The sequence below is a fragment of the Panthera onca genome, chromosome B2 (assembly GCF_046562875.1).
Source record: "Panthera onca isolate mPanOnc1 chromosome B2, mPanOnc1 haplotype 2, whole genome shotgun sequence".
NCBI classification, from domain to species: Eukaryota; Metazoa; Chordata; class Mammalia; order Carnivora; family Felidae; genus Panthera; species Panthera onca.
Window position 1 is genome coordinate 17,894,327 of NC_138343.1, and position 144,179 is coordinate 18,038,505.

General features: G+C 44.4%; 2 protein-coding genes and 1 pseudogene across 7 annotated transcripts; 1 reads left to right on the top strand and 2 right to left on the bottom strand.

The window, feature by feature from the left end:
• Positions 1 to 20,995: 20,995 nt before the first annotated feature.
• Positions 20,996 to 104,879, bottom strand: GCNT2 (glucosaminyl (N-acetyl) transferase 2 (I blood group)). Of its 6 annotated transcripts, XM_078446654.2 has the most exons (4): positions 103,833 to 104,856; positions 102,843 to 103,583; positions 28,474 to 28,566; positions 20,996 to 23,340 (listed from the first exon to the last, which is right to left on the bottom strand). In XM_078446654.2, the coding sequence occupies exons 2-4, from the start codon at positions 103,534 to 103,536 to the stop codon at positions 23,150 to 23,152; spliced, it is 978 nt and encodes a 325-aa protein (XP_078302780.1). In that variant the 5' UTR covers positions 103,537 to 103,583; positions 103,833 to 104,856; the 3' UTR covers positions 20,996 to 23,149. The 6 variants fall into 6 exon arrangements, with proteins under 6 accessions (XP_078302780.1, XP_078302779.1, XP_060470798.1 ...); XM_078446653.2 differs by having other exon boundaries at positions 102,843 to 104,860; XM_060614815.3 differs by lacking the exons at positions 102,843 to 103,583; positions 103,833 to 104,856 and adding an exon at positions 76,004 to 82,968.
• On the top strand, positions 32,461 to 44,687 carry LOC145715474 (uncharacterized). Its single transcript, XM_081795663.1, has 3 exons — positions 32,461 to 32,638; positions 39,849 to 39,914; positions 44,283 to 44,687. The coding sequence occupies exons 1-3, from the start codon at positions 32,461 to 32,463 to the stop codon at positions 44,615 to 44,617; spliced, it is 579 nt and encodes a 192-aa protein (XP_081651789.1). The 3' UTR covers positions 44,618 to 44,687.
• A 16,283-nt stretch (positions 104,880 to 121,162) lies between the features above and the next one.
• LOC132666753 (F-actin-capping protein subunit alpha-1 pseudogene) lies at positions 121,163 to 123,526 on the bottom strand (annotated as a pseudogene).
• Positions 123,527 to 144,179: the final 20,653 nt, after the last annotated feature.

Genomic DNA, 144,179 nt, shown 5'->3' on the forward strand with positions numbered 1-144,179 from the left:
CCCCTCTCAAAATAGCTAAATAAACTTTTTAAAATATAAAGTTTTTAATAAAATGTATAAATTTATCTATTAAGGCCTTGCACATTTTTTGTTAGATTTATCCTTAATGCCTTATCGTTTTATCATTGCTCTGAATATTCTTTGCTTGTATATATGAACACCATTCACTTACATGTAATGCTTTTATATCCAACAAATTAGTGATGTTGCCTATGGATCCAAAAGGGTTTTTTTTTTGCAGATTCTTAGGCTACATACGTCACATCTTCATTATCTATTCATCCATCAATGAACACTTAGGTTGTTTTCATATCTTAGCTACTGTGAATAATGCTACCGTAAACATGGGAGTGCAGATATCTCTCTGATGCCCCGTTTTCATTGCTTCTGAACATATACCCAGAAGTGGAATTCCTGGATCATATGGTAGATGTATTTTTAATTTTTTGAAGAACCTCCATGTTGATTTCCATAATGGTTGAACACATTTACATTCCCATCAGCAGTGTAGACGGGTTTCCTTTTCTCCATATCCTCCCCAGCACTAAGCTCCTCTTTCTCATAATAGCCATTCTGACAGGTGGGAGGTGATATCCCATTGTGGTTTTGATTTGCATTGCCCTGAGGGGCAGTGATGTTGAGTGTCTTTTCATGTACCCACTGGCCATTATATGCGGCTGATCTAGAGTAACTCTTGTGTCTCTCTGAATATGATCAGGAACTTTGTGGAGTCCTATGGACCTTGTAGTTAACTGTAGGGTAAGAGCCTGACATAAGCTTTTTGATTGTGAAGTGGCTGACATTAAGCTTTTATTCCTGGGACATCCATTTCAAAAGGCGTCCATATCGGATATTGCCATATATTGCCAGTTGCATGACACAATTAATGGCAAAACAACCAGATGAGGAAACTGGCTGCCCCCGTTCATGAAGTTCCTTCTTTCAGAAAGCCCTGGATAACCTAGATAACTGACCTCCTGAGTCACCCTGCTTCTCCCTTTCTGTACCCTAATTCCTGCTCCTATGACTTTAAATTAGCTAATAAAGACGGAACCCACAAAACCCTAGGAAACGCAGCACCTGCGCCCTCCGCGTGTGTGTGTATGTCTCTCTTTCTCTTTCCATGACCTTGTTCGGGTGTACCATGCACCCTCCAGAACCTATGAGTGATAAATCTTGTTCTTCACCATGTGCGGGGACGTGGATGGAGCTAGAGGGTATAATGCCACGCGATGTATGTGCAATCACTATATTGTACACCTGAAACTAATATAACACTGTATGTCACTGACTGGAATTAAAATAAAAAAAGAAAAATCTTGTTCCTCCAAGTTCCCCAATGATTTTTTTTTTTTCTGAAGTGCGTCCTGCAATCAGAAGAATCCCAAGGGCCAGTCCAGCCATGACATTGGCCCTGTGGGTAATACAGTAGAGAAAGTGCCTCAGGCATTGCCAGCCAAGAGCATCATGATCAACAGGCTGGGACCCACACCGCATTAACGCTTATTACAAAAGTGGCCTCACATCTTCCCGAGCATCCTTGTTCTAGTCTGCCTTGTTCTAGTCTGTGAAATATTGCCGTGTAAATTTTTTCCTACGTCTTACATCAGATTAAGATTGCTAGCACATACTGAATTTAAGATTTTAAACATTTTATTATATTAACTATCTTCAGTACATAAATATATTAAATATAATCCAATCACTAATAAAGAAGAACTAGAAATACACTACTTATTCAAATACTTATCCTACTCATTCACGTGTTAGTATTGTCTGTAAGGGAAACAGTCATTCAACAGTGAGCATCTAATGCAATCAGGTGTAAGGAATTTAGGGCAGCGAATAAAACTTCGTTTCTTCTAGAAAGATTTCCACCCTGGATATGAAGAGAAATAGTAAGTATATAATGGGATAAATCCAATCGCAGAGGAATAAAAGCTGATGAGTATTCTGACTCTCTGGGAGAGTCAGAGGGATGAACCTGTGTTCCTAGTTCTATTTGTTTCAAGCCTACTCAACATTCTCCATTCTGGAACCTTCTCTGGCTAGGGCAGTGTGCTATGCACAGAGAAGAATCCGATATAAGAAATGTTCCTTGTTTAGAAACCAACTGGAATGTGGGAATCAGTGAAAAGGGAAGAATGCGAAATATCTCAGAACATTTTGTCTGGAAGATGAATAAATAAGGAAGAGCAATTTGGGAGGGGGGGGAGGAGTGTGGGTGGATTCTCCAGGGGATACGTTTATGGGGCAGTTAAAGGAAGTGAATCTTCCTGAAGTCACTTGTGTATTTTTACACCCCTAAAGTGGAGATATTCAGACATTGTATATATCCTGATTCCGTGCAAGAGGCTCCCCTTGCCCTCCTAGCCGATCAAATCGTAATTTAATCAAGATTTTAGATCTAATTTCCAGTCTGTAAGAAATGCACGGGATAGACAAATTAAAAATGAAACAAGGAAGTAATCAGTCAAATCTAGAATGTGGGATGTTCTACATGACTGAAGATCTGTTCTAGAAAAAAGTAACTTAAAAGAGCTTTGAGACATCATAAATTCAATTCAGAGAGTGAAACTTGTTCAGATCCTTATTTCAACAAACTAAGAGTATAAATTTTTTTTAGACAGGAAATTTGATTTTGAATTGGGTATTCAATTACACTAGAGAATTAGTACTAATTTTGTTATATGTGTTAATGGTGTTCCCTTGAGTAAGAAAACGGTCTCTTTTTTCTTTTAAGAAGCACACTGAAGTTTTTAGGGTTGCAAAAGACATACTAGCTTGGGATTTGCTTCCAAATATGGAAGTTAAAGAAAATTGTGGTGGGCAGTAATTGAATCAAGTATAGATAGTATTATATGGATGATTCTTAAAGCTGATTGATAGGATTCTGGGGTTTGTCATACTCTATATTCAAAGTATGTTTGGACACTTTTCTCTTTTTTTTAATGTTAATTTTTAAGAGAGAGAGAGAGAGAGAGAGAGTGAGGAAGGGGCAGACACACACACACACACACACACACACACACACACACACAGAATCTGAAGCAGGTTCCAGGCTCTGAGCTGTCAACACAGAGCCCGACATGGGGTTTGAACTCATGAACCATAAGATCATGACCTGAGCCAAAGTCGGACGCTTAACCGACTGAGCCACCCAGGTGCCCCTGTTGGGACACTTTCCTATTGAAACATTAAAAATAAATTACACCAGAAAAAAGGCTGGATATGGAGCTGAGGGGAGAGGTGGGGCTAGTCATAGAAACACAGGGTGTGGGGGAGGGAGCGCCTGGGTGGCTCAGTCGGTTAAGCGTCCAACTTCAGCTCAGGTCAAGTTCTCACTGTTTGTGAGTTCTAGCCCCGAAGAGGGCTCCGTGCTGACAGCTCAGAGCCTGGAGCCTGCTTTAGATTCAGTGTCTCCCTCTCTCTTCCCCTCTCCCGCTCCCGCTCTGTCTGTCTCTGTCTCTCAAAAATAGATAAACATTAAAAAGAAATACAGAGTAGGGTTACACCAATTAGAGTGAACAGCTACAGTGTTATAGTAGCAGTCAGGGGCGACTCTGAAGGGTAGTGCTAATGGGAAATTCTCCAAAAGGCAGAACTTGGAGTACATTTGGTAGTTCGCTTTGTCTGAAAGGAGAGATGGCCGGAAGTATGGATCTGTACTCACTACATGGGCAGTGGTATAGCTGGGCTGGATGTTAGGGACTTGGGAGAAATAGGATTGAAGATTGGTGACAAGGAAGTCTGGGGACGAATGGATGGGTCTGTCAGAATGGGAAATGACTATGAAGACATTTGTGTCTTCTGTGAATGCTCACCAAACCGTATGCACTGCAGAGGAGGCTCTCAATTATCAGGTGAGGCAAATGATACATTCTGTGTACATTAGCCAGCCACTTACCCCCATCACCCAATCCTTTCTCATTGGGCCCATGAAAAGAGTGGCTCTGGTGGTGAGGATGGGAGCTAAGTATGGGCTCAACAATATGGACTTTCCATTACCAAGGCTGACCTGAATGCCTAATCTACTGACGGCAGGGACCAACATGGAGCCCTGAAATGGTACTATTGTCTACGGGGCCAGTCCGCTATCAGGTGTCAGGTTGATTGCCCTGGACCTCTTTCATCAGTGGGCGTAGAGATAAGCCCTCACCAGAATAAACCTACATTCTGAATATGGAATATGGATTTGCGTTCCCTGCCCATAATGCTTCTTCTAGCACCACAATCCCCGAACTCATAGGATGACTTCTCTATCACCATGTCATTTTGTACAAAGATCAAGGAACTCATTTCGGAGCAAAGGAGGTTCGGCAATTCGCTTATGTCCATGGAATTAACTGGTCTTGCCACATACCTCCTCAAGTCCAAGTGGCTGGCCTAATTCAAATTTGTAATGGCTTTCTGAAAACTCAGTGCCAGCTCCTCTTGAGACGCAAAATCCTGGAAGATTTCTCTCTGAATAGGGTTCTCTCATAGAGGATGCCATATATACTCTGAATCAGAGACTATTTATACGGCGGTCTTCTCCTTAGCCAGAATACGCGGGTTTGGGAAATCGAGGACTGAATCCCACACTATTGTCACTTCTTATCCTGACAACTTTGACTTCTGTGATTTGGAAGTCTTGGTTTCTAAGGCCGAATGCTCCCTCTAAGGGACACAACAATGGTTCCATTGAATTCAGAGAGGAGATTTCCACTTGGTCTTTCCGAACTCCTTATGCCACTGAACCAATAGGGAGAAAAAAATCACTCTAAAAGAAAAAAAAAAAGCATCACTCTACTGGGGGGGTGGGGGATGATTACCATTTTCAAAGGTAATTGCATTGCACTACCCAGTGTGGGCAAGGTGGACACTTCTGGGAACCAAGGCAGTTCTCTGGGGATCACCTCTTAACGTTTCCATGCCCAATAATAAATGTTAATGGAAAACTACAGAAACCAAAAAAAAAAAAAAAAAAAGACTAGATGATAAAATTTCAGGACGGAAGATTTGGACCACTCCACCAGGTAAAGAACCCTGAGCACCTGAAGTTCTAGCTGAAAGCACGAGAGATATAGAATCGGTAGTGGAAGGAGAAAGTCATAGCTATAATGTGTAAACTGGTGACTGATTAAAAAGTGAGGACTGTAATTGAGGATGAATGTAAAATGGTATAGTCACTATGGAAAAGAATATGGAGTTTCCTCAAAAATGTTAAAAACAGAGTTATTGTATAATCCAGCAATCCCACTTGTGGGTACACACTCAAAATAATTAAAAGTAGGACCTTAAAGATATATTTCCATACCGTTGTTTTTCCAGCATTATTATTCTTACTAGCCAAAAGGTGGAGGCAATTCACATTTCCATCAATGGAGGAATGGATAAAGAGAACGTGGTCTATACATACAGTGGAATATTATATGGTCTTTGAAAAGGAGATCCTTGGGGCGCCTGGGTGGCTCAGTCGGTTGAGCGGCCGACTTCGGCTCAGGTCATGATCTCGTGGTCTGTGAGTTCGAGTCCCGTGTCGGGCTCTGTGCCGGCAGCTCAGAGCCTGGAGCTTGTTTTGGATTCTGTGTCTCCCTCTCTCTCTGACCCTCCCCCATTCATGCTCTGTCTCTCTCTGTCTCAAAAATAAATAAACGTTAAAAAAAATTTTTTTTTTTTAAAAAAAGGAGATCCTGTCACACACTACAACATGGATGGAACATGAGGGCATTATACTAAGTGAAATAAGCCAGTCACAAAAGGGCAAACACTGTATTATTCTACTTAGATGAGGTATCTCCAAATAGTCAACTCCTAGAAACAGAAAATAGAATGTTGGTTGCCAGGAGCTAGCAGGAGGGAAAACGGAGAGTTGTTGTTCAATGGGTATAGAGTTTCAGTTTTACAGGGTGAAAAAGTTCTAGAGCTCGGTTTCACAATACTGTGAATATACTTAACACAATCGAACTGTACGCTTAAAAATGGTTAGGACGGTAAATTTTATGTTATGTGTTTTTAAGCGCAATTTAAGTAAATGATAGAAACATTGAGGACTATGGTAGCTTTGCATGTTTTCCCATTGCTTATGTTTATCTGTATATATTAACCATTTTTTCCTCATTCTTCCCATTATTATTATTATGTATGTATATATTTTTAAATTTTTTTAACGTTTATTTATTTTTGAGACAGAGAGACACAGAGCATGAACGAGGGAGGGTCAGAGAGAGAGGGAGACACAGAATCTGAAACAGGCTCCAGGCCCCGAGCTGTCCGCACAGAACCTGACGCGGGGCTCGAACTCACAGGCCGTGAGATCATGACCTGAGCCGAAGTCAGACGCTCAACCGACTGAGCCACCTAGGCGCCCCTATTAGGTATATATTTTTATACATACAAGTCATTGAAGGTCAACTTTACAATGTTTTCCTTAGGCAGTGGAATATTCAGTGCGACGTGAATAGAGCCAGTGATGGATACAATAGCTGTTTTGACTTTGTGTCTCCCAATTTTGGAGAAGCATGAGGTCCTCTTACTTACCCAAAAGGTAGCCAGATCTTGTTGGGTGAAAACATAGAGTTGTTTCGTTGCATGGAGAAGTTCAAACGTGTGTAGAAAAAAATTACCTCTAAGCTCCAAATGTATCCTTTTTGATGCTGGAACTGGATCCTCATTTTCTCGTATCATTTAGCTAATTCAGCAATAAGTGAAGACTTGAGTGATTCACATAAGAATATAAAGGACGTTTTCCTTCATAGATGTGTGTGTGTGTGTGTGTGTGTGTGTGTGTATGAGGGTGTGTTCCAATCCGTTAACACTGGCACGTATAGCCAGAAAGACTAAACAGATGGACTCCGGATGAGTGAAGTGTTACTATACATCGACAGTGAGTTTTCGGTCTCCACCCAGTGATATAAACACTAAAGCTTCTCCTCCCAGCAGTCATGGCCCCTAAATGCACTGCTTCATTTTGTTTTAAGTATTGTTGTTTACCTTTATTAACAATACACAAATCATCCCTTGAATACATACAACAAATACCTGCAGAACTAAACAGGATATTTTTAATGTCTTTTTATTTATTTTTGACAGAGCACAAGCAGGAGAGGGGCAGAGGGAGAGAGGGACAGAGGATCCAAAGCAGGCTCTGCGCTGACAGCAGCAAGCCTGAAGTGGGGCTCGAACTCACACGCCTCGAGATCGTGATCTGAGCTGAAGTCGGTTGCTCAACGGACTGAGTCACCAGGTGCCCCAGGATATTGTTAACAAAGGAAAAGAATCACAACTTAGTGTACACATCTTTATACAAGCTATCAAGGAATGTACACCGGCCATTTTAATCACGTGATTGAGAACTAACAAGCTATAGTTGGAAATATTCTTTTTTTTTTTTTAATTTAAATTCAAGTTAGTTGACATGCCGTGTAGCCCTGGCTTCAGGAGTAGAACCAAGTGATTCATCTCTTACATTGACACCCAAGGCTCACCCTGAAAAGTGCCCTCCTCAATGCCAATCACCCCTTCGGCCTATCCCCCCACCCGCCTCCCCTCCAGCAACCCCCAGTTTGTTCTCCGCATTTAAGAGTCTCTTATGGTTTGCCTCCCTCTCTGTTTTTATCTTATTTTTTCCTTCTCTTCCACTATGTTCATCTATTGTGTTTCTCAGATTCTACACATGAGTGAAATCGCATAATGTACCACTTTAAATTTCCCTTTCTGGGGCACCTGGCTGGCTCAGTTGGGAGAGCATCCAACTTTTGATCACGTGGTCATGAGTTCGAGCCCCACATTAGATATAGAGATTACTTAAATAAACTATAACATAACATAACATAAAATAAAATAAAATAAAATAAAATAAAATAAAATAAAATAAATCTCCCTTTCTTCTCCGTAGCAGATTCCTTAATAAATAGCACCTTGAGCAGATTCCAGAACTTCCAGGTCACCTTCGGTTATTGAAAAATCCATTCCCTGAAAACCGGTGCAGCCACTCTGGAAAACAGTACGGAGGTTTCTCAAAAAACTAGGTATTGTGCTAAGCGAAGTTAGTCAGTCAGAGAAAGACAAATATCCTATGACTTCAGTCATATGAGGACTTCAAGAGACAAAACAGATGAACATAAGGGAAGGGAAGTAAAAATAATATAAAAACTAGGAGGGGGACAAAACAGAAGAGACTCTTAAATACAGAGAACAAACAGAGGGTTGCTGGAGGGGCTGTGGGAGGGGGTTGGGCTACATGGGTAAGGGGCGTTGAGGAAGGCACTTGTTTGGGATGAGCTCTGGGTGTTATACATAGGGGATGAATCCCTGGAATCTACTCCTGAAGTCACTGTTGCACTATATGCTAACTCACTTGGATGTAAATTTAAAAATTAATTAATTAAAAAATAAATAAAATAAAATAAAACTTAAAAAAAAGAAAGAAAGAAAGAAAAAGAAAACTCCATGCCCTTTAAAGCTATAACCTCATTCCAATCTAAAGCTTTCCTTACCTTGTCACTGACCAAACTCCTGGATCGAGGGAGGCTGAAGCATGGTGGGAGGCAAGGTCTTGTTCTTTGAGCCCCCTTCACTCTTCGTCACCTCTGAGTGTGTGGTTTGATGGGGATGAGAGGACACGTCATCTTGCCTGTCTCTTCTTGGGAACAGATGAGTGTCTCGTACTGATCTGCCTGCTGATGTGGCCTTTTGTTGGCTGCGGCTGTCTCTGTTTTTCATTCCAACTGTTTATGGATACCCTACTTCATGGCGGGTCACCAGACACTCTATCTCTGCAGCATCGTGTGTATTCTTGGGAAAGCCTACAAGCCTGCCTATTGACCGGGTTCTCTGATGTGAGAGGTCTGGTCCCTCCTCAAAAGGAGTCTTTGGGCAAAGATGCAAATCCTCTTAGATAAAATTAGGGCAAAACCAATCAAGCTCAGTTTCGCTCCATAATGACCCCTGGAACTAAGGGAATTTTACATGTCTTTGTCACCAGATGGTTGCTCATTCCTCGGTTTTACTATCTCTTGCTGCCCGGCCAATTCTCTCCCATTCTTTTCCTTGTTTCCTTCTCTTCCTTCTTTTCCTTTCATTCCTGAAGTGCAGAGCCATAAGTTCACTCGTTGGGCAAAGATCTAACTAGAGTAGGAGATGCCAGTCTTTCCTTTGTGCACACTTTGTATTTTCAAGTGATTCTCTTCTCTTCCTCATTTTGCATGGGAGTGGGAGGTGGGGGGCAACCACAGCAGTCCCGTTGGGCTGATAATTCACATTTATGATGATACTCTTTCTCCCTCATCAGTCTTAGCCTGATATTAGGGAGGAGGGAATGTGTATATCTGGAGTCCACAAATTACAGCCCATTTGACAAATCAGGCCCACCGCCTGTTTCTGTAAATAAAGTTTTATTGGAACACAGCCACATTCATCTATTGTCTATGGTTGCTTCTGCACTACAAGGCAGAGTTGAGTATTTTTTTAATAGTCCCAAGCTGAGTGTGGAGCCTGCTTGGGATTCTCTCTTTCCCTCTCTCTCTATCTCTGCCCCTCCCCCGCTCTCATGCGCACTGGAGCTCTCTCTCTCAAAAAATAAAATAAAATAAAATAAAATAAAATAAAATAAAATAAAATAAAATAAAAATAAACGTTTTAGAAAAAGAAATAAACATTTTAGGAGCGTCTGGGTGGCTGAGTCAGTTAAGTGTCCCACTTGGGCTCAGGTCATGATTTCACAGTTCGTGAGTTTGAGCCCCGCATCAGGCTCTGTGCTGACAACTCAGAGCCTGGAGCCTGCTTCTGATTCTATCTACCTCTCTCTCTGCCCCTCCCCAGCTTGCGCTCTGTCTCTCTGTCTCTCTCTCAAAAATAAACATTAAAAAAAAAATTTTTTTAAGAAAAATAAACACTAAAAAAAGAAAAAGACTGTTTTTGCCATCTCTTAAGAATCTCTTATGGAGATTTATGACCCTAATTGTATGAAACTTAACACCCCTTTGACCACTCTCCATTCCATGGACAAGAGCTTAATCCTATTTAATATTTTGTTACAATTGCTTAGACACACACACACACATACACACACAAACACACACTCCCCATTTGAAGTTTGACTCTTTGCTTGATACTTTAGTCTTTGGAACATAGACTTAAAGTCACCAAATAATATTACTTGAATTTTTTTTAAGATTTAATTTTTAAGTAATCTCTTTACCCGTTGTGGACTCAAACTCACAACCCTGAGATCAAGAGTCACATGCTCTACCAACAGAGCCAGCCAGGCTCCCCTAGTTGAATTATTTATAGCCAAGATTCAATGTGACTTTCAGAGACAGAGAGAAATAGAATTATTTCTTACTCTATCCCTCAAGAAACTTATGTTTGAGATCTCTGAATAACGAAGAATTAGCTAGCCCCTGACTTTGTTGATTTTCTTTACAGTATAGTGTTTCCTATTTAATTAATTTCTGCTACCTTTATAATTTTTCCACTTTCTTGGGTTTATTCGGTGTTCATTGTCTACTTCCTTTTTTTTTTTTTTTTTAGTTCTATTTATTTATTTTGAGAGAGAGAGAGGCAGACAGAGAAGGAGAAAGAGAATCCCAAGCAGGCTCTGTATTGTCAACACGGAACCCGACAGGGCTTGGATTCATGAACCGTGAGATCATGACCTGAGCCAAAATCAAGAGCAGAGACCTTAACCAACTGAGCCACCCAGGCACCCCTGAACTCTTGCTTTTAAGGATGAGTCCAGGACCCTCATGCAGTTCCTACTTAAGATTTTTTATTTTGGTTTTGTTTTGGGTTTTCTGCGGCTTAGCTATGGTGTCTCTGGGTGTAGAATACTATTTGCCAAATTTCATTGACTTTAAAGTTCACTTTTTTCCTTCATGTTTTAATATTTCTGAAGTCAGGATGCGTCTTACAACTAAAGGCCTTTTACAATAAGCTGATGGTCAGACAGCCATCATGGTATGATTGTCATTGCCACATGGGCAAGCATGGGTTAAGCTTGGGTGACTTCAGGGCTTCCATAACCAATCTCTTTGGACTTTGACTTTTGTCCCCCAGCCCAGGCTTCAGCAAACTGTGGTTCACAGGCTGGCTGCCTATTTTTGTAGGCAAACTGTACAAAATACGGTAAAGTTTTATTGGACCTGTTTTTGTACAAGCAAACTGTAAAAAACGTTGTAAAATTTTATTGGAACACACCCACGCTTATTTGTTTACATATTTTTTATGACCACTTCTTTTTTTTTTTAATATGAAATTTATTGTCAAATTGGTTTCCATACAACACCCAGGGCTCATCCCAACAGGTGCCCTCCTCAATGCCCATCACCCACCCTCCTCTCCCTCCTACCCCCCATCATCCCTCAGTTTATTCTCAGTTTTTTGAGAGTCTATGACCACTTCTTTAAAAACCTTTTTTGAATATTTTGATCTACATTAACAACCTCATTGATATTCTTTTCTGGTATTACTGCCTTTCTTTCTTTCTTTCTTTCTTTCTTTCTTTCTTTCTTTCTCTTTCTTTCTTTTTTGATAGATAGAAGGAGTGCAAATAGGAGAGAAGGGCAGAGGGAGAGAGAGAATCTTAAGTGCCATAGTCAGTGCGGAGCCAGACTCAGGGCTCAATCCCACAACACTGTGATCATGACCTGAGCTGAAATCAACTGGCGGATGCTCAACTGACTGAGCCACACGTGCTCCCCTGCATACATTCTTTATTGCGGTTAAAAAAATAATGACATAAAATTTACCCTCTTGACTATTTTTAGTGTATAGTTCAATAGTGTGAAATATGTTCACATGGTTGTAAAATAGATCTCCAGACCTTTTTCATCTTATTAGCCTGAAATTCTATATTCATTAAATAGCAATTTACCTTTTCCCCCCTTCCCCAGCCCCACAGAGTCACTTTCTATGTCTATGACTTTCCTTCCTCTTCAAGGCTGAATTTTCTCATCCACTTATCTGTCACTGGGCATTTGAGTTGCATTCATGTCTTCGCTATTAGGAGTAGTGCTAGTTAACATGGGGGGTGCAAACATCTCTAACCATAAACTGCTTTTGTACTGCAATGGTGGAATTGAATAATTATGACAGAGAACCAGAGACTATATGGTCTGCAACCCTAAAATATTTACCATCTGGACTCCTTTTTTTTTAATGTTTTAATGTTTATTTTGAGAGACAGACAGACAGAGTGTGAGTGGGGGAGGAGCAGAGAGAGAGGGAGACACAGAATCCGAAGCAGGCCCCAGGCTCCGAGCTGTCAGCGCAGAGCCCGACATGGGGCTCGAACTCACAAACCCTGAGATCATGACCTGAGCCGAAGTCAGACGCTTAACCGACTGAGCCACCCAGGCACCCCTTAATATCTGGCCCCTTAAGAAAAGGTTCCAGACCCCTGATCTTAGGCCAGTAAGCCTCTCAGCTGTTTTTCTCAAATCACAAATCTCTGGACGTCCATTTCTCTGGTATCTTGGCTTACTAATGCCTCAACATCTTGCTGTGTCTTTCATGCTGTTAGAAAGGATGCATTTATATTTCATCCAGCTTCTTGGTTGTTTTCAGTAGAAGGGTTGGTCTGAATTGCACAGTCCATTAAAAAAGTAAAAGTCAGCTCTAGCACCTTTTAATAAATTCTTTTTCTCTTTAAATCAACCGGAATCAGTTTCTGGGAATTTTTTTTTTAACGTTTATTCATAATCTTTGAGAGAGAGAGGCAGAGACAGAGCGCGAGTAGGGTAGGGGCAGAAAGAGAGAAGACACAGAATCCGAAACAGGCTCCAGGCTCTGAGCTGTTGGCACAGAGCCCGATGTGGGGCTTGAACCCATGAACTGTGAGGTCATGACCTGAGCTGAAGTTGGATGCTTTACCCACTGAGTCACACAGGAGCCCCTCTAAATTTTTATTTTCATGCTCAGAGCGTCCCATGTTAGCCAGTAGAGGCCCTTCAAGGTGACTCTGGTGCCTTTGAAAGGTTCTCATCCTTCTTGGAGCACTACCCAACTTTCTGTGCCACCTTGTTTTGCAGACTCATCTTACACTATCCCTGGCCAAGCTCTGGAACTGGTCTTTTCTCCAAGGAGCTTTAGATTAGCTGAAATGTTAGCAAAGCCCAGGAACACATTGGTACAAGCAAGTCTTAACATCCAGCTACAGTCTTTGTGCTCAATTGCAAATAGCAAGATTCTAATCTCAAAATAAGCCTTGCCTGACAGCCTCATCTTTTTTTTTTTTAATTTTTTTTAATGTTGATATTTATTTTTGAGACAGAGAGAGACAGAGCATGAACAGGGGAGGGGCAGAGAGAGAGACACAGAATCCGAGGCAGGCTCCAGGCTCCGAGCTGTCAGCACAGAGCCCGAAACTGCGAGATCATGACCTGATCTGAAGTCGGACGCTCACCCAACTGATCCACCCAGGCGTCCCCTTGACAGCCTAAACTTTGAACATATAAAGCACCATGATCACCGTGATAAGTCCACTTACCTCCTGTCAGCATACAAAGTTGTTACAATATTTTGCCTATATTCCCTATGGTATACTTTATACTTTATATCCCTGTGACTCATTTATTTTATAACTGGAAGTTTGTATCTCTTTTTCAAATGTTTATTTGAAAGAGAGTCAGAGAGAGGGGGAGAATCTCGAGGCTCCAGGCTGACAGCAATATTTCTATTTTTAGTGTTTTGTGGAAACTCCATACTGTTTCCTATGGAGCCTGAACCAACTTACATTCCCACCAACAGTGCCCAAGGGTTCCCTCCTCCCCACATCCTCACCAATATTTGTGATTTCTTGTCTTTTTGATACTAGTCATTCTGACTGGCGTGAGGTGGTATCTCACGTGGTTTTGGTTTGCATTTCCCTGGTGATTAGCGACGGTGAGCATCTTTTCGTGTATCTGTTGGCCATCTGGATGTCTTCTTTGGAAAAATGTCTATTCAGGTCCTCTGCCCATTTTCAAATTAGAGTGGGGGAGGGTTGTTTGTTTGTTTCTGGTGTTGAGCTGTATGTGTTCTTTATGTATTTTGGATGTTAACTCCTTATTGGATATGTCATTTGCAAATATCTTCTCCCGTTCAGTAGGTTGCACGTTTTGTTTTCTCGAAGATTTCCTTAGCTGTGCAAAGTTTTTGACTTTGTTGTAGTCCCAACTGTTTACTTTTGCTTTTGATGCCCTTGCCTGAGGAGATGATCAAAAAAAAAAAAAAAAAAAAAGTATTGCTAAGACCCATGTGTAAGAGTTCATGGCCTGCGTTTTCTTTTAGGATGAACAGCCTAATCTAAAGGACCCTGTCTCCCTCCATGTCTGTTGATCTCTGTCACCTCACTTTGTTTTATTCTCTTCCCAGAACTGACTCACGGTCTAAAATTGTCTTGCTTGCTGATATATTCTTATAGTTTTTCTATCTCTTCACCGTGGCTATAAAAGATCTATCTGTTTAAATACACAGGAAAATTGCCAGCGCGTGAAACTGGCACAATTTCTTTGCGAAATATATAAGTGAATAAGTGGAATCTTCTTGCTTAAAAATCCCATGAAAACACAACCTATTTCTTTACCCTTATTTTACATTTATGACTGTTTTTCCAATGGCATTTGCCCAGAGTCCCACCATTGCTTAGAAAAGTTTCTCAACTACATATCCAGATAGGAAAATTTGGATGCACGGTAATGACTACCCCGTTAGGGTTTCAGTAAATTTCCTACATTTTCCATATCTTTGCCTACCAGTCTACAATGTAGTCAAGTCACACTGTTGCTTTTTGTAACCGTATCCCCCATCAATCTCATGCTATTACTGTGGTTACTCTTTAAACCATTCTTCTTCCACTGGGTGGGTCATCTCTGATACGCAGCCATGCAAGTGGAAAGTCTAATTTAAACACTTCCTGTGGAGTCCTCTGTAAAGGCCACCACATGAATGCTAATTGTGGCGTCTCCATGCCTGGGCCACTCCGAGGTATGCGGAAAGGGATCACCAAAGGTGTTGAGCACCAGAGTTTAAGCGTGTAGACGTGGCAGTAATCAGTGCTTTTCCTCCGAGCTCTTCGTGACCCAGGAAATCTGCTTAGTGAAATCCTGAGAAAATGAATCTAAATGATAGTTTTCCAGCCAGTGATCCATGAGATGCAAGATGCACGTTAACCACCATGCACCCGTTTGCTCCTCCGCATTTTCTTAGTGATATAACTATGGATCTACTCTTTTGTCTTCATCTTTTATCTCACTTCCATAGTCTGGAATAGAGAACTACAGAGTTTTCTTTTCCGTAATAAAATTTTCATCAGGAAAAAAATCACTTGAGACCAGGCCCTTGCTCTCATTTGGTCTAATGTTCTACACTACACTACATGTTCTTGGGACTCACGTACTGTCTGCTCTGTCCTGGGCAAAGGTAAGAGGCAGCTGGCCACAGCTCTCAATACACAGCCAGCGTGGAATTAAAAACCAAACAAACCGGTTTCGATAATTCAGCTTTGGTTCTGTAAGATGTTAACATTGGAAGTAGTGGGCTGAAGGATATACAAGAACTCTCTGTAATTTTTGTAACTTTTTTCCAAATTTAAAGTTATTTCAAAAAGAAAGCCCTCGAAAACCCTACCTTTTTGCTTTGCGCACCCGGCCTGAAGTTCACTAAGAATTCACTTTAACTGAAATAAATGGCCCCAAGTTCATAAAAAATTCACTTTAATCTTGCACTAACTTTCTCACCTGTTTCTCTTAATAGTCTCAGCTCCTGATCACATTATGCCCGAGATTCACCTCTACAGTTTGACACTGGATGCTGGCCATCACTTTCTGAATTTTGTTTTCTTTTCCCAAGCACCCTTTATTTTTGGAGCCCATTTATCTGATATAGCTCCTGGGATCCTTCCCAAGATGTAGGTCAGGCTTCCCGGGGCTCACAACAGGACTCTCGTCTTCCAGATAGCTACCGTGGGTGCCCATCACTTTTAAGTTTGTAGGTTCTTCCCTCACGGAAGAATGAACATGGACAGCCCCTCACCCTCCTCTCAGAGACGTTGCTGACAGTCCTCCTTCACCAGTCAGAACTTGGCTCTGAGAGGTTGACCTCTGGTATGTTTCCCATTGACGCTTAAGCCCTAAGCCACCCTGACCAGAAGAGGGAGTAGTTACAATAAGGAACCTTCCAGTTTAGTCATTAGTTTTCCCAACTCCAATTGTTTGCCTACTAGTCTGTTCAAAAGGATCCCTGATCCAGTTTCTCACTTGGCATAGACTGCTGCACTAAATTCTTACCGTTTAAAAAGATTAGGACCTTTTCCTCTCATTTTTTGAAACAACGTGTGCAAAGAAAAAAATTTTTAAAACCAAAGTCTCTCTTAATTGCATCAAGCAACGAAAAAGAGATAGCAACTGGGATAGCAACTGCCATGTATATATATGGCAACCGAGATGTGTGTGTGTGTGTGTGTGTGTGTGTATTTAATTAGAATCATCATATATTTCAATGTATATTTATTTTCTGGCATTTTGATTCTTAACTCAATAAAGAGTATCTACCAGAAAGACCTACATCAGACCTCCAACATCGTGCACAGCAGTTAACGTGCTCTCTAATGTTGGGAACAACTCAAGGATATTGCTATCACTGCTACCATTTAAAATTGCATCACAAATTTCTGCCAATGTAAGAAGACGAAGAAGAAGAAGAAGAAGAAGAAGAAAAGAAGAAGAAGAAGAAGAAACAGGTAGACTTAATACTGGGAAGGAAAAGACAAAACTGTTATTTATAGATAATTACCACAAAATGCGAGGTATAATATACTATGAAACTACTAGGAATAATGAAAAAGTTTAATAAAATCCATATACATGATCAAAATCATTGTTTTCTTTTATACTATCAACAACAACACAGAAATACACTTTAAAAATCCCTGCCTTTTGCAACTACGTGGATGGAAACTGCAGGGTATTATGCTAAGTGAAATTAGTCAGGAAAGACAAATATCATATGACTTCACTCATAGGAGGCCTTTAAGAGACAAAACAGATGAACATAAGGGAAGGGAAACAAAAAATAAAAACAGGGAGGGGGACAAAACAGAAGAGACTCATAAATAGGGAGAACAAACTGAGGGTTACTGGAGAGGTTGTGGGAGGGGGGATGGGCTAAATGGGTAAAGGGCTTTAAGGAATCTACTCCTGAAATTATTGTTGCACTATATGCTAACTAACTTGGATGTACATTTTTAAAAAATAAAAAATAAAATTAAAAAAAAAAAATAAAGTAACTCTACCCCCAACAACTACACACTGAATCACATTGCCTTGAGTTGTTTCTTTTGTAGCTCATGTAACTTGTAAAAATTATCTTATTTCTATATTTGTTTACCTGTTTGTTTCCCCAGCCAAATAAAAATCATAAAGGAAAGGAAAAAAACATCCCATTCCCGGTAAGCACAAAGAACTCTTTAAAATACAGAGCAATAAACATAACATGATATGTGCAAGACTTACATAAGAAACACCTGTATTAATGAAACAGGGACACTTGGGTGGCTTAGTAGGTTGAGCGTCCAACTGATCCCACGGTTCGTAAGTTGGAGCCCCACATCCAACTTGCTGCTGTCAGCAGAAACCCTGCTTTGAATTCTCTCCCTCTCTGTCTCTGTCCCTTCCCCTCTTGTGCTCTCTCTCTCTCTCTCAAAAATAAATAAACCTTAAGAAAAATATATTAGTGAAATAGGGGCGCCTGGGTGGCTCAGTCGGTTGAGCGTCCGACTTTGGCTCAGGTCATGATGTTGCAGTTGACGAGTTCGAGCCCTGCATCAGGCTCTGTGGTGATGGCTCAGAGCCTAGAGCCTGCTTCAGATTCTGGGTCTCCCTCGCTCTCTGCCCCTCCCCCACTCACGCTCTGTCTCTGTCTCTCAAAAATAAATAAACATTTAAAAAAATTTTAAAAATACTAGTGAAATACATAAATGAGGACCTGAATAAATAGATGTATTACAGAGTGATGTTGTCAAGGTATAATTACCCCCAAATTAATCAATATGAATTCTGTGCAAATTCCATCAAAATCCTAACAGGATGTCTCAAGGGATTTGATAAACTGTTTCTAGCATTTGCCTGAAAGTGAATGAGCAAAGATTGCCATGAAAATGTTGTAAGGGATTCTTTGTCCTGTGCAGAGCAGAGATCTACTGTAATTTTTGAAATACGGTTTTGGCACATGAATAGCCCCAAACATCAATAGAACAGAGTAGATTCCAGAAAAAGACCTCCAAATATTGAGAATTTAGTACATAATCATATTGGCATTTTAAAGCAATGGGGGAAAAGATGGTATTTTGGGATAACTGGCTTTCCTTAGCAGAGTAAAAATTTAGGTGCCTACCTGAAATAAATTATAGATATTAGATGTACACACACACACACACACACACACTAGGTGCCACAAAATAAATTACAGATGGCTGAAATCCTGAAGAGTTAAACATAGAGGGAAAAATAACTACGAAAGAAAAAAAAAATACAGGAAAATTTTCATATCTTTTGTGTGGGGAACATGTTATAGGTGAGGTTCTCCCAAAACCAGGCTCTGAAATGGAAATTTGTGTGCAAGGGAGCTCTTCAGATTCAGTACTTATGGAGGAAGAGAAGGGATCAGGATTAGGTAAAGAAGCCGGGCTGAGATACAATTACAATGAAGCCTCATCCAGGCACTGGGTGCAGGCTGACCCCCATGGGGGAGGTGACCGGGGATGCAGGGTGGCTCTCTTAGGCTGAGAGTGACCCTCAGAGAGGGCTGCCGGCTTCCGTCCCGAGGAGATCTCATTTGTGCAGTGCACAATCCACACTTGAGCAGCATGGATCAATTTCTTCTTGTACATTTGGGCAGCAGCTCCTCCAAGATCCCACAAGTATCTTTTCTTAGGGAAAACTTACAAAGGGAAGATTAGTAGAATGACTTACAGCTTCCACTGCTGCTGCTGGTCTTGAAGCCATAACTGATACTCAGTGTCTCCTTCTCTTTCTCAGTCCAGATTCCCCGTGTCCTTCACCAGAACCCCAGCGAGTTTGGATGGCTTACTTGTTGAGGTGAGCCAGACCCTCATCTGAGGGTCCAAGCCTCTGATCACTATGCACTTCTTTTTTTTAATTAAAAAAAATTTTTTTTAACGTTTATTTATTTTTGAGACAGAGCACAAGTGGGGGAGGAGCAGAGGGAGAGGGAAACACAGAATCGGAAGCAGGCTCCAGGCTAAGAGCTGCCAGCACAGTGCCCGACGCGGGACTCGAACTCACGAACTGCGAGATCGTGACCTGAGCCGAGGTCGGACACTTAACCGACTGAGCCGCCCAGGTGCCCCTGATCCCTATGACTTTTCATGCCATGGCTATTGTATTCATTTGTCCTCAAAACCGAATAAGGGGGGGCGCCTGGGTGGCTCAGTCGGTTAAGCGGCCAACTTTGGCTCAGGTCGTGATCTCGCGGTCCGTGAGTTCGAGCCCCGCGTCGGGCTCTGTGCTGACAGCTCAGAGCCTGGAGCCTGTTTCAGATTCTGTGTCTCCCTCTCTCTGACCCTCCCCCGTTCATGCTCTGTCTCTCTCTGTCTCAAAAATAAACATTAAAAAAAAAATTAAAAAAAAAAAAAACCCGAATAAGGGACATAGATGCTTGCACATTCTGCAGTGCCAGAAAATAAGAAAGCGTTCAAGGAAAAAGCCCAACAGTGATGGGAGTGTGTCGAAGAGAGGCAGGAACGACGTGAAAAGAATTACCTCTGGCCAAAGCTGAAACAGTGGGGGGGGGGGGGGGGGAAGAGGGGAGGAGTATTGGATTATAACCTGAAGTTTAAAATAAATATCTACGAGCCTCACTGATATAAATATTCGAATGAACTGGGGGAATTGACAAATCTCTCTTTTAAAAAGAAGTTTATTTTTCTTTATTTTGAGACAGAGATAGAGAGCAAGTGGGGGAGAAGCAGGGAGAGAGAGGGAGACAGACTCCCAAGCAGGCTCTGTGCTGTCAGCGCAGAGCACGAAGCGGGGCTTGAACTCAGGGACCATGAGATCATGACTTGAGCCGAAATCAAGAGTCGGACGCTTACCTGGCTGAGCCACCCAGCTTCTCGGAGACAACTCTCTTTTATAGAAGAATTCCAAATAATTGATGTGGGTATTCTACTCTAAAGAAGGTGGGGCTCAACTCCCCATTCCTTATATACAGGCTGCGAATAATGATTTCCTTCCAAAGAGTACTTACTGAGTGGAAAGGGGAAAAAAGAGTAACCTTACAGTGGAGAAACATGACAAACATTACTTAAGTCAGGTGATCAAGGTTAACCTCAACTCTGATAAGTCATGTACCCTTGATATGATGTACCCTTGATATGATGTGATGGAAATGGCACTTAATCTCTGTGGTCTTCCTCCTCCAGTCTAACCATGAGCAAAACATCGGACAAAACCACGGTGGGGGCGGCGGCGGGGGGGGGGCACTTTACAAAACACCTGACTAGTACCCGTCAAAATCGCCAAGGTCATCGAAAACAAGAGAAGTCGGCAAAACGATCATAGCCTGATGACCAAATGCCATGTGGCCTGCTAGATGGGATCCTGGAACCAAAAAAAGGACATTAGGTAAAAATTTAGGAAATCTAAATAAAATGTGCCATACTAATGTAATATGTTGATAGCAGGGGAAACTGAGTTAGGGGGTATATGGGCACTTTCAGTGCAACCTGCAACGTGTCTGTAAAACTATTCTAAAATGAGAAGTTTATTTATTCTTATGTATTTATTTATTTTTTTAAGATTTTATTTTTAAGAAATCTCTACACCCAGCCTGGGCCCGAACTCACAACCCCGAGATCAACAGTTGCACGCTTCACCAACTGAGGCAGCAAGGTGCTGCTTTGCACATATTTAAAATAAATTAAAAAAAAATGCTAGAAGAATTATCTTGTGAAGCTTGGTCTTTGGTGCATATTACCCAACTATCGAATAAAGATACGCCATAGCCCCAAAGGTGGAAAACAATATATTAATTTATTTCCAAGACAATAACATGGAACATCATGAAAAACAAGGATGGGTTTAGAAGTTTCAGCCATCCCTGGAGGCTAGTGGAAACCCACTTGCCCAAACACTACAATCTTCCAATATTAAGGTTTTTAAGACACAGAGATGGACCAACGACAGACATGTAAACATCTTCTATTCCCAAAGGCTTCTCGTTCTAGAGGAGAACGATCCAGTGTAAAACGTGTCTTCTTCTCAGGTGGGGTCATTTAAAGAAGTTGAAAGAAAAGATGATTTTTAGACTCATTAGCTCTAGATGGGTTCCTTATGCTTCAACCCTTTACCACTTTGCACAGTTCCGTCTTTTTCAGTAGCTGGACAAAAATAAGGCTTTACTTCAAAGGCATTCCCTTAAATACAACGAACATTCAACAGACACAGTGAGAGGAAAAAAGGCAAAACCGTGTTAAGGGTATCATTAGCTGTAGTTAACTTTTTTTTTGGTGAGAATAAATAAATATTAAGGAACTCAATGGATGTAGGAATACAAAAGTAGACTTCACATTTTTCTGACGTGATAGGACATTTTCTCATATTAACACTGACACTGCTCTTAAAACCTACCCTCTCTGGTATACTAACTACGGCTTTATTTCACCTTCTCAGGAAACTGAACTAAGGAGACCAATAAGAACATCCCAATCCTCAGAGAACTTGTTTCCTAATGCTTATCAACAACCTCTCTAAGCCTTGCTTAATTTATCTGCAAAATGGGGGTAATCGTGTGAGCCTCCCAAGAGTGTTTGTAAGGTTTTAATGCAATGAGCCCGCTAACAGGCCTCAGCTTCGGTCTATTCCTTCCCTTCTTTCTTTGGAATGGTCTCTGATTTAGACCCTCATTTCTGACTACTCAGATCCCTGGCCGGACAGCCCAAACTACGACCCTGGATGTGAATGCGTTAAAATACAAGCAATCTGTGAGATTCTCTAGAGCAGCCTTCCCCACATGGATGCTATTATCAAGAATTTCAGACGCAAGTAGCTTCTGTCTTACTTTTCTCCTTGTCTCAAGCACATATCTGGTGTGTAACAGACGCTCAAGAAATATTTACCGTGTGCTGAGGGAACGAATTGGGTAAGAGAACGGGACAAGGGATAAGCGACAGAGAAGCTCACTCACAGCTGAAAGCTCTTAAAAATCTAGGCACTCTTATCAGCACCAAGCATTGTAAAGCTACTCAGAAAATACTCTGGAGTCCTTAAAGTGTCGCGGCATAGAGTCTGGATTCCATTTTTCAGGTAAGATCACTTTGGTGGGGGGTGGAGGGTGGTGATCCAAGAGGCGAGTGATTCATTCCTGAGGGTTAGAGACTTGGGAAGAGAGCCATGCAACAGCACCTCAGTTCTAGAAATATCTTCCTTCTGTGGGAACTTTTTAGCATTCGCCATGGAAAACAATGGAAGAGGGACCAGAGTACATTCTGACCCACAAGAAAGGTCCTGTTTCCCTGGGGTCCCTTTGCCGAAGCAGCCACCAGTGACTGCTGTCTGATAGCATATCCCGCCTCTTGTCAACGACTTACATTCTGTACAGACCTTCAGACACGGTAAGCTCACCGTGCTCGTGTTGAAACTCAAGAAACATGATCTAGTTCTCCATTCTAGCAGCTCAGGTTTTAAAGGAGATTGCTGAGGTGCCCAGGAAGCTGTTTCTATGCCCGGGGGGGCCGCTGAGCAAAGAGGAGGGGTATCCATGAACGCGTGGCTACGGGTCTGGCATAAGAGATTCCTTCTCCGGGGAAACACAGTTCCTATTTTCCTAAACAGTATTATCTATAGCTCTCCTTTCCGTGAGAGCATCTCTCTCTCTGATGAGTATCTGGTGCAAAGGTCTGACGCCAGTTCCACTGGCCAGGGTTCCGATCACGAGCCCGACGTGGAATGACCGTTAAGAGAAGGCCAGGATGCCGAACTTGCCAGCATCGACCTGCGCAGCCCTCTTGATTGCACAGTTCCCAGTGCCCGGCGGGGGTTGTAACACATAATAACCCGACCAGGTCCTGCAGCCGTGACCTCGCGGCTACAACCGTTACTGTAAGCGGGGCCGGGTTCTCTCACGAAGAAAAGGCCGCGGCTGCCCTCCGATCACGGGTTAGAGTGGCTCAGAAGTACCAGCTGGGTTGGATCACGGTTTCGCTCTGATTCAGGGTTCTTTCTCGAAGCCTCAGTTCCAGGCATTCCACAGTGAGGGGGTACGTAGTCAGCTCAAACTTGTTAGCAAAGAGGCTGGGCGAATTGATCAACCACTTCAAGTCCCCGTTTCCATAGATACAAATGCCGTGTACGTAGCGGCCTGCAGAGGAGAGAAGAAACCTTCAGAACATGCCTGGTCTGGAAAGCTGGGGGTGGTGAAGGGGCGCAGCGGCAGAGTGGGGCCTGTCTACTGAGTAGCTAACGCTGTGCCCGGTGCTCTGGGACTCCGTATGACACGGGGTCGTGTCGGCCCGGCCCACAAGGAAGTGAAACCCCTTCTGGAAAGCTAAGGGGGACACATCGGTGCTTGAACAACAGGAGGGTTCAATGATATGAGGCAAGAGCGGCCACAGGCATCGTGAGACGATTCATGTGTTCTGGCCTGAGGGTTATGGGTAAGAAGTTCCAGAAGCGGACGGGTGGGAGAGGTCTTTCTGGGAGGCACCGGTCAGACCTCTTCTTTGAGCCGGGGCTTAGTCTCTCCAAGTGCTTACGTTCGTCTCCTCTTAGAGGAGAATCAACCCCACTGATGTGACATGTCTCCACACGCCAGCTTGACTCCCCTCCCAATCCCCGCCACGTCTTTCCCGTGACACCCACACCACTCCTATTTTTTCAGCGCCCTGGGCATTTCTCCCCCTTTCTCTCACAGCCCCCACCCCTGGTAGCAACTCTGGCAGCTGCACCTTCAAGATCGTCGCAGAATCTGATCGCTTCGCACCGCGTCCGCTACTCCCGTCCCGGCCTGTGCCACCTCTATCTTCCCGCCAGAGCTGTCACAATAACAACTGGGTTCTACTGTCCCCACCTCCGCCTGTTGGTATGTTCTCAGCACCACGGCCACGGGGACTGTTCTGCTCGCAAGCACACCATGATGTCGCCTCATCTCATGTGCACGCACAGCCCAAATCCCAGCAATGGCATCGAAAGCTCCTGAGTCTGGCCTTTGACCTCCGGCCCCTTGCTCACCTGATTACAATGCTTCCCAACGCTGCTCATTCACTCCGGCCGCAGTGGCCTCCTTGCTGCCCGCCCCCCAACCCCCCCACCGCACACCAGGCATGTTCTACCTGAGAGTCCACATAGTTCTTCCTCCCCAGGCAGCCCCCTTCCACCAGCTTCCGCCAGACCTCCCGCAGACTCCCTCTCTCACCACCCCAGGTATCTGCCTCAAGGCCGAGTTCTCAGGGAGGCCTCCTCTGACCCCCTTCCGCCTTCCCCAATTCATTTTTCTCTTGGCTCTCGCTGCCAACGGATAGATTGGTATGTCAGGGCCACGAACGCAAATATTTGGCTTATTGTCTTTCTCCCTGGCCTGGGATGGAAGGTCCAAAGAGCTGGAACCGGAGGCCCTTTTGCTGTCCTCTCTGTCCCAACCTGCATCCGGGACAGTTCCTGGGAAGTATTAGGTGTTAAATTAATAGCTGTTGAATGAAAGGATGGAGACGAATGAGTGGAGAGTTAGTGGAAGGACAGAACTTGGCCGGCAGGGGGGGCGGGGGGAGGTGGCATCAGGGGCATGGATGGTGGCTTCATTTGGGGAAAATGTGCAGGGGGCAGATTTTCTCTACAAGAGAGAATTTGGTTGGCAAGGGGGTTAGAAAAGGAATGGGAAGAAGTTGAACCTCTTTTCTAGAGGTTTCTTGGCGCGCACTGGAAAGACTACGGTTGACTGACTTAAACTGAAGGGCTGGGCCTTTTTTAATCCCATAAATAGGGAGAGTCTTTGAAGAGGTTTGAATGGAAGAATCAGAGGGTAAATTGGGCTTTAGCAGCATTAGTTTTACAGAGCTTTGCAGGGTACAGTTAGAAATCCACCACGAGGCCGCAGTAATAACGTAGACCAGAGAGCTGGTTCCAAGTTCATGGCGTTGGCATGAGTGGGAAAGGAAGGGTCATCGAAACAGAACAGAGAGAGGCTGACAGGATTAATGTCATTAATCGTGATTCATTTAATACAGCTGGCAGGAAGCACAATAGAGAGGGGAAATGGATGGGGGACAGAAGCCAGAGTAGTGGGCAGTCGGAGATAACTGGGGAGTGAGAACGGAATGCAGGTGCATAAGCACACCCATGCTTAAGAAAACAAAGTGGAGAGACCATTTCAGGGCGCGTGAACTAGAGGCTCACAGACAACGGGGTCTTCAGGCTACAGGCGATCATGACACTGAAGGAGAAGGAAAAGGGCCAGCACGAGGGCACCACTGGGACGCAAGAAAACAAGGGGATCCCTTAAAGGAAACCCGCACATAACCGAGACCCCGGATGGGGACCCTGGTTGTGAGGATGGGTGACTTTTCCTTCTCGGGACAGGAAGGAACAATGAGAAGCATGTGTCCAAAATACCCTGAGATGGTGGAAGGGGACGGCGTGACAATCCGGTAAGGGGATTTGGGTCACGTGTCTTGAAAGTTCTTCCTCAGGTTGAAACCGTTACCTTTTGGGGTCCGAAAGGCCGTTTGGGCATAGGATTGAGAGTTCAAAGCAAGCAGGAAAGATGAAAAGAAGTACGTCGGGAAGGGCACCGGGACAGTTCTGGAACAGTCCCCAGCAATGCTCTGGTCAGGGAAACACAAATGGCCAAAAGCAGATGGTGGAAGTGATTCCATGTGTGAGTTGGCCTTGTAGGGTCAAATGGCAGGGGAGCCTGGTTTGTTCGTGAGAACAGCAGGGGACGGCTGATCCAGTATAGAGGCTGGAAAAGGAGTCCTCAGAAGGATGCTAGCAGAAGGAGGAAGCTGGGACCGTTGAAACTCTGGCAATCCCAATTTTATTTTATTTTATTATTATTTTTTTTAACGTTTATTTATTTTTGAGACAGAGAGAGACAGAGCATGAACAGGGGAGGGTCAGAGAGAGGGAGACACAGAATCTGAAACAGGCTCCAGGCTCTGAGCTGTCAGCACAGAGCCCGATGCGGGTCTCGAACTCACGGACCACGAGATCACGACCTGAGCCGAAGTCGGCCGCTTAACCGACTGAGCCACCCAGGCGCCCCAATCCCAATTTTAAAAAAGCAAACACATCGGGGACTTAGGTGGCTCCATCGGTTAAGCAACCGACTCTTGATTTCGGCTCAGGTCATGACCTCAAGGTTCGTGGGTTGAGCCCCGCGTCGGGCCCCACACTGCTTGGGATTCTCTCTCTCCCTCTCCCTCTGCTCTTTCCCCCTCCTCTCAAAATAAATATGTAAACTTAAAATAATAATAATAATAATAATAATAAAGCAAACGCATTTCAAACAACAACACATTTTAGGTGTGGGATATAGCAATAAACAAATTGGTCAAACATCCTAACCCTCTTGGGGCTTCACTTCTGTTCTGGGGAGAAAGACAGTAAAGATATAAAGTCTGTAAGTCAGTGAAGAAAACCAGCCGAGTAACAAGAAATTGTCACCAGAGATGGGAGCTCCAAGTTCCAGACCGTAGAGCTAGAGTATTCTCTGTGATTCTAAGGGCCTATAAAGTAGGTGCGCATCCACGGGTTTGGAACAAATCCACCACTCACGACCAAGGGGGAAAGGTCCGGATTGTACTCCAGACTTGCAAGCACTGTTCTGCCTCCTCTGGGTTATGTCTTTTCTTTTCCCCATCTAGTGGTTTGGGGGACAAACTATTTTTAGGTTCGGAACCATATCAGGCTTTCAGATGTTCACCGGCATCACAGGCACTAAGAGAAGAAAAATGAGACATTTGTCTCAGAGGCTTGGGCTACCCAAGCTGTGTACCCTCTGCAGGTTCCTGGCTTGGAGCTACTCTCATGGGCCCACCTGTCGTGTGATAAGTAAAGGTCCCTATAAAAATGGAAACCTGACTAGCTGGTACCTTGTCTATGGGGTAGGGCCTGGATACAGGTGAGGACAAGGAGAATGAGAGTAAGGTTCTAGGGAGGGGCAGGGCTTGGTGCTGACACACAGAACAGAAGCTTCCGTGGTAGAGGCCAGAGGCGCAAAGTAATGACGTCACAGGGGTCCCTGCCGTGGCGGCTGAAGTCTTCCAGTGTTACAGCTGGAGAGGAGGTGGAGAAGCAGATCAGGTGACCACAGCAGTCCCACAGGGAGGACGACAGGGTTACAGGAGGACTGTGGAAAAGGCAACACATCTCAAGTATTGGGACCTCGACTAATGGCCATGGTCTCTTTTCTAAAGAAGTCCCCCAGAGATCAAAGAGCAAAGCAACCTTCTCTCCACTCTCTTCCTGCTCCAAGGAGGGCAGGCTGTGATGAGAATGCAGGCAGGGGGCGGGAGATGTCCTCTGGGGAAAATGTGGGCTGATTAAGGTAAAGAGATGAAGACGCTGAAGAGCAGGGTGTACGGGACGAGAGCGTGTTGCCATCTTCAGCAGATGGGGACCTCAGGAAGACACGAGAAGGGCGTGGGGTGTAAATCTGAGACAGAGCCTTTAAAGAGGAAATCAAGTGAAAATGAGGTCACACAGGATGGGCCCTGATTCAATATGGGTGGTGTCAGTATAAAAAGAGATTGGGACAGAGACGCACACAGAAAGAAGACCACGTGAGGACCCGGGAAGAAGGCGGTATCTCTAAACCTCTCAGAAGAAACCAAATCTACAGCCACCTTGATCTCGAACTTCGAGCCTGCAGAACTGGGAGGGAATAAGTTCCTGTTATTTAAGCCATCTGGTCATTCATCCTAGTGAATGAATACCATGCTGAGTAGGTACCAGACAGTGTGAATGGAATGTATGCCAAGGGCTGATAAAAACACTTCTTTAGAAAGTTCTATCGCAGGGTGGCCTGGGTGGCCCGGTCGGTTAAGCGCCCGACTCTGCGTTTCGGCCCAGGTCGCGATCTCACGGTTCTCGGGTTGGAGCCCTGTGTTGGACTCTGTGCTGGCAGCGTGGAGCCTGCTTGGGTCTGTGGTGAGACCATGACGTCACTTCTCATCCTGACCACTTCCCCTCCTCACCACCGCACTCCCAAAAGAAAGAGAAATAAATCATGTGAAGACAGCAGAAACTAGCAAGAAAATACCATTATAAGTCGAGCCCACCTCTCAACCCCCTCAGGAATCATGAGCTGGAGCATGTCGGCGAGACCCCGAAGTCTCCTTTTCAAGGCCCATGTCTTCAAGCCTCTAGCTACTCCGGGAACTCGGATTGTTTTAAATACACAAGCAGTTCTCTCCGCGAGAACCCCTGTATTCCACAGCTACCTCCATGCCAACACCAACAAGCAGTGTGGCCTCAAAGAGTGAAGTGAGTGCCTCACCATGGCAGCCTCCGTGTTTATCTTCCATGTCCATCCACTTTATAGCCCTGAGGTTACCGGTCCACGACGCATTTGGCATGGAGCCCGGGACACCTGGAACATTGATAAGGGAGAAAAGCAGACATGAGAACCAAGACAGAAGGGTGTCGATTGCATCAGTGAAGCCTCCAGGTCATGTTCACTTTTTCACGACGTTATCTTTCGCGTTAGATTTTCCATCACTGGTGCAAGACCTCAGAAGCTCGTGGTGTGAGTAGCTGGTGGTTATGAGCTCTGCCTTGCTACCAGTAAAAATACATACGCACATATAGGTGTTTTTTCATAATGTGTGCCCAAGCCTGCAAAATAGAGGTTAAGAAATACCGTAGCAGGAAACCGTAATGCAGATGGACAAGTTGAGGAGTTTTGGGTCATCTCTCAATGGCCTTGAGCTGAATTCACTTTCAATCCTAATATCACAGCTATTTCGGACTTTCCATGTGACCTCGATCTTAAAATGAAAGCTCAGGAAACAGGCTACCCTAGGTGCTAAGCACTAATTAAGTGAACTTGCAGTATGAGGCATACAGAAGGGAAATATCTTGCTTACTACATATAAACTCAAACAAATCCCTTAACACACGATCCTTCTTTACTTGTTAAAGTGCTTCTTGAGCATTTGGTGTTGCCGAGCATTGTGTGAGGCCCTGGGAACAGAGAGAGAGGAGACAAGACGTGATTGCCGGTCACCCAAAGAAGATGAACAGTTGACCCCAAGCAGGAAGTTGTGAGCTTTGAGTTTTTCCTAGGAAGACTGGTGTGCCCCGACCTCCCCAACTTCTCTATTTCTTTCAGGTGTTCTTTTGGCCAGACGTTTAGTTGCCGACCCACTACCCAATTAGTTACCGGATTCACCTTTGAAAAGTAAGAAGCCTTGGGGCACCTGGGTGGCTTGGTCGGTTAAGCGTCCGACTTTGGCTCAGGTCATGATCTCACGGTCCGTGAGTTCGAGCCCCGCGTCGGGCCCTGTGCTGACAGCTCAGAGCCTGGAGCCTGCTTCTGATTCTGTGTCTCCCTCTCTCTCTGACCCTCCCCCATTCATGCTCTGTCTCTCTCTGTCTCAAAAATAAATAAACGTTAAAAAAAATTTAAAAAAAAAAAAAAAAGAAAAGTAAGAAGCCTTGAAGAGAGGAGAGGACAGCTCTAGAGGTCGCCATCTTGCTAAGCAGGGCTTTTCCTCCTTGGCATTATTGACACTTTAGGCTGGATAATTCGTTGTTGTAGGGCCTCTCCAGGGCATTGTAAGATAGCAGCATCCCTGGATTCCACCCACCAGATGCCACTAGTACACGCCCCCCAGTTGTGACAATTAAAAACATCTTCCGGTGTTGCCAAATGTCCCCAGGGTCGGGGGTGGGGGAGCAGAACTGCCCCATTTGAGAAACACTGTGCTAAACTATTTTAAATAACCCTCTCCATCTCAGTAACTTTTGCCTACTCCTATTGAATAGTTTTACCCCAAGGTTCCCATTATTGGAAAATAAGTACGTGGGAATCAAATGCAAATACAACAAAAGAAGAAATATTTTGCTTCATAAGAGCTCCGGCAATTTTCACCAGTGCGCAATGCAATCTGAATGTGATTCTAATGTATTGACACAGGTATGACATGTGTACCCAAACGGTAACAGTCCCTTCCTACAAGATCTGGTAGGCTGAATAATACCACTCCCCTCGACATACGCTCAAAGAAGTCCGAATCCTAATCTCTGGAACCTGATAATATGTTATATTACAGGTGAAAGAGAATTCAGTTTGCTAATCAGCTGACCTTAAAATAGGGAGATTATTTTGAATTATCAAGGTCAGTGCAATGCAATCACAAGGGTCTTTAACAGTGGAAGAGGGAGGTAAAGACTTAGTCTTTTTTTTACTATTTAAAGGTAGAGGAATGGGGTAAGGACCATGGTCATTAGAAGCTGAAAAAGGCCCAGACCCTACAGAAAGGAACGGAGACCAGCCAATGTTTTGGTTTTAGTCTGGTGAGACCGTGTCAGAATTCTGTCCTACAGAACTGTATCATAATACATCTATGTTGTCTAAGCTTCTAAGTCCGTGGTAGATTGTTACAATGGCAAATAGAAAACTAATACACATACTAACTAGACAAAAACTTACTCAAGATGATAAGTATTTTTTCATAAGAAAAAAGAAACTGGGCAAGACCAATAATTTTCAAGAAGTTTAAGTGGATTGGGCACATAAACATGTTTCCTCTTTAAAAACACTAATAAAAATGTGCATCTTCAGAAGAAAAAAGCTCTGTTCTTCTGCCCTGATGTCACATGATAATTATATGATGCTCTGAATCAAGAATTGTACCAAGGTCTCCCAACCAAAATTAAATTATGCAAGCCTTTCCTGTAAATAGCATGAATCCTTACCCCCAAGGGCTCACTATAAGACTGATTCTTTTTTTCTTGTTGCCAAACTTGAAAAGTGTGCTTATAAATCTTGAGTAGTGAAGAAAAACAGTATTTATTAAGCAATAATTTTTCCTATTGCTTTGATTTGCATTTATTACTTTAAAAACTACTTTAGCATTTGCCTTTCCCAAAAGAAACTTCTTTATTTTGTTCTTAGTACACATTTTAAAAGAATTCAGAATAAAACTTGCCTTGGTTGAGTTGGGGGTTGGGGGGAGGGCCGTCCAGAAAACAAAGAGATAATTTGGTATATTTAATTGTGTCAGCAAGATTAGCTGACCTGGACGTGATTTTTTTATGATTGTTTGTTTATTTGATTTTATTAACTTTTTTTTTAGGGGGGGAGGGGCAGAGAGAGAGGGAGACAGAAACTGAAGCAGGCTCCAGGCTCCGAGCTGTCAGCCCACAGCCTGACCTGAGCTTGAACTCACGAAACACAAGATCATGACCCAAGCCAAAGTTGAATGTTCAACCGACTGAGCCACCCAGGTGCCCCTACATGGATGTGATTTTTATGAGTCTATTTTGATTAAATAACTATAGCAGAAGAGGGTGAAGAATGCATTGCCATGAGAAAAAGTCCCTACCCTCCTTTACATTACATTTTTTTTTTACAAAATGAGATATTTTTTCCCTCTCCTTTTCGTTAATACTATTCACCAAAAACTGACTCTTCCTCAGAAACACATTCCTTATTTTAGAGATAAGATGGTGACATTTACAATTAATGACTGCTGTCTTTTTTTTTTTTTTTTCCTTAATGTTTATTTATTTTTGAGAGAGAGACAGAGGGTGAGCAGGGCAGGGGCTGAGAGAATGGGAGACACAGAATGGGAAGCAGGCGCCAGGCTCTGAGCTGTCAGCACAGAGCCCAACACGGGGCTCAAACCCACAAGCTGTGAAATCATGACCTGAGCTGAAGTCAGATGCTTAACCGACTGAGCCACCCGGGCGCCCCATAATGGCTGCTTTAATGTCTTTAAAGTAAACACATAGCACATGTGAACCTCCTGCTCATGAAATTATAAACCTCAACTTCTATACTTTCTGTTTAATGACAAATCTCCAACATGCCTGTTTAAATACTACTCATATTCGTGCCTACAAAAATCATAGTTTGAAAAATAGAATCGGAGAGGGGCGCCTGAGCGGTTAGGCTGGTTGAGTGTCAGACTCTTGATTTCGGCTCAGGTCATCATCCCAGGGTTGTGGGATCGAACCCCGAGTCAGGCACTGCACTGAGTGTGGAGCCTGCTTGGGCTTCTCTCTTTCACTCTCTCTTTCTGCCCCTCCCCTGCTCACATGCGCGCACTCTCTCTCTCTCTCAAATACATAAAATGAAAAAAAAAATTGAAAGGAAAAAAGTAGAACAAAGGAGACGGACAAAGTCAAATTCTATTTTGTCTTTTCTTGCGAAGAATGCTTCCTGAGGCACAGGAATAACTGGCAGGAGTGGGCAGAGCCCCTAGCGTTGCAAGTGTGGTGGTTGTCGGACTGGGCACCCCCTTGGTGCTTGTTAGAAATGCAGACTACCAGGCCCCACCCAGACATCCTGCACCAGAATTGGCATCTTCACAAGATCCCCAGAGGATCCTGGCACACGAGGAAGTCTGAGAAGCCCTGGGCTTTCACCGACATTGCAAAGAGGACAGAGCTCCTGTGTCTCCTCACCTTGAAGTCCCTCACTCAGCCTTCAGCAGGTTTCCAGTTAGCTTCTCTCTCCCCTTTCCTCATACTTTGCCCTTGGGAAGGAATCTCGTACTGTGTACCTTCCATCCTTTGGTTAATTTAACAAACTCGTCCCCAAGGCCAGGAATACATGCGTTTGAGAAGACCTCTCAAGTCACTTCCTTGGAGATGATCAGCCTCCTCCGTGTGAGGAGAAGCCATGTTGAACAGAAGACCAGTCTGCACTGTGCCTTGACTTCATAGCATTTGGCCCACCAGGGATTTTCAGTCAATGTTAAAGGGGTCAATGAGTGCCCATGGTCAAGGGTTGCCCCTCAACTAGGTCTTCAGGGATGGTGGTAGGACCGCTTAGCTTGGGTGTCGACAGGACAGGCCTGCTTGCTACCTTGGTTTTCCAACAGGCCACTGTACTTTAAGGTGTAATCATGTTCTACCTCTTGATATCAAAAAGTACTTATTCAATTCTCTCAGCCAAGGCCAACCAGCTTCAGTTTGCCTTCCAGCAATTGTTTAAGTGGCCACCAATCACTTATTCTCCACATCCGTCCTACTGGTGCAACTAGCTTCGGGAAGTGATAAGACCCTCAACAAGACTTCTGGTCACAGCTCGAATATCAGCTCAATGTGAATACTTTGCAGGCATCGCTTGATTATTATTTTGAGGAGATAATGGCAAGCAAGAGACTGAATGGTCTAAATGTGCCATGTGACCACTATTCAGTAACTGAAGGGGCCTTGGGTTAAAACATACATGGAGACCCCAAAGCTACTGATCCCATCACTTGGGCCAACGTCCAGATGCTCCTTCTCTTCTAAGTGTCCACTAAGCATAACTATTTCCTGTTTTTCTCCCAGAGATTGACCCAAGGCAGAATCATCTACCACCCCCCTCCCCATGGAACACACTGGCCTTCCCACTGGGATTGGGGAACTTAATTATTATCCCAGCTTTGTTGCTAACCAGCTATGTATGCTGGAAAACCATTTAACACCACATAGTCTCTCTTTCAAATGAAGCATAGATCACATCAGTGGTTGTTCAACCTTTTACACATTTTTTAGAATTTTATTTTATTTAATTTTTTTGAGAGAGAGAGAGAGAGTGTGCACACATGTAAGCATAGGAGAGAGAGAGGGAGAAGGACAGAAAGAATCCCAAGCAAGCTCAGTGCGGAGCCTGACTCCAGGCTTGATCTCACAACCATGAGATCATGACCTGAGCCAAAATCAAGAGGTGGGACGCTTAGCCCACTGAGCCACTCAGGAGCTCTGATTTTTCAACCTTTTAGATTGCAATCTACAGAAAAACTATTTTATTTTATTTTCAGAGAGAGAGAGAGAGAGAGCACAAGCCAGGGAGGGGGGAGAGAGAATCCCAAGCACACTCCAAGATGTCAGCGCAGAACCCAAAGGGGGGCTCGAACTCACAACTGTGAGATCGTGACAAGCAGAAATCAGGAGTCAAATGCTTAATCGACTAAGCCACCCAGGCACCCCAAAACAATCATATATCATCATATGCACACACACATATGTAAAGTAAATGAAAGTTTCGCAAATTACTCAGGCTTATTACATGTAAGTAAGGCACTTGTTTATTTTATGTTATTTTTTCATAATAAAATTCTGGTCAAAACCGACTCAAGTGATTTCTGGAACCACTAAATGGGAAATAGTGCTGTTTTAAAAATACTGTACTGGGGGAACCTGGGTGGCTCAGTCGGTTAAGCATCCAACTCTTGGTTTCAGCTCATGTCACTTTCTCACAGTTTCATGAGTTTGGGCCCCACATCAGGCTCCGTAATGACAGTGCGGAAGCTGCTTGGGATTTTCTGTCTCCCTTTCTCTCTGTCCCTCCCCCATTCTTGCTGTCTCTGTCTCTCTCAAAATAAATAATAAACCTTAAATTAAAAAAAAAAAACATAAATAAAAACACTTTACTTGATGACTGTGTCATTATTACTGCTGTTATGATGATGATTATTATTGTGCAGGATTCTGGGAGGGTAGTTATGAGGTATTATGGATAAAGTCTACCCTCCATTCTTAAGCGTCCTAGGAAGGGTCTATTTTGCATTATTTCTAGGACGGGGCAAACAGAATACACCGATGTTATCAGAGGAACCATCTTAAACTATAAAATCCAATTCTCTGATTTGCTCTTCATAGGCTAATGTAAACAAAAGATTTGAGATAAGTTTACAGAGTAACCAAGACTGTTTTTCTTGGAGCTTAGCCATTATTAGTCAAATAACTGCATTTGTTGAATAAATGAACATGGTTCTTTGAAATGCAAACTTTATTTATATTGACTTGACTTTTTCCTTATTGTTCTTAGGCAGTGCTGTCCTCATTTTGGAGACCTCCATGTGGTAACAATTCCAGCAACTGCTTACTCCTTAAGCTCAGATATATACTTTTCAACTTACCAAATTTTGTTTTTACGTGTCAAAAGTCAATGCTAATGCCAATGTACAGACAAGGGTTTTCTCACAATTAATGATGGTGCCGTAAATCGGCATGACTCTGGAAAATCACTTTGGAAATATGTGGGGAAAGTCACCATCGCCCTCAATTCCCTTTGGCCCTTTAAACCAATAGCTTCACAATAAGCTAAGGAAATCATTTTTTAAGTATTTATATATGAAGGTGTTTATTTTGACATTATTTATACATAATGATTAACATCACAGGCTCTCAGGTCAGAGTCAACATTTCAAATCCTTATCTCTGCTATTACTGGCCGGGTGACCTTGAACAGTTAGGCAATCTCTATAAGACATCACACACTAATCTTCAAAACCTCACGGGGTTTTGTTAATGTTAAATAAAATAATGTATGTGTTGTGCTTAGCACAGTGCCTGGCATACTTAACTAAATAAATGGTTGAAAACATAATCTATTAAAATCACGGGGACAGGGTAGCTGTGGCAGAGATTGCTTCTTTACTATAACCAGAAGCAAGTTTACCAACTTCGGCGCTACTGACATTTGGGCTGGATAATTTGGGCTCTGGGGACTTTCTTGTGCACTGGAGGATGTATATATACCAGCATCCCTGGCCTTTACCCACCGGATGCTACAAAGCAGTCCCCATCCCTGTGCCTCCTACTCCCCACTCCCCACCCCCCACCCCCATGACGACCCAAAACGTCTCCAGATGTTGCCAAATGTCCCCCAGAGGGCAAAACTGCCCCTGACTGAGAGCACAAAATTGTCCATTATTAATAAAATCACGAACAAATATTTGCATGTAAAATGACCATATAGTTTTTAGTTTATAAAACTTTCTTCAATGGTACTGCTTTTATATTTTTAATGAGTTTATTTACATACCTCTGAGACTTATCTGCTTTGCTGACCTAGAAATTGTACTTGTGAATATTTTAAGAATAAAGCAACAAAAGAAAAAGATGCACAGTGTTCAGTGGTGATTCGCTTTCACAACAACAACAACAACAACAAAATGGAAAATTATCTAGTAAGTGGGAAATACACCGCTAAGTAACTTGTAGCCTTTTTGTCTCATTGTTAATTACGGTCATATTTAGCCATAAAAAGGTACATTTTTGGTTGTTCATTAATCACTTAGGATCTGTAACACACAAACTTACTAAAAGAGATCCTGCTTTGTTTCAGGTGGATGTTTTCTAGAGCTCTGCAGTCTGAGACAATGGCATAGTATCCTTAAAACAACATCACTGCATTCAGCTCAGATAATTGCCAACAAACTGACTCACCTTTGGTTGTAAAAGGAAAAGATGAAATGAGTAAAGGAAAAAAAACCCCAGAATTTTATTTTATTTTTTTTAATGTTTATTTATCCATCCTGAGAGAGAGAAAAAACTGGAGGGAAGGGCAGAGAGAGAGGGGGAGGGGGAGAGGGAGAGAGAGAGAGAGAGAGAGAGAGAGAGAGAGAGAGAGAATCTCAAGCAGGCTCTGTGCTATCACAGCCCTACACTGGACTCGATCCCATGACCCTGGGATCATGACCTCAGCCAAAATCAAGAGTCAGATGCTCAACCAACTGAGCCACCCAGGTGCCCTTAAAAAAACCGGAATCTTAGACTCAAAAGGCTTTTAGAAATTTTAGTATGTTTCAATATTTTAATATATTCCTTCTCATTGGCATGCCATGTAAACTAGAGCCTGGGAAATTTAAGTGAATTACCCAGGAGTGTGGATGTGCTAAATACCTTGTTGATTTTGTTTCAAGATAATTCACCCAATTATTCAGTTTTCCCGAATGCTTCCTATGTTCTAGAATAGATGCTGAGGGTAGAGCTATGAACGAGATGTCCTTGGAGCTGTTGGCCTAGAGTATTCAGAAATTATATATTTATTAATATTTTTCTGAGTAGCCCGAACCCTCCCCTCAAGAGGGGAGGTGTCGGATTACTTTGAACTGTCTGCCCTGTGTCTGTTTTTTCAAGCCACTTGGAGATGCTAAGCCCACCAAGCACTCATCCCCGACAAATGAAAGCAAATTCACACTTGGCCATCATCCCAAACCTCTCCTGTGGGTGCCCATTCTACCTCTTACTAGAATTCTGTCTCCTCACTCCATTTCTCATTTTACCGCTGCTTCTGCTCCCCCTGGACCCAGTTTAACATTTATCTCCTCTCCCAAAAGCTTGACTCTCAACTAGCATTTTTAATTTCCTGCTTTGGATGGCCACTAATCAAGCAGCTCGCCCCAGCGAGCTCCCCAGAACCGAAATTATAAATCACATTCAGGCCACTCGGACCACATTATAGGTCACATTCAGGCCAGGGCGATGCCAGAATACTGACCGTGACGCAGAAGGACTGTTGCCATCTTGCCCCCAGACTACAAACAGCAAACTGGCCGCTCACAGGCCGCATGCGATCGATCGTAGGCCTGTTTGGTTCGACCCTCACAGAAGTGTGGGTTGAACACTGAAAAAGAAAAAAAAAGTTCCCCACGGAAGTTCAGATTGCCAGTGTCCCTCGACAACAATTCACTGGGGCTTTGAGAAGCCAGGGATTCTCCTACTGCCCTGTTCCCCACCATGCTTCACTCACTCATATTGTCTACCTGGCCCTGTCAACGCATAGTTTGTAAAAGTGGGTTCCCAGACCTCGTCTTTCACATTGCCCACCTCATCATGCATCGCTGTCCACGCACACCTGGCTGTCCCGCCACCCTCGGGGGAATTCCTAAATTGGTCTCCCATTTTCAGCAGTCAGGGGTAAGGCTCAGACATTAATGTTTTTCAACACGTCCCCATAATCTTAAGGTGTAGCCAGGGTTGAGAGCACCTGTTTTTCACAGAATATTTTATTGAACATCCCTTCATAGGGATAAGACTTTTTAGCTTCTAAAACGCCACGCGTTATGCCTCAGTAAGGAGAGATTTTCTTTTTCACCAAAGAAAGCAAGTTAAAGTTTTAGAGACTCTAAAAGTACAGAACACTCCAAAGGGACCAGTTATGTTCCAGCTGCCCAAAATTAGTCATCGTGGCACCTTTGCCTTGTGAATATTTCCTTCTTGTCCTCTTAAAAATATTATCCTATCGTTGGTGAAAAATTGAACCCTGGTGATGGGAATGGATTCATATAATGCGTAAAAGCACAAAGAACAAAACTAAGAAGTTAACACAAAACCCAAACACCACACCATCCTACACCTACTGGTAACAACCATTACGAAACCATTATTTCACAAGAAACAAGTGTTGGTGAGGATATGGAGAAAAAGGAACCCTCTTGCACTGTTGGTGGGAAAGCACACTGGCACAGTGTCCTCAAAGAGTTAAAAATGGAACTACCTTATGATCTAGCAATTCTGCTAGCGGGTATTTACCCCCCAAATGCAAACACATTAATTTATGCACCCCAGTGTTTATAGCAGCATTATTTATAAAGCCAAATTACAGAAGCAGTCCAAACGTCCATCAGTTGATGAATGGGTATATCTTCATATGATGGATTATTACTCAGTCATAAAAAAGAATGAAATCTTACCATATGCCATGACAAAGGTGGAACTGGAGGGTGAAATACTGAGTGAAATAAGTCAATCAGAGGAAGACAAATACTGAATGATTTCACTCATGGGGAATTTAAGAAACAGAACAAATGCGCAAAGGGAAAAAAAAGAGAGAGAGAGAGAAATCAAGAAGCAGACTCTTCACTATTGAGAACAAAGTGATGGTCACCAGAGGAGCAGGGCTTGGGGAGGTTGAATTAAATAGGGGATGGGGATTAAGGAGGGCACTTGGGATGAGCACCAGATGAGGTACGGAAGTGTTGAATCACTATGTTGTACACCTGAGACTAATGTAGCAATGTATGTTAACCATGGGATTTTTTTTTTAAAAAAGAAAAAGAAAACATTATTTCATAAAGTATCTTCTTATACAAATAAATATTTCCATGTCACCTTAAGATTTCAACATAGCGGGGCACCTGGGTGGCTCAGTCGGTTAAGCATCTGACTTCGGCTCAGGTCATGAAATCGTGGTTCATGAGTTCGAGCCCCACATCGGACTCTGTGCTGACAGCTCAGAACCTGGAGCCTGCTTCAGATTGTGTCTCCCTCTCTCTCTGCCCCTCCCTGCTCGTGCTCAGTCTCTCTCTCAAAAATAAGTAAAAACATTAAAAAAAAAAAAAAAAGACTTCAACATACCTATTAATCAGTTGACTAACCTATATTGGGTAATGATTGCAAATAACCCTACACAAGTGGCTTTTACCATTGAGATATATGGGTTGGGTTTCCTTAAATGAGTCTAGGCATTCCCTATGCACGTGTTTACTGCTTTCTAAAGTTTATCAATTCAAAAAACTGTTACCTTAGGACTGAAGTTTTATTAGATTCTAGAAACTTGAGAGATTCTGTTATTTGCAGCATGTGAACATTAAGTATGGTAATTTTCTCTGTGATCTATTTGTTTAGATGTGTTTGTTTAGAGCGCCGTTCCCTTACATGATAAAGATTTCTCGTCAGGGTCATTTGCTATTGGAATCAACTGAGTATAGCATGCCCTGTATTGCTGTGTTGTCTGGGAAGAGGTTCTCAGCAAATCCATTAGACGAATTTTCATCTTGCCCAGGACACATGGCCTTCTTCACCTTCAAAACAAGGCACCAGGCTACACCCAGTTGGACGTACATCAAGAATTCATTTGCAAGTGGTAGAACGTTTCCTCCAATTCCTTGTAAAAGCAGCCAAATAAAAACCATGCCTGTTTAGGACTCTTGTCTGATTTTAATCCCTATTTCCAACCCAAGACAGGTCCAGAGGAGCTGAAGGTCCCTGGTAAGTTGCATTTGTTGCTGCACGTACTGGGGTGTATATACAGGTTGCCAATTCTGGGAATTAAGTGCCTGTCTATAGCAAGCCTAATCTTTTATACAGAACGGGACAAGTAGTTCTTCTGTTTACAGTAGTCTTCTGCAAAAATGAGAAACATCTAAACAAACTTTCAAAAGAGAAGGAACACGGGAGGAAGAGTCTTGGGATGTGCCCCGGATACGTGGGGGAGGACCTCCCCCCCACCCCTACCCTGCCACCCCCTCACCCCATGGAGTTTGCAGCTGTTTTTAGAAATACAGAAAGCCACAGAGTAGGCCTAGCATTTCTTCTGGAAACATCTCTTGAAGCTGAACATTTGGATAAAAAGCACTGGGCTGCAATTAGCACAGCAACCCAAAGAAAGGCAGAAGTAATTTATGGGGGTGGGGATGGTTGTCACTTTTGGAAGTGACCGGGGTTTTTTGGAGTACTAGCCTAACATGGGTTCTTGTGATGGTTATTCAGGTAAGGATCAGTTTGAGAGTTCAGTGGTCAATTCTAATAAGTGCAGTTTTGTCTATATGCAAAAGCTCAATAAAAAGTTTAAGAAAGTGGGGGCGCCTGGGTGACTCAGTTGGTTAGGTGTCTGACTTCGGCTCAGGTCATGATTTTCGCAATTTGTGGGTTTGAGCCCTGCGTCGGGCTCTGTCCTGACAGCTCGGAGCCTGGAACCTGCTTCGGATTCTGTGTCTCCCTCTCTCTCTGCCCCACCCCTGCTTGTGCTCTGTCTCTCCCTCTCAAAAATAAATAAAACATTAAACAAGTTTTTTTCGGTTTAAGAAAGTTATAGAATGTGTAGGAAAGTGATAAAATAAAACGTGAGCCAAAGAAACGTTGGCCCCTTCAGTTCCTTGCCCTTGTCTCTCGTCCTCCACCCAGAGTCGTTTTAGGAATGGAAGTGCCAGTTCTGAGTTATCCAGCTGTGAGGTTTTGAGGCCTCTATTCTTAAGGACTTGATACTGGTGTTTTCATTTGTGCAATCGTTATTTTCAGTATTTTAGAAACTCTGAATTATGGACATATTTAGATCAAGACCAATAACTAATACACTTAATTCATAGTAAGAGATACACTCTTTTTTTTTTTTTTTTAATGTTTATTTATTTTTTGAGAGACAGAGAGAGACAGAGCATGAGCGGGGGAGGAGCAGAGAGAGAGGGGGACAGAATCCGAAACAGGCTCCAGGCTCGGAGCTGTCAGCACAGAACCTGACTCAGGACTTGAATTCATGAACCGTGAGATCACGATCTGAGCCGAAGCCGGATGCTTAACCGACTGAGCCACCCAGCTGCCCCAAACTCTTTTTTTTAATGTTTATTTATTTTTGAGAGATAGAGAGTGTGTGTGAGTGAGTGGGGGAGGGGCAGAGAGAGAGGGAGGCAGAGCATCCAAGGCGGGCTCTCTGCTGTCAGCATAGAGCCCAGTGTTGGGCTCGAACCCACAAACCGTGAACCAAAGTCAGACCCTCAACCGACTGAGCCACCCAGGAGCCCAGTAAAAGATAAACTCTAAAGTCATCTACAAAATCCAGACAAATCCTCTTCTGTATGAGTTTTTTTGTTTGTTTGATTTTCAGTAGGCTCCACGCCCAATGTGGGGCTTGAACTCATAACCTGGATTAAGGGTCCCATCCTCCACTGACTAAGCCAGCCAGGTGCCCCCTGAATGAGTTCTGATAAGAGATCATATTGGGATGTTGTGACGTGCTCATTAGGCTGTTCTTGTATGACTGACTGAAAGGACTCACAATGGAAGTTTTGTGAGTCGGTCATATGTTTCTGGAATAAAAGTGGAATTCAGTTTTTGTTATTCTTCCAATTAAGTTTGTGACATTCCCGCTATGTAAAGATCATCCTTGACTTACAATGGGGTTAAGTCCCAATAAACTCACTGTAAATTGAAAATATCAAGTTGAAAATACATTTAATACACCTAACCTATGGGACTTCAAAGCCTACCCTAGACTACCTTAAATATGCTTAGAATGCTCATATTGCCTACGATTGGGCAAGATCATCTAACACAAAACTTATTCGTAATACAGTGTCGACCCTCTCATGTAATTGATTGAGTACTGTATGGAAAGTGAAAAACAGAACGGTTGTGGGGCACCTGGGTGGCTCAGTCGGTTGAGCGTCCAACTTCAGCTCAGCTCACGATCTCACGGCTGGTGAGTTCCAGCCCCGCATCGGGCTCTGTGCTGACAGCTTGGAGCCTGGAGCCTGGAGCCTGCTTCAGATTCTGTGTCTCCCTCTCTCTCTGCCTCTCCCCTGCTCGCACTTTGTCTGCGTTCTAGAAAACCTTCCAGATCCTTGGTAGTAATCTCAGAAGCCTCTGCATCTTGGGAAACTGCCTTCTCCCAGAGCCTGTTGTCTCTTAATGCGGACGATTGGGTGGAATCAAAAAACAAAACAAAACAAAAAAACCCTGACAGTTTTTAATACTTACTAGGCACCATGCGGCATTTTCAGCAACCGATATTATGACACGTAATTTACTTATAACGGTAGTACTATTTTCGTCCCCATTTTACAAATACAGAAACTGAAATTCAGAGTGATTACATAATTGGCCTCACATTGTATACACTAGGAATCTGCAAAGCTGCACTCGAAGCCAAGTAGTCTGGTTCCAGAGAGCCTCTTCCCCTCCCCCACAGTTCATACACGACCCAGCCTCTGTCTCGCTCAGCATTTATAGGCACGCCCCCCAAATACCCTCCAGAAACAAGGAGAAATGTGCTATATTAAAACAGCCAGGCAAATGGGGATATTGTGTTAGTACTAGGTACCCAATATCCTCATGTGGTCAGAATTTTATGGTACAAAAATCACTTCTCCCCACTGCCTAAGGCGATTGGCCTGAGTTTCATTAAGTCATGGCAGGAGTGGTAGCTGGCATCTAGACAAGAACACAGTGACTGCGACAAGGAGAGAAATTCACTGCCCAGAGGCCATTGTTCCAGTAATCCCACTGGAAGGAGGGGGGGAGGGATGGAATTGGTCATAGAATCACCAATGGCCAAGCTGGGAGGAACATTCTCCATTATCTTGTAAATCATCGGCATTGTCTCCATTTTACATATGAGTAAATTGAAGCCCACATAGGATAACGTAACTGCTCAAGGTCATACACCAGGTACCTGAAACCTAAGCCTGTCTGCCTCTAAAATTTTTACTCCTTCCACTGCATGCTCCAGAGTTAAAGCAAAATAATGCAGGAAAACTTTTTTGAGATCACCCAGTTCAATTTCCTCATTTTATAGAGAAGGAAACCGAGGCTCTAAGAGATGAAGTGACTGAAGTCCAGTTAATCAAGGACAAGAGGCTAGAACCTAGAAGATAATTTTGTAATGTGCATATGTAGGTCACTGGCCTTTCTTACATGGTTCAGTGGCTGGAATCTGAAGAGCCTATGTGTTCTAATCCTTGAGAGTCTTTTGGGGTCATCCAAGACCTCATCCTTAGAGGCCACCCAGAGATTCTTCCGGCTCTTCTACAAACATCTTTGAAGAGAAATACTAGCAAGTCATAGCCAATGCTGTGAAATGCATTATTCTCCAGATATATACATATGTATGTGTATATACATATTTATACATACGTATGTATATATACATATATATATACACACACAAATGTATGTATCTGGAGAATACATACATACATATATATATGTATTATGTATTTGGGGGAGGGAAATTGAATCAGAACTGCCCAATATACAATTCTTACTTTTTAATAAATTCCCAAACACCTTCCCAACTGTCTCCAATGTCCTAAAACCAAAATTAACTGAGGCTCAGTTTGGTTAAGTCATTCGGCTAGTGTCCTACAAGCTGACAAGGCTGGGATGCCTAAGTCTGTATTCTCCCCTCCACACTGTCCTGCAAGATGAGAGAAACCTCGCACAAAGCTCAGAAGCTTGAAACCTGGGGAATCTCAGATTAAATGACATATGTGAAAAATTAACAAGATAATTAAACCCAACAGAGAAGGTTCTACGAGGACTTGTGATGGAAAATACATTAAGATTTAGCTGAAGGCAAAATTTTTCCTTTTGTCATTTCCAAAGTCAAACATACAGGGACTCATAAAATAGACGGTCAACTTGGCCTTTTTTTTTTTTTCCTAAATAGAGGAAGCAGTATACAGTAGCCACAAGAGATGAAAAAAAGCATCTCTAAACACTGCCCATGAACAGTCTATGTCACCAATCAGCTTACTACTCTTAGTAACATTCTCTACCCATCTTCCCTACAGAAAGAGGAAGGCCAAGAGAATGGACATTGTTAGCAATCATTATTCTGACTCTTGCTTCTAATGCTTACAGAATTTGTAGATTCAGCTTTGTCCATTAAAAAAAAATTAAAGAAGAAGAAGAAGAAGAAGAAGAAGAAGAAGAAGAAGAAGAAACAGAAGAAAAAGAAACAGAAGAAGAAGAAGAAGAAGAAGAAGGAGGAGGAGGAGGAGGAGAAGGAGAAGAAGGAGAAGCAGAAGAAACAGAAGCAGAAGAAACAGGAGGCGAAGAAGAAGAAGAAGAAGAAGAAGAAGAAGAAGAAGAAGGAGGAGGAGGAGGAGAAGGAGAACAAACAAAAGAAGAAGAAGGAGAAGAAACAGAAGATGAAGAAAAAGAGGAGGAGGAGGAGGAGGAAGAAGAAGATGTAGTCTGGTTGATGTAACATATCCTAAAAGTTTAAGTTGGATACAAAGAGTTTCACTTTTCAGCAAATCATTATTATGGGATACATAGAAAGCCTTAGCCTGGACTATTGGAATGTTATATTTCCTTTGAAAAGAAGCAGCTTACTCATTTCTGAAAACTGGAGTCTACTCCATGATTTTCTATAAATCGTGTTTTCTTGCTTTGAGTTTGTGTGGTAGTTGTCAAAGCTGGTCAGTGGGCACAAGAGGGTTATGGTGGTGTGTGTTGGTGAATTTCATGTTAGAGTTTATACATTATCCCGGTGTAAGCAGCTAGGAGGGACGACGTCTGTTTTAACTTTGAGGAAGTTGAACGCCCAAAATGGGAAGGATGTGGCTGGGCCAGCAAAAACCTGCACAGAGTGATTGTGAAAAAGCTCTCATTTCTTTCAGGTCCTTGCCGTGCTGATTTCCTTTCCTGAGAAATTATATTATGTTCCACATAAATACTGCCTTAAGTCCCTTTGGGTTCACAGTATGGCTTAAGAAAACAAAACAACCTATGAATCCCAATCCCCGTTTCTTTCCCATGATGTGATTGCAAAAATAAAGTCCTGAAGACGCTATCGACATCCTTTGAATTTCCAAGGAAATGCTTCTCACGGAGGATACTTCACAGTGTTGTTGGGAGGATGAAGTAAGCGGTGTTAGTAGTTTTAAAAATTACACCCAGTAACATTAAGGGAAATCAAAGTTAGAAAGAATGAGTACCCATCCCAGCAAATTAAGCTGGTACATGGTGGTGGAACTGTAGTGTAGACCCTTTTGTGGTAAGAATATATTTAAATTTTATCTTATTGAGGATCCTCTTGTTACCACGTAGACAAACTCTTTTTTTTTTTTATTGTTATTATTTTTTTATTTTAGAGAGAGAGCATGGGAGTGAGGAAGAGGGGCAGAGGGAGAGGGAGAGAGAGGGAATCCCAAGCAGGCTCCTTGCTCAGTGCACAGCCCAACATTGGGGCTGGATCCCACGACCCCGGGATCGTGACCTGAGCTGAAATCCAGGGTCGAATGCCCAATTCACTGAGCCACCCAGGTGTCCCTAAGTGGACAAATTCTTAACCTCTCACTTTACACTCAAGTTTTTCATTTCCTTCTCAGAACGGCTGAGAAGTAGCTGCTGTTACCATGAAGGTATAGATGAGAAGTTTGAGGTTAGGGTTACCCATGATCACCAAGCTAACAAGGGCAAAGCTAAAATTCATCAGCAGTTTTGCCTCGTTCCCGAGTCCAGGGGATATTTGCTCAATACGAGTACTTCCCAAACATCGGTTATTTGCACATCACTTTTATAACAGCCACTATAATGCAACCAGCATCACGCTTTTCCTTATATAGGCTCGCTTTCCTTTTCCCTGGTGACTGCCTTTTTTTCACAGTCAAGGAGAACCTCTGACGGAAATGAACAGAACCAACATTTGCTGCCAATCTAAAAAGGGGCCAGTGTCTGTGAAAGATGGTCTCCACCAGTGGTTCTCAAAGTGCGCTTCCTAGACAAGGAGCATCAAGTCACCTGGGAGTTTGTTGGAAATACAGATTCTGGGGTTTGCCCCAGGCCTCCTGAATCAGAAAGTCTATGGGTAGGGCTCGGCTATCTGTGTTCCAACAGGCAGATCCTGGGGGTCCGTCTGAGAACCACTGCACTGTATACATTATCTTATTTAATACTCATAACTGCTCTGGGAACTAAGTGCTATACGTTATTCCCGTCATCGCAGATGGGTAAACTGAGGGTCAGGAGACACTAAAACCAGCAGCACATAGTTAGCAAATAAGGGGAGCCAGGGCTTAAACCCTGTTTGTCTGGCTCCAAAGCCTTTTCAGAGTATCACCTGGACTCAAAGGGGGATGGAAGGAGATGCCGTTGTAGTGGTTCAGAGAAATAGAGTTGAGACATTTAGGTTAAGAAGATAATTTTGACATTGATTATACATCTATTATGGCTTTGATACACAAAATAGTTTATTTTATTGCTTAAAGGGTCACTGAAATGCAATACTATGTTTTTGTTTAAAAAAAAAAAAGGCAACTGCTGCTTCTAGAAAATATTTGTCTTGGTCGAGATGATGCCAGGTTGAAAATTGGAAAAAATGGTCTTGCCTCTTCTAAAATGGAGGCTGTATTAATCCTTTGTGCTCGAATAAAGTCACATTAAGTTCAGCTTAGTGAATGTTTACCAATCATAATGGTATTTATACTTAATTAAATCTTCATATATACTTTAATCCAATTTCTCTTGTCTTGCAGAATGTTGTTCTAGAGATTAGGAATTAAAAGCTAACTGAGAGCAGTGTTTCTGCATTCTTTCCTTCATGGGGGTGGGGAGCAAAGTATGTTTGGGCACAGATTCCCCAGTAAAGATGATCCAAATATTATAGCATCACCAATGACCGGAAGCATCATAAATGATCCTTCAACTGCCTACAGCTTCGGCATAGCTCAACTATGTAGATTGTATGCAACCTGTCTAAAGTTTCTCTACTAGGAACTCAGCACGTTGTGATCCAGACTCATCCATCAGTCTAGGTACTCAAGAGCCAGAGTGAATTGTAAATTTTCAATCTTCCCCCAAATTTCTGGTCCTCAAAGGGTCTAGGTTTCCTCCATGAGGAAACACAAGCCAGAAGGCCCAAACCACCAACACAATATTTTAAAAATCATGTCCAAATTTATTACGCGTATTTAATATTATGACCTGGCTATACAAACGTAGCATCGTTTTAAAATTCTGTCATATGGATAGGAACCCATGGAAGTTTCTGATTTATACAATTTTTCCTTCAACCAGAATTCACCTCCATATTGGTCAAATAAGTGTCAGTGTGGATTTTCATCTGGCCGCAGACACACACAAATAGCTGTATGGTAGAGCTGACTGTTCTAATGACATTTTTAAGACATGATCCTACCAGTCCATCAATATTTATAATTCTCGGTCCCCGGCATGACTGAATGCATCCTTTGTGGTTCTAGAAACTGATTTCTAAACTTAGGCTGATGTACAGAGAACACAATGCATACTTTGAAAAACACTGGGAGTGATCCGGCCACGCCCAGATTTAAGGGCCAGGTAGGTAACCTTTCGGGTAGGGAACACCTACCTTCTAAATAGCTCAGTGTTTACATCTTCTGGGAGCGACACCTGGAGAAATGTTTCAAGTTTCTTTCTATTGTTGTCTTTTCTTAGCCTTTCATTTCCTTATACCCATGTTTCTTTCCCCCTAATCCAGTAGCGAAGGAGCAGCCCAGATCAAATGAAGACAGGAGAAGCCCACTGCACGAAAGGGGAGCAGGCCAGGAATCTAACAGCAATACTAACAGCGGGGCTGGAGGGGCGCCAAGTTGGGGGAGAAACTCCAAGCAGGCGCACGTAAGATGGAAACAAACCGCAGGCGTCCACGTTGGGAGCAGGTGCTTTCTCTTGGAATCAGATGCGACTGCATGATGGGCCCGGGGCGGCTACCCGGAAACCAGATTTCTTAAGGAGGAACTTTGCCCTATGACATTCCGACTGGAACTCCGAGGCTTGCCAGTTCTACAAGGTCTTTCTGATACTTTTATCTTCTCCTTCACTGATACCACGTGTTGGCCTAGCTCTCGTGGAATTATACCTCCACGCGGTATCTTACCTGCCATTTCTCTAATCCTTACTATCGAAGATTACGCCACCCCTTGTTTGGATCCAGGTGACAAATCGCTTCAAAGTAAGGAAAACTAAAGCGTTTAAGTCAAAAGCAGCTTCCTAAATATCGGCCGATGATCTGTGCAAATAAAGAACACATTGTGTCTGTCGTCCTTTGTTTCTCGCTTACAGACAATAGGGGACCTGCTATAAAGATCATTTTTCTTCGTCTGTGTATTTGTGGGATAAAAAGAGTATAGGTGGGGGCGCCTGGGTGGCTCAGTCGGTAGAGCATGTGACTTGATCTCGGGCTTGTAAGTTCGAGCCCCACATTGGGTGTAGGGATTTCTTGTAAATACATAAATAAATAAATAAATACATAAATACATAAATACATAAATAGACGGACAAAATACTATTTAAAAAAATGAACAGACAAAACAAAACTCATAGAATACAGAGATGGGTGGTTATCAGAAGGGAAAGGGTCCGGGGGGTGGGTAAGATGGGTGAAGGGGGTTAATTGCATAATGACAGGTGGTAACTAGACTTCTTATGGTGGTCACCTTGTAGTGTGTCCATAAATCAAATGATTATGTTGTACACCTGCAACTAATCCTATGCCAAATTTTACCTCAATTAAAGAGAAAAAGGATGTGTACAGTTTTCCACGCATGATGTTTCATTAATTTTATTGTCTGTAAACGTAGTAAAATATCTCTGGAAGGATATATAAGGAAGCAATCTATCAGGAACTGACAGAGTGCAAAATAAAGAGATCTGACACCTTTTGAATATATTTCCTGTTTTTTAGAAAGCTAACTTAAAAAAAAATGTTTTAAAAACAGGGGCAGATATTCAGGAAAAGAAAAAAAACAACTACAACAACAACACATTTTTTGAGTGGTGGAGTGGGGGGAAATGAGTCCAATATACTAAAATTCTAAATCCGGAAACAAACTCCTTGAGGTCATGTCTGTCTTCTTACAAAAGGCACTCTTGGTCCATGGAACAGTAGTTGGTACAACTAAGGGCTAAATAAATATTTGTTGACTGCTAAAAATATAAATGTCAAAATGTTCTACTAATTTTTGAAGACTTCTATTCACTGTGAAGACAAAGTCTCGATACACTTCACAGGGACTAGGTTCAAAGTCTCAGCCTGCTTGTTCCTCCCCCACCCCCCCAGCCTTTTGTAAGAACACTGGCCATTTCCACTGGCTCACAGAAGGAAGAGCCAGACCAAAGCCTGTTCCAGATGGGGACTGGGGAAGCTGTCACAGAAGCCTGTGTGGGGTTGGCCATCAGTTCCAGCAAGGACACCTTCCCATGACTCCAGTTAGCACAGCGGCCCTGCTAAGCCTCAGCGTGTTCACCGTGTTCCAACACACGCACACACACACACAGACACTCTCTCTCTCTATTCCTGTTAACTTATTTCCAGCTTAAAGTGGTCAGCTGGAACTTACCTCCATGGCCCCCCCCTCATTTTTTTCCCCACCCTTCCCCTGTCCTGTCTCCCTTCTGGGATTCTGCAGGGAATTTGCTTCAGATATACAGGAAAGATGAAATGACTATTCCCTTCTTTGCTGGTGCAAGTTCAAACTTCAGGTCACACAAATCCAGGGTTAGATCCCAGCTTTGCTTGGACAAGCCGTGTAAAGATGAGCATAGTACTTCAGTCTCTCTAAACCTCCTTTTCTTCCTCTGCTCGTGAGGATTACAATGATCATTTCTCCTAATTAAAAGAAATGATGGGGGCACCTGGGTGGCTCAGTAGGTTAAGCAACCGACTTCAGCCCAGCTCATGACCCCGCGCTTTGTGGGTTCAAGCCCTGCGTCGGGCTCTGTGCTGACAGCTCAGAGCTTGGAGCCTGCTTCAGATTCTGTATCTCTCTCTCTCTGTGCCCCTCCCCTGCTTGCAAAAAATAAATAACCCTATTTATTTAGGGTTAAATAAACCCCTGTCTCCAAAAAATAAATAAATATTTAAAAATTAAAAAGAAAGAAATGATGAAATACATACATCTGCAGCAAACTATACCAACAGAAAACAATATTAGACACCACGTATCATATATTTACACGGTTTTTTTTTAATTTTTTAAGTTTATTTACTCTTGAGAGATAGAGACAGAGCATGAGCAGGGGACGGGGAGAGACACAGAATCGGAAGCAGGCTCCAGGCTCTGAGCTGTCAGCACACAGCCCAACGCGGGGCTCGAACTCATGAACCGCGAGATCATGACCTGAGCCGGAGCCGGACGCTTAACCGACCGAGCCACCCAGGCGCCCCTATTTATGTGTGTTTAAGACAGTCGTTTGTAAATAATCAGGATGAACACTCACTACACTATGATACTGTTGGTTTACTCCTGCTCCTACAAGTCTGTGTGATCTGACAATTTAGCAGCTCATGGGATAGCATATGTCTCTGTTCCCAGTCCCCTTGCCAGTCCTCTTTCTGCCCTGAGTAGACTTTTGAGACCATGACTCCAGTCCGGCTCTGAGGAATGCGGAGTGATTGAGAAAGGAGCAACCACTATGCATCTACTTCAGAGATGAAGGTGGCTTCAAACCACACTCCAATGTGTCACCGGCAGTCCTACATGTAAGCACAGGGAGTGATTTCACACACAGCAGACACCGGGCCACCCTCACAGAGGGCCGGTACCCACAGCCAGGCTGGCACAACAGTGGAAACTAGTCGATGGAGGCATCACCAGGAACAGGTGGTGCAGGCCACACAGGTGTTCTCGGGCAGCATACGGAGAACAGAACTTTGAAAAGATACTCAGTCCTGAATCAAAGAGGGAATTGCGTTCTGTTTTCTGCCTTCAGTCGCCTGGCACCCCTTGGACCCCTTTCCAGATTATCATAAACAATGGAAAAGACTTAACAGTATATAAAACCAAGCGGCTGCAAACTGGAATTTCTAATTATCTGTGACTTCGAAATTGAGAATTTACTTTGGATCGACCCCAGCTGTTGATCAACTCTGTCTATTCCAACTCATTTTACCCAGTTCTTCTAGGCAACACCGTACCAGACCGCTCGTGTTGAAGCCAGTCGGTCGAGACCTGGGCACTTGATCAGATCTCAGACTAGAGACATTTCACTGAAGAGATCATTTATCAACATCCAAAGATTCTAAGATTCGAAAAACAGCCCCATCGACTTGGAGCATTGACTTTGAGGATCAGTGTTAATACCCCGTATCACGCTCTGAAAGAAACACTACCTATTAGAACTCATAATTCTAGACTGCTTATGAAAAATCAATTCCATCACGTAGCTGTGCTTATCCAGAAAAGCATGAAAAGCATTCATTCACAAGACTGAGCTAGCACATGTCGATTACACCTCAGTTAAAACAAAAGCAAAAACAAAACACTGAGCTACAAGTCGGTTACTATGTGATACATGATCAAAACAGCTTTGCCAGACCTCGTAGTCTGCATACTTCTTAGATCACCATATTGCACATAGTTACAAGAGGACAGAGCTGGCACTAAACTGTCACTAAAAAGCAACCAGACTAAGAGTTTTCTAAGGGCTAACATTTTTTCCCAAATAATTTCAAATGGGTCTGTTCTCTTAGAAGCGTTCCATGTTAGTGGACTCAATCTATGAATAAGAAAACGTTGGAACGGCAACCGGCACCTACCTGGAATCCTGTTAAGTGTCACCCAGAAATGTTCGTCGGGGCTGTAAGTATCTTTTGACCAGTGTAGTAGATCAATGGCCCTTTTGTCATGGAAGACAAAGTTGACAAACTCTCTCGTAAGGGCCACATAGGCAGTGCCAAAGTAGATGGTCAGCTGATGTGGAGGCGAGGTTTTCAAAATATTAGTATTTTTCACAAAAGAGCCATCCTTGCCTATGTGCTCCTGGTGGACATACTTAGTCCGTTTAATTGCGTGATCCGGAGGCAGTACCCCCGGGGTAATGTTTTTCCCTTTAAATCCTTTCAGATACCGGACTATCTCCTTGTTGGTTTTCAGGGGGAAATCTTGCCCACACGTGTTGATGGCGTACCTCCATGGGACCTTGGAGGCCGCAAGATCTTTTAGGCAGTTCAGGTCAGCCTGGAGCCTGGAAATGCCTGCGTAGACCACAGGTTCTATCTTTGACGGGACAAAAGCGTTTTGGAAGCAACTCAGTAATCGCCATACAGATTCCTTAAACTCAGCCGGGGCTTTCTCATCCACATGAACACAGTAGACGTTTTGGGGCATATAGATAGCCCTGAAGAGCCTTTCAAAAGTGTCAAAGTCCTTATGGATGACCATGACATAAGCCAAAGGGAAAGCGACTTCTTCTTCCGACAGGGGTCTTGTGATGTAGTGATTCTGGATCAGGTAGTCCTTACAAGGGACGCTTCCCAAAGGGGATGGTAAGGTCTTCCCCCACAGAAAAGCTGACTTAGCTCCTAAGGCATCATCACAGGCTTGCACTGGAGAATACCTTGGACTGGAACTGTTCACCTTCCCGAAACTCTTTGGTACGTTTAACTGGCTACTATAAAGGATCACCAAAATAACCACACAGACCAGGATGAAAGCAAAACAGCAATACCTCCAAAAGTTCATTATTTTCACTTCCTTGGAGAAGGGATCTCTCTCCAGGGATGGAGAAATGACCGGCCCCTGAAACCTCGCGCGCGAAGAGGCTGAACTGACGGCTCTTCAAAGTCTGGGATTTCGACAGCCTCGCAGCGGGGCGTGAGCGCTTCAAGCCTCATCTACTGTCTCCCGGATCCCGGCGTCCCTCCTCCGGGGCGCCGGCCGGAGAAGAAGCGATGCTCCCCGGGCTCGGCGTGCTCTTCCGACCCTCGGTGCTGAATCCCGGCCGCGCTCCGCCCCGCCCAGAGGCCCTCCTCATTTGCATACGGAATGCGAGTGGCGGATCGTTGCAAATTACCTACTGCATTGGAAGGACGGGTCCTTTTCGCCGGGGCTGAGTCTCCCCGGCTTCACCCCGCCCCCCTCCGATCCAATCTATTCCGATACCATCTCCCTTCTCTTCCCAGGCTCCCCCCCCACCCCTCACCTGGCAGAGTAAATGCTCCCACTTTGCCCTCCGGGGAGCCCCGCGACCTGCTAGCCGCCCTGGGGAAACCACAAGGTTGAGGACCTCTGCCCCTCGGGTTTTTTTTTTGTTTCTTTGCCCCTCTTTTTGCTTGTCAGTGTTGTTTCTACCTCTGGGCATGCAGACACAGATAAGAAAAAAATGCACTTGTAACACGTGTTAAGCAGATTATCAGCTGCAAAAAAAAAAAAAAAAAAAAGAAAGAAAGAAAAAAGAAAGGAGAAAAAAAGAAAAAGAAAAAGAAAAAAGGCTGGTGAGGTACGTGTTCCCCGGATTAAATCAGCCAGTTTCCCATGGTGTTATATACCACCGAGTCTGTGGAGGCTATGGGAAGAGGCAAAAAAGCATCACCCTCTTGGGGTATGGCAGAAGGAACCTAGCGGTGACTGACTTGTAACATTGAAGGGTCCGTGTGGATGACACAAATGTAAATGAAACAAACACACGTTAGTTTGCACACCAGACTGAAACGTGAGAGTCCTTGTTCCCAGAGAGAAAAGTTGGTTCCCCTTTCACACAGAGCTTCAGATAACTTGAGCTGTCAACACCGTATTTATCTACGAAATGTGGAGTGACTAGCCACTGGGTCTTTTGAAAAGTCTGACAGCTTCACATTTGAGTTCATTTCACAGAACTCAAAGAAGTCTCCTTCCCACCAAGCCACCTCTCCCACTTCCTTATTCTGAAGAAAGAACAAAGGCTTCGGGGCCGCTGCAAAATTCCTGGAAGTATCGCTCAGTGTAATTCAAGGGAGGCAGGAAGAAAGAGAAGCCCAGCAGGTCCGGTCACATTACACAGGGGTTGTCACAGCTCACCTGTGCCAGGTGCCTGGAGCACTCAGCAAATGTGGAGTGCCTTGTAGACCTATGAGGGCGGTAAGGACGCTTCTGGGGAAAAGGGACTGGTCCAACTACAAAATCCATTGTGACAGTCACAGTGGTATGCTAAAAATGCCTGCACCCATCTCCCGTCCCACCTGTCTGGGCAGGATCAGCTGCCTCTGTTAGGAAAGTGTTCGGTGTATAATGCAGCGATCTCCTTGCCCCCTTCCTGTCCCACCCCTCTCCCCTTCCCCAGACTCCCCAGCTTACTGTAATGGGCTGAGCTAATGAATGACAACAGTGTCACGGATGTGATGGATACGGATTTGGACACAGACCCGAAGAGTTGGCGGGGACCTTAAAGATATCTAATTAATACAACCCTTTATTTTACAGATGAGAAAACCGAGGCCAAGAAGAACATTCTTTTCCCAAGTCATTCAGCTGGAGAGAAGCCAGAAAGCTTCACTCTGCAGCTCCCTAGTCCAGATGCTGGAGCCAGTCCATTTGAGCCTCAAATCCCTGCTGGTCGCTGACCAGCTGTGAGACCCGGGTAAAGTTACTGAACCTCTCTGAGCCCCAGCTTCTTCATCTGTGAGATGCACAGTCACAGTGGTTTCCGTTTCACATGGCTGAGAAGAACATAAAAAGAGATGACTCTGGGGGCACCTGGATGGTTCAGTCGGTTGAGCGACCGACTTCAGCTCAGGTCATGATCTCACGGTCCATGAGTTCGAGCCCCGTGTCGGGTTCTGTGCTGACAGCTCGGAGCCTGGAGCCTGCTTCTGATTCTGTGTCTCCCTCTCTCTCTGCCCCTCCCCCACTCATGCTCTGTCTCTCTCTGTCTCAGAAATAAATAAACATTAAAAAAAAATAAGAAAAAAAAGAGAGATGACTCTTGTTCAGGGTTTATGTTTATGATCATACGTGTTCAGTAAGCATTACCAACTTTGTTATTGTTTCTCTTTAGAAAAATATCCAACATCTCCTGACCTTGTTAATGAACTGATATTTTGACTTCTGTTCTTAGTAATGGCAAAGAGAAATTTTTACCCTCTTAAGGCTTTCCAGTGGGTTGCTTTATTTCTACTGAAACAGAGGGGAGGTTAAATTCCACTCTTATCCTTCCCCATCACTCTCCCCCTTCGCCCCAGACACAAAATAGAAATATGCTGTAGGAAGGGAAGAATTGAATAGCCCATGTGGATGCCTTCACTTCCCTTCATTCTTAGTAGAACCACGCCCTTTTCTGTAAAATACATCCTTGGCAGAACTTTCCCGGAGAGCAGGAGTAGGGGAGGGCTGGGGGGGCGGGGAGGGAATTCTGGGCTCTCATTGTAGGTTCGGGGTGGTTTTCCCCTCTTTTTGTCTTGAGCCTTGACCCTACAGTAGAGTCCCAATGGAATGCCAATACAAAGCAAACTCAACAAATCTTTCATCAGGATTTATTCAACACAGATTGCAAGCGGGGCTGCGAGAGAGGCGCGATGTGATTTACAGCTCCAAACAGCACGACCCAGGAGACGCCTCTCTGGTCTGTCCTGAGACAGACCTTATGTACAATGGTTTAGATGAACAACGTGAGATTGCGAGGTGATGCCCTGCTAAGCAGTTAGCCCAGCGGGTAGGTTTGTTTTGCTTGGTATCTGTGGCAACTGAACAGGCATTTTCTTCTAGCAAATAATTGGGGCGGGCTAAGCTGTTAACTTCCAACCAGTACGTTATTTCTGCTCTGGTCACTGCAGTTGGCTTAACCTACTGCAAACTGTCATCAAGCGGGCATTTTGTATGACCTTCCCCTGCCTCTCCGTACCCCAGGATAATCTTTAACATCACAAACGAGGAGATAGCACAGGAGGCAGCTAACAACACATCATCAGCTCAGCTCTGCACGAACACACAAGGCGAGGCTACCTAAAGGTTTCTGAGAACACGACGGGATCTTTTCTCCCTTACAGTCACTGGGTTCTTAGTAACTTAGGAGCCACGTGTCTGCCCCAGCTGAGCCATGAGAGGTAAACGTGGAGGCTGGTTTGGTTCTCGGCAGGGGCAGGCTTGGAATCCGGGCCTGACTCCTTTCCAAGTGCTCATACCTCTCTACCACAGATCACTCCTCTCAGCTTAATTATTGCTGCTGGCTCACGACAACGCTTTTTGACGGGTCCCCTCATTTCCGCCAAATGTATACCATGCTGTGTCAGTCTGGCAACCCCAAATGCTTTGGCTATGTGGGAGACACAGAAAATAAACAAGAAAGGATCTCCCAGCAACCAACGATCACAATTTATGGGCTGGATTCACACACGTGAATGTGTTGGGGAAGAGAAAAGAAAATAGTAGGTGAAGCTGGAGGAGGAAGGGAAAGACAGGGCTGGTAAGTTCACAAGTGGCAGCTCACATTTGGGCGAGGTGTCATGGACACAGAGGGAGGGTGGGGACTGCAGCAAAGAGCCTATGTCCCACCTAAAGCAAGCAGCTCCCTCTCAATGCTGGCCAATAATGCCACGCTGGCCACGGGGCCTGTACTTTTTTTTAATGTTTATTATTGAGCGACAGACAAGGAGCATGCGTGGGGGAGGGGCAGAGAGAGAGGGAGACACAGAATCTGAAGCAAGCTCCAGGCTCTGAGACATCAGCACAGAGCCCGACGCAGGGCTCGAATCCATGAACCGTGAGATCATGACCTGAGCTGAAGTCAGATGCTTAACTGACTGAGCCACCCCGGCACCCCACTCTTCAAATATTTTCAGAAGTGAGAAATCTGAATTTTACCCTTTTTTTTACCCTGAATTTTTTAAAAAATTCCCAGACTCTTTGAATGTGACCAAGTACTTAAGAAATTTTTAAAACACAAGTGCATGCATGTACATGCACCCTGAAGGCTGCATGGAGCCTTCAAGATGCAAATTTATCATCTTTGTTTTAAGCATCAAAGGTCCTGTTCATGTACGTTGAACCCCTCTCCGGTCTTAGGCCATGAGCTCTTAGTATAGTTGCACAGTCGACAAAGTTATTCAGACCCAAGCAGTTAAAAAGTCACAAATTCAGGAGGACCTGTCTGACTCAGTTAAGCGTCCACCTCTTGGTTTCAGCCCAGGTCATGATCTTACGGTTCATGAGTTCTAGCCTGGCATCAGGCTCTGTGCTCAGAGTGCAGAGCCTGCTTGGGATTCTCTGTCTCCCTCTCTCTCTGCCCCTTCCTCACTCATGTGCTCTCTCTCTCTCAAAAATAAATAAATATTATTTTAAAAAGCCACAAATTAACAGAGGGATGTAGCACGGGGACACCCAGGCACCCTGTTGTCAGCAAGTGATGGGCTGCGGGTGAGAAGGTTCAAGAAAAAATCCAGAAGCAGAGCACTTCCAAGACCATTCAGTTAAAGGATGGCTGCCATCCGTTCAGCTCAGGGACCATTTTATTACTGCCGATCAGTACCCCCAGCACTTGTAAATTACCAAATACGTTAATGTCTATGAAAGGGTTTGACAATCATAAAAATCAGTGCAAACATTGAGCCAAGCAGACCGTCTCTGAAAACAAGCAGAGCGCTAACATTTAGTGAGAAGGTATATAAATGTATTTATCTATCTTATGCATACCTGCTGCACATTCTATTTAAAAAGTCATTTGTAAAGGATGTTTATTCAGAATTTTTTTTAAGTAACCAGTTTCTGCACAAAAGGGGAGGCTTTTAATTATTTAGTAATCACAATTATGACAAAAATTTTTCCCTGAAAGTATTAGGCAATTATGTTGACCACATGATTCTACGTCAGGCATCAGCATTTTTTTTTTTTTCTATAAAGGGCCACAGAGTAAATATTTTAGGTTTGTGAGACATTTGGTTTCTGATGTAATAACCACTCACATCTGCTAATGCAGCTCGAAAGTAGCCATAATATGCGCCTGTGTCCTGTGAAGTCTTTATTTGTGGACACCGATATCTCAAGTTCATATAACATCCATGTCACTAAATAGTCTTCGTTTGGTTTTTTCCAACCATTTAAAAATGTAAAGTCATTCTCAGCTTGTGGAGGGTACAGAAATGGGTGATACTTAGCCCATGGGCTGTGTATAGTCTGGCGATCCCTGTTCTAGACTGCAATCGGGTTCCTCCAGGCCTATATTTTGCAATACTGGAATCTTTGCAATCACCTATAGATTCTGTATCTTTCCAGACAAAGAAATGTGAAATGGGGCCAATTACACCTGCCTGAAGCCCCTTTACATCCATCATCTGGGTTATAGTGCACAGCACTGGACTGTATGCTTCAGTTTCCTTCCTTCTATAAAATGGAGGTATTAAGAGGACTGACCTTATAGGGCTTTAAGGAGATTTAAATAGGTTCAGGATATAAAAAGAGCTTAGAACAATGTCTTGCACGTAAGAATTACTCAACAAGTCTTAAGGCATCTCTCTGTTGCCAAACTTGGCTCACCCAGGAACATACCTGCCCCGTCTACTTCCTAGATACTAAGCAGTGAAGCAGAACAACTGTGTTTGAGGGGTCATTCTGCCGCCTGAAAGATCCCAAAGGATAGGTGGGAGCCCTCAAGGTCACTGTTATCATGGGTGGCATTGGCCTCTTCTGTCCTGTGCCCCCGCCCCAAAGTGGGGCAACTACACTTCAGGCTTCTTCAGCCTGTATTTCCAAACCATTTCCAAATGGTTACCTCTTCAGAGAGCCAGCCTGCTGGGTCACCCCACAAAAAGGTTACCACAGAGACAAATACACAGCATAGTGGGGGAAGACCAAGGCTTTGGAGCAGCATTATATATTTTTTAAGACTTTATTTTATTGTTTTTTAACATTATTTATTTTGAGAGAGAGAGAGAGCACGTGCACCAGTGAGGGAGAGGGGGAGAGAGAGAGAGAGAGAGAGAGAGAGAGAGAGAATCCCAAGCAGGCTCCACGCTGTCAGCGTAGAGCCCGATATGGGGCTTAAACTCACAAACCATGAGATTATGACCTGAGCCCAAGTCAAGAGTGAGACACTTAATGGATGGAGCCACCCAGGCGCCCCTGGAGCAGGGTTTAAACAAAGCTCTGCTGCCTCCTACGTGACCTTGGAAAAGTCTTTGGGGATCACTGTCCCTTAGTTTCCCAATTGTTAAAAAGGAATAGTCTTTCTAAGTGGTGGAAAGTCAATCTGGCTATGAAGCCTTCTTCCGAATCTTCTCCTGATCTTCCACATACGGTCACCCTAGCTTACCTCACTCTTCTGGGGTCGCACTCCCTTTTCTACTTCCCTAGAGGCCTTCTTGGGGTAGCAAAGCTCTTTCCCTTCCGGGGTCAATTGCCCAAACAAAAACAAAAGCGAAAACCAGGCAAGAAACACAAACAAAAATGTTATCTTTGGTTATATTCTGCTCAACTTCAAGGAACAGAATAGTGACGGTTGTCTTTCTATGCAACGTGTCGGTTTCCAAATGTCTCCTTTGAGAAAAATGATGGCAGATTCATGAAGTGAATTTGCACGTTCAAGGTCTGTCCAAATCTGGGATATGCTTCTGCTACCCTTCTCGTACTAACTGCCTCCAAACTCCTCCACCTACATATTTTTGAAAGTTGAACTGATGTTGCAAGGGGTTGGTATTTCTACTAAGACCCAGTGTTTTACCATTCAGCAGCTGCGGGAGATCTGTATCTTGAAGATACTCTTTATCTTTTGAACATTTTCAAATAAGTGGAAACAAAACAGTTTTAAAATAGAAATAGGGCGTGGCTTCCTCCAACTTCTACTTTTAATAGCCCTATTAAATTCTTGACTTGAGTTCAGTTTATTTAATCCACTCTCCTACTAGCTTCTTTCCCACAGAACCTGTCATTAACTTGAGCTTAGACAGTGTATTAGGGCAGAGGGCTTGGATCAATCCCAAAGAAGCAGGCATTTCTTCTTTCCTAGACGTTAAAGCCAAACAAATTTGTCTCCAGGATATGTCCTGTGTTTGCACGTAACTGAAGAAGATCTTTGTATTTGATTCTCCCACTGGTTAAATGGTTTTCGATTCAGATTTTATGTTTACCAATTTATCCTTTGAAATGATTTCCTTAAACTCTATCCTTTCTCCTCAAAAAAAAAAAAAAAAAAAAAAAGAAAGAAAGAAAGAAAGAGAAAGGAAAAAAGAAAAAAAAAAGGAAAATTTCTTATAAATAAAGGAGGTATGGCCCCAGTCTGCTTTGGTTAGGGCCCTCGTGAATGATAGCGTAGTTTCAATCACTACCCTTCGATGTGTCTTCAGTGTTTTGGAATCTGCAGAGCTAAGTGCTTTTGATGATAACAGTTTTCCAATTTACTGATCAGTGCTGTTCTGTGGAACACAAATATCTAAGGCATTAATTCTTGATCCCAAGATGACCTGGGCATTGGGAAGCAAGCAGGAATGTGTTGGGGCAGCACTTAGGGTGACCATCTGTCCCAGTTTGCCCAGGACTGGGGGATTTCTCAGGATGTGGGATTACCAGTGCTAAAACTAGGAAAGTCCTGGGCATACCAGGATGAATTAATCACCCTAGACGCCAGCTGTCCTACCCACTCACAGCTGCAAGATAGTTGACAAAACAGTATTCGGGGCGCCTGGGTGGCTCAGTTGGTTAAGCGTCCAACTTCGGCTCAGGTCATGATCCCACAGTTTGTGAGTTCGAGCCCCACGGCGGGCTCTGTGCTGACAGCTCAGAGCCTGGAGCCTGCTTCAGATTCTGTGTCTCCCTCTCTCTCTTCCCCTCCCCCATTCACTCTCTGTCTCTATCTCTCATCTCAAAAACAAATAAAAATGTTAAGCAAAAAAAAAAAAAAAAGTATTCAATAACTGGATGAGTGTGGAAGGAAAAGAAATGTTTAAACCATTGATCCGGGTGGAGGGAGTAGAGGGAATGCAGAGTAGAAATGCAGATCATCAAAAGTCTGCAAACTGTAGTGTGTAAAACCCATATAGCCCTTCCTTACCTATCCTAAATCACTAAGGCGTGGGGACCAAATGATCAGCGTTTGTTGGACAGCTTTACAGTGAGCTGAAAAGAACTCACATACGTTATTCTAACTACACAGATGTTCCCCAGGGGGTAGGAGAATGTCTTAGGAACAACCTATATAATGCAGGGAGAACCTAAAAGGCAGATAGCAGCTATCGCAGTGTTAACTGTGTCTGAAGTCCCCTCCCCTCCACATCACATGTGACTCGAGAGGTCTTCTTTCTGTTAAGGGGAGACGAATAGAAAAGCGTGAAGGTCTTATGAATGGAAGCACTTATTTTAACATGTGTAAGAAATGGCCAGTAAAGCCAGGAAACATTAACTCATTTAACAGCAGCAGAGTCAACCAGCCATTTGATCTCTCCGACTCTCAATTTCCAAATTTGTGCAAGCTTAGCACAAATTGGAACTAGATGCTCCCTCAGGCTTCTTTCAGCTCTAAATGCTGTGATTATTCTAGATTCTTCCCAGAATAAAGAGGGGGCTGTTTTTACAGGAAAACTGCACTGGGGCGTTTTGTTTAAATTCACTTAAGTGCAGGGGAAAGTCCAAAACGTGGTAGGATAACTGACCAGAGATAAAATCCAAGAAGACTTGGAGGTGGGGTGGAGGGCGCTTGGCTCAGACAGACCAAAGTCCTTGGAGAGGAGAAACCACATGCGGGAGGGGTAAGCAGCCTTTCCGGGAGGCCCCCCCACCGAACACCCCACCAGGACTTCAGGGTCTAAACTGGGCAGTTTTCACGTGGGATGTAGGAGAGTGTTTGGGGTCCCGGGCAGGAGGGCTTTCCTTCTGTAGACCCCCAAGGAGCTCTGATTTGAATTGAGGACAGAATCCCAGATTTTCATGAAGGAGGAATCCTGTGAGGAGTGGGGCTAAGGAAGGGGATGGCTCAAGAGGAAGAGACTAGAGAAGGTAGATGAACTAGAGAAGCTAGAGACTAGATGGCTCAAGAGAAGAGACTAATGATGGCGGGAAGCTAATTACATTAGGATGATCTGAATATCTTCGGTTTGCTTAGTAAAAAAAGAAAAAAAAAATGGTAGCTTCAGCCTTCAATATGTTCACAGTTAAGTTCTGATCTTTTAAACCTGGCTTGAAAAGAAAGATTATGGGGAAGGAATATCATCCACCTATTCTCAGAAAACATGGCTATGGGGTAAATATACTTCGGGGAAAACCTTCTGATGCTCATGGCTTTGACCAAAAGCAGCTCAAGAAAGAACACGATATAGTCTGCAGGTCAGGAGATGAGATTTCAAAAGATGGGCTTGTAAGCAGCTGTGGCAATAAGAAACCACATTAACACAAGGTTAGTTCAGAAAGTGACTAATACATTTACTGCTTTGGATGTAACTTTCTTTTTTTCCTTAAATTTTTTTTTTAAGTTTATTTATTTTAAGAGAGAGAGAAAGAGAGAGCAGGGGAGGGGTGGAGAGAGAGGGAGGGAGAGAGAATCGCAAGCAGGCTCCACGCTCCCAGCTCCAAGCTCACCACAGGCTCGAACTCACGAACCGTGAGATCATGGCCTGAGTTGAAATCAAGAGTCAGACGCTCAACTGACTGAGCCACCCAGGTGCCCCTGGATATAACTTTCTAAGATTGTTCACCAACTGATGAGTTAATTTCATCAAATAAGTAGCCTTATGAAAACCCAGATACGTCCTTTAAAGCAGGGGCTTCTGCTGTTGGGCTGTTCTTTTTTACTTCTATGGTGTGGAGTAAGGCACCAGTTTGGTAAGCTCAGGGACGGTCGACCTCGGATTGAGGCATAGTCTGGCTAGGGCCAGCACTGCTCCCCAAATAAGGTTGGCACTGTGAAGTATTCCCAAGGTGAGCAAGATGCTTTGGAAGCACAAGGAGAGAGAACAGTACCATTGCTATTGACCAGGAGTAGAAAGGAAATGTCAGAAATGTCCCAGAAGGACTGAACATGGCTAGAAAATGCTGTCTGAAACTGATCCCTCAGGACATGGCAAAGTAATCTAGGGGGTGTGTGTGTGTGTGTGTGTGTGTGTGTGTGTGTGACAGGGGTGGAGGTGGAAGGGGTGATGATTTGCAACTGACTGGGCAGCAGGCTGAGGGGCATATTAAAAACTATTTCCATTTAGGAAGAACAGTGCTGAAGGTATCACAATTCCAGATTTCAAGATATACTACAAATCTGTAGGAATCAAGACAGCAGGTACTGGCACAAAAATAGACACACAGATCAATGGACCAGAGCAGAGAGTCCAGAAATAAACCCACCCTCATATGGTCGGTTAATTCATGACAAAGGAGGCAATAATGTACAATGCGGAAAAGACAGCCTCTTCAACAAGTGGTGTTGGGAAAACTGGACAGTTACGTGTAAAAGAATGAAACTGGACAACTTTCTTACACCATATACAAAAATAAACTCAAAATGGATTAAATACCTACATGTTAGACCTGAAACAGTAGCATTCCTAGAATGAAACATAGGCAGTAATTTCTTTGATGTCAGCTGTAGAAACATCAATTCTAGCTATGCCTCCTTAAACAAGGGAAACAAAAACAAAATTACACCATTAGAACTGCACCAAAATGAAAAGCTTTTGTATGGTGCAGGAAATCAACAAAACAAAAGACAACGTACTGAATGGGAGGAGATATTTGCAAATGATATATCTGATAAGAGTTGATATCCAAAATATATAAAGAACACATACAATTCAACACCAAAACAAAACAAAACAAAACAAAAAGAAAAAGAAACCCCAAACAATCTGATCAAAAAATGGGCAGAGGACCTAAAGAGATATACTTTTTTTCAAAGAAGATATACAGATGGTCAATAAACACATGAAAAGAAAGAAAAAAAAAGCAAAGAAAGAAAGAAGAAAAGACAAACAAAAACCCAGGCTCTTCAATGCACAGGACAAACTGGGGGTTGCCAGAGGGAAAGTGGGTGAGTGGGGTGGGTGACATAGATAAAAGGAATCAAGAATCTACTTATTTTTTTTAATTAATTAATGTATTTAGTTTGAGAGAGAGAGACAGCACGTGCACACACGGTAGAGGGGCCGAGAGAGAATCTCAAGCAGGCGCCACACTCAGCACACAGCCTGATGGGGAACTCGAGCTCACGAACCATGAGATCATGACCTGAGCAGATGCCTAACCGGCTGAGCCACCCAGGCGTCTGAGAGCACACTCTGACAAGCACTGGGTCACGTACAGAATTGTTGAATCATTACATTGTACACCCGAAACTAATATAACATTGCATGTTAATTACACTTGAATAAAAAAATTTATTTCTGCCTTTCACAAAGATGGTGTTGACGGTGAAGAAGGAAGTTCCTGTCCTTCCCAAAGGCAAAGCAAAGGCTTTGAAGTCCAAGAAAATGGTGCTGAAAGATGTTCACAGTCACACACACACACACACACACACACACACAAAAGGAAGATCTGCAGGTCATCTACCTTCTGATGACCCAAATGTCTCTGAAGGCAGCCCAAATATCCTTGAAAGAATGCCCCCAGAAGACACAAGCTGGACCACTGTGCCATCATCAAGTTCTCCCTTACTACCCAGTTGACCATGAAGAGCATAGAGGACAACACACTTGTGTTCACTGTGGATGTCAAGGCCAACAAGCACCAGATTAAAGACACTGTGAAGAAACTCTATTACCTTGACGTGGCCAACGTCAACACCCAGATCAGGCCTGATGGAAAGAAGAAGGCATATGTTTGACTGGCTCCTAATTATGATGCTTTTGGATATTGGCAACAAAATTGGGACCATCTAAACTGAGTCCAGCTGGCTACATCTAAATCTAAAATTTTTCACCATAAAAAAAAGATTTATTTGCATTTATGTCAATTCAATAACTATTCTTATCCCACTGGATGCTCACTGTGTTGGGCTGCCAAAAACATGAAAGACCCCATATGAGATTATACTTTAGTCAGGGTAATACGATATTCACATTCATAATCATAATGTAAAGAAGATTATAAAATGACATACAAGCGTTACAAAGGTTTACAAAGTGTATCATCGAGAGAGGAAAAAAAAAAGATCAGGAAAAGCTTCCTAAATGACAGGCCATTAAAACCAGACATATTAAGGCCATTATTTAAATGGGAGAGATGGAGAAGAGTGGCCCCGGTAGAGAGAGAATGACCTGAAGAAAAGTGCCAAAGGCAGGAACACAAGGAAGGTGGTTTTTCTGGAATATTCTTTTCAGAGAAAGCAGCAGTGAGAATTGACAGTGAGGTGGTATTGGTGATAATGAGGTGATATCTATTAGGAGTATGTTGATATCCGACATCCCATGAGATGTTTATAGTGAGCAAATCAATAAGCTGTGGGAACTCCCTGCAGCATGTGAGATTGAGAAGTTATTCTTAGAGCCATGCCTTAATTAGAAAAATATGTCGAGTGTTAGAATGGTTTGAAGAGAGAGAGACCCGGGCTAGAGAGGGCACTTGGACGGATCTAACAATCTATTTGAGAGGCATGACGGGCTGGAGTTAGAGTGGCCGTGATAGGAACAAGTTGGGTAATACTCGCTAGAAACCATCCCAGACAGAATGTACAGAATGTGCTGATTAGATATGGGGCACAAAGCAGTTGGCTCCCAGGAAAGAATGGCAGTGCCAGTCACGGAGACTCTGGCGAAGTGGGTTTGTGGGGAGTAGGGAGGTGGAAGGGGGAACATATCAGCAGGTGTCAGCGGGAGCCTCAGGAAGAGATATCCAAAAAAGAGGGAAATGTGGGGGGCATGATACAGTGTTATGATTCATCAGAACCCAAACCGTGATGTGAATCACCAAGTAACAAAGAACATTAAGAGCCAAAAAGCAAGCTGAGGAAAGATTCAAGGGGGACAGTCACTGCAAATTAAAATTTCCCCGTAATTCTGAATTTCTCTGAGAGTAGTGACTCTAAAATCAACTATTAACCAAGGCTCAATGGTCGGCGACCAAGAATCTGAAAAGAACAGTATTATCCATAGTTGGATGGATAATATCCATTATCCAAGTTCCTCAAAGAGGGATTGTAAAAGCAATGCCCTTTCACACATTTGGCAACATGACAACCTTTACATAGTGTTGAAATCGTAGCTCAGAAAAGTTAAAAACAGAACCACCCTCCGATCCCCAAATTGCACTGCTAGGTATTTACCCGAAGAATACAAAAATACTAATCCAAAGGGATACGTGCACCCGCCCTGATGTTTATAGCAGCAGTATCTACAATAGCCAAATTACGAAAACAGCCCAAGCATCCATCAACGGATGAATGGGTAGAGAAGAAGCTGTGTCTAGATACAACGGAATATGAATCAGCTATAAACAAGAATGAACTCTTGCCGTTTACAATGACATGGGTGGAGCTAGAGCGTATTACGCTAAACAAAATAAGTCAGTCAAAGAAAGATAAATACCGTATGATTTCACTCATATGTGGAATTTAAGAAACAAAACAAATGAGCAAAGGGGGAAAAAAAAGAGAGAGAGAGAGGGAAAGCAAGAAACAGACTCTTACCCATAGAGAACAAATTGGTGGTTACCAGAGGGGAGGTGGTGGGGGGATGGGTGAAATAGGAGATAGGGATTAAGGAGGGCATTTGTTGTGACAAGCACCAGCTGCTGTAGGGAAGTGTTGGGAGAGAGAAATATATACATTTACACAATAAACGTATACTATGCATTTACCTAAATGTATCATATAAATGTACACATATACAATAAATGTACATATTTATACAATAAACGTACAATAAATCCAATTCAAAGAACTGTACACATCTTATAGGGAGTCTAGGTTGCAAAGTCAGGGTGTAAAGAGGAGATGACACACAGTCAAAATTCCTCTGGAGAAATCCCTGGGGAACGTGCCACATTAAGACGACACAGAGTCTCCCGAATTCCAACATGGCCAATTTTCCCTCTCATCTTGATCTAGATGGTAGTTTCTTCTAACGAGCCCCAGACGAAGAAGTTGGCTGGAACTGAGGAACTCTGTGTTATGAGATGTACACAGTATCATTAACGTTAGAGAGCCATGGGGACGAAGGCCCATCATGGGAATAAACAGAATCCACCTCGGGCTCACTCGAAACCCCAGACAAATTGCATGGAATGGAAGGCAGGGTGGGATGGCCCAAACCATTTAAATTTACCCACCGTGTGGGCCTGTGTGTGCCCATGTGTGCGTGCATACAGTTGAGTTTGTGCAAGTTGAATGAATAAAAGTTGAGACTCCATTGTGTTGAGCATTGCTCACGTATCAGGGGTTGTGTTAGGCGTAAAGGAAACAAAAATTATCAGGTGTAGCTTCTACCTTTGAAGCTAAGTCTCAAAGTCCGCTGGGAACACAAACACAGCACTACAAGACTAATAATAGTACAGTGTGATACAGGAGGAGTGAGTCCATGGCAGTGAGAATTAGGAAAGTCTTTTTAGAGAGTGACCATAAGTTGACTCTTACAAGAAAGGCCCATGTCAGTCAAGTGAGGGAGAAGGAGAAAAAGCCCAGAAGATCGTGGCAGGGCAACTGGCATGAGTGAGGCAGGGACGGTGGAAGTGGCACATTTGGGACTCACAAGTCACCCAGGTAGAGCTGGAGTACAGCATGGGATGGGGCACATAGCGAGAGAAGGTGCTGGAAAGCCTAAGAGACCAGATGGCAATGAGTGCCCTGCGCTCAGTGAAGGGGCTAGGACATCGTGTTGAAGGTGATGAGGATCTGCCTGAAGGTTTTCAAGGAAAGAGATGATCACATGATCAATTTTTATAAATGTCATCCTTGTCACTATGGAGATGGATGAAAGCAGGCTGAGAATAGTCGGGGAAAATACGTTGACCCTTGAATAACGGCAAGTGTTAGAGGTGCCAACCCCTTGTGCAGGAGAAAATCCACACATAACACTTTTTTTAATGTTTATTTATTTTTTGAGACAGAGAGAGAGAGAGAGAGAGAGGATGAGTGGGGGAGAGGCAGAGAGAGAGGGAGACACAGAATCCAAAGCAGGCTCCAGGCTCTGAGCTGTCAGCACAGAGCATGATGCAGGGCTCGAACTCACGAACCGTGAGATCATGACCTGAGCTGAAGTTGGACGCTTAACGGACTGAGTCACCCAGGCGCGCCTCACATAACCCTTGAGTCCCCCAGAACGTAAGTACCAGTAGCCTACTGTTGATTGGAAGCCTTACCAATGACAAACAGCCAATGAACACATATTTTGTATATCATATGTATCATGGACTGTGTTGTGACAATGAAGTAAGCTAGACAAAAGAAAATGTTAGGAAGAAAATCATAAAGAAAAGAAAATACATTTATAGGGCTCTATTGTAAAAAAAACAAACAAACACCTGTAACTGGACCCACGCAGTTCAAACCCGTGTGGTTCACAGGTTTGCTGTAATTAGAAACGAGACGAGGGGCACCTGGTGGGGGGGGTGTAGTCGGTTAGGCATCCGACTCTTGATCTCGACTCAGGTCATGATCCTGCGGTTTGCGAGTTCAAGCCCCACGTTGGGCTCTGCTCTGACGGTGTAGAGCCCGCTTGGGATTCCGTGTCTCCCTCCCTCTCTGCCCCTCCCCTGCTTGTGTGTGCTCTCTCTCCCTCTCTCAAAATAAACCAATAAACTTTAAAAAAGAAGAAAGAAAGAAGAAAGAAAGAAAGAAAGAAAGAAAGAAAGAAAGAAAGAAAGAAACAAGACTACTGTAGGAGACAAGAGAAGACAGATGGCGGCACCAGAAACAGAGAGGAGGCTGACAGCCAGGTTCAGTTTATTGACTGTTCAGTCTGTAGTCAGCGCTATGCCAAAAACTTACACGCATCGCCTTGCTTCTTCTGCCAGTAACACCTATGAAGGTGGGGTGGCCAGGTCACATCGTCCCCGTGGCCGTCATACGAGGTGCCCACCTCAGTTCATGTACCACGTCCACTGAGAAGGCTTCCCCGACTCACCCCATTCAAAGCAGGTCCTTTTCCGTATCAGCCTGTGTTCTCTGCAGAGCACTTAACAGAATCTCTAATTATCTTATCTGTCTGCTTTTTTTTTTTTTTTTTTTTTTAAATTTTTTTTTTCAACGTTTTTTATTTATTTTTGGGACAGAGAGAGACAGAGCATGAACGGGGGAGGGGCAGAGAGAGAGGGAGACACAGAATCGGAAACAGGCTCCAGGCTCCGAGCCATCAGCCCAGAGCCTGACGCGGGGCTCGAACTCACAGACCGCGAGATCGTGACCTGGCTGAAGTCGGACGCTTAACCGACTGCGCCACCCAGGCGCCCCTCTGTCTGCTTTTTATTATCCGTGTCCCACGTCTAGAACATACACTCCACGAGAGCAGGGGTCTTATTTGTTTCATTCACTACTGTATCCCAGTACTTAGCACGGTATCTAGGTGCTCAACATTTATTAAATGATGACATTTTATAGGTATTTATTACAGACGGCCTTTTAGAGGCGAAGGCCAGAATCACAACAATAACAACGATAAGAATTAACGCTTAAAATATGGGCTGGGCAATAGTCCAACTCATTGAAGCCTCACGTATTTGATACAAAATTATTATTTTCCGCATTACAGATGGGAAACTGAGGTCCCCAAATTCAGGTCACTGGTCCGAGGTCACCCAGCTTGTAAATGGCAAAGCAGGGATTCAAATGCAGGCAGTTTGGCTCCAGGCTCCACGCTTTCACCACCTTGGCTTTGCTACTTGAAGACTGGGCTTTTGTATAAACACCGGGTCATGTGGCTGGGATGGGGCAGCTAGGATTCCAGCCTGGCTCTCCCCAACTCTTGGAACCCAAGCTCCAGGGAAAGCCAGATCCCCCAGGATGGGGCAGTGAGAACGACGGAGAGAGAGAACCCAGCCTGCAGGGAAGAGCTAGAAGAGGACACACAAAGGCGACTGTGTAAGTTGTGTTCTGAGTGCGTTGGATTTGCGGTGCTCCTTGTATCCACTCTATCCTTCACTGTGCCTCCTGCTTTTGGAGCAGAGCATGTTCCTCAGCCCTTCCGATTCCCTCTTCGCCTCTCGGTAAAATGGCGAAATGTGCGTTTCAATACTGACCAGACGAGATTCTTGAGAAGATTAAGCTGAGATAATGCAGACCCAGATGGGGCAGATGGGCAGTCCCCTCCTCTTTCCTGGACCTCCTGCTCACACAAAAAAGCCCCGAGTTCCAGAAAGAGGGGCCAACCATCCAGATGACTTAGGGAACAAGAGAGAATATTTTTGGGTGGGTCCCATTATACATCATTCCTCAAGCTCGACAAGACTCAGAATCCGCTAAGGTTCATCTTCTGGACACTTGCAGTTTTTGCAATAATTAATGAAGGATTCATAAAACCAGGTATAATTTAATCTAAATGTGTAACACAGATCTTATCTCTCCTTCCTCTAGAAATTTTTTTCTTTTTTTGTTTTTAAATTTCTTGCTAGGTTATATGAAATACTTGTCTTTGCGTAAGTCATATTTTCATCTTAGTTTCTCTTCTGCAAAATGGGGATGGTAGCCTTCCTTTTACAGGGGTCTTGTAAGGATTAGACGAGATCCTGCGTAAGTACTTTTGCAAAATAAGTACTATCCAAACATAACAAAGAAACATTATTAAAAATGTTTTTATGAGACAGAAGGGGTATGTTTATTGAGATGACACCACTTCCACAGAAGTAATTTAATTAGTATTCTCTAAGTTACGATTGTTCAAGGGCTTAAAGCTTTAGGTCTTAACCTGAATCTTGCCCTTCTAATACCAGATGGAGATGTTCATTAACACTCTACCTACAAGACAAGGAACGATTTTGCAGTGGGGAGCGTCCTTTAGTCTGACCAGCGTCACCCTAAGGAACCATCTTCAACTGTAGCCTGCCCCTTGGGAAAGTGACCCAACAAAGGCTCGTCAGTATCCTTCACCCCCTCGATTTGGTTAGGGATAGTGATTGGCACCAAGCAGGACAAATATGAGGTCTCCCCTAAACTTGTTGCTAGAACTCTCAGGAAAAAGACTCTCTTGTCCCCTAAGAGTGCCAACTGTCAGAACCAAGAAACGAGAGCTACTTGTGGCCATCTTTGACTGCAGGTGGGGGGAGTCTGTCTGAATGGGGCCACCACAGGCAGGGAGAGTGACCAACTTGGCCCAATTCACCTGGGGCTTTCCTGGTTGTAGCACTGGGAGTCCCATCCTGGGACCCCCGCCCCCCCACCTTTAGCTCTGGACAAAGAGACAGGTTTTCACACCACAGAGAGACCATCTGGCAGACAGAGTCCTGAATTCCTGAATATGTTGTTTCTACTCTTGATCCAGATTTTTTGGAGTCCTTTCTTGGGCATCTCAATTCTGTGACCCGATAGGCTCTTGCGTCTATTTAAGCAACTTTGAGTTGTGTTTCTGTTGCTTGCCACTTAAAGAGTCATAGCACATTCCCAAAGAATGTGCACATATAAATAAAACTCAGCGTTAAAAAAGCAAAATAAATCGAAGTAGGAAACACGCTATTTTTAGGTTTGAAAAATGAGGAAATGCGACCATGCGGTCACTGCTGAGGTTGAGATAATTTATTTGAAGAAGGGGCTCTGAAAAAAAAATGTATACAAATGGAAAAAGGAAGAGAGGCAAACGAAAACATTCTTATGGAGGAAAAACCTCACGGCATGAGAAAGGTCAGAGTAATGAATGCACGAGCAAAAATTCAAAAGAATAAACTTACACAGTGAGAAGGGGGGGAAAGTATAGCTGGAAAAAAAAGTAACAGTTTTGCCTTTTCCATTAGGGATGGACTGGCCCTGAAGTGTGACCAGAAGACAATTCAGCCATGGGAATGGACTGTAAGAAACAAGCCTAGCGGCTGTTTCTGTGGGTACTGAGCAATTTCACAAGATTTAAAGCAAAAATCGAAATGGCCTCTAACATTCCACCATGGGGCAGGGAGGCCAAAGACAATGCTATAGGAATAACCAGAAAAGCTAGAGAAAATGGTGGTTTCTTAAGGTGACACAAATGATTACAAAGATCTGATGAGTTAGAAAATCTAACCATGCACCAGAATTCAAGGTGGACTATTGGCTCTCTGTTTGTGCTCCTGGAGGGTTTCCTTTGAGAATATGGCCAGAAGGGAGAGGTCTAGACCATCTGTCTCTCCAAGAGCCACACGGAATGGGCTGATAGCCGCTCCGCCTGGCCTCCCCTGAAGAAGGATGTGAGACTGGGGCCTCTTACCCGGAGAGACTCTTTTTGGCCTGTTTTAGCACCATTTCTTTTTTTTTTTTTAATCTTTATTTCTTTTTGAGAGAGAGACAGTGTATGAGCAGGGAAGGAGCAGAGAGAGAGAGAGAGACAGAGAGAAAGAATGCAAAGCAGGCTCCAGGTTCTGAGCTGTCAGCACAGAGCCCGACGCGGGGCTTGAAATCACGAACTGTGAGATCATGACCTGAGCTGAAGTGGGACGCTCAACCCACTGAGCCACCCAGGCGCCCCTAGCACCATTTCTAATTCTAATGCAGATTGGAACAAGCCTAAGGGTTGAAGACCAAGAAAGAAATCATTTTCTCAATAGAAACACAACTTGAAAAAAAAAAAAAAAAAGCCAGGTGAAGCTACGTAATTCAGTGCTACCTCTGCGAATATTCTTTCTATTGAGTCTCATAAACTATTTTCACTTGGTTTTCTGATGTCATGTAACGGTAGGGTACTAGTCATTTCCTTGGTCCTATGACAACTGTGGGTGATTTGGGGAAGCTGATGTACCTGTGCATGGTATTTCTAACACAACCACTTTAAGTTAGGGTGTTAGGTAGAAGAGAGAAGGAACTTTTGAGACAGGAAAGGAACAACACTATTTGTACTTGCACGTTTTGCAAAAACGATGTTGACACCGTACTTACTGAAGGACTTTTCCTCTTATAACATGACATCGAACATAGAAGAGCTGGGGCACCTGGGTGGCTCAGTTGGTTAAGAGTCCGACTCTTGATTTTGGCTCAGGTCATGATCCCAGGGTTGTGAGACTGAGCCCTGCGTGGGGCCTGCTTAAGAGTCTCTCTCTCCCTCCGTCCCTCCCCTGCTCACATGCACTCTTTCTCTCTCTCAAAAAAAAAAAAAAAAAAAAAAAGAGCTGATATGGTTAAAAGCTATCTGGTAATGAAGGACCAGACTCACATCCCAAATCTTAAGTCCCAAAGGAGACTCAAGCATAAAATCCTGGAGTTACTTGAGGGTATGATTGGATTTTACATTGCCTTTGAAGATGGAGATATCCAACACGGGCTAGAGCATTTGAAGATACTTATTTTATTTAATTTATTTATTTAGAGAGAGAAAGAGAGAGCATGAACGAGGGAGGGGCAGAGAGAAAAGGAAAGAGAGAGAATCCCAAGCAGGCTCTGCACTGTCAGCAAGGAGCCCTACCTGGAGCTCGAACTCATGGACCCATGAAATCATGAGCTGGGCTGAAACCAAGAGTTAGATGCTTAACCAACTGAGCCAGGCAGGCACCCGATGATTGTTTTTTTTTTTTTTAATACCTTGCAATTCATGAAGGCCCACGTACAAGCAGGATATCCTTCTGCTTTCTCCCTAAACCAGAATGCCATCCCGCATGTAAGAAAGGAAGGAAGCAACGCCACAGGAGACGTCACATTATCCTGAAAAGCATCCCTTGTAGAATCAGATCTGACAGACCACTGACCCTGGACCATGCTTGCTTTTCTCCCTGGAGGATGCTCTTGGTGGAGCTCTCACCTCCGAAGGAGATGGAATGCATTTGCCGAGGCTAATGGGCAACCGGGAATCTAGACTCACCAGCATTTCCACCTTCCTACAAATTCCTCATAGCTGTATGTGCAGTGTTCATGTCGTTCTGGGCATTGAGTCTTCCTCGAGGAGAGGCAAAGGCAGAGATGAAGGGGGTCTTCTTACCTGGGCTCTCATTTGGTAGCTGGGGAGATTTGAGGCTCCAAGAGATTATGTGATTTACATGGAGCCATACTATCTCTCTGAGAAGGCAGAAGCCAGCATACCATACCACAGCCTATAGCAAAAATGGTTTCCTTTCCTCTGCCTATCTACATATCAGTCTTGGTCTCCTATCTTGTCTATTTTTCTAGGGCTGGAAAATGGGGGGGGGGGGGGATTCTTTTTTTCCCTTGGTTTTCTCTTTCTTTATTTACTTTGAGAGGAAGAGAGAGAGAGAGTGCGGGAGGGGCAGAGAGAGAGACAGACAGACAGACAGAGAGAATTCCAAGCAGGCCCTGCTCTGACAGCGAGGAGCCCAACTCGGGGCTCAATGCGGGGTCTCACTCGTGGCTCAATCCCAGGAACTGTGAGATCATGACCTAAGCTGAAACCAAGAGACAGACACTCAACTGACTGAGCCACTCAGGCGACCCTCCTTGGTTTTCTTATATTGATTTGACATTGAGAAGACTGATCATCCATCTGTCACAGTAACCAGACATTTAACCCCAGCCTAAATACGTGTTTTTCTTCTTTCAAGATGTGACGATTCAGGCTTTTGTTAAGAAATGCCTTCATCTCAGACCAGATGTAAGGAACCGCATGGCTGGTACCAAATGTTATAAATCAAAAGGGAATAGTGAAAAAAGGAAGGGATAAATACTGAAATGTGAAAATCAGCCTCTAAGTACTGAGTCCCTCCCAAATTATATGACAATGATGGAAACAACAGACAGAAGGTGGAAAGATGGCGGCCGTACGGAGAGGGAGGCCAGGAAAGACAGAGGGCACAGTACAAGAGCAAACCCTGTTCCCCAAGCCAGTCGCCCTGAGATTCAGAGCCCAAACGTGGTATTTTCCAGAGAATGCTGGCATGTTTATTGCCCAGCAGGCCCTGCCCTGCAGCCTGGGAGGACCTACCAGTGTTTCCAACTTGGCAGGCCCCCAAAACCAGAACAATGATTGTTTTTCTCCTGCTATAATAATGCTGTTGAGTTCATCAGAGGTCCATTTTGTATTTTTCATGGAGACCAAAGCTTGAGATTTCCTGCAGAAGAGATTCTATCATGTTTCATGTAGTTTTAAAAAGAATCCATCTGGTCCATTAGTAAAGGTGGAAATGTTTTGATGAGAAAAGAAGGAGCTGTTCCTAGAATCTCATTCTTGAGCTAAAGCAAAATGTATTTTCTTTTCCAAAAAAAAAAAAAAAAACAAAAACCCCTACCCGTGTGATACGGTATACACATGAGTCCAACCATTTCTCAACTCACCGGGTCTGAGGGAGACAACTCTGGTGTAAAACTTCATGCTTGGCCATTCGTTCATTCACTCACTCACTTATCTAATATATATTTATTGACCATTTACTATCTGTTCTAAGCACTGAGGATGCTTAGCAGTTAACAAGATAGGAAAATGACCCCAACTTCGCACAGCTAATAATGCAGAGGAGGCCAAGAACAACCTCATACAAAGACGTCAATGTGATTATTCCAAGGGGTGATACACCCTTTGAAGGAAGAATAAGGGGAGTGGTCAGCTCATATCTGGCTGATGGATGGGGTAGGAAGGAGAAGTGCTGGCAAGAGAGGGTCTGGCAAATTTGGGGGAAAGAAAGAACACCACTATGGACTGACAACAGCGATACCTATTGTGGTAAAGATTTAGTAAGATGAACGCAAAAGAACACGATCAGTTGTAAAGCCATACCTCTGAAAGGTATTCCCTTGGCCGTGCTAGAACCTGATTCTGCATCCAGAAAGGATCAGAGAGAACTACAGATGTTCCCTTTCATCTTGCACATCTACTGAAAGGGAGCAGGCTCTCGAACGGCCTTTCCAAGTACGGCACGCTGCTGTCCCCTGAAACACGGCGTCGCACATACCTGGGATCCTGTTGAGCGTCACCCAGAAATGCTCATCAGGACTGAAAGTATCTTTGGACCACCGGAGCAAGTCGACCGCCCGCGGGTCACGGAGGACAAAGTCGGTAAACTCTCTTGATAGAGCCACGTAGGCAGAGCCGAAGTAAATGGTGAGGTTATGGGGAGGAGGTGATTTCAACGCCGTGGTTCTGATCACATAGGAAAGCTCTTTGCCCAGGTGCTCCCGGTGGACGTATTTAGTCCGTCCAATGGCGTGGGCTGGGGGCAGCACCCCCGGGGTAATGTTTTTCCCTTTAAATCCTTTCAGATACCGGACTATCTCCTTGTTGGTTTTCAGGGGGAAATCTTGCCCACACGTGTTGATGGCGTACCTCCATGGGACCTTGGAGGCCGCAAGATCTTTGACGCAGTTCATGTCGGCCTGGAGCCTGGAAATCCCCCCATAGACCACTGGCTCCATTCTAGAAGCCAGAAAAGCATTTGGGAAGCAGCTCAGTAATTGTTCCACCGCGCCTTTAAATTCGACTGTTGCCTTTTCATCCACGTGAACACAGTAGACGTTCTGAGGCATGTAAATCGCTCTAAAGAGCCTTGCAAAGGTATCGAAATGGTGATGGATGACCATTATATACGCCAAAGGAAATTCAGCTTCTTCTTTAGACAGAGGGGCTGTGATGTAGTGGCTTTGGGTCAGGTATTCCCTGCAAGAAGACTTGTCTTGTATCCTCAGTTTGTTTCTCCACAGGAAAGGCGTTCTGCCTTTGATAAAGGATGTGCAAACCTGAGTCAGCATCCAAGTGTCTGAATTATTTAGCCTCTGGAAGCCCGGCTCTCCCCCGAACCCAAACACGTAGAGCACGATAAAAAGGACCACGCAGGAAACAGAAACTACGAAGAGGTAACGCATGGATGAAGGCAGCATGCCTCCCGGAGGAGCAGGTTGTCAACGACGGGCAAAATCTGCCAGGCCTCCCCCAAGCTTACTTCTCCCTCTGCGTTCTTATTCTGGCACATACTCCGGGAACTCCTAGCCTGAAGGACGCCCTGGGAATCGATCCCCTTTCAGGCCGGGAAGTCCCGCTGCTGGCTCCGGCCCCCCCACCCCCGTGCTGATACTAGCAACCGGTCCGCCTCGCGGTCTCTGCTTCTCAAACCGCCTTTGTCTAAAGCCCAGCAGCAGGTTCCAGAAGCCCGGCCTTTCCCCTCCCTCCGCTTCCCTGCCCGCATCTGCTGGCTGTGGCCCTAAAACACCGGCAACTTCTTTCCCCTGCGGATTTCGTTTCTCAGATCTCTTTTCTTTCAGTTCCCATGTGTTTCCCGCACCACGCCCCCCCCCCAGCCTCCCCCCTCCCCCCTCCCCCGCTTGTTATTGCCATTCAGGGAATTAGCACAGTGAAAGGCAAAGCTGAAATGTGTTCTGGCAGGCGTGCCGTTTCCTGCTGGCCATCCACGGGCTGCCGGGTTATCCCCTCCTGTGGCTCGTGGCAATCCCCCCTTCCAGGGGTCCCCCCACTCTTCCAGGTGACGCGGCCTCCATGCTCAAATGCTTTAAGGAAAACAACCAATGCTTTAATGACAAAAGTGACTGAGGTGACAGAGATCTAAAATGAAAAAAAACAACATCATCCATCCTGGCTTTCCGGCCCCGCCCTACCTTTTTCTAAAACCAGACATCACAGGACTTCCAGTCCTGGGGGGAATCTGACAGCGCAGGCTCCTGGTCCTGTGACTCATAGGTGAGGTGCCATGAGGTGCCAGCCACACCCCCTCAACCCCCCCCCCCCCCCCCCCCGCCTCCACCGGCTTACGGCATCCACTGCGGGCTTGTCACAGAATGTTGGGGTCACAGAACAAGTCCCCAGCTGCACCCCCTGATTTCCTTAAAGCCCTAGAGCTCCACCAGAAAGAACTTGAATCCTGGCCACAAGTGACGTTCAGATTCCGGGACCCCGGGGCGGGGGGAGGGGTCACTCAGGTTTTAAACACCCAGAGAACATCATCTAATACTCAGATACATCCTTTATATCGGCTCAGTCGGATACTGACCGCCTAGGATGGACGCGACTTCCTCCAACCTGTAAATAGCAGTGTTTTGGGTAAAGAATATCAAGCTCTTCGACTTAGAAGTTTCTTGTCTTCAACCCTTCACTTTCCCACCAGCTGTTTTGTTTTTTTTTTAATATAGATGAATATATTTTATTTCAAATGACTTTGGAAATGCCAGTTCAACCACTGAATGCCTTCCCACCTCTCCTCGCTCTCTGAATTCACAACCCCAGTCCCTCCACCCTGTGGCATTAACTCACAATGCACATTGAGCCCCCACCCCGTGAAGAAATGATGCCCTCCAAGGTGCCTTCTCTCCTTCCTCTGGAAAAGCCTCTACACTATTAATGGAACTAATAGGACAATATGCTGATTCCTTGCTTTGGCCCGGGTAGGAAAACAAATGTGAGCCCCCGCGATCCGAAACCACCCTGCTCCAAGTAAATGCCACGTCATTTCCTGAACACAGTGGTTTTTTTTGTTTTTGTTTTTGTTTTCAAGTCAGCTCGACGCCCAACGCCGGGCTCGAACTCACAACCCCAGAGCCCAAGAGTTACATGCTCCATCAACCGAGCCCTGTAGTTTTTCTTTCTGCCAGTGTCCATTGTTCCCATTTTTTATTCTTCCAACTTATACCTTATTTTCCTCTCTCCTTTACTAAATCCTCCCCGTTCTTGAAGACCTGCCACAGATAAACTCCATGTAGAACCCACCTTCAGATTTTTAGGCCAAGCGGAAAAGAGAAAAGGTAACCCTTATGCGGGTAAAGCAGATGAGTCTAATTCTCAGTGTCTTCCACGGAATAGAGCAAAGAAAATGATGGAGAGCGCATGATAATGGAAAGCTCAGTGACGAGCTTCTCTTCTTCCAAATACCTTTAAAGATTAGCTTATTGTATATTTTATTTCAAAACAACAGAGAGTAATTTCAGCATCTCGTTTGGCAAAGCCTCTTGGCTTAGAGTGAATATTAATGCATTTGCAGTCTGACAAAGTGTTCAGGGTATAGACGCATAACTTAATCAGGCCAACAGAGTCTGTTTACATTGCTGTTTCCAACTGGCCGATAACACAGGGTTTCAGATCTACACAGGCTTAGGCGACAGACATTAATGCCATTATATTAAGAAATAAACACACACCAGCCAAATTAGGAGCGATCCTAATGTTTCTGTATTCAATCTATTACCTCGAATGGCATTGTTTGCGTGTTAAACATATAGCTGTTTTTCCTCTCTGCCCTTTCGGCTGTCATTGGGCCAATTTGCCCCCCCGCCCCCGATTCTGGTATTTAGAAAAAAAAAAAAAGCTCACAGGAGAACCTTTTAAGAAACTTCATGTTGCAATAGAGAAAGGCTGTACCTGTTACCTTTCCCTCCTAATAGGCCAGAAGACCTGCTTACTCAGAACACACACCACGGTGTGTGTTTTCACTACTGAGACTGAACAGCTCAGCCTTCCTTCCCTACACACCTTTGACTACAGGCAGGGACCGGTTTGGCACCTGCAAGCCTAGCAACCAAACCTTGGGGCTCCTTTGGAAGCAGTTATTCCCGAACCAGCCAATTAATCAGGCTAGACGTGTTGACTCTCCCCTGGGGCCACATTCAGAGCCTGCTCTTCATTCCATTCAGCAGTTTTTATTTTCTGTGCATTATTTAAGAATTTTTCCAGCTATGGAGCTGTCCAGAACCCAGCTCCAAAATGAAGAGGGTATCCCTTTATTTGAAATGATAGAAGACTCAGAATCTCTATGAAATAAAGAAATAGGGGCTCCTGGGTGGCTCAGTTGGTTAAGTGACCGACTTCAGCTCAGGTCATGATCTCAGGTTGTGAGTTTGAGCCCCGCGTCAGGCTCTGTGCTGACCACTCAGAGCCTGGAGCCTGCTTCCCATTCTGCGTCTCCCTCTCTCTCTGCCCCTCCCCTGCTCATGCTCTCTCTCTCTCTCTCTCTCTCTGTCTCAAAAATAAATATAAATATTAAAAAAAAATTTTTTTTTTAATAATCAAAGAGGTGAAAGAGTATCCTCTGACATCCCAGCACTGATCGGCTTCCCATGTGAAGGGGGAGACATAAAGAGGGCTGAGCTGAAGACAGTGGCACAACAGAAATTGTGGCTAACCAGGCAGTTGTAAAAGACCTTGCATGAAGCACTTGGCCTTCATCTTGCTGCAAAGGAACACCACCAAAGACATTTTTAGGTGGAGGAGTGTTCCCAGGCAACACGTGCCAACAGGAGAACAGGAGGAAGGGCGAGAGCAAAATAATCCAAGGTGAGAAGTTTACATCAGCCCATAAACGCTTACGTTTATAATGATAATATAATCACGTTAATAATGATAATAATCAGAGCACATGGGTGGCTCAGTGGGTTAAGTGTCTGACTCTTGATTTCAGCTCAGGTCACGATCTCAGGGCTCGTGGCTTTGAACCCTGCGTCTGGCTGTGCGCCGAAGGTGTGGGGCCTGCTTGGGATTCTCTCTCTCCCCCCTCTCTCTGCCCCTCCCCCGCTTGTGCACATGCACACGGGCTCTCTCTCTGTCTTAAAAGAAATAAATAAAAACATTAAAAAAATAAAGTGTTTAAAAAATAATAATTGTAAATAAAGCCTCTGAAAGTATGAGGTAAAGGTGTTGGCTACACCTTAATTAAGTGTCTTCTAGAAACAAGTCCAAGGCTTTAATGAACCAGAACATCAGATATGGCATCTTTTGAGTTTTTCCTTAAATCAAGAAATGCAGATAGAAGGATTTAAAGTCCCAGGGTCGCTAAGAAATTAGTGGAAAGTGTAGACTTGCTTTTTCATTCCCTCAACGTTGTAATGTAGAAATGTGAATGTTACCTTATTTATACTATTTACCTGTTTGTATGTGTTGAATGAATGAATGAAAGACCACACCCCCCCCCCATGGTTCCAGGTGCTCATGGGTAAATGCGCTCTTAGCTGGAACTGGGAACAGAACAACTGGTGTCTTTTATTTTGACACACAAAAACTGACCAGATTGATTGACCAGAGAGATTAAACGATATTTAAAAACCCACAACTTTCAATCAAATTTCTGTGGGAAACCATGCAAGATGTGTTTTCATTTGAATATCAAGAAGGGGTGCCCACTCACCCCCACAATATTGCTAACAGGTCATGGTGCAAAACTCAGGACACCTGCGTTCTAGTTACTGTTCCACCTTTAACTGATTATATGATCTTGGGCCCCCACTTGCTTCATCTTTAAAAAAAGAAGATGCTCCCGTGGTGCCTGGGTGGCTCAGTCGGTTAAGTGTCTGCCTCCCGGTTTTGGCTCAGGTCATGATCTCATGGTTCGTGAGATCAAGCCCACCATGGGGCTCAGCACTGACAGCACAGAGCCTGTCTCTCTCTCCCTCTTTCTCTGTCTGCCCCTCCCCTACTCTTGTGCTTGTGTGCATTCTCTCTCTCTCTCTCTCTCTCAAAATAAATAAACTTAAAAAAAAAAAAAAAGGATGTTCTCTATGGTCCCTTTTGGCTAAAATTATGGCCCTTTGAGCCGTAATTCAGGATGCGAAAGGTGAGTCCACAAAGCAGCAGTGACGAATCCAGGAAGTGTGAAGTATGGCCCCATCCCGCAGGAGATCGTCTCCTCGCTAGGCTTCAAAATACATTTAGCCGAAAATACATAACCAATGAAACATCGAAGACTATGGATCCGTTCCAAACAAGAGGGTAGCCACTAAACGTAGGGGGCGCTCAGAGGAGAAAAAGCTCCCTAGAAGCTGGGATGGTGAGAAAGCGCCTCCAACGTGTGTGTTCCTACACTCAGAATCTGGAGAAGGCATTCATTCCAGTTGGAGACGTTACAGGAGGGAGCAGGAACGCAAAAACAGGAAAGCCCGATGTGGAGAAATTTCTCAGGCAGAGTTGTGAATCTAGAACCTCACGGGCTGAGCAGCACATAAAACCTTCCTATCAGTGAACCGCGACCTCAGAGTACCAGTCGTAGCTAGAAGGTGACCTGTAGGACGGCAGGGACATCTCCCCCCTGTTCCTACCGTGGTCCGGCAACTCCAAGGGTCTTCCCTTGTGTTACAGCCGGCGGGCCATTGGGCACACACTGCGTTCAATGCTTGTTTAAGAGGTCCAGAATTTAGCGATGGGGAAGGAGTGTTAAAACCTATAATATAAATTTCTATTTCTGTTTCTATTTTAATTTATACCCGCCGTTTTATTTTACATATTGGAATAGCATAGGAGAGCTATGCTAGGAGAGCCCTTCATGATTTTTTCTCTTAAGTGGATGTTCTAGTTACGTCTAGTTCTAGATGCGTGATTTTACTGTCCCGATAGTCCTTTCTTCACTCTCATGTTTCAGCATACACCTAGAGAGACCTAACTATGAATGTCCCACGTCAGCACTGAACTGTGTTTGCATTTCCTCATGTACCTTTTCTTTGTTTAATAGCGTGTACTTATGTAAACTTCACTACACTTTCATCATTGTTCTGGGACTTGTTTTTCCACTCCCAATTAACTGTTGTCCTTTAGTTGGGAGAGACATTGAGGGGATACAGGCTTGAGCAGGCATACCACATTTAAAATGTTAAGTAACAGCAGAATGAAGTTTGTTGAAGGAGCATTGAGAGCATAAGTCACACGCTGGCAGAAATGGTTGGGTGAATGAGGTGAGATTATATCATTTCTTGGGTTTGCTGATGGCTGTCCTTTGGAAGGTCATTTTTGTGTGGTTTCCTTTGTTATTGAAGCAGACCAAATGACGCAGGGATTCATTTTTAATTATAAAATGTAGGTGGGGGGCACCCGGGAGGCTCAGTCGGTTAAGCGTCCAACTTGGCTCAAGTTAAGCAGTTAAGCATCCATTTCGGCTCAGGTCATGATCTCATGATTCATGGGATTCTCTTTTCCTCTCTCTCTGCCCACCCCCCCACCCCCTGTCTCTCAAAATAAATAACTAAACTTAAAAAAATAAAACATAGGGATTTATGTTTTTCCCTTGAATGCAATTCACAGGAAATTCACAGGAATTCACAGGCAAGTAGAGAATGCGGACAGTCTAATCCCCTTTGGATGGCCAACTACATAACTCTGTTCTGGGGGACCAGATAGTTTGTCAATGGAAGTTTTTGTTTGTGTTTTTCATGATAATGATCATGATGTTAAAGAGAAGAAAGGAGACATTTCCAAAGCACATCTTTAAAACAACAATTCTCCCATAACTGGGGAGTCCTGGGGTTCACTGGGGAAAATCCACCTTCTCCTGAGACACAATCATTTTGCTTTCTGTACCCTTCATCTAATTAGCAAGAGAAGAAGCTGTTTTCTAGATCGTGGAACCCAAAGCATTATTAAAACTCTCATTTTGGAGGCAGGAAGAAGTTTAACGTGCAGAATCTTAAAACCTAGAGAGCAGGTCCAGAGCATGGTCCAGCTAGATGGGCCACATCACAGTGGTGTGAGGTGAAGTGATCTGCCTCTGATTTTGATGGAGTGAAGGGATCATGGAAACACTTCCTGGATGCTAAAGAGTGCTAAGCAAATACTTGCAAAGCACAGTCTACACATATTCAAATAGGCAAATGTCCAAGCATGTGCAGATAGGAGGCAATCTCCCCGTAGCTGGAGGCTTAGAAAATGAAAAACAAATGACCCCAAAGAAGTCACGGCCAATTACCACTGATGAAACGTACCACTGAATGTACATGTGGAAGTGAATTCTTTAACCCTGGAAGAACTAAAACATTTGTTTCTAAAAGTGTTCAGCCCAAACTAGGTATTCTCGTGGCTTGGGGATAAGGATCATCCAGATCAAAAGTATGCAAACTTCTGTCAAGCATCCCATCACCTGGAGGGGTTGTTAAAATACAGGTTGCAGGCAAGAGGTAGTAACTTCCAGGTGGAATTTAACAGTCTGCATTTCTAGCAGGCTCTTGGGACCAACATATACAGCAAGCACACCTCTGCATAATCCCAGTCTCCCACAAAATATGGAACAGGATTATTTACTGACAAAAGCTGATGTTTTGGGCATCTAATATGCCATAAGTTGAATTAGAGGAGGGGTGTAGGAGAGAGATTAAAAAACAAGAACAAGGGGCACCTGGGTGGCTCAGCATCCGACTCTTGATTTCGGCTCAGGTCGTGATCTCATGGTTCGTGGGCTTGAGCTCTGCGTTGGGTTCTATTCTGAGCCTGATCGGGATTCTCTCTCTCCCTCTCTCTCTCTGCCTCTCTCCTGCTCACACATGCTCTCTCTCTCTAAATAAATAAATAAATAAACTAAAAAAAAAAAAAAAAAAAGAAAATACAACCAAGAGGAAAAAAAAAAGAGAGAGAGAAAGAGAGAAAAAAAGGCAGAAAATACCAAATCTTGGTGCAGGTGTGAAACACCCTGAACCTCATGTACTGCTGGTCAAAGTGGGAATGGACACAACTCTGGAAAATGCAGTATCTACCAAAGTTGAGCACAGGCAGGTCCTACGACCCAGTGATGCCTTTCCCGGGGATTTCATCAATAGAAGTGCATACACGTTTATCAAAGGACATGCAAGTCAATATTCGCTGCAGCCATATTCACAGCAGACCCTAACGCCCACCAACCCAAATGCCATCAGGGTTTCTCAGCCTTGGGACTACTGGCACTTTAGGTTGAACGTGCCTTGTTGTGGGGGCTGTCCCTTGCATTGTAGGATGTTTAGCGGTATCTCTGGCCTCTACCCACTAAGTGCCAGTAGCCTCCTTGCCCCCCTCCCACCCCACCGCAAGTGGTGACAACCAAAAATAGTTCCAGATATCGCCAAATGGTCCCTGGGAGGCAAAATCATCCCTCCTCACCTCATGCACCTCCTTCTGTTTACACAGCAATGAGAATGAAAAAATATAGCTGCCTGAAAAAAAAAAAAATATATATATATATATATAACTGCCTGCCACACAAAACGTGAATCTCACAGACACAACACCGAGCAAAAAAAGCCAGACAGAAAAAGAGTACATGTCGTTATTTCCATGTTAATGAAGAACAAAAAAAGGTGAAAGTAATCTATGGTGTTAGACATCAGGGTAGTGACTGGGATACTGGTCACGTTCTGTGTTTAGATGGTTGTTACTTGGGTGTGTTTTGTCAGTGACACCGCACTGAGCCCAACACTCCTTACTGATCTGTGCACTTTCCTATGTTATAAAATTCTTCACCAAGAATGAATGAATGAATGAATGAATGAAATGAGTCATGGTCCTTCTGCCAGAAAAACTCTGCCAGGTGAACCTTCCAGGTGAGTGGGGATCAGGAGTCCTGGAATAACGAATGCTCACGAGTTATCATCGCCTGTGGCCAAATACTCTCCAGTACCACGTACTGGAGCCCCCTTACTTGTTCCTTAAGCAACCTGACTGCTAAGGGCGTTCCCCCTCTGGCTCCTGACACCAGCCCACCTGCCCGACGTGGAATTGACGCTCAAGAACCTCCCGGTCTGGGGTCACTCGGTGAGGAGGGGTGACCCAGGGCTGGAATGTGAGTCATTGTGCCATCCTGCGCCTCTGCACGCAGGCCCCCGAATGGCATCAGTACCCGGATGTGCCCGATCGCTTCTTCCTCCTCCGTTCTGACTTGGGGACACCAGGTGCTCAGATCTTGTCTCATGCTTCCTGGATCCCCAGCCCTTCGAAGTTCTCAGACACCTGCTGTCCCGGTGACTTTTGCCAAGTTTCTTTCTTTTTTTTTTTTTTTTTTTTTTTTTTTTTTAATTTAAGCTTTCCTTTCACAGGAAGACTAAGTCTGAGGCCATCCACATGACTGATATATTGACAGGGGTTTGATACACTATTGCAAGAATTCTGCCAGAATCAGTCACCAGTTTTACCAAAACATGCCCCTGCTCCACAACTTGAATAATGGAGTCGAACAGCTTTCATTTGGCCCTTTTATTGTTATTGGCCCATATATATATTTTTTTTATTTTTATTTTTTTTTATTTTGAGGGAGAGAGAGCACAGGGGAGGGGCAGAGAGAGGGGGGAGAGAGAGAATCCCAAGCAGGCTCTGTGCTGACAGTGCAAAGCCTGACATGGGGCTTGATCTCATGAACCATGAGATCATGACCTAGGCCAAAATCAAGAGTCAGATGCTTAACCCACTGAGCCACCCAGGCACCCCTTTATATATATATATATATATTTATTTAGTGGGGGTGGAGAACACAAGCAGGGGAGGGGGCAAAGAGAGAGGGACAGAGGATCTGAAGCAGGCTCTGCACAGACAGGCTGACAGCAGGGAACCCGATGTGGGGCTTGAACTCACGAACCGCGAGATCATGACCTGAATCGAAGTTGGACGGTCAACTGACTGAGCCACCCAGGCACCCCCGTTGATATACTTTTAAGGATTTTATTCGTAAGTAACCTCTACACCCAATGTGGGGCTCGAATTCCCAGCCCTGAGATCAAGAGTCACATGCTCTCCGGACTGAGCCAGCCAGACACCCCTCCATTTGGCCCTTGTAGATCCCTCCCTCTGTTCTCCACCCTGTAAGAAGGCTGACATACAGGGTCAAGCAGCTCTGGCTCCCATTGGGTTTGCCAATGAGGGCACAAGACAGGGCTCAAGTGGCTGGCTCCCCAGCTCTTTTCTTGCCATCTTCAGTAGGAGAGCTGCCTCCTTTGACTGAAGTTCTTCTCAAAGGGCCCCTGGCCACAGCACTTTTTTCCAACCACTCCTTTCAGGTCGAGAAATGGTAATAGTTCCGCTATTACTGGCCCTCAGTTTTGTAATACCCCTTAGAGTTTCCCTCCACTCTGCCCACACCTTCAGAAATAGTCCCTGTGGTAAGTCTTTCTTGCTTAGCCTAATTTCTAAGTACAATGTGGGTTTCCTGCTGGGTCGCTGACCCATACAACACTGATAAAGATAATACTTGAGATGACACTCGGCAGGTGCCAAGTCGTCGGTCAGCATTTCACAGAGAGCATCATTCAAGGCTCACAGCAACTCTGCAAAGTAAGCACCGTAATTAGCCCCATTTTACAGATGAGCAAGTGAGACTCAGAGAGGCCCAACATATTACCAAAGCTCATGATGTCAGGTAGAGTTGGAGCCAAACTTTGTGTTTTACATATTGACGTACTGAACGGCCTCCCAAAACAACTAAGTTTATGAAAGTATCAAAATTCATTCCGAGCTCCCGGTCTCTCCCAGGGGCTAAAGCTACAGCCAGGGGGGAGGTGGATCCTGGGAGCACGTTGTGGGGTGGGCATTTCAGCTAAGCACCCCAAGGAGGACTGATTTCCCAGGGCGGGAGCGAGGAAATCCGTGAAGGCACTGAGGCGAACCAGGGCTGGGTTCCTCGCTGCTAGGGAAAGAAGTGGCGGGAAGAAACCCCGTGTTGTTGGATTGGCACTGGAGATCTCAGTGTGAACTTGTGGTTGTAATATCTATTTGGAAACCTAAACTATAGACGGGCATGTGCGTGTGAATATGTGAATGACTTGGAGTACCTGTTCGAGAATGCACACGCGTGTGTGTGTGTCATGCGCGTAGACCGATGTTATGCCTACACACACGTGCATTTTTTTCTAGCTCAGAGCCCTGAAAGGACGTAGAAGTAATCATGCGCTTGAGGGCCCAGACCGTGGCTTCTAAATATCGTTCTCTATGAAATGGAACTGGGTTCCTTGAAGAAAATGACTGGTTCCAAGACAGGTTAAATGCAAGGAAGGAAGTTCTCAAAGAATCACGGTGTTGAAGGGACACAACAGCCAGCTTGAAGGAGCCCCCGTTGGCTAAGCCTGGGATCATTTCAGCAGAAAGATAACTACAAGTTGTAGTGGATTGGAACCCAGTGAGTGAAATGGGAATCCGTGTTCACAGGGATATGAACAAACAAACACACGGGAAGAAGAGAAGGCTCTACCTTATAGATGAATGTCAACTAACGTGTTTCCACAGCATTATTTCTTTGGTATCTCTACCCAAGAGGCATAACTTGAATCTAATCATGAGGAAACATCAGGACTGCACTCTTCGAAAATGGTTAAGATGTGAGAGGACACCGACAGACGGAGAAATTGTTTCAAATTTGAGGAGATTAAAGAGGTAGGACTGCTAGGGCAGCTTGAGAGTGTTGATCAGATGCCAGGTTTATGAAGGACATTTTTAGGATAACCAGTAAGACTGGAATAGGGTCTGTGGTTGAAAGAGTGGTGATGTGTCATTGGATCATTGTGCTGGAGCACGTAGGAGAGTATCTTTTGGTTAGGTTTTTTTTTTAAAAGGTTTTAATTCCAGTAGAGTTCACATACACTCTTGTATTAGTTTCAGGTGCACAATAGAGTGATTCAACGATTCAACGGTTTTACCCAGCGCTCATCACAGGTGCAATCCTTAATCCCCATCACCCATTTCACCCATTCTCCCATCCACCTTCCCTCTGGTGACCATCAGTTCTCTTTAATTAAGAGTTTGGTTTTTGGTTCTCCTCTCTCTCTCTCTCTCTCTCTCTCTCTCTCTCTCTCTCTTTTTCCCCCAGTCATGTTTCCATTAAATACCCTGCTTCAGGGGCGCCTGGGTGGCTCAGTCAGTTAAGCGTCCGACTTCAGCTCAGGTCATGATCTCGCGGTTTGTGAGTTCGAGCCCCGCGTCGGGCTCTGTGCTGACAGCTCAGAGCCTGGAGCCTGCTTCGGATTCAGTGTCTCCCTCTCCCTCTGCGCCTCCCCTGCTCACGCTCTGTCTCTCTCAATAATACATAAACGTTAAAAAAACAAATTTTAAATACACTGCTTCAGCTGTGGGAGCTCTTACAGGCAGCATGGTGGATTAGACCGATCCTGAATTAAAGGTCAAACAAACCTAGATTAAATCACTTTACCTTCTGAGGCCTCAGTTTCCACATCTGCAAGTTCCAAGTAATGATATCTCCCTCCCTCAGAGGATTTTTGTGGCACTTAAATGACTCACTCAATGAAGCCTCAATGTCAAGTCTTTCTGCTTTCTCCTTGAGAAAGCATTTGGTCTACAGAATTTCTTCTTTGATACAATGTGCATTACTGACGTCAACAAAACTGCCAATGTTGGGGCTGTCCAGAATGTGGAAATATCCCCATTTTGTGGAATTAACAGAGGATAATGATGCTACCTGAAGATCGACGCTCCGTTACTGGATTCAGCTCTTCCCTACATTTTACGAACAACTGGAAATCTTGCCCCTCTGAGATTCTGAAATGTAGGCTCTACTGTGTGATGCTTTATTAAGGGAATACTTTTCCGCAGTTTCTACCCCATGACATATATTGAAAACAATGATTTGTCTGGCACCAGTTTAAAAATATATATGTGTATATATATATATATATATATATATATATATATATACACACACACACACACACATATATATATATACATATATATATACACACGTGTATATATATATACACACGTGTATATATATATACACACACGTATATATATATATACACACGTGTGTATATATATATACACACACGTATATATATATATATACACGTATATATATATATATATATATATATACGTGTATATATATATACACACACGTGTATGTATATATATATATATATATACGTGTATATATATATACACACACGTGTATGTATATATATATATATATATATATATATACATATAAACATGCAGCTTCTCTGTGACCACCGCCAGCCCACTGGCACACACAGGCACAGCTGTGAGCACAAACCATAACCAGGAGAGAGGTTGCTGTTACAGGAGACAGTTCGGGAAGAAGCTAAAAGCACGCTACACACTTTGGAAAAAGGCCCAGCTGTTTCCAGCTGCACTGTGCATTCGGCTGTGCTGGGTACTATGACCTTCAGAACAAGTCAAGGTCTCTACTCTCAGGACCCACATTTTGTCAATAGCGACCTATCATTGCGTGTTCTTTCATTCCCAATCCTGCTTTGTCATTGATTTCCTTTCCCCTGCTGTCTCAACCTTCCCTTTTATGGCTTCAGAGAGAGTAAACAACCAGAGCCTCAAGCCTCAGCCCTCGCCTGGCTTTTGCCTGATTCATGAGACCGAAGACACTGGAGTCAGACAGAACAGGACTGAGCCCTGTAAAGTCCCAAGAGCTGCTAAAAACAGCTGCACACGGCTCAGCATGTGCATGGAAAATTCTACAAGGGTGGCTTTACCTTCCATAAAAATTGTTACGATCTTTCACCAAGGCAAGAAGGGGGTGAGGCAGGATTGTATGCGTTGCAGGAATCTGAAGTTCACTTCATTCCTAATAAGGAGAAAACTACACACAGAGACACATTTACAAATCCTCTGAGGTAAAAAATGGTTATGAAACCCTGTCAGACACCACCCTAAATTTGTCAAGCTCAGTAACACAAGAATTAGTATTGGAAGCAGTAGACCGATGTGGCTTCAAACAAACCCCACCCCCCTCCTGCTTTTCTTGGTGTTCGAATGACAGTGAACACACCCCAAAATGGAGACCACAGCCATCGGGTGACTCTTGAGAAACGGAAGGAACAAAGACTCAAAGCTGTAGAAACTCTAACCAGGACTCCCGTACAAACCCTTCCTCTCACTTCTAGAGAAGAGCAAAGATAAGGACATGGACTGAAATAGCCAACAGGGTTTTATTAGAAAGGAAGGAATTGCAGCCATTCGGTTCTTAAAAAGAAGAGGAATTATGGTTTGCATAAACCCAGAGAAAAAGGGTCATATCACCGCAACCACGTGTTCTAAGAGCGTCTCAATTACATGGATTGCTTTACTTACTTTTTAAAGGTTTTCTTTTTTTTAAGTGTATTTATTTAAGCAGTCTCTACACCCAACATGGCGCTCGAACTCACGACCAGGGGATCAACATGACTCCACCAGTGGAGCCAGCCAGGTCCCCCGCCATATTTATTTTTTAAAAGAGTCTTAGCCAATTGCTTATCAGAGGATTCAAGAGGCAGAAACCCTAACGCTCTGGCCATGCAATGTGTCCTTAACTCAGTGTTGGACAACTTCATCTCTTAATCCACACCATCTTCAAAATGAATTTAACCATCTTGGCTCTGGTACTTCCACGCCAGGTGTCCTTGGGCAAGTACCACAAATTCTCCATACCTCGGTTTCTCCGTCTATAAAATAGGATTGCAATAATACCAAGATTCAAAGAAATAATGTCCAAAAGGGAGTTCATCCTCTCCGAAGAAGATATACCAAAAGCCACCAAGCATGTGTAAAGGCGTTCAACGTTGTTGTTCGTTTGAGTGGGGCAAACCTACACCACAGATATAATTTCACACCCTCTAGAATGGTGTAAATAAAAAAGACAGGCAGTAACAAGGGCTGGTGACGCTGTGGAGTAATTGGAACCCTCACCGACCGCCGGTGGGAACGTGAGAGGTTGCACCTGCTTTGGAAACCAGCTTGACAGCTCCTCAAAGTGCCAAACAAAGAGTTACCATATGGATCGGCAATCTCACTCTTGGAATCTACTCAGGAGAAAAGAAAGTACATGTCTATACAAAGACTCGTTCGGGAATGTTCACAGTAGCATCATTCCTAGGGGCCAAAGGGTGGACACAACCCAAATGTTCTATCAACGGATGAATACACAGAATGTGTTATAACCATATTATGGAATAGTAGGTCGTCCATATAAAGAAGTAAAGTACTGATTCAAAATAGCACACAAAGTAGAAAGGGCCCGACATGACAAAACACATATCATTTGATTTATATTTAATGTCCAAAAAAGGCATACCCAGGCAGACAGAAAAGTGGGGTTTGGGTGTGGAAATAGAAAGTGGCCGTAAATGCACACGAGGTGACGAAAATAATCTAAATTAGGCTGGGGTCATGGTTGCACATCTCTATAAACATCCTAAAACTCATTGAGTTGAAGACTTGAAATGGGGGAATTTGGTGCTTCGAGGTGTGTGAACTGGATGGCTGAATTGCATACCTCGATTTTGCGATATGTAAATACTGCCTCAAAGAAGCTGTGAATTTAGGGGAAGAGAAAAGGTTATCTGTCCAGTTCCTGACATTGTAAGGACTCACGGCTTCTGGAAAGGCTTCACAGCACCTAAACCCAGGGTTGACAAAGCAGCTGGCAATTTCCATCAGACTCTTGTAGGCTGTCCAGACATGGACAGTAGGAAACTTCTGGATTTGCCTGAAAGCAACACCCTATTTATTTCATAGTGACAACATAAGGTGAATTAAATTCAATCTGACACCCAGCTTTGTGTGGGTTGAGGCTGGCAAAAAGGTAAAGCCCTCAGGACCCTCCAGGCCTGCATTCCATGAGGCCAGGCAGCTGCTAAAATGACAAAACCAAAGAAGATAAGGGCTATCTATTTGGCAAAAACAGAGCAGCCGGGGCACAGAGGACAAAGGTGGATTCGGCCTGGGGCTGGGGCTTGTCAAAGGTTCACAGCGATGGTGCAACTCAGCTCCACCCTTCAAAGAAAATCAGGATTTTTCCAGGCAAAGAAGGGCCCAGGGGAAGATCTGGCATGAAGGCCAAGGGGCCTGTTTGGGGCCTTACAATTACACAGAGAATTCAAGTTGTAGTCAAATATCTTTGACTATATTTTCTGGATATTTTATTTATTTTTTATATAAAGTTTATTTTTAAGAGAGAGAGCACAGGGGCGCCTGGGTGGCGCAGTCGGTTAAGCGTCCGACTTCAGCCAGGTCACGATCTCACGGTCCATGAGTTCGAGCCCCGCATCAGGCTCTGGGCTGATGGCTCGGAGCCTGGAGCCTGTTTCCGATTCTGTGTCTCCCTCTCTCTCTGCCCCTCCCCCGTTCATGCTATGTCTCTCTCTGTCCCAAAAATAAATAAAAAAAAAAAAAAAAAAAAAAAGAGAGAGAGAGCACAGGAGGGGCAGAGAGGAGGAGAGAGGATCCCAAGGGGGCTCCACACTGACAGCACAGAGCACAATGCGGGGCTCGAACTCACAAACCCGGAGATTACAGCCTGAGCCGAAGTCGGAAGCTTAACCGACTAAGCCACCCAGGCGCCCTTATTTTCTGGATATTTTAAAACAAAGCCTCTCAAGGCCAAAATGAGTCTGGCGAACTCCCTTCATTGTTGATTTCACTTTTCCAGACCCAAACTGAAAGGCACAACTTCCATCTCCAAAATGCATAAAGAGGGTAAATTATGCTGACCTTAGCAATCCGATGGCTAAGAACTCCCACAGGCCAACTGCACTCCCAGGAATGTTTTCCAGTGGATTCAGCATAGGCTTATCCTTTGGAAAAGGAGATGGGAAGTTGGGGGACAGGACCCCTGCCTTGTGGACTGCTTAAAAGCTGAACCAGAACTGAAAAGAAAATAAACTTTCTGCAAAGCTTAAGAATTGTCGTCATCTGATACCACATTATACCTTTTATGGCTACCATTAACAACTTAGGCAACAACAGGTGTTGGCGTGGATGCAGAGAAAGAGGATCTCTTTTGCGTTGTTGGTAGCGATGCAAGCTGGGGCAGCCACTCTGGGAAACAGTGTGGAGGTTCCTCAAAAAACTAAAAATAGAACTACCCTACGACCCAGCAATTGCACTAGTAGGCATTTGTCCACGGGACACAGGTGTGCTGTTTCGAAGGGACACATGCACCCCCATGTTTATAGCAGCACTATCGACAAGAGCCGAAGGATGGAAAGAGCCCAGATGTCCATCGGTGGATGAATGGATAAAGAAGATGTGGTACATATGTACAATGGAGTATTACTCGGCAAGCAAAAAGAATGAAATCTTGCCATTTGCAACTACGTGGGTGGAACTGGAGGGTATTATGCTCAGTGAAATTAGTCAGAGAAAGACAAATATCCTACGGCTTCACTCATATGAGGACTTTAAGAGACTAAACAGATGAACATAAAGGAAGGGAAGCAAAAATAATATAAAAACAGGGAGGGGGACAAAACAGAAGAGACTCGTAAATATGGAGAACAAACAGAGGGTTACTGGCGGCGGTGGGGAGTGGGAAAGGGGATGGGCTAAAGGGGGCACTGAGGGGCACTAAGGAATCTACTCCTGAAATCATTGTTGCACTAGATGCTAACTGATTTGGATGTAAATTTAAAAAATTAAATTAAATTAAGAAACGGAAAAAAAATGTGAAAAAAAAAAGGATTGTCCTCATCTGTAGAAAATCTTGTATTAGACAAGCTCAACAGGGCTCCTCTGTCCGACTCATCCGTTCCTCAGTCAACATTATATGGGAACTCTGCAGAATGATAAGGCTAGGCACATGTCTCAGTCCTGGTGCCAATCATTGAGTTCACGTTCTCACGTCTGGGGCACGTGTGGTAGGTGGGAGCCTGAGATCCACGCATTTAGTTAAAATGCAGGGAGGAGACAGAATCCACCCAGGAGTAGAGTTGGTGGGGAGGGTGACTGCCTCTGTGGGGGAGGAAAGGAGAAGGGAAACTTCTCTGAGGAAGTGACATATCAGCTGAATCTTAAGAAGTGCCGAGCACGAACAGGGAGAGTGAAGAACATTCCAGAACAAGGGGATGGTACCCAGCAAGGGTGGAGAGACCATTTGTCTTTGGACCAATCTCGATGACAGAAGCCTGGCAGAGTGGGAGGCTTTCAACCAGTCATGGAACCCTCCTTCCTAATAAGAGGAAAGAGAAACCAACTTCTTAAGGCTCTACACATTTGACATGGCTAAGAAAAGCTACAGCTGGGGGAGGGGGAGGGTCACCTCGTGGGCCATAGACCCCATTTCTAGCAAAATATCCCTGCACCTTCCAAACCAAACGTTCATGGTTTTTGGGTTTGTTTTTTTTTTTAAATTTGTTTCTTTGTTTGTTTGTTGTCACACACAGAAGTTTTGGAATAGTAACACTCAACCTTCAAAAAATCAGTATCTAAGAAGTTAGTCTGTGTCCCCTCTTTTTGAACACTGAGTTCCTACAATGTGCCAGATCCTTCCAACAGGCTGACAAGGAGCCAAGATGTCTGCTTTAAATCCCACCAGCAAATAGCAGCCACCTCTGACACCCCGGGGTAAACAGATCTTTGGATCATTTATTCAATGCACTTCACAGACCTCTTAAGTCTGGAATGCATTCTAATTGACCCCTGACTCCAGTTCTGTGAGGCCTGATGGCCCTTACTTTTTCTCTCTTCAATCTACTTTGATCTTCCTCGGTATAAAATTAAGATGAGTGGCCGAAGAAAGAGATGTAATTTCTGAACATTAAGTATTCATAATATTTTCATTACATTGATTAAGTCCAAATATTAGTATCTTAATTTAATGAAGTTAGGGTCATGTCTCTGGTTCTTCCTCAGAAATCCCAGAAGATGGCATAATTAACAAAGCAAACTTGTTCATGTACATCATCATTATTAGGCCAACTATTTTTGAGAGTAATACTTGGGGCTATGTAAAATGCACATTAATCAACTAAACTACATCGTAGGGCAATTTCTGATATGCAGAAATTATAATCTTTTTAAAAACTCAAAAAAAAAAAAAAGCCAGTCAAAATCTCCAGCGGTCCTTGGTTCTGTTGGGTCATCAGAAGCAAGTAAGCTTGTTATTCCATAACTTAAAACATAGAAGACACTGTATTTTTAGGTGCCCTGTTCCTATCAAGGTGAAACTGGCAAGATGACACAGGTCTGAATTATCCTCTTGAGAGAAAAGAACCGGGAAAAAATAGCCTAACTTCATGAAGAAGGATAAATAGAAAATTCAGGAGAGAATATGAGCCACAGAACACCCCAAGAACAAATCCATTGATCAGGGAAGGAGGGCAGACAAAAATGCAGCACAGATGGGACCATTCACAGGTTGCAAACTACTTCCCCCTGACGTGCCCCCATCTCTTCTGGAGAAAAAAAAACCCTGATACTAGCATTTCCTTGGTTATCTACATAAAGGTGAGGTCTGTCACACCATTTATCCTCTTCTCAAGAGACCACATTTCCTTGAAAAGAACCGATTCCCCATTCACCGATTCCCTTTCCTGTAAGTTGACAAAAATTGGTATTTTCTAACAGATACATGAAGAGATTGTTCAAGCTACTTGTAAGGCTTACCTCCCCAAACTTTCCTCCCCCTGCAAGCCCACCCCTTACGCCCAGTGGATCTTGGAAGCTCCGTGAACATAATGCGTTTGAGGAACATGAATTCGGTCTGGGTCTAGAAGATATCAGCCCAGTCACTGGGGGCACAAGCATGAGTTCCCAGGACCGTCGTGACTCAGATCCGCTCTTCCCTGACTCTCTCAAGAGCTTGGCATCTCAACATCGCATTTCTATAAAGACTGGAACTAAAGAGATCAGTCAATCTCAGATAACGGTGGAGTCAAGCTAGTATGGAATCGACAGCAACAGGCCTCCCCTACCAAGGGCATTGGGGTACATGGATGACACAGAAAACCATCAGCTCTGGTCCATAGGCTGGCTCCAGGGGGAGAGAAAAATGAGAAGCAGGGAGTCTGCCTTCCAGGTCCGTGATCTCCAGTTTTCTTCCTTTCTCTGTTTCATCCCCCCCAGGCACCATGACATTCCTTTCCGACCCCCACCCCCCACCCCATCTCCACCAAAACCTGCTGTCAGGTTTCTTTTTTTCACTCATTCAGATTATAATGTGAATTCCAAAGAAACTCCCACGGAATCATATTACGAATGCTCCTTTGTAGCAAGTGAGGCAGAAATCATCGGTCACTTTTTAAATCTTTAAATCCAAGGAATATTGGACCAGTGCAACACCCCCTAAAAGTCCCTATCCCAGGCAAAACCACGCAACCCAGGTGAGCAACTCAGAAGTAATTCAGAAGGCAAGTGGAGGTGTCTCCAGATGGATCTTTTCCACAACTGGAAATCATGCCCAGCTATGTCAGAGGATTAAGAGGGTGCCATCTTGTTGCGGACTGGAATAAAGAAAAGAGGTGGGGGAGGAGAGAGTTTAGAGGGGGGCGGGAGATGGAGGTGGAGAGAGGAAGCAGGAAGGGCAGGAAGCCCTGACTTCACAACAGCTTGTGAAATTTATTAGGCAGCTTCTTTATTTTTTTAAATTTCTATTTATTGGGGGTGGCGGGTGGGGCAATCACTTCAAGACCACACGCGAACCCCCTTTCTGTGCCCCTTTTGTCCTCCTGAGCACCTTCTCCTCTGGACTAGGCACAAGTTCTTACCTTCTGAGGCTTCCCAGAGGACCTGCCGCTCCTTAAGGAACTTACTGTATGGACAGGGGGGCCACGTCTCGTTTTGCGCTTTAAGCCACATGATGCAGCCACCTGGGTCACGCTGACTGCAGCAACTTGGGACCCAGACGAAGGTCAGTCGTCTATAGAGAAGGCCGGGGCACCCTATGAAGTGATGCGAAATGAGAACAGAGATGCTCACCGTGCCGTTCCCACGTGACGCAAAGCAAGACTCTGGGTGTATCTGAAGGGGACACAGTGAGAAATTGGTATAAACAGAACCGCACAGGCTCTGGCAGCAGAGTGGAAAGACGCAGAAAGTATAAGCCATGGGGCAGGGGGTACCAGAGACGAGTGGAAGCTCTGAGGCAGGGGTAGGAATTTCAGATAAGGAAGAAGAAGCAGGCAAAGCAAAGGAAGGGAACAGGGATGAAGACGCTGGGACACAAGCGTGGCTGACTTCTCAGCGTTGCTGCGATGGCGTTGCTATCATCCGACCATTTTACCCAGAGTGGGGAGGGCGCCTGGTACAGGTACACCCGTTACCGTAGCTCCCAGCCACGTGTCCAAATGATATTTGGGGTATACGGGGTTAAACAGAATATATTACTTAAATTAATGGCACCTGTTGATTTTTCTTGCTCTCTAATGTGGCTGCTGGAAAATCTAAAACTACATTTATGGGGGCACCTGGCTGGCTCATTCAGTTAGGCGTCCGACTTCGGCTCAGGTCATGATCTCACGGTTCGTGGGTTCGAGCCCCGCGTCGGGCTCTGTGCGGACAGCTCTGTGCGGACAGCCTGGAGCCTGCTTCGGATTCTACGTCTCCCATCTCTCTCTGCCTCTCCCCCCCCCCCCCCCCCACACACACACTCTCTCTCTCTCTTAAAAATAAACATTAAATGGGGCGCCTGGGTGGCTCAGTCGGTTAAGCGGCCGACTTCGGCTCAGGTCATGATCTCGCGGTCCGTGAGTTCGAGCCCCGCGTCGGGCTCTGTGCGGACAGCTCAGAGCCTGGAGCCTGTTTCGGATTCTGTGTCTCCCTCTCTCTGACCCTCCCCGTTCATGCTCTGTCTCTCTCTGTCTCAAAAATAAATAAACGTTAAAAAAAAAAAATTAAAAAAAAAATAAATAAACATTAAAAAATAAAAATAAAATAAAATTACATTTATGGCTCACAGTATATTTCTACTGGGTGGCGTTGCTCTAGTTCCCCATGAGGCCATTTTGTCTGTGAGATTTCTTTCCCCTGACCTATGACTTCTTTGAGAAGCCTAATAAGCCCCCAATCACTACAGTCAACTACAATAATCTTAAAATGTCCTAAACGACCAACCACCAATTCGTATGTCAACTAGAAGTACCCTCAAAATAGAACGGACTCAGACTTCCACACAGCAAGAGCAGTAGTTAAACAAGACAGCCACTTAAGTTTTCGGTTCCCTTCCCTCCTCATGACCAAGCACTCTACTCAGGCCCGCTCCAGGGAAGGGACACTGGCTTCCAGAAAGGATCCGACATACACATAAGACAGAAACGACTTCAAGGGCTCACTCCTCTACATTTTTGAAAAGCATGGAGCAGCACATTTGTTTTCCATTGTTTCACTGATCTGTAACTGCTAACCAGAGGTGTAAAAGTCCATCTCCAACAGATAAATCAGGTTGAGAAGCTGGGGTGTCTGCTTAGAATCCTCCTTTAGAATCACAGACCCTCGGAGTGGAAAAGACAAGGCCATCTTGTCTAACACTTGATAAATGAGGCGCCTTTACAGCATTTCTCCTTCTCTGTGTCTCCATGTCCCTTGGGCTTGTGCACCACTGAGGAAACTACCCATTCTAATCCCAGACTGATGGGTTTTTATATCTCCCACCACTAACCCTGGATTCTTCTCCCAAATGCACAAATCTTTTCATTATGTGAAGATAGCGATTCTTCTTCAAATCTTTTTCAGATCGCATATGCTTTTTGTTTGTCTTAGTCCTTTGTAGAGAAAAAAAATGGGGTTTGGCCTTTTTCCAAAGCTATCTTTGGAAGCTGCTTTGTCAATGCCTCCCTTAAAGCATGGTGATTATACCTGAACAGTGTGCATCATACTTGATCCTAGCAACATGTGAGAGAGAAGTGGGGCTTTTACCTCCTTCATTCTGGACACTGAATTCCACATAGACAACTATATGGTCATGACTCCCCCACCACACTTTCTTGAGTCCTGATTTCTTTTATCTCTACAACGTCACGTCTTCCGGCTTTTGGAAAACCACATTTTAAAAAACATTCTATGCGATATCACCTCACACCTGCTTGAATGGCAGTTTATCAAAGGACAAGAAATACCAAGTCTTGACGAGGATGTGGAGAAAAGGGAACCTTCTTGCACTGTCGGTAAGACTGTAAGTTGGTGCAGCCACCAGGGAAAACAATATGGAGGTTCCTCCAAAAATTAAAAATAAAACTATCCTATGATCCAGCAATCCACTTCTAGATATTTATCTGAAAAAAACAAAAACACTAGATGAAAAAGATATGGCAGTCCATGTTCACTGCAGCATTATTTACGACAGCCAAGACATGGAAACAACCTAAGTATCCGTAAGTGGGCGCATGGATAAATAAATAAATGTCGTCGAGGTCCATCCATGTTGTCACGAATGGCCAGATTTCATTCTTTTCTCTTTTTTTATGGCTGAGTAACATTTATATATAAAAAATATATATTTAAATATATATTTAAATATATATAAAATATATATAATATATAGATTATGTTTATATGTTAATATATTTAAATATGTTATATTTTTATGTAAATATATACATAATATATAAATAATATAGTTATTACTTATATCTATTTTTATATTATATAAAAATATAAATAACATATTTTTAAATATATATTTAAATTTATATATATATTAATATTTTTTTATATATAAATGTTACTCAGCCATAAAAAAAATAGAAAAGAAAGAAATCTTGCCATTCGTGACAACATGGATGGACCTTGAAGACATTATGCTAAATGAAATAAGTCAGACAAAGAAAGACAAATACCATATAATCTTATTTATATGTGGAATCTGGGAAAAACAACACCACCCCCACCAACAAAACAGTCACAGATACAGAGACCAGATTTATGGTTTCCAGAGATGGGGTGGGGGGTGGGTAGGCAAAATGGGTAAAGGTGGTCAAAAGTTGCAAACTTCCAGTTTTAAAATAAATAAATTTGGAGGGCGTCCAGCATGGTGACTGTCATTAATGACAGCATTTTGTATTGTGGGGGCCGAGGACAGTCCACTCCAAAATGTGCCATTTTGGCATTTTGATTGTTTTGAATAAAAGTTACTTAAGAGTCAGTACAAAAACAACATCCTGACCCTCCCCTCTCCCCCTTTGTGCCCAGAAAGCAGGAAGTAAATCTCCCATGTGAAAGCTACTTTCCCTGTATCAGGAGATGAAGATACATCCTTATCAACAGAGGTAGGAAATTCAGAGCTGAGAAGAATATATAAACAAACCTTGGTACTTCTATTCATTCACTATCTCAGCCCAAATCCTGTTTAGAATTTCTTACTGATTGAAGCTCCCCAAAATAAGTTTTCTTTGTCCTGTCAATTCCTCACAGATTTATTGTCTCTTTGTCTAAAATGTATAAAAGCTGGATGCCCTCGTCATTTCTCTGGGTCTCACTTTCATTACTGGGTCTCTTCATGCCGTAATTAAATTTTGGGTTTTTTTCCCCCCTTCCCCTTAATTCCTCGCATGTCAAATGAATTTTTAGACCAGCCAGAAGAACTTTGAAGAGAAGAGGTAAATTTTTTCCTCTCCGACAATATATTTGAAAATTGCTATTCAGAAAGCTCTTAAAAGTTCTCATCACACATACAAACAAGTTCTCATCACGGGAAAAATAAAATTTATAGTGGTAACCATTTTGCAATATCTACAAACAGTAAGCCATGCTTTACAGCCGAGACTAATAGGTTATATATCAATTATACCTCAATTAAAAATAAATCTTAGGGGCACCTGGGTGGCTCAGTTGGTTAAGTGTCTGACTTCGGCTCAGGTCGTGATCTCACGGTTCGTGAGTTCAAACCCCACATCAGGCTCTGTGCTGACAGCTCAGAGCCTGGAGCCTGCCTGCTTCGGATTCTGTGTCTCCTTCTCTCTCTGCCCCTCCCCCACTCACACTGTCTCTGTCTCTCAAAAATAAATAAACATTGAAAAAATTTTTTCTTTTAAATAAAAATTTTAAAAAATCTTAAAAATAAATAAAGAGGTTGTTTTCAAGTGGTTGGGGAGAAAAAACAGGTTTCTAGGTCTATGAAGTTTTGTATAACAACATCTAAAACAGGCACCTGGTTCGCAGCCCTGGGCGTCTCTGAGAATTACCTGGACATGGAATGAATGAACATTTAAGGCGAGGTCCACCCAGGTGGTCAGGCCCTTTGGGAAATGGTACTTGGCCTTAATGAAGCAACAAGCTCAAGAAACCGTGAATCTGATCGTCATATTGATTCCAGTTGCTTTTCCCTTGGCTGTGAATCTGAATTCCTATTTTGATTTGAACTAGCAGGACTGAATCAGTTCAGTGTCAACAACTTGAGATCATTCAACTCACTTAGAATGTGGACCAAAGGGAAGGTACAGTTAATTTAATAACCACTGAGAGCTAATTGAAATCAAGTTAAAGGAATACCAGGCTTACGAGACCTGGTTTATACAATGGGCAGGATCGCGTGCTAGCTGGGTACCTTGAGCACATTCATGCAATCACATTCCTTTAAGCCCCTCTAAATGTCTGGTTTGATTCCAGGAAAGAACTTGCAAATAAAAAATTTTGAAGTCGTCCCCTGCTCCCATGTTGAAAGGATGGGAATTTGCAACAGGAGCAAAAGTATTATTAAAATGTCCGAGGGTGCCTGGGTGGCTCAGTTGGTTAGGCGACCGACTTCGGCTCAGGTCACGATCTCACTGTTTGTGAGTTCCAGCCCCGCGTCGGGCTCTGTGCTGACAGCTCAGAGCCTGGAGCCTGCTTCGGATTCTGTGTCTCCCCCTCTCTCTGCCCCCTCCCCTGCTCACACTCCGTGTCTCTCTGTCAAAAATAAATAAACGTTAAAAATTAAAAAAAAAAAAAGTGTCCGAACTGCCATGCAAATTTACTTTATGAGCTTCATTCCCGATTGTAAATAACATCACCCTTAAAGGAGAATTGGGTTTGATCTTTTATAGGCACAGCCAGCTTCGCCCTCAACCCTTTGGCCTGTCTCGAGACTGCCCCACACATTTGAAGTGAGTCTACGAATCCAAAAAGGCAGTGTGGCATAGCAGCAAAATCAAGTCAGACGGTTGAGCTCTAGCTCTGCCCTGCTCATCACTATGTCTCAGTTTCCTCATCTGTGGCATGGAGATGAGTCGGATCATGAGTTACATCTGGGAGCAGAACTGCTGGAAAGATTTTTTGATTAACATTTAAAACGGTAACGGTCTTCCCCATTCAACTTTTTTTTTTTTTTTTTTTTTTTTATTTTTTTATTTTTTTATTTTTATTTTTTTTTATTCAGTACCGATCGTGCAACGTTTACTCACAAGAACAAAAGTTAAGAGACACACTCGTACCTGGAATCCTATTGAGCGTCACCCAGAAATGTTCATCGGGGCTATAGGTGTCCTTGGACCAGGAAAGCAAGTCGAGTGCGTGCTGATCTTGGAGGACAAAGTTGGCGAATTCCCTCGTGAGGGCCACATAGGCAGTGCCGAAGTAAATGGTCATGTTGTGAGGAGGTGGAGTTTTTAATTTTGTCGTTTTAATCACGTAGGAGTTTTTTTGGTGTAATAGCTCTCGGTGGACATATTTAGTCCGTCCGATAACATGACTGGGGGGCAGCACCCCCGGGGTAATGTTTTTCCCTTTAAATCCTTTCAGATACTGAACTATCTCCTTGTTGGTTTTCAGGGGGAAATCTTGCCCGCACATGTTGATGGCGTACCTCCATGGCACCTCGGAGGCCGCGAGATCTTTGATGCAGTTCAGGTCGGCCTGGAGCCTGGAAATCCCACCATAGACCACTGGCTCCATTTTAGAAGCCAGAAAAGCATTTGGGAAGCAGTTTAGTAATTGCTTCACCGCATTTTTAAATGTACCCGTCGCCTTTTCATCCACGTGAACACAGTAGACGTTTTGGGGCATGTAAATCGCCCTAAAGAGTCTCTCAAAAGTGCCAAAGTCTTTGTGGATGGTCACTGTGTAAGCCAAAGGGAACCCCGCTTCTTCCTTAGAGAGCGTTTCTGTTATATAGTGACTTTGAGCCATGTAGTCATAACAGGTAGATTCACGGAAGGTAGTTTTCAGGGCATTCTCTGTTGGGTAAAATAACTTCCCCTTAAAAATCTGATGACAGACTTCTGCTAACAGCGAGGCATTGGACAGAGATGCCCTCAGAAAATGCTTATCCTCCCTTAACTCGTTCTTATAAACAAATACAAAGATCAGGGCCATGATAAGAGACACACTAAAAAGACAATGCTTCCAAGAGACCATCATTCAAAGCCAGAAAGTGAGTAAATGCCTCTTGAGATCGGATCAGAGTGTAGATATATTTAACTTACATTGCCTCCGGAATCCATAAATCATCCTCTGGGGACTCGCAATTCTGATCGACTGCTCTGGGCCCTTCCAGGAGACGGTTTTGTCCTTTTTCTTTCTTCCTTTCCGGCTCATTCGCGGCTGTGTTTCATTTCAACCTCTCTATGACACATTTCTGAAGTAGCTCCTGGGGACATCTGCTCTGCTCTCTCTCCGGTGAACCTGCCACCTGTTACCACACGAAAACCAGCTGCCTCAGGAAGATTCTGATTCTGATGTGTCCCCCCGTCCCCACATTAAAATCACCGAAGGGTGAGGTCACCATTCCGCAAGTGATCCCTCTAAGATTTCTACCGTAGCTTCTTCTCCCGGACAAAGGTTGCCCACTATGTCAGCTCCCCAACTTCCTGTTAATCATTGCGTTCAACTGACTGACTTTGTTTGCTTAAACAGCACTGCCAAGTTAAAAGCTTCAGCTCTAAGCATGTGAACACTGCCTGGAGAGACACTCTGTCAATAAATATTTAGTGCTTAAAAATTAATTGCTTAACCCTGTCTTTTTCCACACACACACCCTCCTCCCTATATTGGCCGGCTGTGCTATTTTAGCAAGGCATATGACTGGCTGCTGAGCCAAATTCTTTCCAGGGCTTAATTTTCTCTGCGGCGAGGTGAGGTCCTTTAAAAGGTACATTAGCAAACTTACGTCACCGCCTAACTTACTACACAAAGCGACTGGGGGGACTTGGTGAATAAAGGTTAATTAAAAAAAAAAAAAAGCCACCCCCAAAAGGAACAGTTGTGGTTACCCAGAAATTGTGTCAAGGCTAAAACTGAAGTTAGTGAAATGTCAGGTTGATTTCACACCCGGCCCAAGTTGGGCACCCTTGGAGTAGACTGACGCCCCGAGAGGTAGGAGAGAAAGGTTGTCTCGGTCTGGGAGGTTCCAGAACTCAAGGAGAGAGGCTTTACAAACGTACGAGTGCTTCCAAAGGAGTATCCCTGTGTAAAAAAATGAATTTTACCGCCTTCATAGGTCAGTCATGAGACAACATATAAAGAGTTCATGGCCACGCCCAGCGACACCCAGGGCTGCAGAGAGGAGAGGGAACAAAAGCCCCCTCCCCCGTCATGAGTCAAGAAAATGACGCAATCATCACTTCTCCTTTGCAACCTTTTTTACACTTCCCTTATTCTTTGCTCCGTGAGTCTATGCCAGTTAGATGATCTGTCAAAGACAGCAGGGATCACTTTTACTTTATTTGGTAGCTTGATGCATGTGGGGGTGAGAGCGTGCCGCGCCCACTCAACAGAAGTTAGCGCCGCACTCGCATCTCTCTTGTCTGTTTCTGGCTCCCACCATCCTCTGCCCGGGCTAGACGATCAAATATTTATTGATCGAGAGAGCTCTAGTTTTCATTTCCCTGTTTCCCTGATCACATTAGTGTGAGATTCCAAGTATTAAGGATTTCTCATCTTTGTGTATGTACACGTGGGTACAGCCGACGTCTCTATTTTCTCAATGCATCTTCGTTATAAATACCACATAATAGGGGCGCCTGGGTGGCTCAGTCGGTTAAGCATCCGACTTCGGCTCGGGTCACGATCGCACAGCCGGTGGGTTCGAGCCCCGTGTCGGGCTCTGTGCTGACAGCTCAGAGCCTGGAGCCTGCTTCGGATTCTGTATTTCCCTCTCTGTCTCTTAAAAATAAATAAACATTAAAAAAATTTTTTTTTTCTAAAAGACAGCATAATATTTTAGACTGCTTTGTAAACACAGTGTTTTCATGTCAGGCAGTCTATTTACCTCTTGCCCATAGACGGACACGTTCTGACTTTTCCTGAGAACACCAGGGCGATGCCCGTGTGCAGCCCGTGTCTTGCGTTTACTATCATTGCCACGGGGCCACCGGGTCCTCATTGGGCATTGTCTTCCCAATCATCACCTTAGAACACAAGACTGGAGTTAGTATCTCGTGTTGTTTTTCCCACCCCAGTTGAAAGCTGACGTGTTGATGAGGTGATTGTCAATTTTATTTTGTAAGCCTCAGGAGCAGGAAACGATGATAGGGCCATTCTTGTGGAAATTCTCCAGAACTAGGTGAGTCAAGTCTTACTTGTTTTCTAAATCCAGTTCTAGAGCATGATTCAGATGCATACAGTCTTGTCAATAGGACCCAAAATAGAATTGGATCAACCCAAATACCTGTTTACATAATATTTCTTGTGTGCTTAATGGCCTAAGCCACCCAGGCACTGCCCCGGGAAATGCATGTCTTTTCTTTCCTTTTGTTTTTTCTTTTCTGTTCTTCAAAAATTGTATTGGCTTGTGTTTCCTTCGATGTGCCCTTTTAAGTTTTATTCACTGAAAACTTGTATGAAAAAAATGTGTTTTTTTATTAATTACTTTATTTATTGTTTAATTTATATCCAAGTTAGTTAGCATACAGTGCAACAATGATTTCAGGAGTAGATTCGAGAATACCCCTTATCTGTTTAGCCCACAACCCCTCCAGCAACCCTCTGTTTGTTCTCCATATTTACGAGTCTCTTCTGTTGTGTCCCCCTCCCTGTTTTTATATTATTTTTGCTTCCCTTCCTTTATGTTATCTGTTCAGTATCTTAAATTCCTCATATGAGTGAAGTCATATAATATTTGTCTTTCTCTAATTTCGCTTAGCATAATACACTCCAATTCCATCCACGTTGTTGCAAATGGCAAGATTTCATTCTTTTTGATTGCCAAGTAATACTCCATTGTGTATATATACCACATCTTCTTTATCCATTCATCCATCGATGGACATTTGGGCTCTTTCCATACTTTGGCTATTGTCGATAGTGCTGCTATAAACATGGGGGTGCATGTGTCCCTTCGAAACAGTACCCCTGTATCCCGTGGATAAATGCCTAGCAGTGCAATTGCTGGGTCGTAGGGTAGTTCTATTTTTAATTTTTTGAGCAACCTCCATACTGTTTTCCGGAGTGGCTGCACCAGCTTGCATTCCCACCAGCAGTGCAAAAGAGATCCTTTCTCTGCATTCTCACCAACATCTGTCGTTGCCGGAGTTGTTAACGTTAGCCATTCTGACAGGGGTGAGGTGGTATCTCATTGTGGTTTGGATTTGTACGGAAATGCATCTCTAACGGCTGGCTGACTTTTCTCTGAATCTACAGCTCCCTGAATTTATAGTTGCAGAGCGAAGAACATTTATAATTTAGTGCTTTGCTGCAGTTGAATCCTTAATTGCACCTCACCTGAACTTTTTGGCACTGTTACAAAGCCCGCTGATGCCAGAGAAGCATTCACAGTTATGTAAAATAGAATCTTCAACAATGCTAAACATTTTTAAGGACTAGTATCAGGGCTCCTGGGCGGCTCAGTTGGTTAAGCATCCGCCTCTTGATTTCGGCTCAGGTCACGATCTCACGGTTTGTGAGTTTGGGCCCCGTGTTGGACTCCAGCACAGAGCCTGCTCGGGATTCACTCTCTCCCGCTCTCTGCCCCTTCCCCTCTCATTCACATACTCTCTCTCGAAATAAACATTAAAAAAATAAAGAAAGAACTAGTCCCAATCGGTTTTGGTTTGTTTTTCATCAACCCAGTCTATCTGATGCTCTCTCTCCTTCTTGGTGCTCATGTAGGAAATGTGGGAAACGCTGGTTCTGATCCTCCCGGTTTTCCTGAGACCCCATGAAACGTGCACCATTCATTCTCTTAAGTCCTGAGCTCTGATCATTTACGTTTGTGCGAAATAATAGAAGGGAATGGTAATGGGTGACCAAAAAGAACAGATGATTCTCCATCCCAGCTTGAGCATTAGATCGACGTTCATGTCCCAAATTCTAAGTTGGAGGCAGCGACTGGGTGGGATGGAGTTCTGAAAAACGTGGGAACCAGTACAGACCTGTGGCTTGGTCACTCAATAAATTGCAGGGTGCATATTTGTGTCCCACAGTTCAACCTATGCTTGCTTTGTTAGTATTACACGTACTATAAGTTCTCACCCCCGGACATCAATGAATTTCTGTTCCTCTAAGAAAACTGCACTTAGAGTGTAATCTCAACAACGGTCTGTAGAAGGGAGCAGAAGGGCTTCGTTTCTACGGAGGTGGATAAGCTGTCATGATCTTCACCTTACTTGTTTTGGGGGCCACATGATGCCCAAAGCGCTTTCTGCATAGTATCGTCGTGACATCACCTCTGCGCCCAAGTGAGAAAAACCAGGGAAGCCACATGGAGACTTGCTCGGAATCTACGAAAGCCTGGGTGAGGTCGCAGGAAACAAGCGTCTTGGATTAAGTTGGTTTTACGTGCACTTGACATTTTGCCCTTTTTCACTCTTCCAGCTCTTGCCCTGCCTTGGCTCTCCTCTCTTCCTCTTCTGTCTTCCTCTATTTATTTGTGTATTTACTATCGTTAAACTCAGGACCCTGTTTAATCCTCATCAGTGCTTTTTTTCTAACCACAGGAAATAGCCTGAAGCAACAGGGCTTTAAATAGACAAAAAGAGCCCGGGCTCGCATGTCAGAAAGTCTCCAGTTGGACCAACGCCAACGTGGACAGCTTGGAGCCCCTGAACGACACATTTAGTCTCACACTTCACAGCTTCCTTGTGGGTAAATTTGAGAAAACACCCTTGTAGCTGTTCTAACTCCCAACGGCTGCTTCCTTCCTAGCCATGTCACCTGCACCTCTGAGTCTTGGTTTTTCATATCCCAAATCTAGGCAACATCAACCTCCTGGTGGAGCTGAGAGGATTCTAGAAGGAATACAGCACCCAGCTCGGGGCTGGCCGGAGGCGTCAGACCTTGAGGGAAAGGCTTGGAAAAGCAGGGTGCAGAGAGGAAATGAGGAAGGCTGTGGTAGTTTACTTAACACAGAATAACTGGACATAGGATAGTGTGGAAAGGCACGGAAAAGCTGGTTCTTTTCAAGCACTCAATTAAATATCACTGGGACAATGCAGAGCTGAGGAAACATGTTGACAAGTCAACAGCACTTCAATAGTGTCAAGTTGAGTCTCTGAACCCAAACACTTTCCAGCTCATTTGCACACGAAGAGATAATGGGCAACCCTCAGTTTCAATGCCAGGGGCCAACGGAGGAGTCTGAGCCCACGGACTTCGGATGTTTGAACAGCCGGACCTCCCCCCAGTTCAGAAAATCCTCAGGTTTGGGTTCTGGTTGGATTTTAGAGGTTGGGTGTCAGGAGAGAAAATAAAACAGGGGTCCGTCCAATCCTGGGGCCTTTCTAGATTTCTCTGCTTTCTCTTTTCTGCTCTATTCCTCAGAAAGTCGTCAATTTGATTTTGAAGTTAGAGGAACGTAAGGCCTCTGCTGCAGCAAGTGATCCTACGACAGGGGAGACCCTATGCTTCTGATCACTGAGAATAACAGGCTGAAAGAGCATAGCCTCCCTTCTTCCAGCTGCAATATGCTGTTCGATCAGAATAGAGTACAAAGAAGTGAGCCCCTCATCTGTAGGACGCCCGGACGCTGGAGTTACAGGGTCCCCATTTTTAATTCCCAAAGCCCACAGTCTACAAGAAACTCTTTAATGCCTATTCCCTCTTTGGCCAATACCCCATTGGATGGGAAAAACCTTCTTGGGGCATCTGAGTGGCTCGGTCGGTTGAGCATCTGACTCCTGATTTCCGCTCGGGTCATGATTCCAGGTCGGGGGATTGAGCCCTGCGCCGGGCTCCGCGCTGAGCGTGGAACCTGCTTATGATTCTCTCCCTCTCTCTCTTTGCCCCTCTCCCCCGCTCGTGTGCGTGCTCTCGCTCGAAAAACAAAAACCTTCTTTACAAGAGGTCAAAGGCTTTGTAGAGAGCAAGATGGAGTCACTCACGTCAAGTAGTGAGGCGATCAGGAAAGCCGCCAAGGGTGCTGCAGCTAAGACCAGATACCCCCCAGTGCAGCACGGACTGACAGGACGAAGGACGGTTAATTCGTAAGGCTACACGAACCTGGAAGAACCAGAGCTGATCATCAATAGGATCAGAAGAGGCCTGCAAAGGCCCGAGACTGATTAAACTCTTAAAAAGGAAGGGCTCTCGTGGCAAATTGCCCAATGCTCCACACGTCGGCTCTTACACGTCCGACCGCGTTTGAAAGGCAACTGCCACCACAGGCTGTGTGCCTGGTCGATCTCTGAACACGACAGACATCCTCCGCTGTGGTACACACCGAGAGCTGACCCAGACCAGACCAAGGCGTCACCCCAACGGCGCGCCCGCGGATTGACTTCAAGCGTGGTTTCCTTCGTGTCGTATTCCGTATTGCATCCTGTTTGTTGCGTGACTTTGTACCGTGCTTTGTTTCGTGTGCTGGGGTGGAAGCCAAGTCAAATTCGAGGTGAAACGTCTGGGAGTTTAGAATCCCGAACCTGCTTTACAAGTATGTTCACCTCGCCTCAGGATTGAATAAAGCCAACGTGGTAGAAAGACACAACCTCAGGACGCGCCTTCCTAACGCGCTCGCCACGGGCCCAGCTTGCAAAAATAAGAAAAATAGAACAGTAGCTCCGCGTTTGGCAAAACCCCAACTTACTGAGTGGATCCGTCTGTGGTTCTGGGAGACGGATTGTCGTAGAAATCACTTGCAAAACTACGTTCTTTTTCTAGCTGGTCCAGCGTTCCATTTCAGTGATCCTTATTCTCAGCTGAAGTTTATACCTCACAGGAATGTTGTGGGGACTGATTAAGTAAAGTACGTTTTAACCACCAGACGGTGCCAAGCATTTTATTAAATTCTGGAAACACTTTCCCCTTGCCTCAAGGAAACCGGGGCACATAATGTAAACCATTAAATTAGAAATGAGTGTTGTCCTTTAATAAAAACTTTAAAGTTGTAATTAAACATATATGGACACCAACGATTTACCAAGACAAATGAAAAATCACAGTCCCCAGGAAGAACATCACATAATGAAACACCACGCTAACCCAAGCTGTTCTTTGAGAAACCCTGAGGAATGGAAATCCCATGTACCACTATCAAAGGGCTCATTCACTTGTTCAACATGTTTTGTGGATTTCCTTTAGGCCAGGCAGGATGCTACGTTCTGGAAATATACAACGTAAAGGCAGCCCACACGAGTACAATCGTATGGGATCGTACACGGCTCTCAGGATTAAATCGAGGTAACTCGGGGCTCCTGGGTGGCTCGGTCGGTTGCGCTTAGACTTCGGCTCAGATCACGATCTCGTGGGTTGTGAGTTCGAGCCCTTTGTCGGGCTTGCTGCTCAGCGTAGAGTTGCTTTGGACCTTCTCTTCCCCCTGCCCCTGCCTCTGTCCCTATCCCCCGCCCCTACTCATGCTCTCTCTCCCAAAAATAAATAATTTAAAAAATATTTGAAAAAATTTAAATAGAGGTAGTGCAGTGTGCCTCTTCCTTCAATCTTCTCTCTCTGGTCATTTTCCCCAAATTAATCTCTCTCTCTCTCTCTCTCTCTCTCTCTCTCTCTCCTTCCCAGGAGGATAAGGTTGCCCAGAAACACCCTACAGCAAATACCTGTTCTCTTTAAGGTAAAGGCAGCCTAACCAAATTACCCTTGGTGTTTAGAAGCAGAATAATAAAAGCTGGAACGTGGCCACACAAAGTTTTGCTCGCCTTTAGTCCCACCCTCAAAGGGCTGGCCTGGGAACACAAGAAGGAACTGTGGCTGGAGCTTTGATGTCTCAAGTTACTGTAATCGGGTTACTACCAGCTGATCCCTTCCCTACAGAATCCCAAAGGGCTTTGAATCTAAGGCTTCCAACCCGAGAGAGGTTATAAGAAGTTGCATAGGGAAATAGTCGTCCTTGATATAACCGGAGCTCCCACGAGGGCTCCCTGAGGTAGGATGCATAAGCATTATTCTCTGGTATTTTTCAGAGACTACCCTCCATTTCCCCCACTCAAAGTTCGCTTTTGCCAGAGAAGGGATTTTGGGGTTCTCTTCACAGATCATTTGTGCTGAAGATTCCCCCTTAAATTTAGTTCCGTTGGGAAATCCTATAGTCTCAGATCCACAGTGAGTTCTAAGGGATTTAGATCCGTACTCCTCACACACATCAGCCCACTGAAGGAAGGGGAATCACAAGGAGGCAATTCATAGGAAATGCCCCAGATTAGGAGTTAGGAGGGCAGATTCTACCATCCACGACGCAAATTGTACCTGAACAAGTTACTTCTTCACTCCGAGCCTCAGGCCAGGCAAACAGGAGGGCCTATGTGCTCTTAAGGTACTCTTCCAGGAATGAATTATGATTCACGTTCCAGGGAACAGGCTAGGTGCTATTACGCTTTTACCCAAGTTCCTCTTTTCCCATTAATGGTTAGAAGCAACTTATAAAATCCAATAGGTTTTCAAACTCAAATTTGTAGTAGAGTCAACAGAAGCTAAAGGAATAGCAAATCAGCAATTCTTTCTTTTTTTTAAGTGTATTTATTTATTTTGAGAGGGGGAGTTGGGGGAGGGGCAGAGAGCGAGGGAGAGTGAGAATCCCAAGCAGGCTCCGTGCCTGACTCGGGGCTCAATCTCAAACTGTGAGATCATGACCTGAGCTGAAATCAAGGGTCAGATGCTTGACCGACTGAGTCACCCAGGGGCCCCAGCAATTCTTAAAACAACTTTCTCCTGAAAAGACTAAAAGCAGCCCAGCTGTGTGTGTGTGTGTGTGTGTGTGTGTGTTTAATGTTTATTTATTTTTGAGAGAGAGAGAGAGAGAGAAAGAGAGAGAGAGGGAGGGAGAATGAGAGGGGGAGGGGCAGAGAGAGGGAGACACAGAATGGGAAGCAGGCTCCAGGCTCTGAGCTGTCAGCACAAAGCCTGACATGAGACTCGAATCCAGGAACTGGGAGATCGTGGCCTGAGCCGAAGTCAGATGCTGAACCGACTGAGCCTCCCAGGCGCCCCAAGGAGCCCAACTGTTTTAATAGAATTTTCTCTTGAGTGTAAGGATAATGAGAAATTATTGTCTTTATATACTTATTCCTGTTTTCCATGTTTATAGTCATGGATAATTTTTCTAATCTGAAGAGAAAACTTGTAACTGCTTTGGCTGGTTATCTTTTCCCTCATCCTACACTGTGCTCTGTGTAGACACAGATCTACAGTTCAACTTCCTTATTTGTATTCAACTTCCTCATTAACTTCTTCACAGCCTGGCATTCTGTACCACTTGCAAAAGTATAAAAAACAGAGCCCACTCCGTAGGACTCTTGCTACAGAGGTAAATAAAATGCTTTATGGGAGTCTACATCTTTTACCAACAAAGGAATAAAGTCAACAGATATCTGTATTCGTATACATCGGAGTTTTTCAGACCCTTCCAGCCTATGAAGATGGAAGAGGGGAAGAAGAAGTAGCTCTTCTGAGGGCTAAGGATTGGGTCCTCTCATTTTAAAGAGCCAGTCAAGCCAAATGATGTCAGCCAAATGGATTTTCCATTCCTTGGCGATGACCTAATTACTTCACCATACTCCTTAACAGGTCCCGCCCATTCAAATAACTTCAGGCCTTCCCTGCTCATTAGGAGCTGCATTCTCTCCTCCAAATACCCTTATCATTTCTTCTAGGGACCCACCTAACCTACTTTTCTCCATAATTAGCAAGACAACATTTAAATTCCACGCCCACCACGGAGAAAGCTGGTAACTCACAGACACAGAAAAATGGCTAATATGCATTAAAAATTCACCTCCACTGAATTGCAAAGAAAAACAATAATGCAACTCCTTTGCTCTTTAATTCAAATAGCTTAAAAAAAATTTTTGTTTTAATGTTTGTTTATTTTTGAGAGAAAGAGAGAGAGAGAGGGAGACAGTGTGTGAGCAGGGGAGGGGCAGAGAGAGAGGGAGACACAGAATGGGAAGCAGGCTCCAGGCTCTGAGCTGTCAGCACAGAGCCCGATGTGGGGCTTGAACTCACGGACAGTGAGATCATGACCTGAGCCGAAGTCGGACGCTTAAATGACTGAGCCACCCAGGTGCCCCTAATTCAAATAGCTTTTAAAAAGAAATACACAGGAATATCCACGGTTAGCAGAGCTCGATAGCCTTCCCACTGCATCTTTGAAAGTGGAGATGACTTTCTCATCTGCATGAACATAGTAGAAATTTTGAGGTGTACAAATAGTCTCAAAGAGCCTTTCAAATATATTCAAGCCTTTGGGGATAACCACGACCTATACCAAAGAGAACTCAGCTTCACCTTCAGGCAGAGGCTTCAGTAGGTAGTGATTTGAGATCCAGTATTGTTGACAAGTTACGTTTCTCAGTGGTGTTGATGGGATTCAGAACAGCCTGCCCCATATATGCCTCTTGGGCATATTGATTATTTTGAATTAAGATTGAAAAAAGGTAGTTCAAGAGGAATGCACTGACTCTCCTTTTTCCCCTGAAAGCAGAAGATAAATCTCTCATGCGAAAGTTACCCTCCTTGTACCAGAAGGGGAGACATTCTTATCACCAGAGATAAGGAACTGAGGGCCAAGAAGGAAGGCCATATAAGCAAACCTTGTATCTTTGTCACTAATTTACTACCCCAGCCCAAACGTCATCTTCTGAATTCTTCACGCATTCATTATTTCTTTGTCTAAAAGATATAAAAGCTGCCTCCGTGGGTCACTTCTTCGAGTATCAAATTTCTATGAGCTCCTACACCTCCGAAATTAAATTTATTTTTCTCCTTGTTCATCTCTTTTATGTCAATTTAATTATTAGACCAGCCAAAGCACCTAGAAGGGAAGAGGGGAAAGTTTTCCTCTCCCTGCAGTGTCGCTGGTATATTTTCATCCCAGAAGTTTTCCTTTCCTGTCACCATCCTGTCATGGACTTCTGCAAACACTGGAGTAATTTTGAAGTTTGAGGTTTTCCTCATTCGCGGGTATTTTTGTGAAACTAAATTGGCATACAGGAACACAACAGTTACAGAAATGGCTAGAAGCCCTTCAACAAACCCAAACACCTTCACCTTCATTTTCCCCATCATCTCTTTTTATTTTTCCCTTGCTGGACTTCATACCGTTGCTGACGTCAGTCTTCACTTTTATCCTGAGATTGTTGGGAAATCTACTCCCACTTGTGATTTTGAGCAAGAAGAGAAATGGTGCCACTCACTGAAGGGGATCAACCACAAGTCTGCAGCTCCTCTCTTACAAGGAAGGGGGGGAGCAGATCTGAGAACATGAGCCACTGGGGCCGACAGAGCAAGAGCAGGGCAGTGTTGACTACCTTCGTCCAGGTCAACCTCCAGTGAAGACCCTGATGAATCTGTCACAGCTGCCCCTTCCAGGGGGTCTTCCCATGTGGGGGGTCGTTTGTCCATCTTGCAGCCCTTTTACTCCAGAGAGGGCCACCATCACAATCACTGATGTCATCTCTGAATACAAGGGACAATATATTTCTTCAACTTTGGGCAGTTTCAGCTGTGGTAAGGCAGGTCACTGTTGACATTAATATTGATGGCATCCAGAATTGCTCAATAGCAGCGTTTATCTTTATTTAAAAATAAATATCAAGGGGGGGTGCCTGGGTGGCTCAGTCGGTGTAACGTCTTACTTACTTCGGCTCGGGTCATGATCTCATGGTCCGTGAGTTCGAGCCCCACCTCAGACTCTGTGCTGACAGTTTGGAGCCTGGAGCCTGCTTCACATTCTGTGTCTCCCTCTCTCTCTGCCCTTCCCCCGCTCATGCTCCATCTCTGCTCTGTCTCTCTCTCAAAAATGAATAAACATTAAAAAAAATTTTTTTTAAATAAATAAATAAACATCAAGGGGTTACCTGGATGCATCCGACTTCAGCTCAGGTCATGATCTCACGGTTCGTGAGTTCGAGCCCCACAACGGGCTCTGTGTTGTCAGTTCAGAGCCTGGAGCCTGCTTCAGATTCTGCTTCCCTCTTTCTCTGCCCCTCCCCCACTCATGCGCATGCGCGCGCACGGGCTCTCTCTCTCTCTCTCTCTCTCTCTCAAATAAATAAACACTAAAAAAATAAATAAATAAAAATAAAAAATAAAAATCAGGAATTCATAGAACTTCAGGACTGGAGGGAGTGTTGCAGATTATTCAGACCAACTCATTCAATTCACGGGGAACACTGACAATGAACTATAGCTAATATTCTTTCACACTCTGGTCTCCATTTTCTCACTGACAACTGGTGAGGTAAGCGTCGACATTATACCCATTTGGCACACCAGTAGGCACCAATGGAAGCCCACATGTACACTGACTTGCCTGGTAGCCAATAATGAGTTAATGGTAGCATCGATTCTCAAGTCTAACTCTTCTGACTCCATGGGTCTTCCTCCTGGAATATTCTCTTCCCCTACCTTTTCCTGTGGAGTCCTTCCCACCCATCAGGTCCCCGTGGGGCACTACTTCCCTGGTGTCCCTTCCCTATTCTCCCCAGTCTGGGTTAGAAGAACTTCCACCTTCCATATAGGACTTTGTACCCTTCTGATTGCTTGTTTGCTCCACCATTAGCCCATGGAAGGTCCTTCTGTCTACTGATCACTGTATTTTCAGCACCTACCTTATAGTAGACACTCATCATTGAATTAAGTCTGGTGTCTCCTTTTCCCTCTACACAGACTATGGCAGGGGGTGGGGACGGGGCCTCAATGCAGGCTTCCATGTGCTTTTTTACAGCCCGTGAGCTAAGAATCGTTTTACATTCTTAAGCTGTTGCAAGAAAATCTGAAGAAAAAACTGCTTTGTGATGGATGGACATGATAGGAAGTTCACCTTTTAGCGTCCATCAGTAGAGTTTTATTGGAACTCATACATACTCGTTTGTTCACAAATCGGCTCTGGCTGCCTTCCCGTTGCAAGCACAGAGTTGACTGGTTGTAACACAAGCCATCTGACCACCAATGCCTAAGACACTTACTCTCTGGCTTTTGACCAGAAAAAGTTTGCTGATCCCTCCCCTGTTAATTACTGATGTCTCTAGAAGTCGTATTTTTTTCACGTCAAGATGATTGTTGTGGACTTCGTACAATTTTACAACTTTTGGATTACTTCCCTTGCTTTACTCTTTTTCCTTGTGAATGCTAGAATAACATCATATTTAATAGCAGGGCACGGGTTTTCAAGAGAGGCTTATGTGGCTGTGCTGGTTCCTCGCTGGGGGACCTTGAGCAAGCTGCCTTACCTTTCTGTTTCAGTTTTAGCCTCTATAAAATAAAGACGATACCAGTAGGGGTTTTTTGTGAGTTAATGAGTTCATAAGCGGCATGCGCTTTGTGCAGACTCTGACACATGGAAAGTATTCTCAAACTGCTGGTTATTATTATCTGCACATGGTCACTTTTAAAGTCTCCCAGCACCCCTAGGGAATGGGAAATTCGTAGCACAGCACTCTGCCTGACTCTGTCGTTCACAGACATTGACAAGATGTGGTGTTGCCACACAATGGCCCTGTACCATGTAGCTTGGCATGTCTTTCCTTTCCTCTCCGTTGTTGAAAATCTCATGAATGAGAGGACAAAAGATTTTCAGGCCATTATAGCATTGCGTTCCCCGTTAGAGTGGGCATAACTTGGAGGAAAGAACACGTCTTCAAAGACATAGGAACAGTGCTCAATGGGGCATCGGCGGGGCTCTGGAAAGCGTGTCCCCCTCAAGGTCTCAGTCCCACCAGCCAGCCAAGGGGTCCAGAATGCTATTGAAGAGGTCTCATTAGGAAGCCCATGACTTAAGTGATTTCGCCAAGAAGGGTGACACAGCTTTCCTTTCTCCATCTCATTAAGCCATTAGCAACCAATGCCACTCAACAGAGGGTCTGAGAAAATGGGACGAGCAGCAGGTTGGCTTAGCTAGAAGAAAAGCAAGCGAGCTCTGGGGTGTGGGGTGCTATCGGGCATCCTTCATAGTGTGCTGGCAGGAAGGGAAGGCAGGAGGGAATACGAAAGCAGGAAGATGAAGTCTGGGGTCATGCACCATCACTTACGTTATCATGTTCGGAATTAGAGATGCCTTAAACATGCAGTCGTCCCCCAACGTCCTAGGTCTGCTCGTCTCAAAATTCAAGTTTCGTCGTAATTATTTTCGTGTCGTTTGACTATTACATTTTCCATTCTAGTCCTTTCTAAGAAAGTTAAACGGCTACAGAAGAGAATAGGAAGGAAGGTAGGGTCATCTTATCCCATGCTGCCGCTTTACACGGGAAAGCAAGGTGCCGTCCTGAGAAAGAAAGGGACCTGCCTCAAGTCACAGGGCTATCGAACGCCGGCCCCAAGAGTGCCAGCTGGCCAATGCAGTCAGCCACTTTCCAAAGTGTTTCCTTCCTCTGTCCGACAGAGAAGACTTCAGAAAACAACATTTCACAAGCGCTTGCCTATCCCAGCTCACCCCCCAACGGAAAGACAATTGAACATGGGCTGAGATGATCTTCATAAGATTTGTTCTTATACTCAGTTTCTACCCTCAGAACCCAAGCCAAAGGTAACATTTGTGCTTTTATTTTTTTTAAATTTTTTTTTAACGTTTATTTATTTTTGAGACAGAGAGAGACAGAGCGTGAATGGGGGAGGGTCAGAGAGAGGGAGACACGGAATCTGAAACAGGCTCCAGGCTCCGAGCTGTCAGCACAGAGCCTGACATGGGGCTTGAATCAACGAACTGGGAGATCATGACCCGAGCCGAAGTCAGACGCTCAACCGACCGAGCCACCCAGGTGCCCAATCTCGTCAGTAGAATATTTCTGGTAAAAACAAGAACGAACCCAGCACACGAGCCCACTTTCACGCATAAATTTGATGTCTCCACCGTGAGGTCCCACTGCGGATCTTTTCACCCCTCTCCCCTCCATCACCAGCACTCCGTCCTTCCACGGCTGACAAATGCTTGCATTTCTGTCTGATTGGCTGGAACAGGTGTGCCTGCTGCCCCAGGAAAATCTGACACAGAATCGTTTTCTAACCCCTAGTACTGAGGTCCGAAACCTGTAAGATTCAAATTCTGTCCCTAGTCACTGACGTTGACGACGCGCCAAATCATTTTCCTTCGCGATATAAAAACACACAACATAAAACTTCCTTTCTTCGCCACCTTTAAGCGCACAGTACAGAGCGTGAACCATACATCTATTGTGCAACAAAGGTCTAGAACTTTCATCTTACGTAACTGAAACTCTGTACCCACGGAACACTTTCCAAATCGCACCCCCCCCCCCCCCACCGCCTCTGGTAACCACATTCTGCTTTTTGTTTCTATGAATGTGACTACTTTAGATACCGCATGTAAGTGATATCTCGCAGTCTCTGTCTTCTTGTGACTGACTTTTTTTCATCAGGTAATGTTTGCCGAAACGTTTTAGCAGGCACCGCTCTATCCAGCAATCACCAGGTGAGGGCCTGGTGCTGGCGAATGTTCCCGGGAATTACTATCATACTAGAGAGTAAAACAACAGAGTAGTTTGTATTTATACAGTGTTTTCACATATATCATGCCATCGAATCATTTCAAGCAGGGTGTTTCGGTCTCAGTTCTGTTGACGTTTGGGGCTGGAAAATTCTATGTTGTGGGGGCTGTCCTATACACTGCAGGAAGTTTAGCATAAAAATTCTGGCCCATCCATTCTGTGTCTCCCTCTCTCTGTGCCTCCCCTGCTCATTCTCTGTCTCCCTCTCTCAAAAATAAATAAACATTAGGAAAAAAAGAAAAAAGAAAAAAGAAGAGCCACCTGGGTGGCTCAGTCCGTTAAGCAAATGACTTTGGCTCAGGTCATGATCTCATGATTCGTGGGTTAAGACCCGCGTCAGGCTCTGTGCTGACGGCTCAGAGCCTGGATCCCTGCTTCAGATTCTGTGTCTCCCTCTCTCTCTGTTCCTCCCCTGCTCATTCTCTGTCTCTCTCTGTCTCTCAAAAATAAATAAACATTTTAAAAACGTTTTTTTTTTTTTTTTTTTTTAATTCTGGCCCATCCACTAGATACAAGTAGCACACCCCCAGCTGTGATAACCAAAAATATTCCCGGACATTGTCAAACGTCCTCTGTGAGGCACCTTGGACAAGTATGCTAATTTCTTTCTTTTTTTTTTTTTTTGTAATGTTTATTCATTTTTGAGAGGGGGAGAGAGGGAGAGAGAGAGAGTGCAAGTTGGGGAGGGGTAGAGAGAGAGGGAGACAGAGAATCCGAAGCAGGTTCCAGGCTCCGAACCGTCAGCACAGAGCCCAACCTGGGGCTCGAACTCACCAGCTGTGAAATTATGACCTGAGCCGAAATCGGACGCTTAACCGACCGAGCCACCCAGGCACCCCCAGTAAGCTAATTTCTAAAAGCCATGAAATGGAGCTAATGTTACCTACTTCACGAGATTCGTATAATGACTAGTAAATACTGAATGAAGCCTCCTGGCAAGCAGCAAACACCTAAGAAATGAGTCATCATTTAATAACAATGTTATATAAAAGAGATAAAAGTGATTAGCCGGATATTGATTATGACTCATTAATATGACATTGGACAATAGAAGTTCACTGGACGGGAATTGCCATATTTTTATTCTACGTCTAATTGGGCTCTACTTGTAATTTGCTGTGTGATGTTGGCAAAATCACTGAGTCAGTCCCTCTGGGTCTCAATCCCACCTACTGTTAAGGAGATTAAATAAACTTGCCCCGTGTCCTTCATAAGATTATAATGAGATTAAAATTATATACGAAAAGGAAGGTACTTTGAAAGTTTAAACTGACTACAAATACAGGTCATTGCCATTATGATGTGTTTTTTGTAATGTTTTTAAGGCGATGTTGTGCGCACACCATAGAATCCCCCCATTTGAAGTGTGTGCTTCAGTGGTTTTTACTATATTTACAAGGTCAGACAACCATCACCGCTATCTGATTCAATAACATTTTTATCATCTCCCAGAGAAATCATATGCCTATTAACAGTCACTGCTCTAACCTTCCCCCAACTTAGAGCCCAGCAACCACTAATCTACTTTCTGATTCTATAGATTTGCTTATTCTCAAGGTGTCATACAAAGGGAGTATGATATAAAATTGAATGTGTATAATTTTACGATCATTTATGCAAGAATATTTAGTCAATTTATTGGATAACTTCTCCACAACAGGGATTGAGCTCAATAGGTTCTCAGTGCTTGGGAGACAGGGGTGAGTGATAGATTCTTTCTAGACACACACACACACACACACACACACACACACGTACATTGGTTTGTGAATAGTGGTTATCTCTAAGTTATAGGATTACAGGTTTTTTTCAATATACAAACATATTTTATTTGAAATAAACAAAAATGCTTACACAGCTCACCAGGTCCCTTGGAAACAAACTTGTTTGACTGTATTACTGAGCAAAAACAAAGCTGAAACACAAACCCCCTTCTTTTTTGACATGTATTTGGATAGGTAGGTAAGCCACTGCTTGTTTTTTTTAAAAAACTGAGCTTCCCTTAAGACCGGGTCATAGAAGTGTAAACAATGTAAATGAATCCACCATGACCAGCTGTCATATCATATCTATGTCACCTGTGTATTCGGAGATCACACATACACCTGCCAATATACCCGGGAAGGGTTGCTGTATCACAGTTACATTTAAGTTCTTGGCAGGGCAGGAAGGAGGAAGAATAACTTGGAACAAGTTTTACATCCTCTTTAGAACAATTCACTAGTAGTCCCTTAAATAACAGGTTACAAGAGAAAGCTTGGAGTGTGTCCTTTTCACTTGGCTTTGTTTTTGGTTTTTGTTTGTGATTTACGTAGTTGTTTGAAGCATCTGTCTGTAGTACAATCCCGCCACAAAGTATTAAAGCACGAGATACTGTCAGTGCTTCAACATCTGCATTTTTCAAGTTTTATACTGTACTACATCCCTAGTATGTCAGCAGCTCTTGAATAATAAAATAATAATAATAATAATAATAAATGGGTAAAACTCTTCTAAAAATGCAGATGTCTATAACTATAATGGTACCAGGTGGGAAGGAGACAATGAGGGAAGAGAAAAAAGCAAACACGTTCACGTGCAGGGAATGTGGTTCAAGTCCTTGGATTTAAAACAACTTCTCCAGAGAAGCTGGCTATAATGGAATTTCCAGAAAACTTCCTCTGCCCCCACAAAAGGACCAGAAAAGCCCAATCCAAACTATTGAAAAGTAGTTATGAGATGCTGTAAATGATGATCAAAGCAGTCAGAGGGAGAAGGATGAATGTGTCTTCCATTGTAGCATAGCCTTTAAAAAAAAATTTTTTTTTTAATGTTTATTGTTGAGAGACGGAGAGAGACAGAGAATGAGTGTGGGAGGGGCAGAGAGACAGGGAGACACAGAATCCAAAGCAGGCTCCAGGCTCTGAGCCATCAGCACAGAGCACGCGGGGCTCGAACTCACAAACTGCGAGATCGTGACCTGAGCTGAAGTCGGACACTCAACCGCCTGAGCCGCTCAGGCACCCCTGTAGCATAACCTCTCTAGCTGTTGGTGGATCAGGAGAAAGCACTGAAGTGCCGAAAGTGCTTTGAAGGATAGGGGTAGAAAAGTGGCGAGCTTGTTAACTGTCGACATCAATAACAGGGTTTCATGGCTAGGAAAATTTTCTAAACAGTAAAATGACTCCAGTATAGCTCTCTCTCTCTCCATTGTTAAACGTGACAGAATTAAAAAAAAAAAAAACAAGTACAAGTGGGTATAGTGAAAACTGAAAATTACAAGGCAGAGGACACAAAAGAATCAAGATGATGCTATAACGTTCAACAGTTATTCCAGGAAGCTAGAAAACCTGTTAACTTTGAAAGCCCTAGCAAAATATCATTCTTGTTTATAAATCGCTTATTACCCTAGGACTGCATGTTGAATCCTTTCTTTCCACAGACCGAAGAATCCTACATTCAGCCTTTAAGCATTCTGCATTTCTCTGCCAGTCCTGTCGCTGAGGATCTTGTTCCAGTCGATTTCAGTGGGGGTAGCTGGCTCAAGGCCTTGAATGCGGCGTCTGACGTCGTTTTGATGGTTTTCACTAATTGCTGTCTGACGTTCATTTTCTGCACGCTCTACGATTTGAAGAAACTCCTTGGCAGTTCGGACTTCATTCGAAACAGTTCCTGCATCCTGTACACCTTCCTGACTCACCGACTGAACATTGCCATCTTGGTCACAGTGAACCTGAATCTTAAGTACTCCGACCACCTGGGCTGGAGGTGGTGTGGTGGTGAACTTCCGCTCTGATCTCCAGCGACCATTCCGGAAGTTCTTAGGCTGCAACGGTGGCTTTCAATACAGGCAATAACGGTCTGTTGCCCGTCTATAGTTTTAGCACAAACAGTACGGAAGCCGTTGGGGTAATGATCTTTCACGTAGGCCCTGAAAGCACCGTCAGAGGATTCTCTCCAAGACTTCAGACCTCCATCCGCGTCCTCTGGCTGGGAGGTCACTTGCTTCTTTCTGTAAATGATGGAGCTTAAAGGAAATTTTGGTTCTCGGGTCTAGAAATCTGCTATTACCCAGGTCACCACGTTCTGTAATTAAGACCTGATCTTCATACCCTTCTATCTTCACAGGAGCGAACTGATCCATGTTATACCGAGCAAATGCATGCGCTGCCCCTTCCCTGAGGAGATTGTCATTATTAGGTAGTAGCCGGACATCGTTGAACACTTCATTAAATTCCCCCTGGTGGTGCCTGAGTGATGAATTTAGCAGCTATGAGTACCTTCTCCACATCCAACGTCCGATCCTCGAAGTCGGCCATCTTGGACTGCTCCGGCCCAGCCAGGCCAGGATTATGGATTATTTTTGTTACTTTCACTCTATTCCAGAGTATGCGTTGCTTTTATTCAGGGGGAAGCATTTTGTTTCGTCTCGTTTTTAAGAGGTAAATACTGGAATCCAGAAATATCAAAGTGGAGGTGAGTTTCGCAGAGCACTAAGTGTGGGCCTCCTGTTTCAAAATGACTGTGGATCTGAAATTCCTAAGAGAACTACCCAGAGACTTCTGGTGGCATATATCAATGAGAAGAAAAAGAAATAGTATCTGATTTTTTTTTATTAAGCTCTTTTCTGTGTCCTGGATAATTTGATTCAGTTTAATGAAATTAAGAGATTAGTCAGGAAGAAATAAAACACTGTCTTTCTTTCTACATAGTCTTTCCATAGCCGAGAAAGATTGCTGGGGTGGGGGAGGGTGGGTAGAAGCATTCATTTCCTTTAGTTCTTCCATCTGCCCTCTCCTTGACTTTGACCTCTGGGCCACTGAGTGCAGCACGCAGGCCACCTGTTATATCCTTCCTGGCCAAATGCTTATAGAGTGGAACCCTGGACTGATTAATGAAAACAGTGCTCAAGATCAATCCTTGTTCTATTTTGTTCTGCTGTCTTATATTTCAAATTTAAATGCCTAAAAGTTATTTATCAACTTTTATTGTGGATTACTTCTGCAAAAACAGGTGATCTGAGACATGCTAACTCCCCTTCTCCAAGACTGACAATTCTAACGAATTCTGAGATGCCAGGGGCCCTGCATGGCTCAGTTGGTTAAACGTCTTCAGGTCATAGCCTCATGGTTTGTGAGTTCAAGCCCTGTATCCGGCTCTGTGCCGACAGCTCAGAGCCTGGAGCCTGCTTCTGATTCTGTGTCTCCCTCTCTGTCTCTGCCCTTCCCCTGCTCACACTTTGTCTCTCTAAATAAAGAGAAAATAAAATAAAAAAAGGTTCTGAGATGCCATGTGGTATTCGATCCAGTGTTGTCCAACCTCATTTTTTTTTACCAATCTAGTTTTTATTTTATTGTGTAAAATATACATAAGATTAAAATGTATAATCCGATGGCATTAAATACACTCAAAATGTTGTTCAACCACCACCACCATTTCCAGAACTTTCTGATCATCCCGAACAGAAATTCTGTACTCATTAAACAATAGCTCCCCATCTCCATCCAAGCCCCTGCTAACCTCTATTCTGCTTTCTGTCGTTATGAATTTGCCCATTCTAGATACCTCATATGAGTGCAACCAAATGATCTTTGCCCTTTGGGGGTTGGCTTCTTTCACTTTGCATAATGTTTTCAAAGCTCATCCATGTTGAGGCATGTGTCAGAATCTCACTCTGTTTTGGCACAATAGTATTGTGTTGTATGTATGTTACATGTTTTGTCTCTTCATTCATCTGTTGATGGACACTTGGGTTGTTTCAAACCTTTGCCTATTGTCAACAATACCTGCAGAAACCACTAAAGTAGAAACAGAAAACGAAAACAGAGGAGGTCTATGGGAAAACAGAAAAAAAAAATCATTGGCGTCAGACTCTCGTTTTGTTAAAAAAAAACAAAACAAAACTGATCACACTGAGCCCGTCAGGCGCCCTGGGAGTTTCTTCAAATGTTAAATATATAACATCTGTAAGACCCACCCATTCCAGTAGTACCATACAGCAGATTCTAATTATTGGAGGGAGTTATTTCTATAAAAGCACCACAAAGTCTGAATTAGCTAACAATGAATCACTGCTCCTCGAAGAAATACATATATCATACATAAAAGATATAAAGAGATACATATCATATGTGTATATATATGTCACATAGATTATTGTCTTAAATCTTAAAGACAACTCATCCCAGTAGGTTCTATTTTATTTTACAAAAAAGAAAACAAAGTTCAGAAATGTTAAGTGAATGGACTGAGGCTACCCCCCTAACAGGTGCCCGAGTGGGGATTCAATCCCTATTCAACTGACCCCAAGGTCTGGAGCTTTACGCACACCTCTGAACGGTCTGGTCGTCTCTGTTTGACAGAAGAAACAAGAAGGCAGAGCATCAGACAGAGCATTGTCTTGTTTGACTCTGGCTGGGAATGTGCAAGTCTGGAGACTCGGTTTTTTTTTGCTCTGCACATGTGGGCAGATGACCACAGGTACTGATTTGGGGTTACAAATGTTAGTGAGTAGGTGAATTTGCAGGTATCAAACCCATTAATAAGGAAGAGAAATCAGGGGCGCCTGGGTGGCTCAGTCAGTTAAGCGTCCGACTTTGGCTCGGGTCATGATCTCACGGTTCATGGGTTCGAGCCCCGTATCGGCCTCTGTGCTGACAGCTTGGAGCCCGGAGCCTGCTTCGGACTCTGTGTCTCCTTCTCCCTCTGCCCTTCCCCTACTTGTGCTGTCTCTCTCTCTCTCTCTCTCTCTCTCTCTCAAAAATAAACATTAAAAAAAATAATGAAGAAAAATCAAAGCATATCTTCATGCATAGTCTGTTCAGGGTATGGCTGAGCAGGGCATCTTTAGTTGTAACAGCAAAAAAAAATTGGATATAATACAAATGCTCACTAGTCTATTTCCTGTTCTCCTTCATGTCCTACAGGCCCAATTTCTTCCCTAAATCAGCTGTGATATATTAGACACATCCTCTGTCACGTAATACAGATAAGTGGCAAATTATACGGAGAGTAGGATTGAGGAGAGTGATCCCCACTTCTCAAAAAAAACCCAATCTAATTATTCCCACCTCAGGAGCTTAAGTTCAAAACCCCGTTCCCGAGGGTAAGCTGGATTGAGTAACTCATTTCCAAATTACGGAGTATGGAAAGGGAAAAATCATTACTCTACCGTGGAGAAATCTGGCAAACATTACCTTGGCCAAGTGATCAAAATTAACACCTCAGTGTCATTGCATGGATGTCGGGGACTCCTTGTTAAGCTGTGATGAGAAGGGCGTTTCACTTCAACCTTCCCCCCAAAACTCAGAATTGCGGGATAATTTAGAGACGATACATCAGACAAATCCAAATTGAGGGACATTCTAGAAAATACCTGGCCAGTATTCCTCAAAATTATCAAGGTCACAAAAACATGGCAGAACAGTAACTCTGAGACCAGAGGGGACCAAGGAGACACGGACAACTCAATGCAATGAAGGTATGATGGGTGGGACTCTGGGTGGAATCAAATAAAGTCTGGAGTTCGGTAGCAATGTATCAGTGTTAATTTCTTAGTTTTGACAAAGGTACTACCAAAGTAACGTGCGATTGTAACATTAGTGGAAAACTAAAACCAGGTGACTGGTATATAGGAACTCTCTGTACTTTCTTTATAACTATTCTGTAAATTTAAGGTCATTCCAAAATAGAATTTATTTCTTTAAGAAATCGGATTAGTAGCTCTTATTCAGGCAAAAGCAGAGCTCGGACCCTTGTTGCACAGTGAGATATTTAGGGGCACTGTGGATGCAGCCTGGCTTTCAGACAGGATCCAGCACCGCTGACAGATCCTCTGGTCCCGCACTCAGGTCTCCAAGGTCAAGCCCCAAGTCCAGAGAATGCCAATTGGCTGACATTTAACGTTCTGTTGGGGCAGCTTAAACATTGACAGCTTCTAAGTAGAAAATTGTCGTGAGGTCTTTTGAGTCCATAAAGAGAATAAGGGTGGGTGTTCTTTCATTAATTGTGGCATCCATTGATAATCTGATTTGATAACATTCTAGAAAAGTTTGGAATAAAGTACAAAAAAACTGTCTCAGCTTTATTGGGTTGCTGCTCTGGTAAAAAGGGCAGAGTTCTGGAGTGCCTGGGTAACTCAGTAGATGAAGCGTCTGACTCTTGATTTTTGGCTCAGGTCAAGATCTCACATTTGTGGGTTGAAGCCCCGCATAAGGCTCCACGCTGACAGTGTGGAGCCTGCTTGGGATTCTCTCTCCCTCCCTCTCTTTCTGCCTCTCCCCTACTCATGCTCTCTCTCTCTCTCTCTCTCAAAATGAATGAATAAACAAAAAAAAATGTAAGCGGCATTATTCTATGGACAATAACAGTTGTCCTTCTCAGAACAGTAGACAGGTTGTAGAGCTCCAAACAAACGTAAGTTTGGGTGAGTAGGTCAATGAGGGCTGTGTTTCCTAGGGGGTGGGCTCCCTGTCCGATGCCGTGGAGACGTAATTCATCTCAAAAGCGTGCAATACAATGACAAAAACAACCCACTCGAGACCAGGCTCTGGAGCATATCATATGCACCTCATAGCACACACAGAGACAGAGGAATATGTATGTACGCATGCTCTGGAGAAAACATGGCTTTTTCATAGTCTAAGGATTCCAGATATTTCTTGCTTTCATTGCCAGAAAGCGCAAGCGATTGCTACTAGCGAACATCGCCTGCGAGAAGTCATTAGCGCTAATCTACCACGGTTGGTACCAGCCTCATGGAGCCAACTAGCCCCGACGATGAGGTCACAGGACTCGAGCCATGTGTACGGTGATCCGAAAACAGCCAAGTAATGAGCAAATGTGAGGAGCCACCTGGCTTTCAGCTGCCAGGACGTGACTTCACAAATAGGTGACTGCTGCTCCATAGGGGCTTTCTAAGGCTGGCCAGAGACCTTAATGATAATCAAGATGCTCCTAGGAGAAGCTACTGTAAATTGAGTTACCATTTCATTTCATTCAATTAAACTTCCTATTCCACGACTGACGCTTTCATGCGGAGAGCCAAATAAACATCTGATGTATATACACAGATATATACGTATACACACACATATACATATATATATATATATATATATATATATATATATGGCACCCAACCCTAAGAGTCATACCTATATATATATACGTATATGTGTGTGTGTGTGTATATACGTATGTATATACGTAAATCTTTTTTTTTTTTTTTTTTTTTTGTATATACATAAATCTTAAAGCAAGACCTAGGCAGCATAAAATGTTCAGAATCCATACAAATGGTTCAGAGCAGGCTTCTCTAGTGACCCACCGTGATTCAGAGCACTATGATGCCCTCTCTGCCTTTCTTGTCAGGTGCTCACTGGGCAGCGAGGAAGGCTGTGACTCTCGATGCCACTTTCTTGCTTTTCTTGAAGCTTTGGGCACGGGCCTCTGCACGTTTTTCCAGCGAAGAAGTCAATGCAGCAGCCCTGAAGCTTTCCAGCCCTTGGGAGGCTCAACTGAGCCGCTGGGGCAGCAAAAGCCCTGAGTGGATCCAGTCAGGCTCAGTCTTTTCCCTTTATCGATGCAGGTGTCAGGAGGGCCCCTTTTTCACTTGACATTTATGGGAAGTAAGATCAATGCTTCCAGAACTAATGGCAATGGAGAATAGGACTGGTGAAGCTTTGAGAGTCCTTTGTGACACTCCTTCCTCACGTCGCCGGTAGATGGGGAGAGCCAGGATTCCACAACAGCTGCCCAACCCTAAGAGACAGGAGACAATCTCTCAGCCATTTTGAAAGGAGGGAATGTAAATGACCACAATTTTCTCAAGCCAAAGTTCAAGTTGGGGCAAGATCAAACTTGTCTGACCATTCCGCCCTTCAACTTTGTTTGCATTCCAAGAAGGCAGTTGAGGTTGGTTCTAGAGAACCCACCCTGGGAGGTGGGTGTGGTGAGAACACACTTGAGGAATGTTCCTTCCTTTCCAGGTGCCTCCAGAGATCCCAGATGCAAGTAGAGGTCCCATCCATCCATACAGTGATAGGGAACCAAGGTCCTAGTGCTCCTGAGATCGATGTGAACATGTTAACCTATCAGCCGCACCAGACTGCCTCGGAATCCATTTAGTTGGCTAATTAATTGGAATTCCCCATTAGGATTAGCCATTGCATTCTAGACTAAGCCTGATCAGGACTGGGGCTGCGGGGCCACCCCAGACCAGCTCGCCTCTGCTTTCATGAATAACTTTTCTTTTTTTACCCCAATAGCCTGTCCCTGTGTTGGAAACATCATTAAAGAAATTGTCTACTTACACCTTAGAAACTTTTTTTTTTGCCTTTATCTCACTTTTAATCCTGATTTTTAAAAATTTTTTTTTAATGTTTATTTATTTTTGAGACAGAGAGAGACAGAGTGCAAGTGGGGGAGGGGCAGAGAGAGAGGAAGACACAGAATCTGAAACAGGCTCCAGGCTTTGAGCTGCCAGCACAGAGCCCGACGCGGGGCTCGAACCTACGAACCATGAGATCATGACCTGAGCCGAAGTCGGACGCTTAACCGACTGAGCCACCCAGGCACCCCTTAATTCTGATTTTTAAAAAAATTTTAAGTTATCTTTGTACCCAATGTGGGGCTTGAATTTACAACCCCAAGATCAAGAGATCAAGAGTGGCCGGCTCCACCAACAGAGCCAGCCAGGCGCCCCTAACCTTGCTATTATAATGCACATATTTTTATCATGTACTTCAATAGTATGTAAAAACAGACACTGAGACCCCACCACGTACCTTGTCAAAGCCTCCGTTTTCATTCAACTGTGGAAGCAACAGGACTAGGGTCACCCTACAGACATTAGTTGTATTTATTGGATTCTCACCCCTTTCCCAAGAAGACAGGAGCAAGCACCCTTATTCATCTATTATGTACAGAGTTACCCAGATCTTCAGCTCTGAGAGTTTCTACCAATGACCAAGAAATCCGGAAGGCACATTAAGCAAAGCGGAAAGTCCAAGGGCAAAAAGAAGAAAGGAGAATGGAATCCCTCCTTCCTGCAACTATCTTGTTCTCCTCACCTCCCTGCCTGGTGAGCTAGGACGCATTCTTCAAGTCCTGGCTAAAGGTCACCTTCGCCAGTGTTTCCTCAACCTCCTTCCTCTGTGCCGTCTTGGTGAAAAGCTTTACCTTTCTAATACGCCCTCTGCCTCGTGCAGTCCAGCTGACGGATCACCCTAACCAGTGTGTGCTGTTTTAAGCAGCCATCGTCTGTGAAAACACAGATTTACAAGATCATTTAATTAAAAGGTAATTTACCAAGAAGTTGTTTCACAAAGTAAATTCTCAGATTTTTCGTTTGTTTGGTGGAATTATGGACAATAAAAACATTAGGAAGGGGCACCTGGGTGGCTCAGTGGGTTAAGAATCCGATTCTCGATTTTGGCTCAGGTTGTGATCTCACGCTTCTGGAATTTGAGCCCCACGTCAGGTTCCGTGCCGACAGTGCAGAGCCTGGTTGGGATTCTCTCTCGCTCGCTCTCTCTGTTCCTTCCCCTTGCACTCTCTCTCTGTCTCTCTCTCAAAATAAAAATAATTTAAAAAAAAAATTTAGGGGCGCCTGGATGACTCAGTGGTTTAAGCATCCAACTTTGCCTCAGGTCATGATTTCGCAGTTCGTGAGTTTGAGCCCACGTCAGGCTCTGTGCTAACGGCTCAGAGCCTGGAGCCTGCTTCGGATTCTGTGTCTTCCTCTCTCTCTGCCCCTCCTCTGCTCACACTCTGTCTCTCTCGAAAATAAAATAATAAAAATGTTAAAAAAAAAAAAAAAAAAAACATTTAGGGCTCCTGGGTGGCTCATTCGGTTGAGCATCCAACTTCGGCTCAGGTCATGATCTCACAGTTCGTGAGTTCAAGCCCCCCTTCAGACTGGCTGCTGTCAGCACAGAGCCTGCTTCGGGTCCTCTGTCCTCCTCTCTCTCTACCACCCTGCCCCGCCAGCTTGTTCTTGCTCTCGCTCTCAAAATAAATAAAGAAAGAAAGAAGAAGAAATGTTTCCAATAGAACCCCTGTGAACAAGCAAAGTGTAAGACATTGGGTGATCAGCATCCGAAGGGCAGGCGTGGACAGAAGGGCCTTTACACATTTTTTTTTAACGTCTATTCATTTTTGAGAAACAGAGAGAGGCAGAGCATGAGCAGGGAAGGGGCAGAGAGAGAGGGAGACACAGAATCCGAAGCGGGCTCCCAGGCTCCAAGCTGTCAGCACAGAGCCCAACGTGGGGCTCAAACCCACGAACCGCGAGATCATGACCTGAGCCGAAGTCGGACACCCAACCGACTAAGCCACCTGGGCGCCCCAGAAGGGCCTTTCAAAGAACTCAGAGTAACTGGAAATCCTGGTGGAAGTCCCCACCGGCAACAATAGGCCACACCGATGTCACTGTGGGTCTAGGAAGTTGTGGCTAGAAATACTAACTCACACACAAGCGTGTCCCCCTCCGCCGACATATGGAGACACTTGATGATGAACACCTGGAGGACGAGATGAACCTGGGGAACCTTGGCCTCTGTGCCCGCTGCAACCAGGCTTCTCTTCTGGGGATGGAAAGGCTTCTCTTCCTGACACACGTCCACGGTTGGACGGTCGTCATGCTTAGAACCTGCTTCACTAGTGCCTCGGCCCCGCACAAAATGACGCAGGCCCAGAAGACAGCACGGCAGCAGGCAGTGTGTGCTACCCTTGGGCGGTCGGTGAGGCCACGTCTGTTCTGACACCCGTGGCAGTGTGGTGGGGTGGCCAGGAGTGTGGGTTTTGAGGACAAACAGATGTGGTTTCAAATCTCTGTTTTTCTCATCTTCGCTGTGACCTTGGGCAAGGAAGGGGTTTATCCTCTCTCCATCTCACTCTCACTATCCCCAGGAGAGGGACTGTTATGGATTATACTGGGCCCCCCAGAATTCATGTTGAAGAACTTCACTCCCAATATAATGATATTTGGAGACAGAGCCTTTCAAGAGATAATTAAGGTTAAAGAGGTCACAAGGGTGTGGCCCTAATCCTGTATGACCAGTGTCCTTATGAGAAGAGGAAGAGACACCAAGAATCAGTGTGTGTGTGTGAGAGAGAGAGAGTGTGTGTGTGTGTGCACGCGTGCAAAGAGAAAAAGCCATGTGAGGACACAGTGAGAAGGCGGCCATCCATGAGCCAGGAAGAGAGGTTTCACCAGAAACCAACCTTGCTGGCACCTTGACCTTGGACTTCTCAGCGTCCAGAGCTGTGAGAAAGTAAATTTCCGTTGTTTAAGCGAGTTGGTCTGTGGCATTTTTTGCTATGGCAGCCTGAAAACACAAATATAGGGACCAGGGGCACCTGGGTGACTCAGTCGGTTAAGTGTCTGACTTCAGCTCAGGTCACGATCTCACGGTTCGTGGGTTCGAGCCCCACGTCCGGCTCAGTGCTGACCGCCCAGAGCCTGGAGCCCGCTTCGGATTCTGTGTCTCCTTCTCTCTCTGCCCCTCCCCCGCTTGGGCTCTGTCTCACTTTGTCTCTCAAAAATAAATAAATGTGACAAAGAAAAATTTTAAAACCACACTAATATAGGGACCAAAAGAGTGCCTAACTTCCTGGATTACCATGAGAGTTCATAAGATCATGCACTTAGCACAGTGCCTGGCAAGTAGAAAGCACTTGATAAATGCTTTTATCCCTTATCCTCATTGAATGTCATATATCCCAGGAGACAGTCAGTGCTGATTTCTCCCAGAACATGGGTGCTCCTCATTAAGTCATATCCCGTCTCACACATCTTCCAGCATTTTCATCACTGGACAAACATCAGTCATAAAACTTTTCCAACACTGCACTCCTTTTCGGGCTGGAGCCCTGTGATCGCGGCTGTCATTTACTGACTTTTCCATACTCTGGCCACTGGCGGGGGAGGGGGGGGGGGGTGGTGGAATCTCCTTTATGAATTCTTCCGGCTTAGCAAGGAGCACACCGGCTACCTCATTAACACATCAAACAGAAAAGGCTTCACACAGAGCCCTTTCAGAATGGCAGAAGCAACCATGAGACCACAGATTGGAAATTGGCTCAGGAAGCTGTCACACAGCAGGAACGGAGGTGGAACACCCACATCAGGCATGAGCAGAGTGCATGAGAATCTCGAGGTTTTTTTTTTTGTTTTTTTTTTTCTGAGATCAAGCACCAGGGATCAGCAAAAGGGGTCACCAAGTCTGAGGACGGGTGAAAGAAAGATCCAGAATCTTAAAGCCATTTGAAACTGGGTGGAGAAAAGGAAAAGGTATGGAAATGAGGAGGCTGTACCAACAGTATTAGCCAAGCACTGGTTTTCAGGGACTGTTTGGAAAGCCCAGGGCCCGGGATTCCTGGGTGGCTCAGTCAGTTGAACGGCTGACTTTGGCTCAGGTCATGATCTCACGGTCCATGAGTTCGAGCCCCACATCAGCTTGCTGCCTTAGCAAGGAGCCCGCTTTGGATCTTTTGTCGCCTCTCCCCTGCTCACTCTCTCTCTGTCTCTCTCTCTCTCTCTCTCAAAAATAAATAAACATTAAAAAAAAGAAGAAGAAAGTCCAGAGCCCATGTCCCACGAGTGTACCTTTTCTGTTCTTAAAGAGGCGGTACTTGGAGGTTAACAATCATTCCACAAGTACTGACTGAGCACCTACCTCATATAGGCACTTTGCTGGGTCCCACAGGGATAAGGCAGAATCAGGACAAGGGTAGAGTTTAACAACATACCAAGGAACAGGAGCCTTAGTGCAGACAGCTTCACTCCTGAATAGGGAAGCAGGTGAGATGGTGTATATGGGATTGGTGTGTCGGGGGATGGGACAGAATGGAGCTTATCCTCCCTTGAAAATGACTTATAGGGCGCCTGGGTGGCTCAGTCGGTTGAGCGTCCGACTTCAGCTCAGGTCACGATCTCGCGGTCCGTGGGTTCGAGCCCCGTGTCGGCCTCTGGGCTGATGGCTCGCAGCCTGGAGCCTGCTTCTGATTCTGTGTCTCCCTCTCTCTCTCTGCCCCTGCCCTGTTCATGCTCTGTCTCTCTCTGTCTCAAAAATAAATAAATGTTAAAAAAAAAATTTAAAAAAAGAAAATGACTTATCAACATGAATTAAAAAAAAAAAATTAAGGGGAACTTCCACATTAGCAAATACTGCTGGCTTCCTCAGAGGGTCATCAAACCTGAGCAAGTAGCTGAAGCCCAGCCCCCGGTTACGCCTAAGCACTCAATAAACATCACCGACCCTCCTGTCCCCTACCTCTGGGGAGAGGACAGAGAGAAAGGGCACAGAAGGATTTTCTCTCCCGTGAGAAAGTTCAAGGTATGGCCTCTTGTAGAAATCCGCCCCGTACAATACAAATATCAGAAACAATGACAAGGGCCAAACCCAGAAACATTCATTTATACCTAATAAGAAGTCTAGAATGAAAAATCTCTGCCCATACAGGTTGAACTAAGAAAGCATTATGACACCACGGGGAAAGTTTGGGCCAGCAGATATACAGACCCGCAGTGCAGGAGATTCAGCAACAAACATGAGAGCAACAAATTACCAACAAGGACTTCGGAAGAATTGTGAGCATCGAGGGATCACGGAGGCAAAGCACCTGCTGTGACAGGCCTTGACACCTGCTGTCCACTGTGCTTATAGGAGAGCAGCAAGGGCTTCTGTGCCAGAAAAGCTGGAAAGCTCCTGGGCTAAGATCTCGTCTGGGAATAAAGGGTATTCGAGGCAATTTCCTTTTTTTTTTTTTTAGACACAGCTCCCTTTCAGAATTGGTTGAAAGCTGTGAGCCCTCCCTTTAAAACCAAACATGTTTAGGGGTCCATGGACTTCTCAAAGTTGATCTCTGGAGAGCCAAGCAAAGGATCCCTTATTCCCACCATAAGAAAGAAACAGTTCTGGCCAAAATTCACGACTCAGCAACAACAGGTGTTGGCGAGGATGCAGAGAAAGAGGATCCCTCTTGCACGGCTGGTGGAAATGCAAGCTGGTGCAGCCACTCTGGAAAGCAGTACGGAGGTTGCTCAAAAAATTAAAAATAGACCTACCCTATGACCCAGCAATTGCACTACTAGGCATTTATCCAAAGGATACAAGAGTGCTATTTCAAAGGGGCACATGCACCCCCGTGTTTATAGCAACACTATTGACAATAGCCAAAGTATGGAAACAGCCTAAATGTCCTTTGACAGATGAGTGGATAAAGAAGATGTGTTGTATGGAAACCAATTTGACAATAAATTTCATATATTAAAAAAAAAGATAAAGAAGATGTGATGTATATATATATATATATATATATATATATATATATATGACTATTACTCAGCAATCAAAAAGAGTGAAATCTTGCCATTTGCAACAATCTAGTTCCTTCTCAGAACTAGAAGGTGTTATGCTAAGTGAAATAGGTCAGAGAAAGACAAATATATGATTTCACTCATATGTGGAATTTAAGAGACAAAACAGATGACCACGAGGGAAGGGAAGCAAAAGTAAGATAAAAAACATAGACGGAGGCAAATCATAAGAGACTCTTAAATACAGAGCATAAACTGAGGGTTGCTGGAGGGGTGTTGGGTGGGGGGATGGGCTAAATGGGTGGTGGGCATTAAGGAGAGCACTCGTTGGGCTGAGCACCGGAAGTTATACGTAAGTGATGAATCACTAAATTCTATTCCCGAAACCATTATCACACTCCACGTTAACTGCCTTGGATTTAAATTAAAAAAAAAAAAAAAAAGCAAAAAAATGAAAAAGAAAGAATTCTCTGAGCAATCATATTGCAATATATGAATGTATCTCATCAACGTGTTGTGCACCTTAAACAGACACAACAGTATACATCAAACATACTTCAATTAAAACACAGACACACACACGCACACACAAACCCTATTTGAGAGGGAGCCTGGAGACAGCTGGTGGGGACAGTCCCTTGGGTCACCGTATGACTCCACCTGGGCCACCCACTGGAATCATCTGGAGACTGACGTCTGGGGAGGCTGGAAAAGTACCGAAGCTGGGGCCCCATCCTGGAATGTCTGAACAGATTGGTCTGGATGCAGCCCGGGCATCTGGGACTGTCAGAACTCCCCCCGGGTGGTTGTGAACAGTGCAGCCAGAGCTGAGATCTAAGGTATTAGGAGAAAAGGTGCCAAGGATCAGGCAAGGGACAGGAGCAAAGTCTACAGGGCAGGAGAAGCAGGACGGTGTTGAAGAAAACAGGAAACAGAACCCAAACATGGAAAGCGGAGCTCTGGTTGAAAATCACTAAATGTGAAATAATGAGCATGCGCATAAGGGAAGAAGTGGTGACGACACAGTTGGTGTGGAACAGTATTGTGGGAGGCAGACACGTTCACAGAGCTCTGAAAAATAGCCTTGATGTCAAAAGGCCAAAGGTTGAGCAATGCTGAACATGCCCTTCCCCCAGCAAACCCAATTCATAGCAAAAGTACATCAATAATGAAAGCCTCAGTAGAGGCCCTAATGGAGCCCAGGAAGTGAAAAATAAAACCACAGAAAGGAAAGAAAGAAGCCATTGAATAATAGGGCCGGTATCATTTTCCATGAGCTTCTCCCAAGAACTGGGAAATAAAATATTTCCCTGAGAGAGAGAGAGAGAGACTGTGAAACCAGCCTAGGCGGCAAGGCACAGAACTTGACCCTAACTGCTGATATTAATGTTCCCAAGGAGAGAAGAGAGGGTGGCAAAGTCTTGGAAAACCCATCTGAGAATTGTCCTGGGGAACCAGTGCTTGGTCAAGGACTTGGGGTCAGCATGAGGAGACAGAGCAGCAGCCTGGGACATTAGATGTTCAGATCTAGCAATGCCTCTTGATTTGATGATGGGCTCATCAAATCACCTCCTGGTTACGTTTCATTTTCCACGTGGTATTTCAGTCTACCTGCCCCGGCCAGGAAGAATTTGCAGTTCTCATGCACAGGGTAGGTATGCGGTGTTCTGATCTCCCATCAGTCTCGAGGGTTTGGTAAATGTCTATTCCCGACAGACAGATTGGCTCTCGACTTTCTGACAAATTCGATTCTGCAAAATTCTACAAAATTCTACAAATTCAAATTCTACAAATTCGATTGGCACGGCTGAAGAACAGATTCTGGATCAGAGGAGAAGACCCTCTTGTTAAATCTCTCGGGAAATACCTTCTTGGCGTGGCCTAGGCTAGGCTTCCCATGCCCATTAGAGATCTCTGCAAGGATCTTAGAAGTCACAGAGAAAGCAGGAACCCCTCTGTGGCGTCACCACCTATGGAGATCTAGCTAGAAGAGTAAAGAACATGGGATCTGGAGATAGACGGCGGGGATATTTGCAACACAATGTGACCATACGTAAGTGCCACTGAACTATGTATTTACAAATGGTTAAAATGAAAAATTTCGTGTTGTGTATACTCTACCACAATAAAAAGGAGAAGACAAAGAAAGTCACAAGGGAATGGGTGGGGCTTCTGGCCTGGAGGAAACATCTTAGACCACACACTGGGGTCACCCCGCTAAATCCTGAACCGTGTAACTGTTATCCTTTGTAGCAACATGGGGCAGTGATGTGGAGTTCAGAGACATAGATTTGGGGCTCAGAGAGTAGCACAGGAGAAAGAACAAACCTTGCTGGTGAGGAGGGTGGTCAGATGCACAAGCATCCTGCTCTGGACGCTGTAGACGTGATCACGGATTCATGGAACACAGATTAATAGATCGCTATTGAATGGAGAAGAATCACCTGTTGGGGGCAGAGTAGCATGTACATTCTGATTTCAGGAGAAGCGCCCAGGTGATGCCCATGCCACTGGTTGGTGGAGACTGCTACCAGAAGTTACCTCCATAGGGGTTCTGGTTCTCCCTGGAAGGCTGGTGCTTCCTCAGAAATAAACCCCACGGTAACTTGGAATGCCTGACGGCAACCTTTTTGGAGCTAGTTAGACAGACCCATTGTCCTGTGATTTCCCAAGATCGGCAGAGCCACAGATAAAACTGATACCTGCACACCATTCAATCAGCACCAAAATTTTACTCATCCAACGCCCACAGAAATGTGACTCAACGTCCTGAAGTATGAATTTTATGATCATTCGAGTGTGGTGAGGCCAACAGCTCAGACAATGGCCATTGGAAAGATGGTTTATTACTCAGGGTTCACAAGTGGAGGGGACACGTCATGCATGGGGTAGTGGGCGCACAGGGAATCACCAAGGTTCCTCAGGAGGAAGAGGGAGTGGAGGGAGTGGGCAGGATGTGGGCAAGAGCCCTTACTGTGGTTTCAGCAGGATCCGATTGAATCATCAGGGGCTATATTAAGAAACAATGGAAGGGAAATGAAATTTATTTATTTTTGAGAGAGAGAGAGAGAAAGAGAGTGAGAGCGAGTGAGAGCGAGAATGAGCATGAGTGGAAGAGGGGCAGAGAAAGAGGGAGAGAGAGAATCCCAAGCAGGCTCCACGCTGTCAGCACAGAGCCTGACTTAGGGCCCGATCCCACAAACCATGAGATCATGACCTGAACCGAGATCAAGAGTCGGATGCTCAACAGACTGAGCCACCCAGGCACCCCACAAGGGACTTTTATAATGTGCCTGTTCCCCTATCCGCCGTTGGTGTCCACCTCACTCCCCCACTGTCTCTCACTTAGATCTGCCCTCTGCCTGGGCTCTCAGTCCCTTGGACATCAGAACTTGGTTACGTTTCCACCCTCAGAATTCAATGCACCTCTTTGGGGTGCGTTGAAAATAGGAGAGCAGCTGAGGAAGGCTGCTGTATTCAGAATTGATCAGATGTTCGGGCAAACTTCCCTCTGCCTCTGCAAACTCTCTGGCACCATCAGGATTCAGTGCCCTGCCTCCCGCTGTGGAAACGAAAGTGGGGAGATCGGACTCCCACTCCATCAGCCAGAGCCCAAGCAAGTGATCCAAGCTCTGCCATCTAGATGCTGCGGCCAAGTGCTTGAATTCTAAGGAAGTGATGCAATGATGCAAAGACAATTCAGAAGTCATTCACGGCAACAGCAGTGATGTCCTGGGCCAATGCGCTTACCCAATCATCTCTGTCGTGTAGCCTTGGCTGTGACCCCTGTTGGCTGGCCTCCCTTGGGTCCTGTCTAGTTTTAAGCCTGGATCTGCAGATTTCCCATCCATTCCGTGAACTCCCTGGTAGTCTATCAACCAGTTCTTTCTCTGTGTGTGTGCACAAGCATTGTTTTCTGTTGCTGGCCACCAAGATCTCAGCTCACACAACCAGAGAAAAGATGTCTGTGTTCGTGCCCAGCCGGCCACCTTGCTGACACATTAGTTTCCCGTTGCTGCTGTAACAAATCCCCATAAACGTTAATGACTTCAAACAGCACCAACTTATTATCTGACCGTCTTGAGGTCAGATGTCTGAAATGGGCCTTACAGGCTAAAATCAAGGTGTCAGTTCCTCCTATAGGTTCTAGAAAAGACTGTTCCCTTGCCTTTTCCAGCTTCTGGAGGCCACCTGTATTCCTTGGGTCCTGGACCCCTTCTCCATCTTCAAAGAGCATCACTCCAACCTTATTGCACCTCTTTCCTGACTCTGACCCTCCTGTTTCCCTCTTGTAAGGACCCACGTGATGACATTGGCCACCCAGACAATCCAGGATAATCTTCCCTACCTGAAGTTCCTTAACTTCGGCATAGTCACAAGGTCCCTTTTGCCACGTAAGGTAAGCTATTCAAAGGTTTCAGGAATTAGGACATGGACCTTTTAAGGGGGACCATTAGTCTGCCCATCACAGCACACTAGGGAAGCTTCGGCTCCAGAATGTACTCCCTGGGCAGGTTTAGAACGGATGGCACTAAGTGCAACCCAGAGTGCTGTGTAGCACTCCGACCCCAGCCCGACTGAACTCACTCCCTTCCTGACTTCTTATCGCTGATGAAGTTGTTCGAGAAGCCGTCACTCACACCAATGAGCAAGAGAGAACAGACACAGAAGAAATGACGACAGCAGCACTGAGGCAGGCCACGGCAAGGAGTAATACAGACTTAGCACAGCGGCTAGAATCTCTGGTTCCTCTTTCCAGGCTCCACAGAAGCTCCCATGAGCTGCCTGCCAAAGTGAAGGGACTCCAGAACCCCACTCGTGGGCATGGGCGCCAGTTGGCTGTTAACGTGACGGCCCGGGACACAGGCTAAGATACCATGAGTTGGAGGATGAGGCAACCAGCCAGTTTATAAAATGTACTTTCTGCCTATAGAGGGGAACTACATCAGAGAGAGCCGGGAGTTTGGGGACGCACAAATGCTTCTCTTTGACTCTGCTTGTACGAAAAGAATCATGCCCAGTGACAGAAGTTACCAGTCCATCATGACGTTGCGGGTGTTTGGAAATTCAGAGAAGGATCTGGGGCGGAGGGGGTGCTCAATAAATGCTTCTTGCAGACATGCATGTATGGGTGAATGCATACATGAGTATAAAATTGTGAACCGGGTTATATACCAGACATGGCTGCCATCATCTGTTCAGCAGCAGCATCTTTGAGGAGGGACCGTGCTTCGCTCGTGTGGGCTGACAGGAGCCACGACTGGCTTTCCAACAGCTATGTTGTTGTGCAGCTTGGCTTGAAAGGTGAGCTGGGCCAGTCAAAGTCTTTTGAAACATTGGAACAGGGGTATTGAGACAGCAGATCAATAAGTCATAAGTGCTAGAGTCGGAAAAGCTAATGAATCTAGAATCAAATCATTATAGCCGGGGTGCCTGGGTGGCTTAGCTGGTGAAGCGTCTGACTCTTGATTTCAGCTCAGGTCATGATCTCAAGGTTCGAGAACTCGAGCCCCGCATTGGGCTCCCCGCTGACAGCAAAGAGCTTGCTTGGGATTCTCTCTCTCTCTCTCTCTCTCTCTCTCTCTCTCTCTTTCCCTCTGTCCCTCCACCACTGTCTCTCTGTCTCTCCCAAAATAAATAAACCCAGAAACAAATAAATCGTTATAGCCATGTTCAAGGTAAAGCTAAGAGGAGCTGGTCGGGAGACAGGACATAAGAAAACATCCGGACATGCTCATTTCTGCATGGGCAGTGCATTTTCCCCTCTGAATACTCTCATCATGCTTGTGTGTGGTTTCTGCCTTCATATCATTTGAGTTTGCCTACACTTTTCTTGCCATGGTCCAGACGGAGCTCTCCACCACTGTCATTCAAATGTCCCTCTTATATGCCCAAACTTCTGTGTTTCTTGGTTCAGTTTCTTCGTTGCTCAGCCGCATATGGACCAGGCTGTGTATCAGGCATCTACCTCTGACACTCAGTCAGCTACGGACGGGGAGATGGGGTCACATAGTCCCTAGAGCGCTACAGGGGTTATAGGGTCAGGAGAAGTTAGGTAAGAAGAGGGGGTTTGGCCTCACAGATAAATTAACTGGAATGTTCATCATAACCCAATCAGCAGGCTCACTCAGGGATTTCATTCTCTTTCAACCCAGAGGACTGAACTGTTGTATTTTTTTTTTTACATTTATTTATTTAAGCAATCTATACACCCAACATGGGGCTCAAACTCATGACCCACAGAACAAGAGCTACAGGCTATACCAACTGAACCAGTCAGGTACCCCTGAACTATTGCAATTCTTAGAGTTACTACTAGCAACTAGGGGCGCCTGGGTGGCTCCGTCGGGTAGGCGTCTGCGTTGGGCTCAGGTCATGATCTCGCGGTTCGTGGGTTCGAGCCCCACGTCAGGCTCTGTGCTGACAGCTCAGAGCCTGGAGCCTGCTTCGGATTCTGTGTCTCTGTCTCTCTCTGCCTCTCCCCTGCTGGCACTCTGTCTCTCTCTCTCTGTCTCAAAAATAAATAAACATTCAAAATAAAAGATACTACTAGGAACTGGTCTTGCCAAGTTTACCAAATTTGGGATTCTTTGGAATTTTCTCTAAGACTACCACGATGCAGAGCCTTTCTCTATACCTCCACCAAAGCCTTCTCCCGTCAAGCTGAGCTATCATTCCAGAGTTGCTGTATTTCAGATTCGAGGTGTGATTTCTATTTTGCCCTTTAGGCGAAAATGGTTCCACGGTAAAGAAATCAGAAGGTGACAACATCTCCAACACGTCCTGGGTAGTACTCGGAAATGACCGTTGAGCTCAGAAACCGCGGTAGATTGCAAGCTGCCTGCACATTCTTTCCCCCGGGGACACTGCGGGTGCCCCCCCCTTTTTTTTTTTTGCAGTGTGGCTTTGCAGCTCCTCCCTCCCATCAAGAGACTGTGTCTCCATCCCTGGAATCTGGACTTGGCCTGGTGACTTGCGTTAGCCAATTGGACATTGGCACACGTGATCCAAGCAGAGGTTTGAAAAGTGCTCGTACATTGAGATTCACCTTCTCTTGCTGCTGTCAGCAGCTTGTCTGTTAGCAAGTCTTGGCTTGCTTCCTTGAGAATGAGAAACCGTGTGGAGAAAGGCCTCCATCATCTCAACTCTTCCAGCCGAGGCCCCAGACGTATGAGTGAGACCACCTTAGTCTGTGCAAGCCCAGACAAGAACCACCCAGTCAACCCTCAGAACTGTGCAAAATAACAAAGCTGCTGAGCTTTTGGGTGTTCTGTTATGCAGAAGCTTCCTGATGCTGACGCCTTCTGGGGGGACCCTGTAGCATCCTGCTTCTCATCCAATCCTTTGGCTCCAAGGTCAGGGTCCCAGTCTTGATAAGATCTGCTATCTCATGATCTAATGGCCATCTTTAGACTACACGTCTTCCAACTGCCCCTCAGTCCCCATCAGCCCAGTCTGGTGGTGATCTTCCCACTGAGAAAACCACAACTCTTTCTTGTACGCTAATGGCCTTGGCACATTTCGATATTCCGTGATTCTTCTTTGAGCCACTTACTGGCAGGAAGAAGGGCAGGTATTGACGGTAGAAAAAGAAGAAAGACTTGCTCTGGGTGTATGACACACAGCGAGGCTGTGAGTGGGAACGAGCGCGTGGTCGAAGCTGTGCAAGGTGGATGACAGGAGGGGGAATAGAGGCCACGTGTGCCCTCCCAGATGGTGCCACATGAGACGTAACGGAGCGCCCTGGGCAGGCTCACTGGCTCGGCCATCCTACTGCTGGGTTTAAGCCCTCACTCAGCCTTTACCTGCTGGGTCATCTTTGGTGAAAGATCCTGCCATGGCCGGAGTCCCGAAAGCTCTGATATCAGTTAGCTAGTGCTGCCTAACAAAGCTGTCCGGAATGTAGTAGCTTTTAAAACAACAACATTTATTATTTTTCCACAGTTTGTGTCATCTTTGGCAAACCTGACTTCTCTGTATCTCAATCTCTTAACTTGTGAAAGAGGAAATACCGGGATGTACTTCACGATGTAAACCACTTAGAACACTTTGTTGCGCATCATCAGTGCTCTTTTTAATTTTTTTTTTAAGTTTATTGATTTATTTTGAGAGAGAGAGGGCAGGGGAGGGGCAGAGAAGGGGGAGGGGAGAGAGAATCCCAAGCAGGCTCAGAGCTATCAGCACAGAGACGGATGTGGAGTTCAATCCCACGAACCGTGAGATCGTGACCCGATCCAAAATCAAGAGTTGGATGCTTCACTGACTGAGCCACCGAGGCTCCCCCCCCGCCCCATCCATCAATGCTGTAATTATTACCCCCAGGTTCTTGTAGGTTTGAACTCGAGTCACTGACCCGCTTGCCTGCTAAGGGAGCGAGGTTTGTATCTTGCTAAGTCTAGCCTTACATCTTCTATGAATCATTTTGGGGCTTCAGCTCATGACAGTCATGCTGTGAATCAGTTTCCTATTCTTGACAACAGAGAGAAGATGCTATCTAATGGGGTCGTGAGACTCTTGGAGAGTATATACTGAGCTTCCAGAACTTGATATGAGACGACTAGTCAGTTAAAGAAAATGGGGCGCCTGGGTGGCTCAGTCGGTTAAGCACCCGACTTCGGCTCAGGTCACGATCTCATGGTCCGTGAGTT

Excerpts from the sequence above, each read along its gene's own strand:
- LOC145715474 (XM_081795663.1), top strand. The coding sequence starts at position 32,461 with ATGCAGACTACCAGGCCCCACCCAGACATCCTGCACCAGAATTGGCAT. Across the intron at positions 32,639-39,848 it reads CCTCACTCAGCCTTCAGCAG|GACTCTTGTCTGATTTTAAT; the intron begins GTTTCCAGTTAG and ends ATGCCTGTTTAG. Across the intron at positions 39,915-44,282 it reads AGAGGAGCTGAAGGTCCCTG|AATTTGTAGATTCAGCTTTG; the intron begins GTAAGTTGCATT and ends TAATGCTTACAG.
- GCNT2 (XM_078446653.2), bottom strand. The coding sequence starts at position 103,767 with ATGATGGTCTCTTGGAAGCATTGTCTTTTTAGTGTGTCTCTTATCATG. Across the intron at positions 28,567-102,842 it reads GACGCTCAATAGGATTCCAG|GTGTCCCGGGCTCCATGCCA; the intron begins GTACGAGTGTGT and ends TCAATGTTCCAG. Across the intron at positions 23,341-28,473 it reads TAAACACGGAGGCTGCCATG|GCCGCTACGTACACGGCATT; the intron begins GTGAGGCACTCA and ends TCTCCTCTGCAG.